The following is a 121,783-nucleotide window of genomic DNA, read 5'->3' on the forward strand; positions in this document are numbered from 1 at the left end:
AAATTTTTCATTTATTTATTTTTGGTTGTACTGGATCTTCGCTGCTGCACACTGGCTTTCTCTAGTTATGGAGACTGGGGGCTCCTCTCTAGCTGCAGGGCACAATCTTACTGTGCTGGCTTCTCGTGTTGTGGAGCGCAGGCTCTAGAGAGTAGTTGTGGCACACAGGCTCAGCTGCCCCACAGTATGTGAAATCTTCCCAGAGCAGGACTGAATCCTGTGTCCCCTGCACTGGCAGATGGATTCTTAACCACTGGATCACCAGGGAAGTCCATGAAGAAGTTTTAATACAGAGGAGAACATTCCCCCCCAACCCCAGAAACTTGAAGAAAATATATTCTTCTTCAAGAACATTTACGGTTTCTGAATGTTTGACTTTCAAACACCAAGCACAGATTTTAGTCTTTCAAACACCAAGAACAGTTTTCAGTTTTTTCCCTTGAGGATGATGTTACCTGGGAGTTCGTTATACATAGCCTTTATCATGTAGAGACAGTTCCCCTCTATCCCTAGTTTAATGAGGGTTTTTATCATGAAGAAATGCTGGATTTGTCAAATGCTTTTTCAACATCAATTGAGATGGACATATGGTTCTCCTCCTTTATTCTATAATGTGGTGAATTATACTGATTGACTTTTATATGTTGAACTACACTTGCATTTCTGGGATAAATCCCCCTTGGTCATGGTGTGTGATCTTTTTAACATGCTGATGAATTCTATTTGCTAGCATTTTATTGAAGAATTTTATATCTACATTCACAAGGAATATTGGCCCACAGTTTTCTTGTAGTGTCTTTTTGACTACCTTTAGTATCAGGATAATTATAGCTTCATAAAATGAGTTAAGAAGTATTCTTTCCTCTTCTAAATATTGGAAGAGTTTGAGAAGTAATCATGTTAATTCTTTAAATGTTTGTAGAATTCACCAATGCAGTTATGTGGTCCTAGGCTTTTCTGTGTTATGAGACTTCCAACTGCTGATCCAATCTCCTTATTTGTTATAGGTCAATTTAGATTTTCTACTTCTTCTTTAGTTAGTTTCGGTAGTTTGTGTGTTTGTTACAGGGGCTTCCCTGGTGTCTCAGATGATAAAGAATATACCTGCAATGTGGGAGACTCAGGTTCAGTCCCCGGGTTGGGAAGATCCCCTGGAGAAGGGATTGGCTACCCACTCCCATGTTTGTTATAATACTTTTTATTCCTGTAAAGTCAGTGATAATATCCCCTATTTAATTTCTGATTTTAGAATTTGAGTATTTTCTCTTTTTTCTTTATCTTTAGATTGGTCCAATTTGTTGTTTTTTTTTTTTCTTTCAAACAATCAATTTTTGGCTTCATTGAGCCTCTCTATTGCTTTTCTAGTCTCCATTTCATTTATTTATACTCCAGTTCTTGTTATTTCCTTCCTCTTTGTGGCTTCAAATTCAATTGAATATAACATACTCAGGAATTAATTTTTTCTAAAATGCAAGAATAAATAATAATCTCTGAGTCATCAGGCAAAGAGCAACCTATTTGCTAGATTTGCTTTTTAAATCCATGTAAACAGCTCTCATATAATTTGCAAAAGAATATTACTATGTCATTATGAAGATACTATATTTAGAAAAGGGCAAAGGTCATGAGGGAAAACTACCATACTTTGAATGTTAAGGCTATCTTGTAGTTTATGAGACTTGTGCCAGGCTGAAAGAAAGTAGTACAATGGGCCTCTGGGATGTTTACAGGAAAAACTAAAATCAAGCCTCTCATTTTTAGACCATCATGTTATCATGAGACACATCCGAACTTGGTCTGTTTCTGAAGAAAACAAGCATGACAAGCACTCTCTCATATCCCATGAACATTGACTTCTCCCTGGAAAGAAGAACATGGGTTGATGCCACTACTATAATATGGGTTTCACAACTCTCCCCCAAACATATGGCTCCTATGTCCCTAAGACTGGCTCTACTCAAAATAGTCGCCTTCTGCCACGTATGACAAACCCACAGCTAATATCATTTTAAACAGTGAAAAGCTGAAAGCATTTCATCTAAGATCAAGAACAAGACAAGGATTTCCATTCTCACCACTTTTATTCAACATAGTTTTGGAAGTCCTAGTCAAAGAAATCAGAAAATAAAAAGAAATAAAAGGGATGTAAATTTGAAAAGAAGTAAAATTGTTTGCTTAAGACATGATACTTAACATAGTAAATCCTAAATGCTACCAGAAAACTATTAGAGATAGTCAATAAATTCAGTAAAGTTGCAGGATACAAAATTAATACACAGAAATCTCTTGTATTTCTTATACACTACAATGAAAGATCAGGAAAGGAGATTAAGGAAACAATCTCATTTACCATTTAATCAAAAAGCATAAAATACCTAGGAATAAACCTATCTAAAAAGACAAAAGACCTGTACTCTGAAAACTATAAGATACTGATGAAAGAATCAAAGATGACACAAACAGATGGAAAGATATACCATGTTCTTGAACTGGTAGAATCAATAGTGTCAAAATGACTATACTACCCAAGGCAATGTACAGATTTAATGCCATCCCTGTCAAATTACCAATGGAATTTGTACAGAACTAGAACAAAAACTCAAAAATTTGTACAGAAACATGAAAGACTTTGAATAGCCAAAGCAACCCCAAGAAAGAAAAACAATGTTGGAGCAATCAGGCTCCCTGGTTTCAGACTATATTACAAAGCTATAGTAATTAAAAGAGTATGGTACTGTCACCAGAAAAAAGAAAACCACCAGAAATATATATCAATGGGACAGGTTAGAGAGTCCAGAAATAAACCCATACACCTATGGTTAATTAATCTATGACCAAAAAGGCAAGAATATACAATGGTGAAAAGATAGTCTCTTCAATAAGTGATGCTGGGAAAATTGGACAGCTACATGTAAAAGAATGAAATTAGAAAATTCTCTAACACCATACACAAAACTAAACTCAAAATGGATTAAAGACTTAAATGTAAGGCTGAACACTATAAAACTCTTAGAAGAAAACATAGGCAGAAAACTCTCTGACATAAACCACAACAGGATCTTTTTTGATCCATTACTCCTAGAGTAATGAAAATAAAAACAAAAGCAAATGGAGACTAACTAAACTTTTTACTTGCATAGCAAAGAAAATCATAAATGAAACAAAAAGACAACCATCAGAATGGGAGAAAATATTTGCAAATGAAGCAACTGACAAGGGGCTTAATCTCCAAAATATACAAACAGTTCATGCAGTTCAATATCAAAAAATAACCCCATCAAAAAATTGGCAGAAGACCTAAACAGACATTTCTCCAAAGAAGACATACAGATGGCCAAAAAGCACATGAAAAGATGCTCAGCATCACTTATTATTGTTATTGTTTATTCACTAAGTCGTGTCTGACTCTCTCCAACCCCATGGAGTGTAGCCTGCCAGGCTCCTCCAACCATGGGATTTCCCACGCAAGAATACTTGAGTGGATTACCACTTCCTTCTCCAGTGGGTTGTCATCTTCTTCTCTCTACTTATTAGAGAAATACAAACCCAAACTAGAATGAAGTATTACCTCATATCAGTCAGAACTACTATTATCAAAAACATCTACAAACAGTAAATGCTGGAGAAGATGTGGAAGAAAGGAAACCTACACTGTTGTTGGAAATGTAAATTCATTCAACTATGGAGGACTGTATGGAGGTTCCTTAAAAAGCTAAAAATAGAGCTACCATAGGTCCAGCGATCCCACTCCTGAGCATATATCTGAAGAATACCATAATTCAAAAAGACATATGCACCTTAATGTTCATTGTAACACTATTTACAATAGCTCAGATATGGAGGTAAACTAAATGTCCATCGACAGAGGACTGAATAAACAAGATGTGGTACACATATACAATGGAATATTACTAAGTCATAGAAAAGAATGAAATAATGCCATTTGCAGCAACATGGATGGACCTAGAGATTATCATACTATAAGTGAAGTAAGTCAGACATAGAAAGACAAATATCATATGATGTTGCTTATACATGAAATCTAAAATAAATGATACAAATGAACTTATTTGCAAAGCAGAAACAGACTCAAAAACTGACTTCAAAAACAGACTTATGGTTACCAAAGCAGGAAACGTAGGGGCAAGGGATAAATTAGGAGTTTGGGATTAATATACACACACAAATATGTATAAAAAAGAAAATCAACAAGGACCTACTGTACAACACAGGGAATTCTACTCAATATTATGTAATAATCTATATGGGAAAGGAATCTGAAAAGAATAAATATATGTATAACTGATTCACTTTGCTGTACACCTGAAACTAACACAACATTGTAAACCAACTATATGCCAACATAGAATAAAAATTAAATTAAAAAATAAGTAAAGATTTGAATACTGCCCCCTCCCACCCAGAAAAAAGAATAGTTGCCTTCTCTCTGTTTTCATTTGCATCTCCCACTTAGCTTACATTTCACTTTACCTGACCAGGATCACCTCCATCACCAGGTGTCTCATCCTACCCACTCACTTCCTAATTTTCCCAGTGTTTCCTATGCTTTATTAACTACGACCATTCAGAGACCCAAAGTCATATCTAATGGGTTGTAATCAGAAAATCACCATCTATGATTTTCTGTTATTCTCAGTAGATGACTTAAGGGAAATCAAGAAAAGCATGAAAGGACATCCTAAGTGGTTAAGTGTGGTTAATAGATATCAATACTTACCCCAATTAGGAGGCTTTCTACAGAAAATAAGGAGAAGGAAATGGCAACCCACTCCAGTATTCTTGCCAGGAGAATCCCATGGATGGAGGAGCCTGATGGGCTACAGTCCACAGGGTTACAAAAAGTCGGATACGACTGAGCGACTTTACTTTCATTTTCACTTTCTACAGAAAATAATGAAACATTGGTTTAAACAGTAAAGGCATTTATCACCTTAGATGACAAGAAGCACATAGTAAGTATACTCCAGGTTTAATCCATCGGCTCATTAGCATCATCTAAGACAGGTTCTTTTCATTTTCTTCTGTGTGATCTCATTGCGTTAGCTTTGTTTTCAAGCTGGCTCCTTTCTGGTAGCAAGATGACGTAGCAGGTCTAGTTCTCTTCAGACATGGTAGTGTCCAGGGCATTTGCCTCTTCCTTGAGTGTATCTCTTTCATTTTAAGAATGAAGGTTTTTAAGATTATATTTAAAATTATTTACATCTTTGTGCTGCTGACCTTTTTCATCTTTCCAACCTTCAATGGCATCCATTAACAACAAAATGTCTATGTAAAATACTTTAATAACATTCATGGAACTGTTGCTGAGTGAGGTGGAGGTTTTTAGGGGTGGGGTGGGCAGTGAGGTGCACAGGCTACTGGAAGGTGAGACACTACTGGGGCTTAAGTCCAATAAGAACAGAATTTAGAACCAGGAACAAAAGTTTTGATTCAAAATGTCTTGACGTCTCATTTTTTTTAACCTCCTTACTTCTAAAAGATTTGTATTCTATAAATTACCTTGGTTAAGCTTTCTTAATCTTATATTCTAAATTGTCTCCATTAATCAATAACCACCACTGTACCACCTCCAAAATATCCATTAAGCATTTCATTCACTAAATACCATTTTCTTTCCTTCCAGAGTATTTTACTGTGCCAACTGCAATATTCCTCTGATTCAATAGAACCTCCAATCCATTGACCATTGACTAATCATCACTCCATCATTTGATTCTTTCTTAGGCCCAAAAAAACTTGCCCAGAAACTTCCGAGTAGACTGACCTTCATATCTTAGTGGCTGGAACTGAATCATACATTCTTCTTAAACTAAAATTGTTAAGAAAAATAGAGTTACCAGGATTAGTTTAAACCAGTCAGGATGTTTTTCCTGAGGTGGGACTAGTTTAATCTTCCTGAGAGGCAACTACCTGCACATTAATTCCAAGAAAATATGGGGACTAAATGTTGCATAGTTAGCCAATAGTAACTGCTCTAGCAGTGGGGGTGGTTTAGTTGCTAAGTCGTGTTTGACTCTTGTGACCCATGGACTGTCGCCCACCAGGCTCCTCTGTCCATGGGCTTTTCCAGACAAGAATATGAGAATGGGTTGCCATTTTCTTCTGCAGGTGCTCTTTCTGACCCAGGGATCGAATCTGTGTCTCCTGCATTGCAGGTGGATTCTTCCCTGCTGAGCCACCAGGGAAGCCCAACAGATATAGTATTATACTATGTGTAAAATTTATTTTTTAGCCTCAGCTACAAGTGACACTCTTCACAGTCACTGTTCATTTGTCAGGAATATGATAGGCATTAAGTATAGCTCTGTTTCCATCAATCACATTCTAGAACTGGTTCTACCAAATGCTTGTTGGATGACTTTAGGTAAGGCATCTAACCTCTTGATTTCTACACCCAAACATGATAAAAATATTGTTCTTCATATGCCAGGGGATAGCTGGGGAAATAATTACACTGAACAAATGCAAAGCTATCTTATTTTAGCTTCCCATACTGCCTGTTCTATTTTATTTATTCATTCATACACCCTTAAAACAAATATTTGTTGACAGTATGCTTTATATAATACATGAAATAAATACTGGGGAATCAAAAAAGGTTTCACCATACCCCTGCATCTAAGGTATTAAGCAGTGAATGATTTAGCAACAACTACTTACTCTTGGAGTACAGAATCAGGGAAGTATAAGATGCCTTACCATGCAGTGTAAGATGTAAGACAAGAAAAGTAAAGTGGGATAATAAGAGGTGTTGTTTGTGGAACCATAATAGTTGCTTCACTGGCATGTGATCCACCCTATTTTACTAAAGTGGCTGCAACCAAGTGTGTGAGTCCAGAGATGCCTACATGGCTTTTCTAGCTTAAGTATTAACTGGGTTTCAATATTTACTGATACATAATATAAGCAAAACAACAAGATGAGTTTGTTACAAAACAATGAACAAGAACTAACAGAAGACTGGTTACTGCCTGAGCTAGTGAGAAAAAAGTGAAATTGCCATTAATGGACTAAGTAAAAAAAAACTGCCTTCCTGATGAACTAATAAACTTTTGTTCTGGAAGTTCCCCACTGTTTGGAATGATAAAAAAAACAAAAACAAAAACAAAAAACACTCATGGTTTCAAAGTCAGCTAACGAATTGTCTAAAAGATCCCATGGGTAAAAAATATTTTTCAATTTTGGAAAACTAACATTTCAGAAAAAAATGTTAAAATACAATTGCTATTGTATGTTCTTGTTCTTAAAAAATATAAGGGAGAAGAATGTCAGACTCTTTTTGACCCCATGGACTGCAGCCCGCCAGGCTCCTCTGTCCATGGGATTCTCCAGGCAAGAATACTGGAGTGGGTGGCCATGCCGTCCTCCAGGAGATCTTCCTGACCTAATGTCTTTTATGTCTCCTGTACTATCAAGTGGGTTCTTTACCACTGGTGCCACCTGGGAAGCAATATATCAATATTCTGGATGGAGGAGACTTCTGGAGGGAATTACGCTTCTGGCATGTTGAAAGCTGTTACAAAACAGGACTACAAAGTGAAAAGCTACAGGTTCCTGCTATTAATGGGAGTAGGAAAGCATAGAAAGAATATTGGTAATTTAAACTTATGATAGTTTTGTATCTGATTTCTCAAACAGTTCCGTGGATTCAGAACCAGTATTTGATGGGAGGGGGAGATTTCCAACATCAAAATCCTAGGATTTTGACAGTAGAACACCAGAAGAGAAGCTTTGCCACTGCCAAATAACTCCCTTAGCAGGGTATAATACAGAAAGTAAAATAGCAAGTCACCTCCATTATTGCTGTGTGGTTCAGTGAAGTTCTAATTCATCAGTTGAAACAACTTAAACAATTTACATTAGCTTTGCTATGCTGGAGAACAATATGGTGATGAGCTCCTTTGGAGCAAAGCTATCCTTGCAGCCTCTACATTCAAGCAAAGTTGAAGGCACTGTGGTTGAAGCATGGACACCTCTTCTGTTGGCCTCTTCTTTCACAGTAAAAAGCAAGTAAGCACCAAATCAATTAATTGCAAAAGAAAGATGAAACAGCAGGGCACTGAGATACTAGACAAAACTTTCTTGGCAAAGGCACAAGGTAAGTTGCTTGACGTAGCTGTGAGATAATAGATATCTATGAAAAACTGGCTACTTGTCAATTTACTTGATTAAAGGAGAAGCAATAATAAACATTTTAATTTTGTTTGCTAAAAGTAACTGATACTTATTTGGGGCCAGGAACTAATAAAGCATTTATGAAAACTGTTTCATTTAATCTTCTGGACAATCCCATGAGATAATTACTTTCCTCACTTTACAGAAAACAATTGAGGCAAAAGTTTAATTTATCATAGATATTAAGTAATGGAGCTGGAATTTTAAAAGCCAGGAATTCTAACTTTAGAAATCATGTTCTTAATATTTACTGTCCTTTCAGAGACTATCCTTTTCCACATAGAATTTAGCTTTTTCTTTACCTTTACTTCACCAGAAAGCCATCTTTCATAACTTTTTTTGGGGGGGGGGGCTACACCTAGAGCATGTGGGATTTTAGTTCCTCAACTAGGGATTGAGCCCTCATCCCCTGCTTTGGAAGCACAGAATCTTAAACACTGGACCACCAGGAAAATATTTTAATAACGTCTTTAAAAGTATAGTAGGTACCTGTAATGTAAAATACTAAATATATGTATGTCATCATGTAATCTTAAGAGTGGAATTACTTTACTGTTTTAAAAGTCCTATGAATAATCTGACAAATAACCTATTCTTTAATGTAGTAGATTGATTAGAAAAGAAGTTCTACTTAAGACAAATTAGAATAATGTAGAACAATAGAATTCAGTGTGTTTGTTTTTTTTTTCCACTCTGACACAACAGATAATGTTCACTTCTGGGTAAAATTGTATAGCCACGTGCAATTCAAGTCTTTCATTTGGGTTGTCTCAGAGCTAACAACCCAAACTTCTGCTTGTTTCCCCTTTTCTCTTCACTACAAACCTAAGCCATTTCCACATTCCATGGGACTTAATTCCCATTCCCCCATCTCTTCAGACAATCTTGCCTCCTATGTCACTGAAGAAGGTGAGACCACCAGGCTTGAAATCCATGAATTCTCTGCTGCTAGACTAACAAATGTATCCAACTGTGTATCCATCCTTCCAATCTTCCCTCAGAAGATAAAGTCTCCTCTCCTTTTGGTCCACATTGAATTCTCTGTGCTCTTGGTTCCACCCTCTTCCATCTCCTCAAGGAAGCAGAACCATGAATTTTCCATTTCATCTCTTGTGTTGTGGTAGATTTGTCAAATACATTGCTGCCATGCCCACAGCCTCTTATGTGGGAAGGGAGATCATCCAGTCTTTAGGTGAGATGAGTGGATTTTTTTTTAAGAAAAGTTATGAAATGATTTTTGATATGTGTCTTGTCTGTGGAGGTCATTCACTTTAAGATGAAAGTTTATACTGTACAGTTGCTAGAGAACTAAGCATCTCAGCACAGGAACAATAACAACATTGAACATTATTTATGGTAAAAATATAATTCATAGCAGTCTGTAGGCTTTAATCATCTCCTATTCTCAAAGAATTCCTGCAGTATAGGTTCTAATATTCCTATTTTCAGATAAGGAAACCAAGCCTCAGAGAACATACGTAATTTTCCAAGGTTAATGAGTCACTGAGCTAGAGTCTGGATACAAAGCTTATGAAATTTCTGTTCTCGTCATGCTAGATTTTCCTAGCCAAAAACATGATGGCAAAAACATTAACATGAAGTTAATTCTATTTTATCATTTGCCATTCTGGCTTGACATCAAAAATAATTGGAATTGGTTTATGTAAGTATATAATCAGCATAAATGAACAGATGAATAATTAGAGGAAGAAAAATAAAATCAAGCTAGGGGCAAATCTAGTGTTTTGGAAGTTAAATTCTCTAAAGATTGTTGCATTAGGAAGGAGTGATGCTGTTAGGATTTCATAGCTCCTAAGGACTCAAAAGATTGGTCATGAGATCATTATTTATTTATTTATCATTGCACTGGGTATTCATTGCTGCACTTGGGCTTTCTCTAGTTGTGGAGGGCATGGGCTTCTCATTTTGGTGGCTTCTCCTTGCAGAGCAAGGACTCCAGGTGCACAGGCTTAGCTGCTCTGCAGCATGTGAAGTCTTCCCTGAACAGGGATCGAACCCCTGTTCCCTGCATTGGCAGGCAGATTCTTAACCACTGGACCACCAGGGAAGCCTGAGGTGATTATTAAATACATGTATGTATTAAGTAAATACACAATAAAATGTATTTATTTTATTAAGTAAAATACACTATGTATTAAGTAAAACATAGTGAGATGCATCTGGCACAGATGTTTGCTTAATGAACCGTAACTAACAAGGACCCACTGTACACCATGGTAAACTGTATTCAATACTCTGTAATGGCCTATATGGAAAAAGGATCTAAAAGAGTAGATATATGTATAACTGATTCATTTTGCTATACGCCTGAAACTAACACAACATTGTAAATCAACTGTACACCAATAAAATTTTTTTTTAAAAAAGGAAGTCTATAAAGAAAGAGTAGATATTCATTAACATTAATTTGAGCACAGCTCTGTGAAATATCACTGACATAAGTATTCAGGCACTAACATTCCAAAACATGGTATAACAAAAAAGAACATATTCTAAAAATGGTTACCTGTCATGGTTCTTAAAATTTTGAAGAATTCAAGTTGGAATCTATTCTTGACTTTACACCATTTTCCTTACTGCTTAACATTTACAGGTACTTGTTTCTGGACCAGAGGGGCACTTTTATGGATAAAAAGAATAAAGCTAGAGATGGACTTACCATGAGCAATTACCAAAAGACACTTACCAAAAGTGTCTTTGAAGGAAAAGCGTAAGTGTACTTTCTAAGTGTACTTAGAAAAACATAACCCAAACTTCCTCCTGTTTGGATCATTCTATGACTTCTTTGGGCTTCCCTGGTGGCTCAGTCAGTAAAGAATCCGCCTGCAATGCCGAAGACACGGGTTCAATCCCTGGGTCAGGAAGACACCCTGGAGCAGCACATGGCAACCCACTCCAGTATTCTTGCCTAGAGAATCCCATTGACTGAGGAACCTGGCAGGCTGCAGTCCACAGAGGTGCGAACAGTCAGACACGACTGAAGCAACTGAGCATACATAATTTCTTTAATACTCTTTCCTAGCTGGCATATAAACTAGGATTCAAGTGGAAAAGGACAGGGTCTGGTGGCTCAGATGGTAAAGAATCTGCCTGCAATGCAAGTGACCCGGGTTTGATCCCTGGTAAGATCCTCTGGAGAAGGAAATGGCAACCCACTCCAATATTCTTGCCTGGAGAATTCCATGAACAGAGGAGCCTGGCAGGCTACAGACCATGGGATTGCAGAGAGTCAGACACGACTGAGAGAGTAACAAGTGGAGAAACCAAGGTACTGTTCAGATTTATGACTTCTGGAGTGCGATTCTGAGCAATAACCTACAAAAATGTAATTATGTGGGAGGAAGAGTCTGGACTCAAAGTGATGGTAAATACAGACCTCGTTTGCTTCACAAAGATTAGCTCATACTTAATAATGGAGAAAATCTATTGGACCATGACTCAACGCTCCCGAGTTGTTAGGATTGCTGTCTCTACTTGCTAAACCTTCGGTATCAAGCCAGTACTTCTGGGATGCTGTCTCGCTGATGTCAGCTTTGCCGCTCTGTGTCAAGAAAATACCAAAATTCAGGAATTACATTTCCTGGAGAACTGAGCCTCTTTCTAGGTTCTTCTCTGCCTGCTGTAAAAGGGCAACTCAAACGCGGGAAAACCTTGGGCTTAGGAGGTATTTGGGGGCAGGATCCACGAATCTACATTTTCATCAAAGGCTTCAGGCAGATTTGATGCAGCTGGTTCAAACCACATTTTGAAAAACAGAGTACAATTAAGAATGATGACACAAGAGTCAGCTGTTAAAACGTGTCCTGTTTTGGCAGCTTTGGAGACTAAGCCTGAATCCGGGTTCATTCACAACCAAGAGAATGAAAACAGTGGGGGAGTCTTTGAGTCAGTCCCTGAGGCGCCAGCTATGAGGAAATTCGCCCACGTTCCAGGGCCAAGAGATGCAGGCTCCACCTTAGCCACAGGTCTCCAAAACTCCTCGGAGATTTCTGCCGGCTTCACCTGAGCCACGAGTCCACTGGGCTCCTCGTAGCATCCCGCCTGTCCTCTAGGTGCTCCGCCAGCCACGGCTACCTCTTCAGAGCCGGAGTGCTGAGAACTCTCTGTGAATCCCGGGGGCACCGGCCGGAAGCGCCCTTCAGGCCCGCCCCCTGCCCACCGGAGCCGGAAGTTGGCGACCCAGCCGGTACGTTACCCTCCGCGGGTCGCAGCGCACCATGCCCCGCGGCCCGTGCAGCCTCGTCAGGGTCTCCGCAACGCCCGTCGCGGTCCTGGCTGTGGCGCTGGTCTCGTCGCTCTCTCGCTGCTCCCTCCTGGAGCCGGAGAACAGTGTGGTTTCCGCGCTCAGCCCCTACTTTGGCACCAAGACTCGCTACGAGGATGCCAACCCCGGGCTGCTGCCGGACCCCGAAGTGCCGCGGCGGGACCCGGAGTTGTTAGAGGAGACCTGCACCCCGGTGCAACTGGTCGCCCTCATCCGCCATGGCACCCGCTACCCGACGACCAAACAGATCCGGAAGCTGCGGCAGCTGCACGGGCTGCTGCAGGCCCGCGGGGCCGAGGATGACCGGACTCGCGCTGCCGGCCGCGGCGACCTGGGCGCCGCACTGGCCGACTGGCCGCTGTGGTACGCTGACTGGATGGACGGGCAGCTGGTGGAGAAGGGGCGGCAGGACATGCGACAGCTGGCCCTGCGCCTGGCCTCCCTTTTCCCTGCCCTCTTCAGCCGAGAGAACTACGGCCGCCTGCAGCTAGTCACCAGCTCCAAGCACCGCTGCGTGGACAGCGGCGCCGCCTTCCTCCAAGGGCTCTGGCAGCACTACCACCCGGGGTTACCGCCACCCGACGTCTCAGGTGACCACCCTGGGTCGCCCCCAGATCCTGGACTTCCCCGACTCCAGCCTCTCCTCACTTCCCTCTGACCCCAGCCTCCTTGTCCTTCTCCGCCCACCCCGCGCCCATCCTTTGGGTTGTTCAGCTCTTGACTTCTCATACATACATCCATGATGTTCATTTATTCTTTTATCAGGGATGAATTTGGTTACCTTCTACGTACAGGAAGCTGTAGTAGACGTTGGGGGGATCCAGTAGTAAAAGAGAGAGGCCAGGGCAGTTTTTGATCATCCATTCCCAAAATGAATTTCTCTCTCTGAGCACCAACCCTTGTCCCTTTCCTCTCTCTGACAGCGAGTTCCACAGTTGGGCACACCTTTTTTTTTTTTTTTTTTTTTTTTTTAAATTTAATACAATCTATGAGTTTTTTTCCTCAGGCTTTACCTCTGATACTATTTGGATGTTGTTTTGTTTTTTTCATTAACAACTTTTTCAGATACCAGTTCTAGACCTACAACCTATTTTAGGAAGCTGCCCTCGGATTTTCTTTACTGCTCTGTTTTTTTCTCTTTTGTTCTTGCATGTACTGTAGAGTTACTCTCTTTGTAGCTGTGGTCCATGGTCATGGCACAGTACTTTACTAATTTATTCCATTACTTATGCTTTTGCAAAGTTTGGGAGATCATCTAGCATTGTTCTTATTTCACAGGTCATGATGCTGAGCCCAAGAATATCCCTTACTGATTGTCCTTTCTTAGTTTAAGGACTAAGAGTCAGGCCCAGAATCTAGGCCTTCTGTTTTCTCCGGAATGATGCTTTTTTCCTTAGAAAGTGTTTTAATAGTCATAGACAACAACAATAATAATAGCAAACACTTAATGCTTGCTGTGTGCCAGGCATGCCTCACACTTATTTCACATAATCTTTACAACAGCTCTCTGAAGTTGATGGCATTTTTGCCCATCTTAACAGATGAGGAGGTTGAGACATAGAAGCAATTATTTGCCTAATTTCAGATGACTGGGTATGGACCCAGGGAAAATGATTTAGAACTTGATCTCTTAACCGTTGCACTATATGTACACCTTCTATTTGTCCTATAACTTAAGGATAAGAATGAAAACATGACATTTTTGTGCCAGAGAGATGAACAAGTGTTAATACTTCTTGATCAGCTTTAAGGTCAAAGTTGAGGTGAGGCATCGTTTAGCTTTAAAAAGCCCAAGTGAAAAATAAATTAGAAGTAGATTGGTTTGTCATTTCTCAAATAGCATCCTCTCTTCAGCTGTTCAGCCATCTCCAAGGGTTTCTTCCATTGACACTGTCATGTTAATGCCCTGTGGGTAACTTATTTTGCTGACTTGTGTTTAGTCACTTGTTGAATTGTGCTTTTTAATTAAATAGCTACACTTTTTCCATTAATATGAGTAAAAATTTCCCACAATTTTTTAAAGTTAGCTGAATGTTGGTATACACTAGTATATACCAGAAAGGAACTACTGGACCTTCTGGGATGAATGATTTTTTGCCCTTAAATGGCATTGTGAGAATTAGCTTTTGCTCGCCCTGGGTCAAAATAGTTCAGGATAAGCTGCCCCTCACCATTTTCAGTCTCAGAGATTAAACCTTTTGCTTAGCTGCATTATTATTATCTACAGACAATTGTTTTGCCTGTTTTGTACATCTGGGGTTTGGAGGGAAGCCACTGAATTGGATTTTGTATCCTTACAGAAACAGAACAATGCCTTTGTTTCTGTTTAAAGAACAGCGGTAATTAGATAATAGCAGGGGTGAATTATCCAGATCCACTTAGGAAATTTTGAGGCCACAGAAAAAGATGATAAAGATGACTTATTTTCTCAGTCAAGATGTTTCTTAAAAACTGGAATCCAGTTGCCAATTCAGTGGGCTTAATTATTCATTTCAGGATTTGAAATGAATACGTTCACATAGATATCTTTCAACAGACACATCCAAAACAAAATGGTATAACAAGACATAATTTTCTCATTTTAATTACAGAAACAGTATTATGTACTATTAGTACTTAGTGTTCTTGTCATAGTAAATTTTTGGAGAAATGATGACTGAAAATCTGTGTATTTTAAATATGACTGAGAAAACGTAAAAGACACCCCAGTAGTTGGAGCATGATTATGAATGCTTTTCTAGTATGTATTTGTTCGTTAATTGGGGAAATAATGTAACATATAAAATTCTTAATGGAAAGTTATGTAGGAGCTCCAGTTAGAAAATAAACCAAATCAGAAACATCTAGCACAATGAAATACATAATACCTGAAACTTTAATATATCTTATGTTGTTGTCAATAGTTTTTGTCCAAAGCAGTCTTTTTGTAAAGTAACACAGATTTGAGAAAGTTAATTGAGAAAATAAAATACTCTTTATTTAGACTTTGGATTAAAGTAATAAAACAGAGTTTATCTTGAATTCTCTCTCACCTAGTTATTAGAAGCTTTGCTAATTTTTAGTTTGATTTTTCAAATTTTCTATGCCTGATAGAAACAGTACCTATGTAATACATTTTTGTACTTCTTATGACATTCATGTCAAATCATTTTTTATTTTCTTTAAGAAAACATTCATTTCAGTTTATTTCATAGTGTAGTATTGCTCTAACATTTTATTTTACCTTTGATGTTCTCTGTTTCTTTAGTCTTTTTCAGCGTCTTTTTTTCAACCTCTCATGAACTATCTTTACAAGTGGGAGATAGTTCTGCCCCATGTCCTTCATAAGCAGTGTGTTTACTTATTTCAGATATGTTGAGGTGTGAATAGGTTTTTAGTGTTCCTCTTTATACTTGAAACAAAATTTTCAATAATTTGAAATTGTCATTCCTATCAATGGATGTATATATACATATATATATATGTATATATGTATATATATACACACACACATATGTATACACACAATATTTTTTTCTCCTTTCAGATATGGAGTGTGGACCTCCAAGAATTAATGATAAATTAATGAGGTTCTTTGATCATTGTGAGAAGTTTTTAACTCAAGTGGAAAGGAATGCTACTGCTCTTTATCATGTAGAAGCCTTCAAAACTGGACCAGAAATGCAGAACATTTTAAAAAAAGTTGCAGATATTTTGCAAGTGCCAGTCAACAACTTAAATGCAGGTAATGTACCTGTTATGTTGCATTTGAACTCTGAAATAATTTAAGTGATTTTTAAACTGTAAATATGGAAAAATATGGAAGCATAAAGTTATTCCTTTTAAAGGACTGCAGTTGATTTTACACTGAGAAAATAATGTGTTCTAGGTGAAGAAGATTTATATCTCATGCTTACTATTTTTAGGTTCAGATTTTTCTTTGAGTTTTATGTAAGTTAATACACAAAATTCTTGATGTATACTGGATTTTTTTTTTTTTTTAGGGCAAAGTTATGTGAACCTTCAACCCCAAAACAGAAATTATCTTTTCTGAATTATTTCCTCCTAAAGTAATACAAATGGAAAATCATATAAAAATTCTTTGGCTTTTAAAGCAGTTCAGAAGTACATGTTAATGTTTGAAAGGGATAAAGTTTTAGAAAAGAAGTGTAATTTTTTTTTTTCCTTTGAGGCTTTTATCCTAGAGATTTTGAGAAAGTGAACCGACATATCTGTCATAAGCTGTTGCAGTGGATGGGTTGGCTGCAATTTATCATGCAACCTGGGTAAAAGGAAACACTATTAATAATTGTGCCAGGAGAGCAGGTGGAAAACCAGGATACATGCTCACCTAGCAATGAGAAATTAAGAAAAATAATAAAAAAATTTCCCGTTTTCTAAGAATGTGTAATCCATATAGCAGATACTGATCAATCTATATATAGAGTGTGATTTCTTTATAGTGTGAATAAATTTCCAAGGACTAGAAGTAGGAGATGTTGGGAACAAATAAAGTAGACTAGCATCTGTTGAGCTGGTGTCTAAATGCTTTATGTGAGTGCATGCTCGGTCATGTCCAACTCTTTGTGACACCATGGACTGTAGCCTGCCAAGCTCCTCTGTCCATGGAATTCTCTGGGCAGGATTACTGGAGTGGGTTGCCATACCCTCCTCCAGAGGATTTTCCCAACCCAGAAATCAAACCCCAGTCTCCTGCAGTTCCTGCATTGGCAGGCAGATTCTTTACCACTGCACCACCTGGAATGCCAAAGGATCAGAAACGTGAAGATGCCTAGTAGCATTTAAAATTGAGTTTTTTCTCTTTCTTCAACTGGCTATGCATTGGAGTCATTTGCAGAGCTTTAAAAATTACTTATTTGGGAAATAATTCAAGTACATAGTACATAAAGGATAATATAATGAGTATCTATATACCCATAACTTAATTTGATCAGATTTTAAAATTATGCTTCAGTTAGTTGCTGTAAATAAATTGAGGGCCCTTAGGCCCTCTCTCGGAGAAGTCAATGGCACCCCCACTCCAGTACTCTTGCCTAGAAAATCCCATGGACGGAGGAGCCTGGTAGGCTGTAGTCCATGGGGTCTCTAAGAGTCGGACACGACTGAGTGACTTCACTTTCACTTTTCACTTTCATGCATTGGAGAAGGAAATGGCAACCCACTCCAGTGTTCTTGCCTGGAGAATCCCAGGGACGGGGGAGCCTGGTGGGCTACTGTCTATGGGGTCGCACAGAGTCGGACACGACTTAAGTGACTTAGCAAGCAAGCAAGCAAGGCCCTCTCCAGGATCTCATTCCTTTCCTTTTCTCCCCACAGGTAACTGTTGTTATGAATTGAGCATTTAAGTCATCCCGTGTCAGTTTTTAATGTTTATATTTATGTACCTAAATGGGATATAATTTTCAGATTTTTAAACTTCTAGGAATGATGTCAAACTATGATATTAGTCTGAAATTTGATTTTAATTCAACTTTGCATTTTTTTATTTAATGCATATAATTCTAGTTCTACATTTATACTTATGTATAGAATTACATTATATAACTACCAGTATCTAGTCATTATTCTGTTAGTGGACATTTAAGATTGTTTAAGATTTTTTTTAAAAAAACTGTTTCTAGTCTCTGAATTGACAAGGATTTTTGTGTTTTGGACTTCTCTGGTGGGTCAGTGGTAAAGAGTCTGCCTGTCAATGCAGGAAACATGGGTTTGATCCCTGGGTCGGGAAGATCCCCTGGAGAAGGAAATGGAAACCCGCTCCAGTGTTCTTGCCTGGGGAATCCCATGGACAGAAGAGCCTGGTGGGCTATGGTCTGTGGGGTTGCAGAAGAGTAAGACACGGCTTAGCAACTGAAAACAACAACAAATTTGTATTTTACTGATTGGGTGAGAGCAACTTTTTGGAGGCAATATTAGCATAATGGTTAAAATCATGGGTTCTGGAATTGGACTGTTTGCATTTGATTCTTGACTTTGATATACTTTTGAATAACTCTCTGATCTTTATACATCACTAGTTCCTTAATAACTATGTCATGGTTTCTTTCTGTGTAAAACAGATATAGGAATTGTGCCTGCCTCATAGGATTATTGGAAGGATTGTATTAGATTTATTCATGCAAAACATTAACACAGTACCTGGCGCAGAGAGCTGCTTGAAAATACTTTAGCTATTTAAATACCTTTGTTTTTACATAGAAAGGTGAAGTTGAATGTATTTTTTGTAATTTATTCTTATTTAGAAATGTAGCTGAGTAATTTTTTTAAATTGTGTTATTTCAAAAATATATATGATACATTTTTAGGTCAATACTAGTTATAAGTTATTTACCCTATCATTAAATTTTACTGGTCAGAAAGGCTGAAGCTAATACAGTCCAGATTCTTTGTATAGGAAATTACTTTTCTACTGAAGTGTTTCTTAGTTTTTAACTCTTTCAAATAATGCAACAAGCACTTGAGAGTTTATAAGATAAACAAATATAGGTAGATTTATTGGATTAAGGAGCATGAATGTTTTACATCTTGACATATACTACCAAATTGTTCTCTGAAAGTGTAGAAAAATTTATATCAGCAATATATGAGAATGCTCATTCCCCCTAATTCATCCAATAGTGGATATTATTAGTCATTTTGACTTTTACCAATTCGATTAATGAAAAATGATATCTAGCTTTATTTTGTGTTTCTTTGTTTACTTGTAAGGTTGAACATCCTTTCATATGTTTATTAGTTATTTCATTCCTACTGTGAATTGCCTCTTTATAAACCATGGCCATGTTCTGTTGGATTATTCTGTTTTTTCTCATTGAATATAGGTACCCTTTATGTGTTATAGATATATTAATTATATATTCTTTACTATTGCTTAACAAAGGATAAATGCTTTGCCTATTTTGTGTAGAGATCCAGGGAGCCTAGAATGAGTTACCCAAGATACTTAGTGGCAGAGTCAGGTCTCATAGTATGATTTTTCCCTCTTTCTCTCCTTCTTGACCCTTTGTTTCACCTTCCTCCTGACTCCTCGCTTAACTCTGCCCTTTTTCTTCTCTCTTTTTTTATATCCTTCTCTGTACTTTATTCTTAATAGTTATAAAGTAAATTGTTGTGTACTTAAAAGAACTGTTCAATAAATGTCCCTTGTTAATGCTAATTTTCAAGTTGGGGATTAAAACCTTTTATAACTTTATCTCCCCTCTTCCAACCCTCTAAAATTAACAGAATCAAACTATGATTTATGTAGTAAATCATTGGCATTCTGTAGATATTCAGCCTTTGGAATACTGCATAAAATAGTAACCCACAAATTTTACTCTTTCTTTTTTCCTCAGATTTAATTCAGGTAGCTTTTTTCACCTGTTCCTTTGACCTGGCAATTAAAGGTGTTAAATCTCCTTGGTGTGATGTTTTTGACATAGACGATGCAAAGGTATGTATTACTTTTGGAGTTTCTTTGCCTTCTTTGCATGGTTTTCATTGTTGTTATTTGAAGCAGCTTTTCAAAAAAGAGTAGGGAACATTAAGTGTCTTGGACTATCTCATAATTTTCTTAACAAAGATTAATTGTTCAGATAGGACCTATCTGTTTGTAAATAGGTTGTGTTCATAAAACTCTGGGAAACATTCTTCATTGTGATTTGATTTCTAGATCCACCTGTTTAAAAACCTACTTAACCCATCATCAAATTTTACTGCCGTAAAGGATTGTAGAGCTCAGTTCAGCTCAGTCACTCAGTCGTGTCCGACTCTTTGCGACCCCATGAATCGCAGCACGCCAGGCCTCCCTGTCCATCACCAACTCCCGGAGTTCACTCAGACTCACGTCCATAGAGTCAGTGATGCCATCCAGCCATCTCATCCTCTGTCGTCCCCTTCTCCTCCTGCCCCCAATCCCTCCCAGCATCAGAGTCTTTTCCAGTGAGTCAACTCTTCTCATGAGGTGGCCAAAGTACTGGAGTTTCAGCTTTAGCATCATTCCTTCCAAAGAAATACCAGGGCTGATCTCCTTCAGAATGGACTGGTTGGATCTCCTTGCAGTCCAAGGGACTCTCAAGAGTCTTCTCCAACACCACAGTTCAAAAGCATCAATTCTTCAGTGCTCAGCCTTCTTCACAGTCCAATTCTCACATCCATACGTGACCACTGGAAAAACCATAGCCTTGACTAGATGGACCTTTGTTGGCAAAGTAATGTCTCTGCTTTTGAATATGCTATCTAGGTTGGTCATAACTTTTCTTCCAAGGAGTAAGGGTCTTTTAAATTCATGGCTGCAGTCACCATCTGCAGTGATTTTGGAGCCCCCCAAAATAAAGTCTGAAACTTTTTCCACTGTTTCCCCATCTATTTCCCATGAAGTGATGGGACCAGATGCCACGATCTTCATTTTCTGAATGTTGAGCTTGAAGCCAACTTTTTCACTCTCCACTTTCACTTTCATCAAGAGGCTTTTTCTTCTTCACTTTCTGCCGTAAGGGTGGTGTCATCTGCATATCTGAGATTATTGATATTTCTCCCAGCAATCTTGATTCCAGCTTGTGCTTCTTCCAGCCCAGCATTTCTCATGATGTACTCTGCATATAAGTTAAATAAGCAGGGTGACAATATACAGCCTTGACATACTCCTTTTCCTATTTGGAACCAGTCTGTTGTTCCATGTCCAGTTCTAACTGTTGCTTCTAACTTTTTCAAGAGGCAGGTCAGGTGGTCTAGTATTCCCATCTCTTGAAGAATTTTCCACAGTTTATTGTGATCCACACAGTCAAAGGCTTTGGCATAGTCAATAAAGCAGAAATAGATGTTTTTCTGGAACTCTCTTGCTTTTTCCATGATCCAGCAGATGTTGGCAATTTGATTTCTGGTTCCTCTGCCTTTTCTAAAACCAGCTTGAACATCTGGAAGTTCATGGTTCACGTACTGCTGAAGCCTGTCTTGGAGAATTTTGAGCATTACTTTAGTAGCATATGAGATGAGTGCAATTGTGCAGTAGTTTGAGCATTCTTTGGCATTGCCTTTCTTTGGGATTGGAATGAAAACTGACCTTTTCCAGTCCTGTGGCCGCTGCTGAGGTTTCCAAATTTGCTGGCATATTGAGTGCAGCACTTTCACAGCATCATCTTTGAGGATTTAAAATAGCTCAATTGGAATTTCATCACCTCCACTAGCTTTGTTCATAGTGATGCTTTCTAAGGCCCACTGGACTTCACATTCCAGGATGTCTGGCTCTAGGTGAGTGATCACACCATCATGATTATCTGGGTCGTGAAGCTCTTTTTTTGTACAGTTGTTCTATGTATTCTTGCCACCTCTTCTTAATATCTTCTGCTTCTATTAGGTCCTTACCATTTCTGTCCTTTATCGAGCCCATCTTTGCATGAAATGTTCCCTTGGTATCTCTAGTTTTCTTGACGAGATCTCTAGTCTTTCCCATTCTGTTGTTTTCCTCTATTTCTTTGCATTGATTGCTGAGGAAGGCTTTCTTATCTCTTGTTGCTATTCTTTGGAACTCTGCATTCAGATGCTTATATCTTTCCATTTCTCTTTTGCTTTTCGCTTCTCTTCTTTTCACAGCTATTTGTAAGGCCTCCCCAGACAGCCATTTTGCTTTTTTGCATTTCTTTTCCATGAGGATGGTCTTGATCCCTGTCTCCTGTACAATGTCACGAACCTCATTCCATAGTTCATCAGGCACTCTATCTATCAGATCTAGGCCCTTAAATCTATTTCTTACTTCCACTGTATAATCATAAGGGATTTGATTTAGGTCATACCTGAATGGTCTAGTGGTTTTCCCTACTTTCTTCAATTTAAGTCTGAATTTGGTAATAAGGAGTTAATGATCTGAGCCACAGTCAGCTCCTGGTCTTGTTTTTGTTGACTGTATAGAGATTCTCCATCTTCGACTGCAAAGAATATAATCAATCTGATTTCGGTGTTGACCATCTGGTGATGTCCATGTGTAGAGTTTTCTCTTGTGTTGTTGGAAGAGGGTGTTTGCTATGACCAGTGCATTTTCTTGGCAAAATTCTATTAGTCTTTGCCCTGCTTCATTTCCTACTCCAAGGCCAAATTTGCCTGTTACTCCAGGTGTTTCTTGACTTCCTACTTTTGCATTCCAGTCCCCTATAATGAAAAGGACATCTTTTTGGGGTGTTAGTTCTAAAAGGTCTTGTAGGTCTTCATAGAACTGTTCAACTTCAGCTTCTTCAGCATTACTGGTTGGGGCATAGACTTGGATTACTGTGATATTGAATGGTTTGCCATGGAAACGAACAGAGATCATTCTGTCGTTTTTGAGATTGCATCCAAGTACTGCATTTCGGACTCTTTTGTTGACCATGATGGCTACTCCATTTCTTCTGAGGGATTCCTGCCCACAGTAGTAGATATAATGGTCATCTGAGTTAAATTCACCCATTCCAGTCCATTTTAGTTTGCTGATTCCTAGAATGTCGACGTTCACTCTTGCCATCTCTTGTTTGACCACTTCCAATTTGCCTTGATTCATGGACCTGACATTCCAGGTTCCTATGCAATATTGCTCTTTACAGCATTGGACCTTGCTTCTATCACCAGTCACATCCACAGGTGGGTATTGTTTTTGCTTTGGCTCCATCCCTTCATTCTTTCTGGAGTTATTTCTCCACTGATCTCCAGTAGCATATTGGGCACGTACTGACCTGGGGAGTTAGTTCCTGTCAGTATCCTATCATTTTGCCTTTTCATACTGTTCATGGGGTTCTCAAGGCAAGAATATTGAAGTGGTTTGCCATTCCCTTCTCCAGTGGACCACATTTTGTCAGACCTCTCCACCATGACCTGCCTGTCTTGGGTGGCCCCACGGGCATGGCTTAGTTTCATTGAGTTAAAGAAGGCTGTGGTCCTACTGTGATTAGATTGACTGGTTTTCTGTGAGTATGGTTTCAGTGTGTCTGCCCTCTGATGCCCTCTTGCAACACCTACCATCTTACTTGGGTTTCTCTTATCTTGGACGTAGGTATCTCTTTACAGCTGCTCCTTACCTTGGACGAGGGGTATCTCCTCAGCACCAGCCCTCCTGACCTTGAACGTGGAACAGCTCCTCTAGGCCCTCCTGCGCCAGCTAATATAATCCAAATTCTTCTTTTTATAGGGTGAATGTATTTCCAAAGTTCAGAGAGGATGAATGGATTTGCAATACCTATTCTTTTATAAAATGTTCATAATATGTTAAGTTCTGTGCTCTACCTGGTGATGGCAGTAATTCATCTACAGTTTTGGCCTCCCTCATTGGTATTCCCTTTCCTCTTCATTCATATGGGTTCTTTGTAGAAGCCAAACTATTTTTGGAGCTGTTCCAGTGTATATTTCTATCTTTAGGCTTCTTCCCGTATCTTTTTTTTTCTCATTTTGTACTTTCTTTTTTAAATGATTATTTTATTTTCTTAAGTCTTTAGAATTCATGATACTATATTTAATTATAGTTTTCATCTGCTCTGTAGAATTTCTAGGGTGAGTGGGCTTTTTTCTGGCTGTTTTATCTGTGTAGCTGTCTTGTTTTTAATTTGTATGTTTGTATAGACACTAGCACCTTTTTAATTACTCATCTTTGCAATGAGTTCAGCTTTTACTTCTCAAGTGGCCAATGGGGATGAGCCTATTGGTTCAGAGATAAATAGTGTTCCTTACAATTTAGAGTTTTTCTCCGAGATTCTTTGCAGTACACTTCATGTAGAGATGGATGGTCAGTATGTTTCCTGTAATGGTGTTACACACTGTCCAGGGAGGCTCCTGTTAGACTTCATTGTTTTGAGCAAGGATTGCTGGATTTAATTCCGCAAGTGTACTGTGTGCTTTGAGGATCTGTCTTCTGCTGGTTTTATCTGAGATGTTGTGTTTGATTTTTACTGCATTTGGCACTCCGTCCTCATTTATGGTGGTGGCTCAGGATTTCTAATCTCTTTGAAAGCAGCATTTGCCTTTCTCTTTCTGATTCTTGTTGTTTAGAGTGATTTCTGAGAGAAGAGAGCAGACATATCTTTATATTTTCTAGGTAAGAGCATGTTCAGTTTTTCATTATCAAATATGTTTGGCATAGTCACCAGTAGTTATCCTTACCAAGAAAATTTCTGTTTCTTGTCGACTAAAACTTTCTATTTGTTTATTGTTTTTAAAATGAAGAATGTGCTGGATTTCTGGCATCTAGGAAGATGATTATTTTTTCTTCTTTAATCTTCTAGCATAGTTAATTACATTAGTACATTTTCTAGTATTGAATTGTGCTTTTTTCTTAAGATAGATTCTTGTATTGACTGATTTTTCTCCTACTTAATGTTATGTTTCTTGTTTATTCCTGTATTTCTAGTAATTATTTATTAGATAATGGACACTGTGAACGTTACGGTGTTGAATACCTGGATTTTGTCTTTTAAGTGTTGAATTTTGTTTTATTCTGCAGTTAAGTTACTTGTGGATCAGTTTGATCCTTTTGAAGCTTCATTCTTCCTGAGTTTCATACTCTAGACCTGACCTTACAAAACTGAGACACAAGACTTTACTTATACACATCTTTACTGTTAAAGTATGCCTTTGGTGTCCAGATTGAAATCCTGGATCTCTTGGTGTCTGTGGAAGCTCTCTACTTAAGCTGCTTGCAACGTGAGCATCTCCTAGCCTTGTGCCAGCTCTGCAGTGACCAGCTTACAAATGCCATAACGTTAGCGACATAATCAAGGGGATTCCCCCCGCCGCCCCCGTGACTTCTGGAGTTCTTTTTCTGTGTACCTTCTTCCTCTCTTCTCTAACCTTCTAATCCCAGTCACTTCAGACTTACTAAACTCTGAGTACTGACTTCTTGACTCAGCAAGACTGCTGCATTCTGCCTGACATTCTTTTCCCTGTGTCAGTTTCAGAGTGCCTCTTCTTTTTCATTTCTGATACTATTTTTGTTTCATTTCTTGAAAAGATTTGGCAAAACTTTGTCTAATTCTTTTTATTTTCATTAAAAATTTTTTTACTTTGTCCTTTTGTTAACTTCTTTATTTAATTACCTCTTTAGCAACCCACTCCAGTATTCTTGCCTGGAGAATCCCATGGACAGAGGAGCCTTGTAGGCTAGAGTCCACAGGGTTGCAAAGAGTTGGACACGACTGAGCGACTTCACTTTCACTTTTAGTATTTGTTGAGTTTTGTTTTTAGTACATGGCACTGGCCTGTCCTTGCTCTTGGTTTTAAACTTACAGCTAGCACTTAATTTCTCTAGGGACTTTTCTGGGAAGAATGGCTCATATCGGCTACATAGTCTTCTCTTGTACCTCTTTTGGATTGCAACTTTTTATCCTCCACTTTTGGTGTTAGATCAAATGATACATGAATTACAAGTTTTAACATTCAGATAAAGGCTACCTTAATCACCATCTCCAAGTTAAGAGGTCTCCACAGAAAATCTACCCTTCTTGTCAGTTTAATGTGTACTTTTCAATCTTTTAATGTATGTGTGTATTTTGGTAGTAAATGGTATTGTACTGTATTTATTCTACTTTTTTTCTTTAACAAATGTCTTACAAAAATACAGAAATTCACAAAACAATTGGCATTTATTGAACACTGTCTGTGTGGTAAGGGTATTTTTGAGGACTTTGCACAATTCTGAGGAGGTGCTGGAACTCTCAGCAGATAATGAAGTAAATCTCAACTAAATTATGGAATGTGTCCAAGATTTCAAAACTCAAAAGAGATCCAGCATTTTTAATAAATCTGTGAAAGGCATAAGGCTCCAAACATTGAAAATAACTGCATAAATTATAGCTTTCAATTACCTCTCAGGAAAATGAAAAAAGAAGATTAATATATTCCACTACTAGTCCACACTTAAGATGTCAGCAGGCCTAGTCTCCTCTGAGAGCTGTAAGAGAAAGATCTGTTCCAGACCTTTTTCGCTGGCTCACATATGACCATCTTCTATACATATCTGTGTCCCATCCTTCCCTCCATCTTGCTCTTCTCTCCTTACCAACAATAGTTAAACAACATACACTGGGCTACATAAAAATAAACCCAGTAGAGTAAGAATACCCTGGCCATGACAGGTTCAGAAATGCCTGATATTGCCCCATCACACTACAATGGGCTTCCCAGGTGGCTCAGGGGTAGAGAATCCCCCTGCCAGTGCAGGAGCTACAGGAGACACAGGTTTGATTCCTAGGTCGAAAAGATCCCCTGAAAGACAAAATGGCATCTCCAGTATTCTTGCTGAGATAATCCCACGGACAGAGGAGCTTGGTGGGCTATAGTCCATAGGGTCACAAAGAGTCGGACATGACTGAGCAACTGATCATGCTTGCACACTTTAACAGTAGTTGGTGCTCTGATCTATTGCCTGCGGTGAGGCCAGCAAGTATTTATTATTCTTAACCATCTGTTCTCATTCAGCATTATGTCTTGGAGATCTTTCCACATCAGTTCATGTAGATCTATAAATAATCTCATAGTATCCATAGTATGTGTATATTATAGTTTAATTATCTACCTCTTAATGAAGTTTAGGTATTTCCAGGATTTTTTTTTTTTTTGGTTCCTATAAGCATTGCTATTCTAAGATATTCTTGTACATTGTCTCTCATGTTCCTCTGTGATTATTATAATAAATGGAATTAATACGTCTTAGAGATGTGTGTCTTTTGTCAGTTTGTCCTTTAGAATGTTTTAATATATTAATACATTCCTTCTAGTACCAATTTTCCATAATCTTGGTCTACTTTTATTGCTATTTTTATTACTGTTTTTGGTTGTTTGAATTAAAGTAACTCATTTTCTATCTGGTTTCTACCTTCCTAAAATTCTTTAAAATTCCTGACTCACTGTGAGCAACTTTCTGTGCTCTAATGAATATTTTTCTATTTGTTTTCTTTTTTCTGTTTCTATCTTTGCTATGATCTTAATATAATTTTAGAAGAGAAGGGAGGCATGCGCCTGTCTTTATCCCACTCTTCTGAACTGTTAAGGATGCTGGGATTGTTGGCTGTGAATACTGCTGACTTGCTCTTTCATGTCAGTCTCTACATTCCCATTCAGGTTTGTGAATCAGCGTAAATCTCTGGGTCTCACCCTTAAATACTTGAAGTGGTAAATAAAAACTTTGTAACTGCTAAGATTCTCCTGTACTTTGTGTAGAATAGTGATTAAACAATGTAACCTTTTCTGAGAGATCATTATTAAATCAGAAAATCTATTAATAAAAATGTAATGATTTTTAAAATTTTTATTTTTAGGTTTTAGAATATTTAAATGATCTGAAACAATATTGGAAAAGAGGATATGGGTATTCTATTAACAGTCGATCCAGCTGCACCCTGTTTCAGGATATCTTTCAGCACTTGGACAAAGCAGTTAAACAGAAACAACGGTAAAAACTTTTAAAAACTTTTTAAAACAGGATTAAAGCCCAATTAAGCTTCTGGAAAATGTTTTATAATGGGTGATTTTTAAAAATAGATTTTGCTTTTATGTTATTAAAAAATAATTATACTTACAAAAGAATTAGATGACCTATGTAAGTTATAAAGCATGTACACCCTCCATTCAACCCAAGAACTGGCGCATTAGTCTTTTTATGTATTTGTCTATTTATGTATTTCTCCATGATTTCATTTTCCACACTCCCCTGGCCCTATTTACTTCCTATCCCCTTTGCAGACTATACCCCATTTGGTTCATATTATTCCTTAGTCTCTGTAAAATTTTTTTTATTGTGAATGTATCTGTGCCCAAATGACATACTTAGTTTTGCTTAGAGACATATGCTTACTGTGTTTTGGGATTGTTTCTTTCCCCCTCCAACATTACATTTATAATATTTATCATGTTGTTACATATTCTATCAGATCAGATCAGATCAGTCGCTCAATCGTGTCTGACTCTTTGTGACCCCATGAATCGCAGCACGCCAGGCCTCCCTGTCCATCACCAACTCCCGGAGTTCACTCAGACTCACGTCCATAGAGTCAGTGATGCCATCCAGCCATCTCATCCTCTGTCGTCCCCTTCTCCTCTGGCCCCCAATCCCTCCCAGCATCAGAGTCTTTTCCAGTGAGTCAACTCTTCTCATGAGGTGGCCAAAGTACTGGAGTTGCAGCTTTAGCATCATTCCTTCCAAAGAAATCCCAGGGCTGATCTCCTTCAGAATGGACTGGTTGGATCTCCTTGCAGTCCAAGGGACTCTCAAGAGTCTTCTCCAACACCACAGTTCAAAAGCATCAATTCTTCGGCGCTCAGCCTGCTTCACAGTCCAACTCTCACATCCATACATGACCACTGGAAAAACCATAGCCTTGACTAGACGGACCTTTGTTGGCAAAGTAATGTCTCTGCTTTTGAATATGCTATCTAGGTTGGTCATAACTTTCCTTCCAAGGAGTAAGCGTCTTTTAATTTCATGGCAGCAGTCACCATCTGTAGTGATTTTGGAGCCCCCAAAAATAAAGTCTGATACTGTTTCCACTGTTTCCCCATCTATTTCCCATGAAGTGATGGGCCAGATGCCATGATCTTCGTTTTCTGAATGTTGAGCTTGAAGCCAACTTTTTCACTCTCCTTTTTCACTTTCATCAAGAGGCTCTTTAGTTCCTCTTCGCTTTCTGCCATAAGGGTGGTATCATCTGCATATCTGAGGTTATTGATATTTCTCCAAGCAATCTTGATTCCAGCTTGTGTTTCTTCCAGTCCAGCGTTTCTCATGATGTGCTCTGCATATAAGTTAAATAAACAGGTTGACAATATACAGCCTTGATGTACTCCTTTTCCTATTTGGAAGCAGTCTGTTGTTCCATGTCCAGTTCTAACTGTTGCTTCCTGACCTGCATACAGGTTTCTCAAGAGGCAGATCAGGTGGTCTGGCATTCCCATCTCTTTCAGAATTTTCCGCAGTTTATTGTGATCCACACAGTCAAAGGCTTTGGCATAGTCAATAAAGCAGAAATAGATGTTTTTCTGGAACCCTCTTGCTTTTTCCATGATCCAGCAGATGTTGGCAATTTGATGTCTGGTTCCTCTGCCTTTTCTAAAACCAGCTTGAACATCAGGAAGTTCACGGTTCACGTATTGCTGAAGCCCAGCTTGGAGAATTTTGAGGATTACTTTGCTAGCGTTTGAGATGGGTGCAATTGTGCGGTAATTTGAGCATTCTTTGGCATTGCCTTTCTTTGGGATTGGAATGAAGACTGACCTTTTCCAGTCCTGTGGCCACTGCTGAATTTTCCAAATTTGCTGGCATATTGAGTGCAACACTTTCACAGCATCATCTTTCAGTTTCAATGAATAAACTACATATTCTATAGTTTATTCATTTTTACTAGAGTACAGTATTCAGTAATATTCAATATTCAGTAAGTAAATACCATAGGTTATATCATCTTGTCACTGAGCGTTTGGGTAGTTTCTAATTTTTGCTATATTTTAAATAGTGAAATTGTACATGATTTCTGATATGAATTTTTCTAAGTTTTTATTTTAAATGAGAGTTTCTCATCAAAAAGTCTCTTTAACATTCGTACTTCTCAGAGTTTAAAAATACTTTTCACAATTTGAACCTTTGGTAGAATCTAAACTGTTTGACAAATATGATTCCATGAAAGCTTGTATATTCACAGTTGGAAATGAAAATCTTGTAGTAAAAGATTGTGACAGAAAGACTGAAGATGGTACATTTGATTGAGTTTGTGGTATTGTTTTATATACATATAGATATATAGAGAAATTGTGTGTGTGTGTGTGTATGACTTTAGTTGGTGAAATTTCTTTGGGTTAGATGGGAGTTAGGGAAGAAAACCAGATTTAGTACACGTGGTTCCTAATTCATGATTTATGATGATGGTTTGACTTAAAAGTTTTTGACTTTATGATGGTGCAAACATGATACACATTCAGTAGAAGCTGTGCTTTTCCCAGGCCAGCTATCTGCAGTGTGATACTCTCATACTGCTGGGCATCGGCAGTCAGCTGCAGCTCTCAGTCAGTAACTCGTCACAAGCAAAACACTGCCAGTATTCTTAAAACCATTCTAGACCCACACAGCTGTGCTGTATTTCATTTTCAGTACAGTGTTTAATGTGAGATATTCAGCACTTTATTATAAAGTAGGCTCTGTCTTAGGTGATTCTGCTCAACTGTAGGCTAATGGTAGCATTTTGAACGCATTTAAAGTAGGGTAGATTTGAGCAGACTCCAGGAAATAGCAGGACAGGGAAGCCTGGTGTGCTGCAGTTCATGGGGTCACAAAGAGTCAGACACGACTGAGCAATTGAACAACAACAAAAGGTAAGCTATGATGTTTGGTAGGTTTCTGACTGGATGTTTTCAGTTTAATGAAGTGTTTGTTGAGATGTAACCCCATCATAAGTGGAGAAAGAGCTGTACTTAGTTTCTGCTACCAAACACTTTTTTGATAGAAACAAAATAGTCAAGGCAAGTTCCCTCTTTGAGATAGGTATTAATTTCTTTCCTACTTGGTTTTATGAATGTTTTAAAACCCTTAAACTTTATGAGATTAACAGACCTTTGCTGTTTTTTCATTGTTTAGTGTTTATCTCATTGATGAATGTGAGGTATGGAAAACTTAAAATTGTGTCTGAAAGATTCTTAAATAACTTCTGCAAAATTTGCTGTTACAACTTGTTACCAGATTCAAAGCTTAAGTAAGATATTTATTGTTGGTATTTTTAAAATGAGCATTTCTGTACACTGAAAACTGCAAAGCATTACAGAGAGAAATTAAAGATAACCCCAAATAATCCAGAGATATACTATCTTTATAGATTGGAAGATTCAGATTGATCATCTGTAGACTGACTGCAATCCCTGTCATAATTGCAGTGGATCTCTTTGTAGAAATTGAGAAGCTTATTCTAAAATCTATACAGAAATGCAGAGGCTCTAGAAGAGCTAAAACAATTTTGAAAAAGCAAAAGGACTTAATAAATACCTGACTTTAAAACTTATTATAAAATTGTAGCCATAAACAAATAGACCAATATAATCAAGTCAAGAAGTAAATTCTGATATATATGGTCAGTTTTTTGCACAGATGCCAAGGTAATGTATTGGCGTCCTTTCAACAAATGGTGCGGGAACAGTTGGAAACCCATATGTTAAAAAAATGACACTCAGACCCTTCCCCATATGACACAGAAAAAGGGATTATAGACTTGTGTAAAATCTAGAATTAGAAAACTTCTAGAAAAAAATGTAGGATCAAGCAGCAAGGATATATTGTGCAGCACAGGAAAACATAGCCATTATTTTGTAATAATTTAGAGTATAATCTTTAAAAATATTGAATCCGGTTATACACTTGAAACTAGTATAGTTGTACTACAGTTTTTAAAGAGAAACAAACAAAATGTAGGATCAAGGACCTGGATTTAAAAGCTAAAACTATGAAACTCTTTGAAGAAAACATAGTAGTAGGTCTTCACCATCTTGGATTAGGCAATGACTTCTTAGATACAGAAACAAACGCATAATCCATTTAAAAAAATTGAAATGAACTTCATCAAAATTAAAAATCTTTGTGCTTCAAAAAGAAAAGCGCTGTTTGGAAACTGAGAAGACAAGCAACAGACTTGGAGAAAATAGTTGCAAACTATATATATGTGATTAAGGATTTGAATCCAAAATATATTTAAAAAGTTACATCTCACTGATAAGGTGACACATAATCCAATTTTGAAAAGGGCCAAAAATTTGAACAGATACTTTACTAAAGAAAGATACGTGGATAGCAAATAAGCATGTGAAAAGATACTAATAAACTATCTGATAATATTGTTAGATATTAAAATCATAGTGCTGCTGCTGCTAAGTCGTTTCAGTCGTGTCTGACTCTGTGCGACCCCGTATATGGCAGCCCATCAGGCTCCCCCGTCCCTGGGATTCTCCAGGCAAGAACACTGGAGTGGGTTGCCATTTCCTTCTCCGATGCGTTAAAGTGAAAAGTGAAAGTGAAGTCACTCAGTCGTGTCCGACTCTTAGCGACCCCATGGACTGCAGTCTGCCAGGCTCCTCCGTCCATGGGATTTTCCAGGCAAGAGTACTGAAGTAGGTTGCCATTGCTTTCTCCAAAATCACAATGAAATACTGCTTATACCCCTAAGTTGGCTGTAAAATAAGAGAAAAAATATATATGTTGGTCTCTGCCCCGGGTTCTTGACATTGGGCTCCTGAAACCATTGTACCGTGTTAGGTGGTAAGAATGTCTTTTGTTCTGAGATGACTGGATGGCTCCAGGATGATGGCTGTTCACTGGAAATAACAAGCTGTGATTAGAAGCTTGGAATTCTCAGCCTCATCCTCCCACTGCCCCCAGTCACCACCACCATTCCCCACAGTTCTCTTGAGAGGGGAGAAGGGCTGGAAATGGAGTTAATGATCAGTCATGCCTGCAAGGTTCACAGGACTTCTGGGGTGGTGAACAAGTAGAAGAGTTGAGAAAGAGGCATGTCTGGAGAGGACATGGAAGCTCTGTGCCCCTTCCCACTTACCTTTCCCTGTACTCCTTTTCCATCTGGATGTTCATCTATGTCTTTTATGATACCCTTTTATAGTAAACTGGTAAGTGCAAATTAGTATTTTCCTGACTTCTGTGAGCCAGTCTAGCAAATTAAACCTAAGGGGATCATGAGAGCCTTCTATCTGTGGCCATATTGGATAGAAGTTGTGGGAGACCTAGGTGAAGACCTGCTACTTACAGTTGGCACCTGAAGTAGGGGCAGTCTCGTGGGACTGAGCCCTTAGCCTGTGGGAGATAATGCCTAGAACAGCCACCTGGTGTCACAGAGTGTTGCCTAGTGTGGGAAAAACCCTGCAGATATGGTAACCAGAGGGGTCAGAAACATTAGGAATGTGAGAGGAAACGAGAAACAGAGGAGGAAAGGACTAAAAGTATTTTTCCTATTCACTGGCTAAAATAAGAAAAAAATTTTTTAATTTTTCTTAAGTGTTGATAAGGTGTGGAGCAATTGGAAACCTTATGCATTTTTGGTGGGAAAGTAAAATTGTTTAAAAAGAATCTTTTTAAACATATACCTTATATGTGATTTATATTAAAATGAAATTCCAGGTTTAGTTTATTTTGTTATGCTTTGCTTATCTTACCCACAAGTGAAGTACAGTGGGGAAAAAAATTGCAATGGACTGACTATTCCATTATGTTAGGTAATAGCTAGTTGTGTTTTTTTATCTACTCAGAAGCTAATGAGACTAATTTTCATGTCATGGATGTCTTGTTGAATAAGATGTGGTAATATAGAAGCCATGGGATGTAGTAGGCAGATGCTTAGATTTGGTTTTGAGTCCTGGTTCTACTCTATTGATGCTGCAGATTCCTCACTTCTGAAAAGGGGAATTATTGTCCTGACTCACAGGGTTTTTAATCAAGTGAGATAATTTCTATTAAAACACTTAGTATAATGTAGGATACAGATATGGTATTGTTACTGTATGTGAGAGCTCTCTGGTCAAACATGTCCTTAATGTCTTTGTCAGACATTCACATACCTTTCCTCTCCCTGCTGCCATGATTCAAATATTAGAAACAGATACTTTCTAGTAGTTAACCTCTTCAAATTTTCATGTTCTTGAGCTCATTCCTTAAATTAAGTCCCTTTCCATCAGCAGGATAGAGAACATTTTTACTCCTTTTGGAGGATTACTCTTGTATTAGTGAATTGAAAAGAAGATTCATTCAACAGTATTTTAAACATCTCCTGTGATATATGTCAGGCAGTATCATATGAGCTGGACAAAGTCATTGTACTTGTGACTCGTAACAATATAGAGAAAATAGAAATGTATAAAAAAGCCATGGGTTGTGATACAACTATTTATGTAAGATTGTAAAACAGTATGGTTATTCCCTTGTGGTTCAGTTGGGAAAGAATCTGCCTGCAGTGTAGGAGACTGGGTAAAACAGTATAAAAGTTAAAGGAAGGAGAATTTGACCTTGTAAGACAAAATTTTTTTGGCCACTGCCTCCTTTTCTAGCTAAGGAGAGAAAGTCAGCACTTATTGTGAAGAAACTGGCAGATACTTTTCAGGTCCTGGTTTTCTCTATACTAAAAGACTGATTACGGATTTTTAAATTTGTTTAACTGCATCAAGATGAAATCTTAAACAGGTAAAGGGAAAAATTGAATTTAGAGACTTCTGTCAGATTGCTTTCCAGAAAACAGAGTGATACTAACCAATTTTATTAGCAGTGCCAAAATTTAGGATACTTCTCAAGAAAACCAATATATGCTCAGTACAGAGAGAATAATAGGTTTAAAACCCCCAAAACTAATAGACTTTATTTTTTAGAGCACTTTTAGGTTTACAACAAAAATGGGTGGAAATACAAAGTTCCCATGTTCTATCCCTTCCCTCACAGACATGGCCTCCTCCACTACTAACATCACACACCAGTGTGGTGTAATAATGTTTTAACAGAATATTTTATATTTGTATATTTTATGAACTGTTCTATCAAAATATTATTTTACTTAATGTTTTTTTGTATTTGCATTTAGAGTTTATACTAAGTGAGTGTGCTTATATATGTATTTGTATACATATATACAGAAACAGTATTTATCCTTGATATTATCTGAAGAAATGTCTTCACTCATTTCTAGAGTTCTGAGGCTATTTTTGCTTTCTCCATCCCTCCTCCACCCCGTATTGAAATGGTACTGTGTACACAGGTTGTGATCTTTTTTTGTTGTTATCTTTTTATAGTAATGTTAAATCAAAGGTATTCTTCAATGTTTCTGAATACTTTTCAACATAATTCTAATAGTGTGATTTTACTTCACAGCAAAATTGGAGATTGTAAATAATGTTAATTGATAAGTATCAACATTTTGGTTAAATATAACCAGTCCTCCAGATCCATGGTCCTTGACACTTACTGGGATCTTGACCTTATTTTCCTTCTTAAACCATCACTGCAGTCGTGGGATTAAAGTTAAAACCAGTAACTTTAGTATTTAAGCACATTTAAACAGCTATTGCTGTTTAAACAGCTGTGGTTAGAAAAGCAGGTTAAACTTACTAAGTAAGATTTATCTGCATTTTATTCTACTTTCCCATTCCCCATTGTCTGTTAGTATATTTTTATTTTTAATTGAGATTCAGCAAGTCACTTCCTAGTTTTTCAAAGAAAGGTTTATATTCCGAACTGTATAATTGCTTAACTCATGAGATCTTCCATTTTGTCAGAGATACTCTCAGATATGCGAATTAATTATTGTAAATATATGTTACAGTCATTAAATAGCTCTCATTAATCTTTTTTCAATCTTTGCATTCACTATTGAATAAGGGTATGACTTTTGAAGATTGTGTAGTTCCACGTGTTAACCTAAGATGGCAGTATTGAAATAAAAGTATAGTGGCACCCAGCGATTACTTAGCCCATTGTAACCAGGGAGCTTTGTCTTTTGAAGTTCTTAGAAGTGTATGCAGATTCTAAATTCTCAGAACTTGTTACTGTTCCGAAGTTGTTGTTCCATGAGTTTAACTAGGTAGCACAGACTCTTCTAGTGCTAGTTGTTGAAAGATACTGGCTAAAACAAGGTAAAAGTTAATATAACTAGCCTGGCTATGCTTTGAATTCAAATTCAGCTGTCCATTTGTCTTTTGGAAAGACATGTTTTGACTTTCAGTGGACTGTAGGTCTGTGATGGCTAGAACTTTATTTCCCTGGTCTGTCCTCAGTGTCTGGAACATGCCTGCGATGCAGTTGGTGCTTAGTGTATAATGAAGGAATATCCAGTTTATAGTCATTTATCCTCCTAGGCATCTAAGCCACAAATCTATGTATTATTCTTGACTCTGTCTCCCTCACCTTCTACATCTACTCACCATAATGTGGTATTTTGTTGTTGTTATTTTTTCTTCACATCACGTTCTTTTACTTTTCTTCCCCCCCACTTCTTCCACCTCAACTCAAACTAATATCGTCTCTCTTTTTTATTCTAGCAGTTACCTCCTAAGTGCTTCCCTGATTTTAGTTTTACTTCTACTCAAATTCAATACAGCTAATTATGTAGGCAATGGAAGGTATATACAAAGATGAAGACATTTAAATTATTGTCTCAAGGCACTTGTCCTGTTTTGGAGCGTATCTATCTAAAAGCACTAAAACGGGTAAAAAACAATACTGAAGAAGAATTGATTTGAACCATTGGGGGTTGGTAAAGCCTTTATGGGAGCAGGAGTCTTTGAGGTTGGTCATATCAACCCTTAACACTTAACTTTATGAAGTAAAATTGATGTGAAATAAACAGCACATATTTAAAGTACACAACTTGATAAGTTTTTACCTATTTATACAGCCATGAAACTATCACCATAATCAAGATAATGAACTATCCATTGCATGCAAAAATTTCTTTGTGACTCTTTCTAATATAGTTCCCACCCCTCATTCCCAGGCTGATCCACTGATCTGCTTTCTGTCACTAAGATTATTTTGTGTTTTCTAGAATTTTATATGAGGGAACCTTATAGGATGTATGTGTACTTTTTTGGGGGGGTTGGCTTCTTTCATGTAGCATAATGGTTATAAGATTCTGAGTATCAGTCATATGACTCAGACATTTGACATCAGTCAAATGAACGAGACAATAATTTAATAATTCCATTTCATTTAGTATTTTACTTGTTCAGTCGCTCAGTCATGTCTGACTCTTTGCAACTCTATGACCTGCAGCACGCCAGGCTTCCCTGTCCTTCACTGTCTCCTGGAGTTTGCTCACACTCATTTCCATTGAGTTGATGTTGCCATCCAGCCATCTCATCCTCTGTCGCCTCCTTCTCTTCCTGCCCTCAATCTTTCCCAGCATCAATCTTTTCCACTGAGTCAGTTCTTCGCATCAGGTGGCCAGCTTCAACATCAGTCCTTCCAATGAGTATTCAGGACTGATTTCCTTTAGGATTGACTGGTTTGATCTCCATGCTGTCCAAGGGACTCTCAGCAGCTTTCTCCAGCACCACAGTTTGAAAGCATCAATTCTTGGGTGCTCAGCCTTCTTTGTCATCCAGCTCTCACATCCACACATGACTACTGAGAAAACCATAGTTTTGACTATACAGAGTTTTGTCAGCAAAGTAATGTCTCTGCTAGGTTTATCATAGCTTTTCTTCCAAGGAGCATGCATCTTTTAATTTTAAGTATTTTACTTAGTGTTCTATTATATGGATATAATGGATTTGTTTATCCAATTTGTTTATCCACTCTCTTTATGGTAGGCATTTGGGTCATTTACAGTTTGAGGCTACTATAAATAAGGCTGCTGTGAACATTTGTGGTCTTTGTATGAACACATGCTTTCAGTTCTTTTGGGTAATTAATGCACTGGAAGGACTGATGCTGAAGCTGGAGCTTTAGTACTTGGGCCACCTGATGCAAAGAGCTGACTCTTTGGAAAAGACTCTGATGCTGGGAAAGATTGAGGGCAGGAGGAGAAGGGGATGACAGAAGACGAGATGGTTGGATGACATCACCAACTCAATGGACATGAGTTTGAGCAAACAACAGGAGATAGTGAAGGACTGGGAAGCCTGGTGAGTTGGACAGGTCTGAATGACTGAAAACAACAACAATACCCAGAGATGGAATAGCTGCGTCATATGTAGGTGCATGTTTAACTTCTTTAGAAACTGCCAAACTCTCCCCACCAGTGTGTGAGTTACAGTTATTCTATTTCCTGGCCAACACTTGGTATGGTAGGTATTTAATACTTTTAATTTTAGCCATTCTCATGGGTGTGTTGGAGCACTTCATTGTAGTTTTAGTTTCATTTCCCTAAAAATTAGTGTTGGAGGACGGATGGAATGAAAAATGCCAACCAAACTGAGAAGTCATCTTGAAAGTGAAACAAAAGGAGTGCAGCTTCATGTAATCAGTGAATCAATTTATTATAGAATAACTTACAAGGTGGGATCAGGATCAGGCAGACAATGAAAGCATTGTCAGCTATACTTGGCACTGCTAATTGGGCATTGGGACAGTTTTACAGTTAACCTAGGATATGAGGGTACAGGCTTGGATATAGGATGCATATTTCTAAGTCAAGACTAACAGATAGGGTAACTAGTCTCCTGGACACTGGAAATACATCAGTGAAAGTTTTTATTGTTTGGGGACTAACAGAGCATTGAGGCCACCTGGTCCTCATGATTATTAAACAATATCTTAAACGACAAAACCCTCAATGGCAGAGAAGTGATTCAATCAGTCAATCAATTCAGTCACTCAGTCGTGTCTGACTCTTTGTGACCCCACGAACCGCAGCACACCAGGCTACCCTGTCCATCACCAACTCCTGGAGTCCACCCAAACCCATGTCCATTTAGTCTGTGATGACATCCAACCATCTCATCCTCTGTTGTCCCCTTCTCCTCCTGCCCTCAATCTTTCCCAGCATCAGGTCTCTTCCAATGAGTCAGCTCTTTGCATCAGGTGGCCAAAGTATTGGAGTTTCAGCTTCAACATCAGTCCTTCCAATGAACACCCAGGACTGATCTCCTTTAGGATGGACTGGTTGGATCTCCTTGCAGTCCAAGGGACTCTCAAGAGTCTTCTCCAACACTACAGTTCAAAAGCATCAATTCTTCTGTGCTCAGCTTTCTTTATAGTCCAACTCTCACATCCATACATGATCACTGGAAAAACCATAGCCTTGACTAGACGGACCTTTGTTGACAAAGGTCAACAAAATAATGTCTCTGCTATTGAAAATGCTATCTAGGTTCGTCATAACTTTCCTTCCAAGGAGTAAGCATCTTTTAATTTCATGGCTGCAGTCACCATCTGCAGTGATTTTGGAGCCCAGAAAAATAAAGTCAGCCACTGTTTCCCCATCTATTTGCCATGAAGTGATGGGACCGGATGCCATGATCTTAGTTTTCTGAATGTTGAGCTTTAAGCCAGCTTTTTCACTCTCCTTTTTCACTTTCATCAAGAGGCTCTTTAGTTCTTCACTTTCTGCCATAAGGGTGGTGTCATCTGCATATCTGAGGTTATTGATACTTCTCCCAGCAATCTTGATTCCAGCTTATGCTTCGTCCAGCCCAGCGTTTCTCATGATGTACTCTGCATTTAAGTTAAATAAGCAGGGTGACAATATACAGCCTTGACGTACTCCTTTTCCTATTTGGAAGCAGTCTGTTGTTCCATGTCCAGTTCTAACTGTTGCTTCCTGACCTGCATACAGGTTTCTCAAGAGGCAGGTCAGGTGATCTGGTATTCCCATCTCTTTCAGAATTTTCCACAGTTTATTGTGATCCACACAGTCAAAGGCTTTGGCATAGTCAATAAAGCAGAAGTGGATGTTTTTCTGGAACTCTCTTGCTTTTTCGATGATCCAGCGGATGTTGGCAACTTGGTCTCTGGTTCCCCTGCCCTTTCTAAAACCAGCTTGAATATCTGGAAGTTCACGGTTCACATGTTGCTGAAGCCTGGCTTGGAGAATTTTGAACATTACTTTACTAGCATATGAGATGAGTGCAATTGTGCGGTAGTTTGAGCATTCTTTGGCGTTGCTGTTCTTTGGGATTGGAATGAAAACTGACCTTTTCCAGTCCTGTGGCCACTGCTGAGTTTTCCAAATTTGCTGGCATATTGAGTGCAGCACTTTCACAGCATCATCTTTGAGGATTTGAAACAGCTCAACTGGAATTCCATCACCTCTACTAGCTTTGTTCATAGTGATGCTTCCTAAGGCCCACTTGACTTCACATTCCAGGATGTCTGGCTCTAAGTGAGTGATCACACCATCGTGATTATCTGAGAAGTGATTCAGTACTACACATTACAGCCCTGGCAGAGACAGGAAAAGCTGTTAAGAGCTCAAGATAATACCAGTCATGCTAACAGCCATACAGCTAGTGATACTGAGCTTATTTACCATCCATGTGTTTACTTTGGTTAAGTGTCTGTTCAAATCTTTTGCCATTTTTTAATTGGGTTATTTATCATTTTTATTATTGTTGCTTTAAGAGTTCTTTTTTTTTTTTTTTTTTTTTTTTTTTTTTTTTTTTAATTTTATTTTATTTTTAAACTTTACATATCTTTAATGTATACTCTAGATACAGAGTCTTTCTCAGATTTATACTTTACAAGTATATTCTCCTAAACTGTGGTTTGCCTTTTTTGTTTTTATAATAATGTCTTTTATGGGCTAATTTTGCAACACTTTTGAGTCAGTTCCTCCTGAGCATCTGTCTGGTACCCTGTATATTTTGAGATTTTCCTATAATGGCTTGTGTGAACACAAACTATTCCTGGCCTTGTTTGAGCTTTGGGGATTCTTTCCAATTCTTTGTGTTCAGTGCTTTTTGCCTGGATTTGGATAGTTTTCTCACAGACAGTGATTTGATCAGTACTAGCTGAAATCTTGAGAGGAGTTACTATACATCTCTCTTCTCTGGTATCCTAGCCTGCAAATTCTAGTCAGTTGGGCCTCCATGAATTTCCAGTTCTATCTCATCTTCTCAGGAAGACTGACATACTCTGTTTGGGTTCCCATGCCCTGTGCTGCAGCCTGGAAACTAGGCAGTTAACATGGGGGAGCTGTGGGGATTTGCCTCCCCTCGCTCTTATTCTCACTATTGTTGAATATCTGGAAACTGCCTTTTCATATCTTTTGTCTGGCTTTATAGTAGTTTAAGGCAGGAAGGTAAATCCAGTCCCTGTTACTACATCTTGGATGAAAGCAAAAGTTATTTCTATGTATTTTTCTTGAGAAAAAACTTTACGCTTGAATCATTTCATTCTATATTTGTGTTAAAATGTCAAATTTGATACTTTTCCAAATGACACATTGGAGCTGATGCTTCAATCAGATGTAAAATAGGATTAAATTCTTTTTCCTTGTAATTTTCTTCCCAAAGCATCTCATATCTCTGGCAGTTCATGTTGCTTATTTGTGCACTTACATAATTGTGGGAATTACACGAGTCTAAAGCTCTATTTGATATTCTCAGATTATGTTTAAAAATACACTTTGTGTAACATTAGTTGAGTGTGAAACATGAACTAAGAGCTTAGAAAAACCTAAGCTGAGTACATTTAGGAGAAAACATGCAATTATTAGTTGTTTTTCTGGTTGAACTTTTTCCTGGGTGTTTAATCTACTTTGAACACATGCATACATGCATAGTCATCAAACCTCATTCAACAACATAATTTTAGAGTTCAACTTAACTTTCCATTTTAATGGAAGATTTGATAAAATCTCCTTACCAACTTAAGTAAGTAAAAAGAGGGCTGAAATTTGGAGAACTGCATTCTTACTTGCTAGATAACATTAGGTAATTCACTTGTCCTTTCCCTATTTCTAAAATGAGAAGTCATGACCAGATTTCAACCCTAAAATATTAGAATTCCAACTGTGTGTTTCTACATATAATTCATTTAAGTTATTTGTTTTCCTGTATTTGTATTGATAGTTTACATTTTCTAGGGTTTTTAATTTTTTAAACCTAAAATGAATCTCTCTTAAAAGTGTTTTTTTTTCACTTTTTGGAAAATGTGATATCTCAAATTTAATGCATTTTTATCAGAGGGATAGGGCAGAATTAAAGGTACATTAGATGCCTTTTTTTTTGTTTGGTTTTTTTTTTTTTTTGAGACATTGTGCTGCAAGTTCTAAAGAATATCATTACAAGTCAGGGATATGTTAATATGAGAAATGTAACTAATAGAAGTCTTATGTTGGAGGATTGGAGGATGAAGTCAGAATGTAAAGAACAGAAACTACACGATTCAAGAAAAATAGAAATGTTCAAAGCAAATTATAAACGATCTGCATTTTCCTTAATTTGGTGTTGTGTGTAAATTTAAAATGTAAATTAATCTATTTAGACATTTTAAATGTAGAGCTCATTAGGACAAAATTATTCGACTTCTCTGAAATACACATGTTGCAGGAGATAAAAGCTAATATGGAACAGAATTTTAGACGCACTGTTCCTCAGGATGTCAGATTGTAATATACAGCAGAGGGATTCTTAGGATGTGTCGAGTCTGAACTCCCAAAACTGTATTCAAGTTTTTATGGGTTTGAGCATTTCTCTGGGATGAAATCTCATTCCTTTAGATTTTCAAATGGTTTCATGTCCCCAATAATTATAAAACTATAGATGCAGTGAGTATTGAATACATGTCATTACTGATTGCCTTGGCAGTTCCTCCTTTAAAAAAATTTTACATCCTCCTACCAAAAGACTGCAGTTTTTAGTTAAAGATAAAAAGCTAGTTCTTTCTGTCATGGCATCCTGAACCTCACAACTCTGCTTATTGAATGGCCATATGATGCAAAGAAAACTATATGGGACCACAGGTAGAATGGAATGTAGCAGTCTTTATGCTCTCTGCAATTTTCTGACAAAATTATGTGGCCTTACATTAGGAATTGAGTAAATTGAGAAGTGATTTTATTTTTTTTTTCACATTCTTTCCCCTGTTGTCTTCCCATGCATTATGTTCTCTTGTTCTTTCTGGTCTTTCTAACCCTCCAACCCCTAGACGGGCAGGCTCACACACACACACACACACACACACACACACACACACTTCTGTATTCCCCCATTCAGACATAATTACGCACGCTGTAACCCATTGGCTGGTGCCAGTGTTTTGGACTTAATTATAAACCAAATTTGCTTTAAATAAGCTTGGGAATAAAACCCAGAAAATTTCCCATGGCATCCTTGAAACTTGGATATATTTAAGAAGAAGCTGGGGTTTTAGTTCTTTCAAACAGCAGTTGGGCTTGTACTTAAATAAGTAAATCAGTTTCTAGCAGATAGCTTAGAGGGGGTTCACTGTGAAGATCTGGCAGAGTTCACATCCCCTATGACTGGTCCCTTGAAATTTTTAACTCTTAGACTTGTCTATACAAAGCCTCTAGCAATTTGTCAGATTACAGTTTTAAGTTTTCTGACCCTGGCATAGGTTCCTGTGGAGGTTTCTGCTCCTGTAAATTATGGTTCTCTATGTCTGCCTATCTCTCCAATTTAGGGGGCAGCAGTTTGACCTGTGACCTCACCTCTCTAATGGGTCTAAGATGAACCGTTGAGTTTTCATTTTGTTTGGCTCTTTGTTGTTAGGGTGGAACGACAGTTTCTAAGCTCCTTACAGACTGAAAACTGAAAGTTCTAGGTTTTTTTATACCCAGAGTTTGATATTTTCGCAATTGAGTTTCAAACAAGAAGAAATCAGTTTAAATATTGCTTGCATGCATGTGTGTGAGGCAGAAATACTGGAGTGTGTTGCCATTTCCTCCACAAGGGGATCTTTCCAACCCAGGGATCAAACTCATGTCTCTGGCTCCTGCAATGGCAGGCGGATTCTTTACCACAGAGACACTGGGAAGCCCAAAATATGAGAGCCACATATTGTTTAGTCATTGTTTATAAGTGGAGAAAAGCATTCTCACATTCTTAGCCGTAAGTAGGCCCTTGATTTGAAGTATGTAGTCTAAGAGGACTGAAAAATTATTAGGTAAGTTCTTTTGAATTATATACCTCATAATTATGAGTTAGATGTTTTACTTCTGCTATTTTAGGGAGCCTTGAAGATTACATGAAGGATTATATTTATTCTAGTTTTAGCACTTGAACCATTAAGGATTACCAAGTTGAATTCCAGCTAAGAAAAACAAATAGTGAAGAAAAAGTTTTGTTTGAATCTCGTGATTTATATGCTGAGCTTTTATCTATTGGGAATACTTTTTGAGGTAATGCAAAAATTACTTAACCTTTTTTTTTTTTATCTTGTAACTTATTTAGGAATGTGTTAAATTCTGCTTCTTACCCTTAAAATCCAACCTATAAATTTTGTGAGCTCTGAATTTATTTTGAAATAGAATCAAGAAGAAAGAGTTTTAGAATTATTTAAAATATGGAGGTTCAGTTCAGTCACTCAGTCATGTCTGACTCTTTGCAACCCCATGGACTACAGCACGCCAGGCTTCCCTGTCCATCACCAACTCCCAGAGTTTACTCAGACTCATGTCCATTGAGTCGGTGATGCCATCCAACCAACTCACCCTCTGCCGTCCCCTTCTCCTCCTGCCTTCAATCTTTCCCAGCATCAGGGTCTTTTCCAGTGAGTCAGTTCTTTGTATCAGGTGGCCAGAGTATTGGAGTTTCAGCTTCAGCATCAGTCCTTACAATGAATACCCAGGACTGATGTCCTTTAGGATGGACTGGTTGGATCTCCTTGCAGTCCAAGGGACTCTCAAGAGTCTTCTCCAACACCACAATTCAAAAGCATCAATTCAAAGCATCAAATGTTGGATCCCACCAAGGAAAGATACCCCATGTCCAAGAGCAAAGGAGAAGCCCCAGCAAGATGGTAGGAGAGGCAAAATCATGTCTAGGATCAAATCCCACACCTGCCAGAGATGCTTGGAGGGCTCAAACAAACCTTGTGCGCACCAGGACCCAGAGACCCCACAGAGCCTGAGCCAGAAGTGTATTTGAGTTCATACCTCCTATGGAGGTATGGGTCAGCGGTGGACTGCCACAGCGGCACAGGCTCTGGATGCAATAGACCTGGGTATGGCATAAGCCGTCTTGAAGAAGGTTGCCATTAACCCACCATAGAGCCGCCAGAACTTACACAGGACTGGGGAAACAGACTCTTGGAGGGCACAAACAAAAGCTTGTGTGCACCAGGACCCAAGAGAAAGGAGCAGTGACTCCACAAGAGGCTGACCCAGACTTGCCCATGAGTGTCCAGGAGTCTCTGGCAGAGGCATGGGTTGGCGGTGGCCTGCTGCAGGGTTGGGGGCACTGAGTGCAGCAATGTGTGCATGGGACCTTGTGAAGGAGGTCGCCATTATCTTCATTACCTCCACCATAGTTTGGCCTCAGGTCAGACAACAGGAAGGGAGCACAGCCCTGCCCATCAACAGAAAATTGGATTAAAGATTTACTGAGCATGGCCCCGCCCATCAGAAGAAGACCCAGTTTCCCCCTCAGTCAGTCTCTCCCATCAGGAAGCTTCCATAAGCCTCTTATCCTTCTCCATCAGAGAGCAGACAGAATGAAAACCATAATCACAGAAAACTAACCTATCTGATCACATGGACCACAGCCTTGTCTAACTCAATGAAACTGTGTAGGGCCACCCAAGGTGGATGGGTCATGGTGGAGAGTTCTGACAAATCGTTGTCCACTGGAGAAGGGAATGGCAAACCACTTCAGTATTCCTGCCTTGAGAACCCCATGAACAGTATGAAAATATGGAGGTGGTTAAAGAGAATTTTAGACCACTTTAGAGTTTTAGTTTATGTTCATGTGGATAGTAGTATATTTTACAAAGTTTCATAAGGCATTCTTTTCTATTTTTTATAAAATAAAAAAGCTCTTTCTCTGTGAGATAAAATTTCTCTAAGCCAGATTTTTAATACTCTTCCTTGCCACTTTTAAAAAAGATATAAACCAAACCAAGGCTTCCCTGGTACCTCAGATGGTGAAGAATCCACCTGCAAGCCAGGAGACCCGGGTTCTCCCTTGAAGGAGGGCGTGGCAACTCCATTATTCTTGCCTGGAGAATTCCATGGGCAGAGGAGCCTGGCAGGCTATAGTCAATGGGATCGCAAAGAGTCAGACACGACTGAATCGACTTAGCACACAGAACACACAGACTAAACCAATGAAGAACCTTCTTATTCTGTGTTCAATAAAGATTTGTGTACATACATTTAGGAATGATTTACACATAATTCTTAAAGTGGTTTGTTTCAAGTGATTATATGATACACACATACCCACAGACATAGGTACATATGTTTGTGTTGTTTGTAATACACCCAACAAGGGGTGATATTGCTATCAAAAAACAAGAAGTCAGGTACCATCCTGATACAGACTAGTGCTGTATTTTGTACTTAGGTATCTTAGAAATGGGCAAAGTGATTTTAATTATGTCTGGGAAATGAGAGATAAAGAGGGGGAGATTGGTTGGCAAGGCAAAGTGTTCATCTATAAAGAAAAAAGTGTTTAGGAAATTGTATCCATTGGATCTGCATACAACTTCAGTACAGTGTTCCAGATAGCTATTACTTATTCATTGGAGTTGAAACATTTGACCTAGATACAGCTTCTCTGAAGTTAAAAGTTGTCATTTTTTTTGACATATTCCCTTTCTTCTGTACTACAATAAAAATGTAGTTGCATACACTCTATTACTCAGCAAACTGAATTCAAGGCATAGAGTATAATGACTATGTTGCAGAAAATTGGGCACATCCATTTTTGTCCAGTGCTTTTTGTGTGTAAATACAAGGGGCATCAGCCAACTTCTTTTTCTGAAGGAGCAACAGCATCTGCTGTGTGTGCACGACCCTAAGGCACAAAGGGTAAGGTAGGCAGAAAATAATTATGAGTGAAATTGTGCTCATTTCTCCTTTATATTGGCATTATTATAAAAATATGTAATCTACAAAGAATTATAAGTTGCTTACTATTTTCTGCAAGCACATTTAATCTCTAAGTAAGCTGATGATTTTAGTTTTCACATTGTTTTGAGGAAGGCTACCTTAGTTTTGACCCTCTAATATGTAGTTACCCTTATCTTTCATTATCACTATTGTATTTATGGATTTAACCAGACTTTTAAAAATACTGTTTTTAATATATTTCATCCTTTTGTAATGGAGATTATTATTATTATTGGAGATTATTATTATTATTATTATTAATGGAGATTATTATCTGTAATAAGATAATATTTAGGGCACTTATTTTTTAAATTGTGTTTTTCCTTTCTGTTGAAAATTTCTTGAAATTGTAAAATATTTTCTTTAATTTAGATGCATCATATGGCACAAGACAGTCATTTATTTGTATTGATTTGGCTTCCTATGTGAATCTAATTATATATAAACTTGATATCCCATAAAACTCCCAATAAGGATTTTTAAAGCACAGTTTTTCTTAGCTTTCTTCTCAAAAATAGCTGATTTTAATATGTGACTGAAAGTAGGCAGTCAAAAGAGAAAATGGGATTTATTTCACTTTATATAAAGCTAAGGAATCTTAGGTTTAAAACTTAAATTTGGGTAACAATCTAGATTTAATTTCTTCTGTAGCTTGTATGTGTGAAGTTAATAGGACTTTGAACTCATCATTTGTACATAGCCCTGTTGGTCTGTCCCCTATCCCCAGCACACGTTTTTTTTTGTTTCATATGTGTTTTTGTTGTTTGTCTTTTATCTTCTTTTTTTCCCTATTTTCTCTTTGATTGACTTTGGAACCCAAGTATGTAGGTAAGCCCGTTTACTCCACTGCTTTTCCACACAGTAGCCACCAGCCACATGTGGTTATTCAGCACCTGAGTGGGTGGTATGAATTGAGATTGCTGTAAATATAAGTGCACATGGCCTTTCGAAGATTTGGTAGAAAAACAAAATAGTTGTGACTGTTTCCCTTGGGTTTTGGATCTGCTATCCATTTGCTGCATCCATTTTTATGTGAGGAATCAGGAGGATTCAGAAACTGCTGCAAATATTGCTGTCCTCCCAGAAAATCTGTAACCTGATGTTTGGTTAACTGTGTTTGAATAGAGTTTTTTTTTTTTAATTGAGTATAGTTGTTTTATAGTGTTGTGTTAGTCTCTGCTGTACATCAAAGTGAATCAGCCTCATATGTCTTCCTTGGATTTTCTGTTTGAATGGGCTTACAAATTATATTTGAGAACAAAAGCCATAGTCTTTTTATAAAAGTTGGAGAAAAGGCTAAATAGTAATTTGCTGCTGTTTTAAAAAAATTATTTATTTATTTATTTTTGGCTGAGCTAGGTCTTCTTTTCTGCCCAGGCTTTTCTCAAGCTGCATCAAGTAGGGACTATTCTTTAGTTGCAATATGAAGGCTTCTCATTGATGTGGCTTCTCTTGTTGCAGAGCACAGGCCCTTGGGCACATGGGCTTCAGTAGCTGTGGCATGTGGTCTCGGTGGTTGTGGCTTCTGGGCTCTAGGTCAGTTGTCATGCACTGACTTTGTTGCTCTGCCGCATGTGGAATCTTGCCCAGATCAGGGATCTAACCCGTGTCTCCTGCATTGGCAGGTCGATTCTTTACCACTGAGCCACCAGGGAAGCCCTCCTGCTACTTTTAAAAGAAGTCTTTATCAGAGAAAAATCATAGAAAACTTGAAAGAAAATAAAAAGGTGACCTAGCTCATGTGTTGAAAGCTATTGTTTCTGGCAGTGTATAAACTCCATTCCCAACCACAGACCTAGTTTATCAGCTAGAATAGGTTGTGTCTTTACCTTTTTCTGACTCTCTCACATTTGGTGACCAAGTCAGGTCTCATAAAACATTGAAGAATAATATGCATTACCATTCACTGTTCAGACTTGGTTTTAACCAAGAAATTTACTGAATAGTGTCCTAATTCCCTAGAGATGAAATAACATTTGAAATTCATTCAGACGAGCTCCAGAGAGTAATCAATATTTACTAAGGGCCAGGTGCTCAGATTCATTCACAGAAAGGCAATACAGTTTTGAAATCCATATCAACTTGAAGTTCCCTTATCTAGCAGTAAAGACTCAGCTCTCTTTAAGCTTAAAGAATAATGTATGTGTTTTAGATAGATTTACAATATGCAGTGATCCAAAATTTTAAAATGTAATTTTAGTGCATAAAGTTCAGTTCTCTGCCACACAGAATTTAGCCATACTGTTGTTTATATAAAGATTTTAAAAAGATGAGAAAGTTGTGTGTTAATTCTAAGTGTGGTTATTATGTTAAATTGCTATGTATGTAGAAAATGTTTTATATGTATCTTTTTCTTTATTTCTCTTTTAAGTTCTCAACCAGTTTCCTCTCCAGTCATCCTCCAGTTTGGCCATGCAGAGACCCTTCTTCCACTGCTTTCTCTCATGGGCTACTTCAAAGACAAGGAACCCCTAACAGCTTACAATTACAAGGAGCAAATGCATCGGAAGTTCCGAAGTGGTCACATTGTACCCTATGCTTCAAACCTGATATTTGTGCTTTACCATTGTAAAAATGCTAAGACTCCTAAAGAAGAATTCCGAGTGCAGATGTTACTGAATGAAAAAGTGTTACCATTGGCTCACTCACAAGAAACTGTTTCTTTGTATGAAGATCTGAAGAACCACTATAAGGACATCCTTCAGAGTTGTCATACCAGTGAAGAATGTGAACTACCAAAGGTGAACACATCTGATGAGCTATGAGTAACTGCCAAACATTTTTAATTCATCAGCAATCTCCAGGGAGTGATTCCATGCTTGGAATAGGTGGGCAGTCCCTGGGTACAGAAAGCTTTAACATTTCTTGGATATTTCTGTTTTTTCAAAGAAAAATGTTTCTTTTTGAGTCTGGACATGGATATGTAAGAAATGATCTTTCACTGAAGCAGCTCTCATGGGAAATCTGTTCGGAGATAACTGGTACTACATACATTTACAGAAATTAAATTCTTCCTACTTACGTAAGAAATCTCACACTGAGATAGAACATGATTTCAAAATGATACACAGAAGTTTTGGAGTGACAAAATATTTTGTCATTTGGACAATCCATAACGCGACTGGACTAAGTCTAGGAACTTTACCAGCTGTGCTGCCATTCTTTCTTTTTTCCTCAGGTAGCACAGTTCTAGTATTTTCTTCTTAATCAGAGCTATTATGATTCACTGGGAGTATCACTTTGGAAGAAATTAACATCTCTAGTTGAGAATTTGAAACAATATTAAGAAACAGTATGATTTAAAAGAATACCTTCACTGAAGGAAGACAAAAGTATAATAAAATGTCTTTGTTAAGACTATTTATAAAGTATTTGAACACAATTTCAGTAATTCCCTTTAACCTCTTATTAAGTCTTGAAAGGCCGTTATTTAATTATTATCATACCCGTTTCACATATATAACTGGAAGAACAAAGAGGACCATTAGCAACAAGACAGAAGAATAGAATCAAACTTAAATCCATTGCTTTATGTGTTTTAAAAAATTGTCACTTTTCTTGTATTTGTATATTTTACTGTTATGTGAGATACAGCTTTTGAGGGTTTAATTTCTTTTTTGTTCTTTATTTTTGTAAAGACTGACTTCATACTGGTGGGCTTTCAGTTTCACATATGCTGCTGCTTAGTCACTCAGTCGTGTCTGACTCTTTGTGACCTCATGGACTGTAGCCCACCAGGCTCCTCTGTCCATGGGATTCTCCAGGCAAGAATACTGGAGTGCATTGCCATTCCCTTCTCCAGGGATTTTCCCGACCCAGGGATTGAACCTGGCTCCTCCTGCATTACAGGCAGATTCTTTACCATCTGAGCCACAAGGGAAGACCTTTCACAGATATGAACCCATTTCAAAGCAATAGTTGTGAGTTCTATCAAATATTATAAAAGTAGTTTCTATAATAATAAACATAATTCTTATAACTTTACTACCAGGTTTTTTTCTGCTTTCCATATTGATACACAATCAGTTCAGTTCAGTTCATTCGCTCAGTTGTGTCCAACTTTTTGTGACCCCATGAACCGCAGCATGCCAGGCCTCCCTGTCCATCACCAACTCCCGGAGTCCACCCAAACCCATGTCCATTGAGTCGGTGATGTCATACAACCATCTCATCCTCTGTCGTCCCCTTCTCCTCTTGCCCTCAATCTTTCCCAGCATCAGGGTCTTTTCAAATGACTCAGCTCTTTGCATGAGGTGGCCAAAGTATTGGAGTTTCAGCTTTAGCATCATTCCTTCCGATAAACACCCAGGACTGATCTCCTTTAGGATGGACTGGTTGGATCTCCTTGCAGTCCAAGGGATTCTCAAGAGTCTTCTCCAACACCACAGTTCAAAAGCATCAGTTCTTCTGCACTCAGCTTTCTTTATGGTCCAACTCTCACATCCATATATGACCACTGGAAAAACCATAGCCTTGACTAGACAGACCTTTGTTGGCAAAGTAATGTCTCTGCTTTTTAATATGCTTTCTAGGTTGGTCATAACTTTCCTTCTAAGGAGTAAGTGTCTTTTAATTACACAATCAGTAATTGATGGTAAAAGGATAGCATTTCAGGTAGCTTTGACGAATCAGGCAATATAAGGACATTTTCTTCCAATAAAAATTTCTGGCGAGGAAGGCTCAAGAAGAAAGTAAATATATTTATATGAAATTATGGCTGAATTGCATTGTTGTATGGCAGAAACCAACACAACATTGTAAAGCAATTTTCCTCCAATTAAAGAATAAAAAATTTCTTAGGTTTTCACTTATTAAGAATGGAAATCCATTTTGTTCAAAATCTAAAGTGTTACAACTGTATATTAAAATTATAAAAGAAGATGCATAGATCATTGATCTGTAGATCAGATCAGATCAGTCGCTCAGTCATGTCCGACTCTTTGCGACCCCATGAATTGCAGCACACCAGGCGTCCCTGTCCATCACCAACTCCCGGAGTTCAGTGAGACTCACGTCCATAGAGTCAGTGATGCCATCCAGCCATCTCATCCTCTGTCGTCCCCTTCTCCTCCTGCCCCCAATCCCTGCCAGCATCAGAGTCTTTTCCAATGAGTCAACTCTTCGCATGAGGTGGCCAAAGTACTGGAGTTTCAGCTTTAGCATCATTCCTTCCAAAGAAATCCCAGGGCTGATCTCCTTCAGAATGGACTGGTTGGATCTCCTTGCAGTCCAAGGGACTCTCAAGAGTCCTCCAACACTACAGTTCAAAAGCATCAATTCTTCGGCGCCATTGATCTTCAACTGAGTGATGTTCACAGAATAGATAATTAGCTGCTAAATACTACTGATGCATCAATACACTGCTGATTATTCCTACAAATGTCTGATTTTAATCATTTTCTTTTTTAAGGATGTGTCTAAGGCAGACAAGAGAACAGTATGATGAGCATTCATGCCCATCATACTGTTTTAGCAAAATTAACATTGTATCATTTGGTTTAGATCAAATAAGAAGAATTGAAGACTTTTATATGTCTTCCTGATGCTTTTCCCTCACTGCCTGCCTATAGGTAACCACCAACATATGAAGTTCAGTATTCACCATTCTACTGCATGCTTGACTCTGAAATTTTATAGTATTGTGGGAATTTAAACTTTTCTATAAAAAGGACTTCACCGTGCGTATCATTCTTGAATAATTTATTTAATTGCTGTATTTGTTTTTCAAGACTTTTTGATCATTTATCACAAATCAACAATATCAGTTCATGAGTCATGTACTTTTTATGTACAAACACTAAACTCAGACTTCTGTTAAAGTTGAATAAGCCTAGTTTTTCTTTCAAGGGGGTTATCTTAAAAGACCTTACAACAAATTTACTTGATGTCTGGAACATTAAATAATTTGATTTATGAAGTTTTCGTAGACTATTGAAGTTTTATAGAAATTGTTTTATTTATTATTTATTGTTAAGTAGAACCATATAGTTATCATTGTAGTCTTTGGTATGTAAACTATTTCAGGATAGAGGGTGAGTGTGGTCCATTTTCGTTAATGTTACAGAGGCTGTGACATTATTCTGGTGCTATTATTCTCACTTAGGAAGTACCCGAAACTGAAGAATCTTATGAGAAGAGCAAAAGGTCTTATCTAGGATAGGATATATAAAAAGTTGAATGTTGAAAAATAACCTTTGGCCAACAAGAATTCATTCATGATAGGTGACCACTTTACTCAGTTAAGCCAAAATGTAATCACTATCGGTTCTGAGATTTTGGTCAATTAATAAATAGCCTATGAACATTAGTCATTTTTCTGTCCATAGTCTACAACTTGATGTGTGCAGTGCATTTGTCTTTACTCTTTAATAGTCATTTTATCATTTTGAAGTTTCTGCTCTCCAGCACATAATCCTGCACTTGAAACTGTCTTTGTATATAATCTTGATCTTAATTTTAACACTGAAAGCAGAGTTCAGCTTGGAAAAGGAGCTTCATTTTTTTCAGGAAAAAGTCAAATTTTATATCTTTGAGTGCTTTCCTTTTGTAAACTGCAGAATTGATACATGACCTTAAATATCTGGGAGTTACATACAACCAAACCAGAATTTGTAAGTATAAATTTTTGGAATGTATTTCTTTAAGGTGGTATTTCATACAGTTCACTAATGATCCTTGGAATCTGGACTGTTCTGCCAAATGTAAACTGAAAATAAATATTTGCATTACAATGTAATTTGCCTTTTATCTAGCTCTTCTCCTGAACTTACCCAGTCTCTTAATTCTCATAGAATCACAGATCACTGAGTTCTCTATTCTTCTGTCACTTATTTAAGCATTTCCTTCCACTCACCTATCAGCTTAACCTGCCCTTAAGCACCTTCACATCAGTCTATTAAGCTATTTTTTAATTGGTGTATGTGTATGTGTGTGAGGAGAGAGAAGAAAAAGAAGGAATGAGTATTTTTGATAAAATTCCACAGCAGGAAAAAAGATGTCATATTATTCTAGTTAAAAGAATTGCAGTTTGGGCTTCATACCTGGCAGATTAGGAGGCAGTTAATGTTCAGACTTCATTTTATCATTACTGGAGTAATACATTTTAAGATAGAAGGATTCTTAAATGTATTATTTCTAAAACTGGCCTGTTTAACACCATCCCTGTACTATTCCCAGATGCTGAGCCATTCTTTAGACCCAAGCAGTTTATGCTCACACTTGTTTGTTGTTGCGCTGGCAGAACAAATAATTATTCATTAGAATGATAGCCTTCAATGTTTAATAGTACTCCTAGTATATAATGAGAACATTTTGCTAACATATTTTACATTATTTATGAAGTAGCTAATGTGAAAATTGGGGTTCCCAGTGGTAAAGAATCTGCCTGCCAATGTAGGGAGACATGGGCTCAATCCCTGGTTCGGGAAGATCCCCTGGAGAAGGAAATGACAACCCACTCTAGCGTTCTTCCCTGGGAAATCCTATGAATAGAAGAGCCTGGCAGGCTAGTCTGTGGGGTTGCAAAAGAGTCAAACATGATTTAGCAACTAAAGAACAACAAACAATATGGAGAATTAAGTTGGGATTTATTGATTGTTTTTTTCATTAGAGTTCATTCTACCAATATTGGTTCTGAATGTTAATAATTTGGGTGCTTTTAGAAACTTTTTCAGTGAACAATCTTATCCTGGAAAAAAAATCCCAGCTTTGATGTAAATTATAAAAATGTATACTTGTGAACCGTATCTTGGGATACACACAGATGAGAGAGTTCTGCTGATAACAAACATGCCTAATTGGAGATAGGAAGAACATCAATCATGCTCTAGCTGTAGTTTCTCTTCCTTTGAGCAGCCCTTAATTTCTTTTTCTTATAAGTGTTTTTCTTTTCCTTGCTTTCCTGAGAAGCTAAGACTAGTCTTTGGAAGACAAAAAACTGCTTTTTTTCCCTTCCGTCTGCAGCATTACTCCTTGAAATTATCTGTCACTCTTTGCATCATGGAGACTTGCTGAGGGCCTGGTTTCCTAATTTGACCATTTTAGGTAGAGTTGTGTAGCCTCCTAAGTTCTATCCATGGTAGGAAACTACAGTTGCGTTTCACAGCTTTGATTGCTACTGTACTAGATGACTGAGAAGAGTCTGAGGAAAAATACTGAACTCCTTGGGCAGAAGTCTGAAATGAGAAACAATCTGCATTTTCCTTGCCGAGAAAAACAATGGGTGAAGCTCCCAGATGTAGATAGGAAATCAGAAGTAGCTGGGATTCTAAATCCACTTGGATCTGGTTGCAATGCTTCAGGTCTTTCTAGGAAGGGAAGTGGAGGAGAGCATTATGGGACTTCTTCAAACCATGTTACTAGTTTTTGCCTCAGTCACTGCTGGAGGTAGGCAATTAAATAGAACTTCCTTTTCAAGTCTAGGCCTAGCTCTTAAAAAAAAAAACAATTATGACTAGAAGACAGTTCTCTACCCTATGGGCCTGCATGAGCTTCAAAAGACTTTTTTTTTTTTTAAAGACAGGTCTAAAAGCTCTTTGGTTACTAAATATTTAAAAAGGACTACTATTGATAGGCTCCTCTGGTGGCTCAGATGGTAAAGAATCTGCTTGCAGTACGGGAGACCCAGCTTCAATCCCTGGGTTGGTAAGAGCCCATAGAGAAGGAAATGGTAACCCACTCCAGTATTCTTGTCTGGAGAATTCCATGGACAGAGGAGCCTGATGGGCTACAGCCCATGGGGTCACTAAGTGTCAGACACAACTGAGTGACTAACACAGTTTTACAATATAGGTATATGCATTTGTTTGTATTTGCCTAAACAGAATGTGTAAAGCTAGTCTTAAGAGAAAACTCATTGTAATTCTCAATGCTCAGCCATGTACCAGATGTTAGCTGGTTATCTATAAAATAAATTATTTGTGTGAAATAGTACTTGCTCTTGAGTACAGGAAATATCTACACCTGCCAAGTAGTGTATAGAAGTACTTTACCTGTTACTCCATTTAATCTTCATTGGGTCGCGAAGAGTCGGACACGACTGAGCGACTGATCTGATCTGATCTGATAGACTATGAAGTTCATAGTATGAAGTCTGTTTTGCAGATGAGGGAATTGAAATGGAGGATGAAAGTACTGTTTTGTTTTACACTTTATGCTCTTCAAATGCTGTATCAGTGGTAACGGTGGAATTTTGACTTCATTCATTTGGGGCACTTTGGCATGCAGATTGTTTTAAGTAATGCAACTGATTGTAAACCACTTCAGTCTCTTGACACTGCCCACCACTGGGGGAAAAAGTGCTATTGAAGATGCTGCCACCTTCTGTCCTTCTCTGGGGCCATTAGCTATAATTGCTTAGGTCAAAAAAGTTGTATGCTTAGCAGGAAATGGAAAGAAGACAAAAGTCTAAGCAGAGCTTTGTATGTAACCATTTCCAGGACAAATCAATTTATATCTCCAGGCTCAGCTCACTGTACCATGCACCTGGTATACAGGGCTTTCTGAGTTAATCAGGAGGGTGGGGCAGGTTAGTAGCTGTATTGCAATCCATCCCTTAGAATTGCATTTGTAGCATTTCCAAGTATAACACATTCAGACCTTATTGGAGATTCTAAATTGTATGAATTACAGGATAATGCTAACTACAATTATATTGTCTACTTATTTTCCTTTCCACTGCTTTAAAGCAGTTCCTAAGCCTCATGCCCTTGACCCATCCCTGGAGTCCATAAAGCCAGGCTCATTGAGCACACGTTGAACAGTGGCAGCTGGCAGATGCTTTGGCCGGTATCCATGATGAGGAATGCTAGGGAATGAAAAAGGCAAGGCTTTGCTGCAAGTTGCATGTGTGTCGTGCCATGTTTATGGTCTCTGCCCCACTTCATCATGTAATAACCATCATTGCAATAACAATGTGTTTCACAGCAAACACCACATGACCAGTTGTATGTCAGTAGAATCTTGTAAAGGAGAAAAGGCGAGATATAAGCATCTGAATGCAGAGTTAAGGAATAGCAAGAAGAGATAAGAAAGCCTTCTTCAGCGATCAATGCAAAGAAATAGAGGAAAACAACAGAATGGGAAAGACTAGAGATCTCTTTAAGAAAATGAGAGCTACCAAGGGAACATTTCATGCAAAGATGGGCTCGATAAAGGACAGAAATGGTATGGACCTAACAGAAGCAGAAGAGGTGGCAAGAATACACAGAACAACTGTACAAAAAAGAGCTTCACGACCCAGATAATCACGATGGTGTGATCACTCACCTAGAGCCAGACATTCTGGAATGTGAAATCAAGTGGACCTTAGAAAGCATCACTACGAACAAAGCTAGTGGAGGTGATGAAATTCCAGTTGAGCTCTTTCAAATCCTGAAAGATGATGCTGTGAAAGTGCTGCACTCAATATGCCAGCAAATTTAGAAAACTCAGCACTGGCCACAGGACAGGAAAAGGTCAGTTTTCATTCCAATCACAAAGAAAGGCAATGCCAAAGAATGCTCAAACTACCACACAATTACACTCATCTCACACGCTAGTAAAGTAATGCTCAAAATTCTCCAAGCCAGGCTTCAGCAATACATGAACCGTAAACTTCCTGATGTTCAAGCTGGTTTTAGAAAAGGCAGAGGAACCAGAGATCAAATTGCCAACATCCACTGGATCATCGAAAAAACAAGAGAGTTCCAGAAAAACATCTTATTTCTGCTTTATTGATATGCCACAGCCTTTGACTGTGTGGATCACAATAAACTGTGGAAAATTCTGAAAGAGATGGGAATACCAGACCACCTGACCTGCCTCTTGAGAAACCTATATGCAGATCAGTGCCGGGAGCCGGAGAGAGACGCTCCACTCGTGGCAAAGGTCATGAGGAAGGAGGCTCGGCATACGCAAAGGCGGGATAGAGCCTCAGGAGTCCCCCTGGATATTCTCGAGCATCTACCCCAAAAAAACCAGAGTCTGCCTACTTTATTGCTTTGTGCTCTCACCTCTGACTTTACTGGGGGCTGTCCCCCACCACCATCTCGCTCTCTCTGATAAAGAGTTAACTTACAGCTCCAGTTAATAAGTTCCTGGGCATTAGGAGTGTTTAAATCTAAACCCCTCAGATAGCTCTCTAACTTGCCTGACAAGTTTACCTGGACTCCTACAGCTATGCATATGATTGTTTACAGTCTCTCAGTCTCGTATTCAAATAGCTTAGAGCCTCTCAGTTAGAAACTGTCAGGATAAAACTAGTAAAGGATTTCATTGATGAGCCAATGCTTGCTGCCAAGTTTCCACATCCCCTGTATTGTATCCTTGAATGTGTATTAATTAATATAGTTGGTATGTAGAAAAAATAAGTAGTGGCCTTGGTGTTAGCAACTTTAGACCCTTAAGGTAATAAATTCCTTTGTTGTAAACCCACTGCACCTCTGCCCTATAGGAATGCAACTTTATCTAACACCTCCGGAGGATGGCGCCAAACCTTAAAATAATTACTCTTAGAAAAAATAAGTCTTACGGTTGACAAACCTTTGTCAAGAGTCATAAAATGTTAATAGGCCTTCTGGCCAGAAGATGATGTAAATCACCTAAACCATTTGTATACGATAAATTTGCAGGAAAGAAACCCTGGTTTCGATGAGGATCAAAGACTGCTGACTTTGTATGATTTCACATCCCCTATTATCCTCTATGTGCAACTTAGGGTATTAAAGCCCCTGTTGAAAATAAAGCTGTGGGCCTTGCTCACCAAAGCTTGGTCTCCCCATGTCATTCTTTCTTTTCATATTCCAGCTGAAGTTTCCATCTGGAACGTGGAGGTCCTCTGCGACCATTTATTTGCCTGGGCTTCTAAGACCCACTGGAGAAGGTGTCTAAGGTGGGGCACCTTCCGCTGTTCGAGAGGGCGCCTGCGGCCTCCGTGGTCAGAGCTAACCTGGTGTCACAGGTTATATTGATTTTCCGCATAAACCAAGCTACTCAGCCTCTTTTATCCACTGAATTTTCCTACTGAGCTATCCTCATGCTATTACTCTTTGTATCTCTAATTAATATTTAAATAAATCGCCGATGCTGTCTCTCCTTCGAATACCCTGGATCAGCTGGGGCTGGACCCCGGCAGATCAGGAGGCAACAGTTAGAACTGGACATGGACCAACAGACTGGTTCCAAATAGGAAAAGGAGTATGTCAAGGCTGTATATTGTCACCCTGCTTATTTAACTTACATGCAGAGTACATCATGAGAAACGCTGGACTGGAAGAAGCACAAGCTGGAATCAAGATTGCCGGGAGAAACATCAATAACCTCAGATATGCAAATGACACCACTCTTATGGCAGAAAGTGAAGAGGAGCTAAAGAGCCTCTTGATGAAAGTGAAAGAGGAGAGTGAAAAAATTGGCTTCAAGTTCAACATTCAGAAAACGAAGATCATGGCATCTGGTCCCAGCACTTCATAGGAAATAGATGGGGAAACAGTGGAAACAGTGTCAGACTTTATTTTGGGGGGCTCTAAAATCACTGCAGATGGTGATTGCAACCATGAAATTAAAAGATGCTTCTTGGAAGGAAAGTTATGACCAACCTAGACAGCATATAAAAAGCAAGGACATTACTTTGCCAACAAAGGTGCATCTAGTCAAGGCTATGGTTTTTCCAGTAGTCATGTATGGATGTGAGAGTTGGACTGTGAAGAAAGCTGAGTGCTGAAGAATTGATGCTTTTGAACTGTGGTGTTGGAGAAGACTCTTGAGAGTCCCATGGACTGCAAGGAGATCCAACCAGTCCATTCTAAAGGAGATCAGTCCTGGGATTTCTTTGGAGGGAATGATGCTAAAGCTGCAACTCCAGTACTTTGGCCACCTCATGCGAAGGGTTGACTCATTGGAAAAGACTCTGATGCCGGGAGGGATTGGGGGCAGGAGGAAAAGGGGATGACAGAGGATGAGATGGCTGGATGGCATCACCGACTCGATGGACGTGGGTTTGGGAGTTGGTGATGCACAGGGAGGCCTGACATGCTGCAGTTCATGGGGTCAAAAAGAGTCAGACATGACTGAGCGACTGAACTGAACTGAACTGAGAATCTTGTTACATACAAATATTGCCCGAAAATATTTCCCAATCTGAGGATCTGAAGATAAAACTTAATCCCTCTATGGTGGTTAGCATAACTGATGCCATCTTGGGCCCTTTCTGTTTCTCCCTCCACTGACCCTACCCAGTACTATACTGTAAAGTGAACCACTTCTCTGTCATTAAGGGCTTTGTATCAGATAGTTAATAGGTATTGTTTAATAATGATCAGGACCAGGTGGCCTCTATTCTCTGTTAGTCCCCAAGCAATGATGAAAACCTTCGCTGATAAATTCCTGGTGCCCAGGAGATTAGTTTCCCATTCATGAATCTTGACTTAGGAATGCTTGTCCTGTTTCCAAGTACCTACCTCATATCCTAGGTTAACTATACAATTATCCCAATGGTCTCCCGATGATGCAGAGTACAGCTGTGAATGTTTCTGGATTATCCACCTGATCCCTTTCCACCCTGTAAGTTACCCTACAGGTAAAGTAAAATGACCCATTAATTACATAGAGCTGCCTGCCTGGCATTTTGTTCTCAAGATGCCTTCTGTTTGGTGGACACTGCGTTCCTTCCATCCTCCAATAATTGGCAAGCCAGGCAGTAAACTGGAAACAACGCAGGAATGAATAAAGGGGCCGTGCTAGGGGAAAGCCCATTATTCACAGGGAAAATCCCAGGCTGGCAAGCTACTTCCACAGAGGGTGACCTGGCTAGGTTTATGGAACGCCAGGCATTGCATGAGTACAGGGACACGCGGACAAGGCTCCAAAGGGCAAATAGCTAGATATATTAACGGAAATGGTGGGAAATCAAAAGTGGGGAAAAAAAAATGAGCAAACACTTGGTTGTTACATGGCTTTGTTATGGGTTCTAAGTACTAGCACAGAAAAGGAATTACAGCTCAGCAGCAAACTGGATAAGACTAAAGGCACTGCCTTTAGGGAGGGATGTCTGGACAGCATGTTCTGCCCCCCGGGCCATTACATCAAAATAACCACAGGAAGAACGTATTGAAATGGTTGCATTTTACATGGTTGAAGTGCAGAGCTGTAGGCTCCCCCATTCAAAGGTGAGGACTTTTATTTTGCAGAAGAATTGAGACCCCAGAGGTGGGGTCTTAACTAAATGGCCTGTGTTTTAGGACATAACTAAAACATAGGCCACTAGGAATCGGAAATAATTGAGGTGAGATCCTTAAGAGCTGAAAGCAACTAAGTGGGAATATTCCTCTGCTGAATTAGTAGCATTAGCCATCAGGTTTAAAACCAAATTGTAGGGGAAATTTTCCAGCTTTAGTGTTGCATTTATAGGATGCTTGAGGAGGTGGTATTAAATGGATCAGAAATGTCTCCAGTGGTCTGGGTTACAGTGCATCCTGCCCTCTGGCAACATTTGCATGCATTTGGGGTGGGCAAAAACTGACAGCACATTGCCAACCTGATTGAATGGATATGTGCAGGTAGTATATACCTGGCTTGGCCAAATGAGGGAGAGATGCTATTCCTCCCTTTCTGGGCATTTATGGAAGAGCTACAAGAAATAATGAGTTCCTCTTCTGAAACTCCTGTTAGATGTATGTTGGACCCTTTCAATCTATTCACCTGTAAATTGATCCTCCAGGTCTCTTCACAGCCTTTTTATATATTTTTCAACCCTTTGCCCCTTGCTGCTGCTTTCTAATTTCTGTACTAGTGTCTAGCCTAGAGTTTACCCAATATGGTGAGGTCCTTTTGTTCTGTTTTTTAATTTGATTACTACTTTTTAAAAACTTCAAGACTACTTAAAAATAATTTCCAGTACTTCTAAGTGGTTATTTTTCATATTCACCTGCTTTATTTCTTCTTGTTTCATCTTTTGTTGTTCTTTTAAAATGAAAGTTAACCTTCAGTTTGTCTCTTTGGGCATTCTAAATATCTATTATAAAGTTTTTGTCATCCTATAACATAAAATTATTTATCCAGGATGAATTCATGTTCTTGTTATTGATTTTATTGTTTGTTTTTCTTTTCTAAATTAGATTTCTTTTCATTTGAAATGCCTTTGGCTTTAGCGTAGAAGTTGTGTTTATTTATGTCTTTTTCTTCCTTTCCTCTTTTTCCTTTTTTCAATCTTTCTATCCTTACCTCGGTTTAGTGGTTTTGCAGTTGCTGTAGTCTAGATGCCCAGCCCAAATCCATGTCTCATAATGATATTCAGGGATCTCCTATATCATCAAGCCATTCATAGGCACAGGCACTGTCCTCCTGACTCCTCAATCCACTGTCCCCTGGTCCCTGACCTGCTGCAGCCTGCTGCTTCCTCCTAGGCCATGTCTCCTAGAAATGGCTGTACCACAGTTTTGTTTTTTCCATCTTTTGAAATCCTTTGTTTTAACCAGTAAATAATTTCCCATCTCATTTAGAATATTTTTGGTCTATGTACAATAGAAAGGTTGTCTTGTGTTTGAGAACAAAACAAAAGCCCTAGACAGAAGTCCAGTCCTGCAGTCTAGTGTGACCTCTGCAACTGACAAGCTATATGACTTGAAGAGGGTCACTTAGGTTCTTCACATTACACCTTTTTATTCTCACCTGGGAAATGAAGAGAGTTCCAGAGAGAGTATGTTCATGATAGAACAAACAAGAAAACACTTACATCATAAAGTCTAGAGGATTTTTACCCTCTTTGAATTCTGTTCTTTGTTTTCAAATACAAAGTGTCCTGGTTAGTGGAATTTCAATTTCCCCAAGTTAAAATATAAGCATGTTAATATAAGTCAATTTATTTTTTATAGATCATGGGGATAAATGAATAGGAATCTTAAGGAGCAGCTCAAAAAAAACCAAGCTCTATGATGATTTAGTGGAGTTTGTCCTGAGCTTTCCATGGATTCTGCAGCTCCATTTGGGGACCAACATAGTATAGCTGATGACTGGGACTAGTCTGGAAAGGAAGTGTCTGGTGGAGCATCTTTTTGTTGTTTCTAGAACCTGGTCTCACTTAGGCTCATGACACTTGAGTGGATTATTATTGGTCTCAGCTACTCTTGTATGAAAACCTTCCTGCTTGGGATGTCAAGCAAATCATTTCCTAAAGCAAACAAGTACAGACTATCTACCTGAATCTCTTCTGGTCTGGTGCAAGCCCAATCAAGATCAAAACTTAATTTTCTATTTGGGGCCAAAGGACAGTCCAGTGACAGAAATGTGAGGTTTGTAATAACTTGGAACTGAGAGGGAAGGCCTGAGTCTTTGTGTCTTGAGTTAAAATCTAAAGAGGCTTTGGGAGAACAGAACCCACTGGGGTCAGCAGGACCACTGCTTTTGACCTTGATACTGACAAAAGTGAAACTAGGAAAAGCAATCAAAAACATATCTCCTCTCTTGATATCCTCTGTTATTTGCCAGCTCTGGAACCTCAAACCTGTCTTCTGGTCCCTCTCTTCCCCTCTTTCACACCCTGTCCTCAGGAAGCTGCAAGATAGAGGGCAAAATCATTAACATGAAGGGAAGGAGTCAAGTTCTGAGGAAAAGGGCAAGTTTGAGGTGCACAGGGTCTAGGGCTTGAATGCTCTTTTTGGTTATCATTGACTTCTAAACTGGGATGCATGGGTTTCAGCATCTGGAATAAGTGCCCAGCACATAATAGGAGCTTACAAATGAAGAGAATAGAACAAGTTAAAGTTCTGAGCCAGCTGTGGTGATTGTTCTTGACTCTGTCTTCTGAGGGTTTCCCTGGTGGTTCAGATAGTAAGGAATCTGCCTGCAATGCAGGAGACCCAGGTTCAGTCCCTCGGTCTGGAAGATCCCCTGGAGAAGGAAATGGCAACCCACTCCAGTATCCTTGCCTGGGAAATCCAAAAGATAGAGGAGCCTGGCGGGCTGTAGTCCATAGGATCACAAAAAGTCAGACACGACTGAGCGAATAACATTCTCTTCTGACTTTTTCTCTCTCTTCAATGAGTATTTATCTAGGCCAGGAATCCTGGGGCTCACACTCACCTGCTGAGAAAGCCTGGACCGGGTGAGCACCAGGTGAGGGATGCGTGGTCTCTTGAATGTGTTGCTTCTCTGCTGACTTACTCGTTCTTCCCACATCCACCTTTCCATGCTGTTAGAGTAGTCAGATCCAGAGAATCCTGGGTATGGGCTTAGGGAGGAAAGGGTTGCAAGGAGCTCCTTTGCTTTTAGGACCTAGGCCTGCCTCTAGCCACGTGAAACAGATCTTCCCCAAAGGCCAGCTCAGCTTACTCTCGTCTGTATAGGGATTTAGGCCAAAGTCTTTTAACATGTATTTTCCTGACCTGTTTTTTGTGCGTCTGTTTTTGTTTCCTTCAAGAAACTAAGGTGGAAAGGAGGCCAAGGGGAAAGAACAGAAAGAATAGAGGCATTTAAAATCCTGAGTCCCTGCCATCTCTTCCTTTTTGTAATCTCTGCTCCTTTCAAATATGATTTACATTATTCATGGAAATCAATCCAGAGGAAGTTGTGGTCAGAAGCTGAAACGTTGTCTACCTGCGTGCCAGTGGACTGTTCCACTGATTTCCATCATTCTGACAGGCAGGAAAGCACGGATTGTGTGCTTACCTTGCTGGGCCTTGAGCTGAATCATCCACCTGTCTCACTGATCCTCACTGTAATCTATGAGGTAGATAACTGTTATCATTTTCTCTTTTATAGTTGGAAGAAACGAGGCTCAGAGCAAACTTGTCCAAGGTCAGGAAGCCTTAGATCTGGGAGACAAATTCCAGCAGTCTGACTCCACAGTCAGTGTTCTTACCTGTTACCTGCATCTCTCTCCTTCCCCCACGTGTACGGAGGAAGAGCCAGCAGTGTGCTTACCTCCGTCGACCTAGGAGGAGTTCGCTTCGGCTCCCAAGATGCTGCTTAGACTGCGTGGTTGATGTTTGGGATTCCACCATTAGACAGAATTCCTTGTGACATAAAGCTGTGTCCAGTACATGAAGTCACACCCTAGGTTGCATCAGTCACTTCCTCAGCATAAAAGAATAAATTCAAGGTTTTCCCAATGGGCTTCTGCCAAAGAAGAGTTGTCATTTGGATCTGGTCATTATTTGTCTTAACAGAAATTATCTAAATTTGAATTTGTCTATCATTCCTAAAACACTTATTGACTAGTATAAGTAGATGCCTTTTATAGTATTTACATATCATTTTGGAAAGGGCATCAACCCATCATTATTCTTGTCTGGAATATTTCAGAAAAAAAGCTACAGAACCTGGGCATATTAGGCCAACTCAAAGCCAGAGGGAATGGATGTATTTCTGTTCTCAATGAAGTAGCTCTTTGTTGGCACTAAATATGTGTTTCAGTTTGAGATGATGAGCAGGTCAGCCAAGGGACAAGAGTACTGTATTTCTTTTCAATAATGTAATTGGGAGCCTTTGGAAATCACTGAGTCTGTCCACAAAGGAGGAATGACATCAAGAAGCCCCATATTCACCACAATTATAATTCATTTTTAAAAGACCTTTTTAAAAAGTATCTGGAATATATTCAAGGGAATATATTAAGAAATAACATCCTTATATGCCAAGCACATGTATCTTTAGCATGTAAAATGACTTCATTTTTCACATAAAATTGGCTTTTTTAAATGACGAATTTGAACCTTGTCAAGCTAGGAATGAGACTAATCTTTGCTTTACTCCTCCCTCCTGCTTTTTCAGATATTTATGAATGTTAACTAAAGCTGATTCATTCTTAGATGTTCCATTCAAGATAACTGTGCAACAAAACAGCTTAAAACTATGTCAAAGGTGACAGCAAAATAGGATCATTAAAAAAAAGCGTAATTGATAAGGTTCTTCTCGAGTTAAATAGTAAAGTAACAGATACAGTTTTCTTGTCTATATCTAGATAGGTTGGAGAAGGAAATGGCAACCCACTCCAGTATTCTTGCCTGGGAATCCTATCAACAGGGGAGCCTGGTGGGCTGCTGTCCTTGGGGTCACACAGAGTTGGACACGACTGAAGCAACTTACCATGCATGCATGCATTGGAGAAAATGGCAACCCACTCCAGTATTCTTGCCTGGAGAATCCCAGGGACAGAGGAGCCTGGTGGGCTGCTGTCTATGGGGTCACACAGAGTCGGACAAGACTGAAGTGACTTAGTAGCAGCAGCAGCAGCAGATAGGTTAGTTTCTTTTATAATTATTATTACTATACTAATGCTATATTTATTTTTGTTGTTGAAAAAAATACCCTTAGAAAACTAAGATATTAAAGTCTTGAAAAATGGTTTATGGACATGTCTAATTACTATCAATACATTTCATAAGATATTTAAAATGTAGAAATTTAGTAGACTGTATTATGAACATATATTTAGCTGTTGGACTATAACAATTCAAATAGAATCATTTACAACTTATGGAGTGAATAAATGTGCCTCTATAAAGATTCACATTATTCAGTTAAGTTACTTTTTTTTTTAATTATTAAATTGTTTATTCTCCTGCAAGGCTGTTGCTTCACTGTATAAAAATAGCACCAGCAAACACAGTGTATTGCAAAATTACGATAGTAATATTCTTCACTGGACACTATACAACTAACAAACTTTTCTCCACTGGCAGTTATTTCTAGTGGAAAGATAATTTTGACCCAAATCCAAGGATAGCTGTAAGCAAGTTACAAGTCATATAAGGTTTAAGATAACCATGTTATCCTTGAATTACATAATTTTTGTAATTAGTTTTACCAGAGATAATTTCAGGAATTCTGAATATTATAACTGGAGCCTAGCCTAAAAATCACAGGATGCTGTGGAAAAAGATGCAGTGTTTATCTGAAGTCATTAGAAAGTTAAGGGGTATTTTCTTCAGGAAACATTGTTACAAGTGGTTTCTTTTGCTAAAAGTTGCTTTCTAAATATCTGTCCACCACTAATTTAAGACAACTATGCTAGATTAAGTTGTTTCAAAGTAGTTTATTTAGGGGTTCCAGTTTCACTCCTCAATAGATTTTACGTATTTCTCATATGCTTCTTCACTCATTAGTTCATCTAGTTCTGAAGGGTTACTGAATGTCATCTTGATCAGCCAACCATCTTCGTAACAAGACTTGTTGACAAGTCCTGGATTTTCTGCTAGAGCTTTATTAATTTCAGTTACTTCTCCTGATAGAGGAGAATAGAGTTCACTAGCAGCTTTCACACTTTCCAAAGCACCAAACTCCTCTTGTTTGTTCAACTTTGTCCCAACTTCAGGCAGACTACAGTAAACAACATCTCCCAAAGCTTCCTGTGCAAAATTGCTGATTCCCACTGTTCCGACACCATTTTCTGTTGTTACCCATTCGTGTTTTTCTGTGAATTTCCGCACCGACAGCAGATCAGGGCCGGTGCGCAGCTCCCCGACGGCATCCGCTCGCAGTCCCCAGGGCCGCGGCGAGCAGGGCGCGCTGGGTGCCGAGATGGCGCGCAGGCTGCCCACCGCGGCCCGCACGCTCCGCACCGCGCGCAGCGCCATGTTCGCACCTTAAGTTAGTTTCTAATCTCCATTTTCTGATGTCATTTTTCAAAAACAGGAGATCCATTGTCTAACAAGTCAGTAATCTCATATGTGTTTTAGGCAGAATTTATATAAATTGGATGCCCAGGATTTGGGCTTCAGCCTTTGGGCATTTACTGAAGCTCTGCTTCCATGCTGGGCACTGGAAAAACGACATGGTGCCCACCTCAGGAAACTCATGGCCTTCTGAGGGAGACAGAGCCTTAAGAAGATCATTGCAGTGTACTGCACAAGTGCCGAGAATATCCATAGAATGATCAGCTCTGATGACCCAAGAAGCTTCCTCAGTGAGGCAACCTCTGAGCTGAGTCATGAAGCCTGAGTAGCACTCACATGGTGAGAAGGGGCCGATGGTGCCAAGTCTCAGCACAGTGAAGAGCTGTGTTTTGGGAATTGCAAAAGCATGCCCCTTAACCTCACATTATAAAACTCGAGTTTGATTCAGCCCTGGACAAAACGGTTGTGACAATTACTGATTTTCTTGAGAAGTATGAAAACAGGGCCTTCATGTTTGAACACACTTAGCTTCACATCCTGATTCTACCACATGCCAGTATGATCTTCAGGGTGTTAATATTACTGTCTCTCTCTAAATATCAGGTACCTTATTTATCAAATTAGCATTCTTAATTTTTTAAGGGGTTATGAGAAACAGCATAGGTAAAGACCTATAACAAGTAGGATTGCCTGATCTGGTGAATAAAAATACAGGGCACCAAATTAAATTAGAATTTCATACAAAAACAGATAATTTTTTAAATATAACTCTGTTCCAAATGGGCTTCCCTGGTGGCTCAGTTGATAAAGAATCTGCCTGGAATGCGGGAAACCAGGGTTTGATCCCTGGGTCAGGAAGATTTCCCTGGAGAAGGAAATGGCAAGCCATTCCAGTTTTCTTGCCTGGAGAATTCCATGGACAGAGGAGCCTGGCAGGCTACAGTCCATGGGGTTACAAAGAATCAGACACAACTAAGCGTGATTAATACACATATTCCAAATACTGCATGGATACACTTACTAAATAATTATATGTGGTTTATTTGAAATTCACACCCAAAGGGGCATCCTGTATTATTTAATATTAAACTCATAATTGAAGAATAGATACTTTTGAATTGTGGTGCTGAAGAAGACTCTTGAGAATTCCTTGGACTACAAGATCAAACCAGGCAATCCTAAAGGAAATCAACCCTGAATATTCATCTGAAGGACTGTTGCTGAGGCTGAAGCTCCAATACTTTGGCCACCTGATGTGAAGAGCCCTGATGCTGGGAAAGATTGAAGGCAGGAGGAGAAGAGGGTGATAGAGCATAGGATGGTTAGATAGCATTACCAACTCAATGGACATGAATTTGAGCAAACTGTGGAAGACAGTGAAGGACAGAGGAGCCTGGTGTGCTGCAGTCTGTGGGATGGCGAAGAGTCGGACATGACTTAGTGTTCAACAGTAGTAACAACAAACTCATAATAAATGAACTGTAACTCAATAAGTTATTGGCATAAAGGACAGATGAGCCTGGCAGCCTACAGGCCATGGGATCGTAAAGAGTTGGACACAACTGAGCAACTAAGTCAGGAATGGACCTTAGAGGAAGAAGATCTGGCTGAGCAGAAAATCATTTGCATCATCATCATAGCAGCTGGCATTTACTATGAACCAGGCACTGAGCAAAGGACTTTATGTGAATTCTGTTCAGATGTTTCCGGTAGCCCTTAAAAGTTTAGGTACACGGCCCCAAAGCCCATTTTGCTTCTGCATATCAGCTTGAGTGTTCCCTCGTCAGGTAGATCATCCCTGACCATACTGTCCAGAAGCATTCCTTCCGGTTACTCTGTCTCAACCCCCTGTCCTTTCAGAGCACTGGTGACACTTCATGTGAATCTGTTCAATATCTTTGGTTTATATTTTTCCAGTCTCTGAGGACAGAGGCTGTGTCTGATTTTATCACAGTTGTGTTCCTTGTATCTGCCAGCCAGTTCATTCCCTGGCAGTTGGAAGACACCCAAAAAATAATTATTGAACAAGTACATTCTTCTGCACAGAATCATCTTCTCAGTTCAAAGAAACAAACAAACAAAAAAGACCTCCAGAAAACTAAAAACAAAAAAAAACATAACCTACCAGGACTCCAGAGTCTCCGGGTCCAAATGTCCATTAGTGGGTCAAAGCATCTATTTCTTTTCTTTTTCAAAAAAAATTCTGTTTGTGCATCTGATACATAGCTAAAGAAGAGCACTCTGGTGAGGGCAGGATACTGTAAGGAAATTCACTATATGAATTCATGTTAAAATCTGATGGATACAGTTTCCTCCATGCAATATTTCAAGTAAAGCTTCATAGATCTTTCCCTAAGAAACATATTGGCCATTACCTTTGGCTCAATATAAACTGGTTTCATACCTAATCATACCCATCCTGTTCTCTCCAACTTTAAAAAGTGAGAAAATGCTACAAGCAACAAATACATTGAAATTAAAATGTATTTTCCATGACCCTTAAATATGATAAGATGGTCAAGCTTATTCAAAATAAGAGATGTGAAAACTATAACTATGTTGGTATCACTTCTCATCTATCAGATGACAAACGTGCAAAAGTTTGACAACATTTTATTGGCAGGACCACAGAGAAACAACCACTTTGATACATTGCTGTGTATGTTAGTCGCTCAGTCGTGTCTGACTGTGAAACCCAATGGACTGTAGCCCACCAGGCTCCTTTGTCCGTGTAACTTTCCAGGCAAGCATACTGGAGTGGATTGCCATTCCCTTCTCCAGGGGATCTTCCCAACCCAAGGATTGAACCTGGGGCTCCCGTATTGCAGACAGATTCTTTACCATATGAGCCACCAGAGAAGTACAAAAGAAAATCCAGAAAAGTGATGATCAAGATTATAGACTCTTGGTCCACAGCAATAAAGCAAACACAATGTCCATGGCAGCCTTTCCATGCTGAATGTATTCAAAGGAGAAGTAAAAAAATATTTTTGGGATGATGGGGAGGAGAAGAGAAAGATGGTAGCGAGAATTTTGTGAAATAGTGACTCCTGTGTAAAAGTGGATGAAGAACCAAACTCTAGGAGCCATGCTTTGAAAGGAACTGGGGTATCAACTTCAGATTCCACTTAATCAACAGGTTCTGGGTCAAGTCTGGGGTAGAGGATTTCACATGTTTTATCTGATTTAATCTTAGTTCTATATTTTAGCCATGTGTTGCCCCCTCCTTCATCAAACTCTTATAAATGAGTGTTAACATTTACCTTTTTTATATCACCAATCTTCTCTGGAAGTGCTGATGCATAGTTAAGGTGTGTGTGCTCAGTCACTGAGTCGTGTCCAACTCTTTGCCACCCCATGGGCTGTGGCCTGTCCTCTGTCAATGGGATTTTTCAGGCAAGAATACTGGAATGGGTTGCCATTTCCTCTTCCAGGGGATCTTCCTGACCCAGGGATCAAACCCAAGTCTCCCACATCTCCTGCATTGGCAGGCAGTTTCTTTACCACTGAGCCATCTGGGAAGCCACATAGTTAAGGTAGCCAGAAGCAAAACCAGAGAAGCCTGTTGTAGTAGAAAGAATAGTGGAACTCCAAAGATGGCTATGTTCTAATTCCTAAAACCCATTAGGTCATATGGCAAAGGGGAATTAAGGTAGCAGATAGAGCTGAGGTTATTAACAAATTGACCTTAAGAAAGAGTATACCCTGGATTATTCAGGTGGGCCCAATATAATCACAAGAGTTCTTAAATGTAGAAGAAGAAGGCAGAAGGGAAGGTCAGAGCGATGCAATGTGATGAGAACTCAGCCAACTGCTGTTAGTTAGTTTTGAAGACGAAAGGGGGCCATGTTCCAAGGGATGCGGGCAGCCTTGAGAAGCTGGAAAGAACAGGGAAACAGATTCTCCTATAGAGCCCTCGAAAGAGACCGCAGCCCTCCTGACACCTTGATTTATCCCAGTGAAACCCGTCTCAGACTTCCAGCATCCACAAAACTGTAAAATAATAAAGTTGAGTTGTTTTAAGCCACTAATTTTAAGTGTGTACTAATTTGTTATAGCAGCAATAGCAAACTAGTGTGCTTGTTTACGGCCACAGACTGAAAACAAAACTCACTACAGATGATCCAACAGATCAGGTGCCTCAAAGGGGTGATGACGGATGAGTTCAGGATGGTCAACCTGATGTGGCCTGGTCCTTACTGAACCTGATTGTGAAGATACAATGTGTACTAGCTGACCACAGCATTGGTGAAAGGTCATTCATTCTTGGCAGAGCAGAGGGGAAGGATGAGCAGCTCAAAGGAGCCTGAGAAATGACCAGAGATAGCAAGTGTAACTCCAGTCCTGGATCCAGGACTTGCTGTGACAAGCAATTACTGTAATAGTTCAAACTTTGACTCCCTTATTCTTTCTACAGCCCTCCTTCCTGTCTATGATTTCATCTCTACATGAGAGGTAAAGAATACATCTCATTTTATGCTTACAGTTTTTCTTGTACATCATGTCTTTCTCCTATATGTAGCACACTTCAAAATTTTTTGAAACTAAAAATTTTAATAGGACATGTCTAGGTGCTCACTTTTTTCTTGCCTTTCATGTTTGGGTATATGATGGGCTCTTGAATTCCATGCACTGTGACACATCTTCGTATCAGCAAAGTTTTCTATTAATTAATTAATTTTTAATAATCTGTTTCTGTTAATTTATTGCTTATGGTTTTTTCTGCCATAAGCAAAAGGAATAATTTTTATCTGGAATTATTATCTAGTCTCTGCCCTACCTATTTATCACATTTTCACTCTCAGCATTTCCATTTTCCTTTTTTTTTAATCTTGAGTAACCTTGAGAACACTCCCTCCCAGTGTTCTGAGAACCACAGAGTTAAGATAATAGATATCCAGGGGGGTGGCACTGCTGATTGGCCATTCTGAAGATAACCGTTCAACATTCTCTTCTGTGCATGGTGAGGAAAACAGATGCCATAAAGTGACGTTTGATGGATAGTTATAAAATCAAGGGGGTGAGAGCACAGTGAGAATAAATTCTGAATTTCCAGTCAGTGGATCTTTTAGGTAGAAAGCAGATGAAAACAATGAACAAATAAACAGATGAAAATCAGACTACTCAGAAAAAAAATAGGTTACTTCCTTGTATTTTTTCTATGGCTTCCTTCTTCTCAAGCTAATTCTCCAAATCACTGCTTCAGTTTTCTTCTCTGTTGGAGTGTGACTAATTATGTGATTATATTCTAACTTTTTTTTTTTTTAACAATAGTCCCATCTGATACAGTTTTTGATTTCTGATTCCATTTCAATTAGCTCCTTTTAAAAAAGTAAGTTTGTTATATCTATTTCATAGTTCATCTTTTATTTCAAACATCCATGTTTTCCTTAATCTTATTCAGAATGCAAAGCTGATGGTTTTTAAAATCAATTAGGTCTCCTGTAGAAATATTTTCCAAACACATGTTATTCTGAAAACCTCAAGGGCCAAATTCTCTATCATTTATGTTATATAATGTTTCATAGGCTTCCCCTACCACATTTTAAATATTGATTATCCTTGAAAAGGGAGAACTATATTCAGCTCTGGTGAATGCCTGTAATCATAGGGCAACGGTGAGTGTTAGAATCCTCTGTTTGCATCTCAGATTGGAGGACTGGATGGGCAAGCCACCTAGCCCATCTTTGTTAGCCTGCGGATTTCTTTTTATTCTGAATCCATTCACTCTAAAGGACAGATCCCCTGGTCCTTACAAGAGAGGACTTCTGACCTTCAGGATTGATTCCTCTGCCCTCATGGGGGCAGTCATCTCTAGCAGTCAGTAGTTCTGCCCGTATTCACCTTCTCACTTTTCCTTACTTAGAACTCCTCTAAGGTGCATCCCCCTAGCTTCTCATTCTAGGCTTTGCTACGAAAACATCCTTCCTGACATCTGGCAGATAGCTGGGGAGCATTCCTAGTTGGTAACGCCAGTGTGACTTTCATCTTCTTTGTGCTCATGAGTACTTTAATAGGAAACAGGAGAAGGATAACCAGGACTGCTTGGTTTCTTCTCTCTGGGAGCTCTGGTTGAGAATCAATGGAGTCTTTCCTGCTGGGCTTTCAGACACTTGCCCCACTTGCTATTTTGCCTCGTCTCCCATATAGGAATCCTGTGCTTCAGCCTTCCTAATTTCTTCGCTTCCTCTCTGAAGCACTACCCTCATTCATAGCCAGCCTCTTCCTAACAGTTTCACAAGATGGCCTCCGCAAAGCCAGCTCCACGCTGGAGATTAGGGTGCAAAGGTTCCTAGAGGGAGCTTGAGGTCAACGCCTGTGGAAAGACGCAGGGAAGCAAGATTAAACAGAAGCTGAACTCCCATTGAAGGCCTTGGGAGCCTTGGGGCTGGAATGGTCCTTTAGATATCCCACACTGGGAAAAGAGGGGCAGGATTTTATATCTCAAGCAAGAATTCTTCAGATGTGGACTGCCCTTGGAGAAGACATGACTGTGAGGAAGTCAGTTTCAATAGGATTGACAGCTGAACACATCTTCCAGCAGCACACCCAACATCTGAGGGAATAAACTACTCGTTCCTCAGAGGGATCTGGGTAGCATGGCCCATGGTCTACCTCAGGCAGTCAGTGGATAAGACGGCCCAATACCTTAGCCTCTTGAGTCTTAAGAAACTGAATTGAAATACTAATAACACAGAGTGCTGCCGGGAGCTGGCATGTTGCATATTGAGTGCATATTGCATATTGCATATTGAGTGCAGCACTTTCCACAGCATCATCTTTCAGGATCTGGAATAGCTCAACTGGAATTCTATCACTGCCGGGAGCCAGCGTGAGGAACTCCGCCCATGGCAAAGGTCATGAGGAAGGAGGCTCAGCATACGCAAAGGCGGGATCAAGCCTCAGGAGTCCCCCTGGAAATTCTTGAGCATCTACCCCCAAAACCAGAGCCTGCCTACTTTCTGCTTTGTGCCTTCACCTACACCTCTGACTTTACGGGGGGCTGTCCCCCACTACCTCTCTCTGAAAAAAGAGTTAGCTTACAGCTCCAGTTAATAATTCCTGGGTGTGACAGTGTTTCAACCTACAAACTCCTTTGGAAATCCTCTAGCCTGCCTGAATAGGTTTTTCTGGCCACATGTGATTGTTCAGAGCCTCCCAACTGTGAGAGGCAGGAGATGTTCTAAACTGTCTAAACACAGATTCCTTTGAGTAGTTAAAAGATTGATTATAAATTGTATTGGTGAAGGGTTTTTCACTTATTGGGCCAATGTTTGCTGCTAAGTCTCCATACTCCTTACCTACTGTGTCCTTGGCAGTGTATTGATTGATATAATGGGTGTATAGAAATGTAAGTAGTAGCCTCAATGTTTGTAACCTTGGGACCCTTGAGTTAATTCTTTTCTTGACTGAGTCCACCTCACCTTTGCCCTATAGGAATGCAGCTTTGTCCAATGCTTTTTTGGAGGCTGGTGCCTGACTTTGGAATAATCACCTTTAGAGAAAAATAAGTTTCTTAAAATGTTAACAGGCCTCCGGGCCAGAAGATGATGCGAATCACCTAAACTTTTGCATATGATAAGTTTGCAGGAAGAAAGCCTGGCTTACTGCATGACTCTACCCCTTCCCCCATTATCCTCTATGCATAACTTAATGTATAAAAACTACTTTGGAAAATAAAGTGTGGGCCTTGTTCACCGAAACTTGGTCTCCCCATGTTGCTCTCTCTCTCAAATTCTGGCTGAGTCTCCATCTGGAGCGCGGAACCCGCCATGCTTACTAATTATGCCTGGGCTTCTAAGATCCTACTGGGGAGGCCTCAGTGTCTCCTCTCCTTCAGGAGAATGGAAGGATGCCTGCAGCCTACATAAGTGGTGCAAACTTCTTGTCTTGAAGTTTTATTGGTCTCCCACGTAAACCAAGCTACTCAGCCTCTTTTCTCTACTGAATTTTCCTACTGAGCTATCCTCATTCTATTACTCTTTATATCTTTGATAAATATTTAAATAGGTAGGTCGCCTACGCCATCTCTCCTTTGAATACCCTGGATCAGCCGGGGCTGGACCCCGGCAGAGTGCCATCTTTCATTGGGTTGATTAAGGTAAAGGGCAAGATTATAAACTTCCTGCCATCAATTAGAGTAAGATGACAACCAGATGGCCTTAGATTAGAACCAGAATTGTTTAGAGTACTTCAAGCTAAAAAGATTTTTTTTTTAATTTATGAGATATAATTGACATATAACATTATATTGATTTCAGTCGTACAACATATGATCCCACATTTGTATATATTGCAAAATGATCACCACAGTTCAGTTTAACATCCATCACCTTGCATAGTTACAAAACCTTTTTTTCTTTTGATGAGAACTTTAAAGATATACCTTCATAGCAACATTCAAATATGAAATACAGTATTGTTAACTATATTTATATTATTATAACTATATTTTATTTACTAAAGATGGTTTATGACAATTGATAATGAAACTACAGAATAGTATTAGATAAATATAATCCTCTGCCGCTGCTGCTGCTGCTGCTAAGTCGCTTCAGTCGTGTCCGACTCTGTGCGACCCCATAGACGGCAGCCCACCAGGCTCCCCGTCCCTGGGATTCTCCAGGCAAGAACACTGGAGTAGTAGTAAGCAATTAAAACTAGGAGTTGTCCGTTTTGAGAGAAGACCAAAAATGAACACAGACTCCCGGTTTTGTGAAGAGATTTTATGTTGTCTCTATAATTTTCCTTCCTATAATACAAGAGCCTGAAACTAAAATGATCACAAGCTTTAAATACCTATGGAAGAGATTTTTGTCTCATTCAGCTGTGAAGCAAAACCCTCATTTATGTCCTATCACCTTATAGGTCAGCAAGGCCATGAGTAACTATGACTTAGAAACTTGATATATGCTTCCTCAGAGACAATTGATGACTAGAGATGGGAAAAAAAATTGAATCAGTGGTTACAAACCACATGCGTGCAGAGGAATGGGAGTGGAAGGGAAGGGCCTTTCATTTTCCAAGAGAAGCTAAAAATTCAGATTTCTGTGTGAAGTTTCCAGATTTTTTAGTGTAGGAGACTAACTCACCTTAAAAAAAATTATCGTGTGAGTCAAACAATAAATGTTATAAAGTGAAGTCAGGCCTGCGGGCTGCCTGACTGTAACCTGTGAGTTCGTTTCATCAGAAGCCTTTTTGGTGAAGTCAGTGGAAGTTGCGATACACACAGAACACTGCTGTCATTTATCGCAGTAGCATTTCCTTCAAAAACTTTGTTATAACGTTACATTGGCCCCGGAATATTGCTGTTTAAGTAGACAACCAACATCAAGAATATCACTAATATACAGTAAGAGTATAACTATACATTCCTTTATATTTGGCAATAGTTCAGGTGAGTAAAAAATTTAAGGCTTTTGACCAAAGGCCATTATAAAACTTTGAGAGACTAAAAATCTAGTACCTTTTGCTCTTCAAAGTCAGTAGTGACATGGACACATAGTATTTCGTATTATCAGTTTCTCCTCTTTCTATTGGAAATAACATTTCCCTATTTGTGTCTCAGTGGTAAAGAATCTACCTGCCAATGCAGGAGACATGGGTTTGATCCATAGGTCAAGAAGACACTCTGGAAAAGGAAAACGCAACCCACTCCAGTATTCTTGCTTGGGAAATCCCATGGACAGAGGAGCCTGGTGGGCTACAGTCCATGGGGTTTCAAAGAGTTGGACAGGACTGAAGCAACTGAGCACGGTACAGGCATTCTTGAGAACCACGCGTCCTTTTTCAGTCGTGTGATTCCTTTGGGAGCTGCCATGTTTTTGTCTTGTGTTGATTTCCTGTTCACTATTAACTGATCTAGTCCTGAGTGTCTGACCCAAGGCAGATGAATCAGAGCTTCCTGAGAAAAGGAATCAGACCCTGTCTGATGGTAGGAACTTACAGGAGCCACGTGGAAGAAGTTTGTCTCTGATGAAAGAGACGAACACTCAGCTCACCTGCCAGGAAAAGCAGAGCAGGTGATAAGGAAAGAGAGAGGGGGGGTCTTGGCTGCATTTGTGACCCTGGCTCCAGTTGTTTCTGAGACCTGGCTGTATCTCTACACTACTTTCAGTCTGATTGTTCACAGAAACATGCTCAACAGTACATGTCATTAGGTAGTATAAATCAAAACCACAATGAAATACCTCTTAAACACTAAGTGGCTATAATAAAAAAGACAATAGCAAGTATAGGTGAGGATGTGCAGAAATTGAAACTCACATTATGGTAGGATTTTAAGACGGTACGGTAATTTTGGAGAACAGTTTGGAAGTTTCTCAAAAAGCATCTTGAAAATTGGAATGGTATGTCTGCACAAAACTTATACGTGAATGTTCATAGAAGCATTATTCATAATAGCCCCAAAGTGGAAACAATCTAACTATCTAACAGCTGATGAACAGACAAAGTGTGAGAAATTCATACACAAGGGGCTTCCCTGGTAGCTCAAATGGTAAAGAATCTGCCTGCAGTGCAGGAGACCTGGGTTCAATCCCTGGGTCAGAAAGATCCCCTAGAGATGGGAATGGCTACCCACTCCAGTATCTTGCCTGGAGAATTCCATGGACAGAGGAGCCTGGTGGGCTACTGTCCATGGGGTCGTAAAGAGTCGGACACCTCTGAGCAACTAACACTTTCCCTTTCAGGTTCTCTATAAACAGAGAAAGAGTGATCCAGTAAGGGGTATTTTTTATTTTGCACACAGTCAGGAGAAAATCCTGGCCTGTGAGTGCAGCAGGAAGAAAAGTAGGACTGGAAGTACTTTCCTATGTGAATAAAACTGATTAGAAACTCTACTTGGAACTCTGAGGAATGTTAGACCTGGGAAATCGGCTCTCTGAGGTTGATTTATTTTATGGCTATTTAATTGTCCCCAAGTTATCATCTCAGGTCAAACTGAGTATGAAAATACTGTATAAATGGCATAACTTGTGTTTCATTTTTGCTTAATTTTGGTGGAAGAAGTTGATTTTTTTCTTAAAAATCCTTTTCCAACAGAAGATCGTGTGTCCCAGACTCTGAGATGGAAAAATAGATGGCATCTCTCTGCAGGGCTAGGGAATGGCAAAGTTGAAATATTGAAAAGCCAGAGAAATGAGGAACCTAGCAATGGGTGATTTTTTTTTTCATTATTTATATCCTGTAAGTTTTCAGAAATAAATTTTAACACACTGTGGTAAAGTGTGAGTGTTTAATTCAGCATGAAAAAGAAGGCAAGTGAAGCAAAAATACGGGTGATGAATATGAAGACTGAATTAATTAAGATGCTTTGGGATGAATTCATGTGGTAAAAACACATCTAATCTAATTTTAGCCAAAAGGGTGACTGAATGACTCAAGTAAGTAAGAAGTCCAGGAGTGCATATAGAGTCAGGCAAGGTTTATTCCAGGAGTTCAGACAATGTCACTAAGGCAAAGTCTTTTTCTCTTGACTCTCCCTTTTTTTTTTTTCCATTTCTTCTTCTCTAGTCCTATCTTTTATTGTGTTGACTGCATTTGCTTTTTTCCACATTTCCCACTTCTACTGTTTTATATATGTGTATGCATGTGTGCATGTAAGTGGTTACTTTATTTAAACACATAATTTAATCAAAATCTCTATTCTCCAAACAAAAAAAGACACTTGACTTACTTTTATTTCTCTCTACACTATTCTTTGGGTGTTCCTTGGAAGGATTGATGCTAAAGCTGAAACTCCAATACTTTGGCCACTTCATGCGGAGAGTTGACTCATTGGAAAAGACTCTGATGCTGGGAGGGATTGGGGGCAGGAGGAGAAAGGGACGACAGAGGATGAGATGGCTGGATGGCATCACTGACTCGATGGATGTGAGTTTGGGTGAACTCTGGGAGTTGGTGATGGACAGGGAGGCCTGGCGTGCTGTGATTCATGGGGCTGCAAAGAGTCAGACACGACTGAGCGACTGAACCGAACTGAACACTATTCTTCCCAACTTCCATGTTACTACTCTCTGAAATTTTGGTCCCAGCTTGTTTTTAAACACATAATTTTTCAAACATTATTCATTTTGATTTACTACTATATTTTTGTTGATTTATTTGCTCACTGTGACTTTTTGCACCCTTCCTTTAGATTCACTTTTTTTTTTTCTTGCAAGAGTACACCCTAGTGTAGTTTTTTCAGTGAGAGTCTTTGGATAGTAAATTTTTCAAATATTTGTATGTATTAAAATATCTATTTTGTCTTTCCACTTGGCTAGATATAGAATTCTGAGTCCAAAATTATTTTCCTTTAGCATATTGACTGAAGATCTCCAGTGTTGTTGATAATTTCATTGTCATTCCTTTCTTGTATTATTATGTCTTTTCGCTCTGATAGCTTTTAGAATGTTCACTTTATCTCTGATGCTCTGGAATTCTACATGATATGCCTACAGGTGTGTTATTATTATTCTGCTATGGCACCCCACTCCAGTACTCTTGCCTGGAAAACCCCATGGATGGAGGAGCCTGGTAGGCTGTAGTCCATGGGGTCGCTAAGAGTCGGACACGACTGAGCGACTTCACTTTCACTTTTCCCTCTTCCTGCATTGGAGAAGGAAATGGCAACCCACTCCAGTGTTCTTGCCTGGAGAATCCCAGGGACTGGGGAGCCTGGTGGGCTGCCATCTATGGGATCGCACAGAGTCAGACACGACTGAAGTGACTTAGCAGTAGCATACACTTGATAGGAATTTTCTATTTGAGAGTTCATTTCTTCCCCTTTAGCTTTGGGTTGTTCTTCCTAGTATCTCTTCAATATTATCTTTTCACTATTTCTTCTATTCTCTGCTTCTGACACTGTACTAAATATATAGATGTGTTCTCTCTGAACTTTTCTTCAACTTTGCATTCTCTTTACCTTTTTGAACTTCATTCTGGGAGATAAACTTTGTTTGACCTTCCAGTTTACCCATTCATTCTTCAGCAGTAAGGAAGCTGATATGAAGCTCATCTATTCAATTTTTATTTCAACACTATATTTTCATTTTAACATTCCTAGTTGATCCTAGTTCTAGCATGTCCTAGTTTCAAACTTTCTATTGTTTCGTGGGTTTTATTCCCATCTAAATTTGTTTCCTTGAGGATTTTGAGGATATCCTCACTGGGGAGTTCCTCCTTCCAGTATTCATTGATACTAAACAATAAAAGTACATTTATGAATAGATTACATTGAAATAAATGTCTTAAGAACTAGAAGCTTCTAAGGGATGGAGAACCAAGAATATTCTCTTCTCTCTTTCTATTTTACATCTTCTCAAAAGATAGCATTTGGGAATGAAATGGATTCATAAAATGCATTTGACCCATTTAGAAATACTTGTAAGAAATTATATTCCTCCAGAGAAAAACTAGGAAGTTATTTTTTTTTCTCTTCCCTTTCCAATCTTGATAAAAAGTGCTAAGGACACATAAATCAAGATTAAAACTTTGCTTCATCAAAAGCTTGCGAATGAAATATAGCAAGGCAGTCTAAGACAACAAACACAGAGAATCAAAGTGTCCAGGACTCTTGGCATCCTTATGTTTGCTCTGAAGCTTAAAGGGTGACACAAAACCAGTTGCAAGAAGTGAGAGTGAACTCTGTCTTTAACATTTGGAATCTGAGATCAATAATCAGGTAAAATTGTAATTGGATTTGGAAGAGATTTAGCTTCTCCTCCCTTAATGATCCTATTTTGAAACCTGAACTTTGCTGGGAGGGCTAAGTAATTTGAGTTTCTTAAGGCTACACTGAGAAGCCTTGAGTTTTGCTTAATTGTTTCTAAATATGGAAGAAAACAAAACATGGAAAGACTGGTTTTGATTAGGTGGAGTGAACATTTAGACCTGCTAACCTGGAAACCGGAGAAGGCAGTGGCACCCCACTCCAGTACTCTTGCCTGGAGAATCCCATGGATGGAGGAGGCTGGTGGGCTGAAGTCCATGGTGTCGCACAGAGTCGGACACGACTGAGCGACCTCACTTTCACTTTTCACTTTCATGCATTGGAGAAGGAAATGGCAACCCACTCCAGTGTTTTTGCCTGAAGAATCCCAGGGACTGGGGAGCCTGGTGGGCTGCTGTCTATGGGGTCGCACAGAGTCGGACATGACTGAAGTGACTTAGCAGCAGCAGAAGCAGCAGTGATTTCAAAATTCCATTTTGTTAGAAAATACCTTGTATAGTAAAAATGATGGGCCTATGTTAAATATATTTCTACTTTTCATCTATTTAAATGAACTGCTGTCCTCTACAACTACTGGCTTTAGGCACCAGATTAAAACACAGCTTTTCAAAAATTTATTTCAAAGCCTGAGAAAATCAAACACACCCATTACTGAAATCTATCCTTCTAGTCCATGAAATGAATTGCTTCATTGAAACCTAGTTGTTTCTACCAAATCCCTTTGTTAAACATTGGCTCTACATGGATAGACAGTTTTAGAATTTTCCAAAAGTGATCACAGAGCTGACTCAAGCTTTCTGAATCTGTACCGCTCAGGGTGTTCTGTGGTTTGGCTCACAAACCTGAAGTTACTCCAGTCTTCACTAGAACCATAAGTCTTGCCCTTGGCAGATAAATATTCCATTCAATTTTTCAGACATGTGCTAAATAAAGAAGGGAGAACGATGGTAGGAATAATCACGGCCCAAGATCCACAGTTATCACTCACAACACCTTGTTAAAACAGAATCTCCTGATTTTGGCAAAGTGATGGACTGTGCTAATGCCCGATTTAAAAAAAAATTCTGTTACCAGATAAATTTTCTAATTAACATTTGATAGTATAGTCCTCATGACTATCTAAATATTTGCCTCTCTAGAATGTGCAGGTAGAGAGGGGCCACATTTTTTTTTTAAACAAATGAGCAAACAAATAAATAAATAAACCGATGGGATTACCACGAGAATCTCAATAAGCACTAATGTATGAGCATAGTGCTAGGTACTTATTAAGCACATAATAATTGGTTAAATACCAGTGCAGTGCCTTAGGCTTTATTTATAGGTAGTATCAATTAGCTATTACTGTATAAAAACTCGCTGAAAACTCAGTGGGTTAAAACAATGACCATTTATTGTTGCTCAGGGGGTTGTTAATCATCTGAATGGTTCTTCCGGTTGTGGATGGACTCACGCATGCATTTGTAGACGTGTAGGCAGCTTTTCTGATTTTTGGACTGGCTTATTCATAGGCTGAGTGTCAGTGGTGTTCTGGTCTAAGATGGGCCTGGCTGGAATCCATCAGTTCTGCTCCATGGGGCCTCACATCCTACAGGAGGTTAGCCTGGGCTTGTTCACGTGGCAGTCACAGGGCCACAGGAGGTCAATCAGAAGCAAGCACAGCCTTTCGAGGCCTAACCTTTGAACAGATGCTTCACTGCTTTGACCACATTCTGTTGTCCGAGCAAATCCCAAAGCCAATCCATTCCATAGTCAATAATGGGGAAACAGACTCCATCTTTTAGTGGGAGGAGTGACCAAGTCACATTGCAGAGTTACATGAATACATGGAAAGATAGATAATTGAAGCCAGTTTTGCAATTAGGCTGCTAAATAGATTTTCAGTTAATGTGAGAGAATATGTAAAAGGAAGGGATTTCACTTATACATATTTCACTGCTGGATAACGTTATCTACATTTAGGGTTTCCATTTCCTTTAAATTCTGGGTTTGAAGTTTGGGTTCTTTGATTCTTTGGTGATGTGCAGTAGAAATTGCAGGTAACAGGCAAAAAAAAAGAAAGTAAAGAGAGAAAAAAAAAATAGGGTAGCTCACAGACTCTAAGTTTAAGCTTCGGCAAGGACAGGGACCCTGGGTCACTCAAAATTTAGACAGCAAGAACTAATCTGTTCAGGGCACTGCCTTAGGATTCAGCTTTCCTGGAGAGAAAGTCCAATTGGCCTCTGGGTTATTTGCCCAGACCTTGGTCATAGGAGGGTCAGGTACCTTGATTCTAAAGTGGTAGCAAGAATGCAGGCTAAGAGTCTGGACAGTTCTCTAAGATAACACGGGATTCACTAGCAGATGAAGGGAATTCAGGGCAGGCAGACACAGCAGTGTTCTCTAGAAAGTTTAAACAGCTTGACCCTAGAAAAGAAGATCCAGTAGTGGTTAAATTCCCACCAGTGAGGGCATGGAGAAGTCAACTGTCGTGTCCTTTCTTATCACTCTTCCCAGCAAGTAAAATTTAAAAGTAGCTAGAGGCAAAAGACGCAGATTATCCAGATAGAGAAAGTAAATTAGAGCTGTCTTTCCTCTACCCATTCAACTTACTTCTCTAATTCTTCATCTGCCCTGGCTTGATCAAAGCATAGTCTACAGATTATTATTAAGCCTTTACTCTGCTTCAGAGAATGTGGGAAATGTGTGGACAAAAAGAGAAGATACATTTTTCAGAGTTATAGAAGTTCGGAATGCTTCTGGCCACTGTGACTTTACTCATGGGATGTTTATTGTTACTGAGCAGTAAGTCCTAAAGTAGTGGTTCCAGAGTGGGTCCAGAAACTCAACAAAGTCTTCCAAGGACCCGGTGCTCAGAGTAGCTGCAATGTCTCCTCAGAGCTACAAGGTGGCTGCTGCATCTCCCAGCACTATATTCTCACAGGATAGAATCTCTAGTAGAAGGGAGAGAGGAAAGAGCAAAAGAAACACTTTTGCTTTGCTCACTTCCCTTTACCCAATACCCTTTGGTGTTATCCTTTAACGCTCTTACATTTTATTGGCCAGGACGTGACCATCCTTAACCTAATCACTCTAGAAGGGAAATGAGATCACCACGATGGGCTTAGACCAATTTTAGTTCAAACTCTCAAGTTTGGCACATTGCCTCTGGCATCAATGGTGCCTCCACTCACATTTACTTGGCTTTGTCCCTAATTCCACCCCCAAATGGGGTCAGGGCTGGGTTCATGGGGCACGGGACCTATGTAGTTGCACAGGACATCTCATTTAGAAGGGCTTGGTTTAGTGCTCTTCTGTAGGTGTCTTGAAATTCTCAATAATTTTTAAACAAAGAAGCCAGCCTTTTCATTTTTCCCTGGAATCCCACAAATTATCTAGCCAGTCCTGGCTGGGGTGGGCGTTCCACACAGGCCTTGACTCAGTTCTTCCCAATAATCCTTGGTACAGGAAGGCACCCATTCAGTTCAATCAGTCGCTCAGTCATGTCCGACTCTTTGTGACCCCATGAACCGCAACACGCCAGGCCTCCCTGTCCATCACCAGCTCCCAGAGTCCACCTAAACCCATGTCCATTGATTCGGTGATACCATCCAACCGTCTCATCCTCTGTCGTCCCCTTCTCCTCCTGCCCTCAATCTTTCCCAGCGTCAAGGTATTTTCAAATGAGTCAGCTCTTTGCATCAGGTATCCAAAGTATTGGAGTTTCAGCTTCAACATCAGTCCTTCTAATGAACACCCAGGAAGGCACCCATGGGTGTACTCAATAGGCTGATGGAGGGACTCCCCTGGTGTCCAGTGGCTAAGACTCCAAGCTCCCAATGCAGGGGTCTGAATTGAATCCCTGGTTAGGAAAGTAGACCCCACATGCTGCAACTAAAAGTTCATACGTCTCAACTAAAGATCCTGTGTGCCACAACAAAGATTGAAGATGTCCTGTGCTATAACTAAGACCCTCTGCAGATGATAGATAAATCAGTATTTTTTAAAAAATAGGCTGGCAGACATGGATAACTTGGAAGGGTGGTGGACTAACACAAACCCTAACCACTGCAACACAGGACCGACAGAGAAGTGATGGTGCGTCTCATCCTTCAGGGGCATTCTGCATGCTTTGTGGAAGGTCCAGGTGGAATCCACCTCCATTGTCCACAGCAGTGACCTTGATAACACACTCTTCAATTGGCCTGTCTTCCTTTTCTGCCCAACTCTCCTCAGACCCTCATTCCTAGTCCCTGGAATCATCTTCCAAATAAACATGTGCAACGTGCATCCTAGTCTTGTCTCAGGCTCTGCCTTGAAGAGAATCCAAGCTCAAATACCATTCAAAAAAAAATTATGGTTTCCTGTCAAGAAGTGTACATGACTGTCTGTTGGTTAAGCAACATTAACAAAGTCACGATAGCGCTTGTGGGATAATAAGGAGGAACCGCCAGATCCTGTCCCCCTGACTTGCACAAAAGAAATCTAACACTTGTTGAGTACCTACTCTGTGTCAGATACGGTGCTGTTTTTGGGTGTATTATCTTATTTCAGTTGCACAACAGCCATACGCAGTAGTGGCCCTCACCTCCATTTTACAGATAAGAATACCAAGGATCAGAGAAGTCGAGTGGTTCTCCAAGGTCAATAGGTGGAAGACTAGAAATTCAAACACAAGTTACCTGAGCAGTCTTCCCACAATGTGGCCCTACTGAAAGAAAGACACGTGCTTTATAGGCCAACTAGCTGGCAACGTGGGAAGATGGGTGCAGCCATGCTCTGAGGTTTGTGATCACTCATAAACTACAAAGCACTTCCTGAAGAACAGCTAGTGGGCAGGAATGCTAGCAAAGGAGCAGACTTTCCTCTCAGTTTCTGGTCCTTCTATAAAAGTGTTCACAGCAGTGTTTCAGGAACAGACGGTGGTGGCCAGCACATTGCTCAGGCGTTTTCGTTAGACCAATAACAACCTGGCAACTGTATTTCCAAGCCTGGCTAGACAGAGCATTCTATTTTGCTTTGTCACTTCCAAGGCAGTTTTCTGCTCCTTCACAGACTCGGGGCTGTGTAGCAGACTACCTCTATACAGTGCTCTGGATAATGAGGTCAGGCGAACATTTGAAGAGACAGATCACAGACTACAGGCACACCACTGTCTTTTTCCAGGGCAAGCAGAGAAAAGAAGTCTGACGCTAGCCCAGACAGCGTCTGCGGTACCCACTGAATTGGTAAAGCTTGCCAATGCCTGGCTAGCAGTCAGGGACATGAGTGAAGAGAGAACTGTAATGTTATTATTCTCCAAGAATGTATTTTTGGTACACAGTATATAAGGTGTGACCCTCTTCCGTGGAGCAACACAGAATGGAAATTTGCTTAATACCAAATTACCACCATATGATGAAGAATTGAAATGACTTGAAATGATAATTTCAGAGAACTTTCCAATAGAGACTTTCAGATTAGTTTTTATTTTAATCATATATAAAAATTCCTTTGGTATTCTGAATATAAACTAAAATTTGATATGTCAGTACCTCTTGCTGATTTTCTTACATCCATTTCCCTGGGGTTGTTTTTTGTTTTTTTTTTTTTTTCCTGTCATCTGACAAGATGCCAAAGCAGTGATCTATAATTTTGTTGATTGTGCCCCACATCAATAAAAACTTTGTGCATTAATATCCAATATATGGGAGGGGGAATTAGGGGAGGGTGGGATAGAATTGGGAGAGTAGCACTGGCATACAGACACCACCATGTGTGAAATAGCTAGCTAGTGGGAAGCTGCTCTATAGCACAGGGAGCTCAGCTTGCTGCTCTCTGGTGACCTAGAGGGGTGGGATTGGGGGCTCAAGAGGGACGGGGGGTTATATGTATACACATAGCTGATTCACTTTGTTGTACAGCAGAAAAGAATACAACATCATAAAGCAATGGTACTCCAATAAAAAAAGTCCAATATGTGTATATTTACAATTTAGAAATTTTATCTTTATACTCCTGCACTACTATTTTATGTACTCTATGAAATAGGCCAGAATTACAATTTAAAGGGTAAGATAAAGATTAAACTATTTTAAAGGTATTTTTAAATTACATTTTACTTAGCACAGGCCTTCCCTTGTGGTACAGTGGATAGGAATCCACCTGCCAATGCAGGGAATGCAGTTTCAGTCCCTGGTCTGGAAAGATCCCACGTGCCATGGAGAAGCTCAGCCCCTGCACCACAAGTACTGAGCTCATATGCTGCAGCTGCTGAGGCCTATGGGCAAGAGCCGTGCTCCACAGCAAGAGAAGCCGCTGCAATGAGGAGTCCACGCACTGTCCGAAGAGTAAACCCCACTCGCCACAACTAGAGAAAGCCCTTGCAAAGCAACAACGACCTGGTGCAGTCAAAAAACAAGATAAAAATAAATAAATAATTTTAAAAACTTAGTAACGGTCAAAAAAACCAAACTGTTTTTGCTAGAAAGCAGTATGATTAAATATACTTCTTTCTTTAAAAAAAAAAAAAAGCAGTTTGTCACTCTGTGATACTGCAGTTCAGAGTTTTGGATTAGTCCAGTTTATTATTAGTAGAGTATTTGTATTTTTTAAATCTTAAAAAAATTGAGATATCATTCACATATCATAAAATTCACCCTTTTAATGTATACAATTCAGTGATTTATAGCACACTCAGCAAGTCATGGAATTATCACCACTATCTAATTTTAGAATATTTTCATCAACTCAAAAAGAAACCGCATTCCCTTCTGGCCTGATCCCTGGCAACCACTAATCTATTCTCTGTCTTCATGGATTTGGCTATTATGGACATTTCTCATATGTGGATTCTTACAATATGTGGCTTCTAGTGTCTGGTTTCTTTCACTTAGCACAGTGTTTTCAAGATTCATCCATGTTGTAGCATGTATCAGTACTTCATTCTGTTTGATGACTGGATATAATATTGCAGTGTATAAATAAACCACATTATCTTTATTTGCTGATGCACATTTGTGTTGTTTCTACTCCTGGCTATTATGAATAATGCTGCTATGAACATTCATGTACAAGCTTCTGTGTGGACTTCAAAAAAATTTTTTTTGTGTGGATATTTACTTAGGTGTAGAATTGCTGGGTCATGTACTAACTTAATGTTTAACCATTTGAGGAAATGCCAGGTGGTTTTCCAAAGTGGATGCACCATTTTACAATCCCACCAGCAATGTAATGAGGGTTCCAATTTCTCTATACCTTCACCAATACTTGTTATTGTTCATCTTTTTGTTATAGCTGTCTTAATGAATGTGAGTGGCTTTGATTTACATTTCCCTAATCACTAATGATGCTAAGCATCTTTTCATGTGCATATTGGTAGTTATCTTTGGAGAAATGTCAGTTCAAATTCTTTGTTCATTTTTAAGTCGAGTTATTTATCTTTTTATTGTTGAGTAATAAGCTCTTTATATATCCTGGACACTAGACCCTTCTTGAATATATGATTTACAGTTGTTTTTAAGCTTATGGGTTACCTTTCTCTTTTCTTAATAGTGACCTTTGAAGAACAAAAGGTTTTGTTTTGATGAAGTCAATTACCTTTTGTATTTCTTTGGTTGCATGTGCTTTTGGTGTCATATCTAAAAAGCCGGTGTTTCATCCAAGGACCCAAAGCTTTATACTTATGTTTTTCTCTAAGCTTTTATAGTTTTCGCCATTACATCTAGGTCTTCAAACCAGTGAGTTCATTTTTATAGATGGTGTGTGGTAGGGGTTCAACTTTATCTTCTGAATGTGGATAGCTAGTTGTCCCAGTAACTTTATTGAAAACACTGTTCTTTCCTTCACTGAATTGTTGTGGTAAGCGTGTCAAAAATCAGCTGACTGTAAATGTATTTTTTTTAACTCTCAATTCTATTCCATTGATTTATGTGTCTCGATACCTGGTTCTTCATGTATATATCTGATGAAATAATAACTCACAAAGATTCTTAGATCAGTTGGGGGGGGGGGAAATGCACCATTGGCTCCTTTTACTCATAATTTTTTAATTATATAATTAAAAAATATCCAAATGTTTAACTGACTACCTAGCGTGAATTTCCATCTTTCTGATGTCTATGAGTTATTCTTACAAACAAATAGGTACAAGCTGAATTTCCCCCCTTTTTAACACATATGTACAAAACTCTTCGTTTAGAAGATTTTAAAAGTAGGTTAGCAAATTCTTCTTTCATATTTTCAAAAGTAGCAACTATGAGAGCTTTTAATACCTTGCCCAGAGAACTCACTGAAAGTTCTTATGATTATGGTTGATTAGAAGTAAAGGATATAGATTAAAATCAGTCAAAGAGACACACTGGGCAGAGTTTGAGGGGTCCCCAGTGCAGAGCACCCATGGGCAGAGTTTGAGGGGTCCCCAGTGCAGAGCACCCATTGGCCTCTCCTTTGGAGCCAGGATACTTTACTCTCTTGGCATCGATGTGTGACAATGTACATGGAGTAATGTCAACCAGACAAGTTCATTTGAGTCTCCATGTGTAGAGATTTTTAAAAATTCTAATTTTTGAAAAAGCTTCAGATGTACAATGTATTGATTTAAGAAGTATTCAGGGACTTGCCTGGCGGTCCAGCAGTTAAGACTCTGCACTTCTACTGCAGGAGGCATGGGTTTGATCTCTGATGGGGGAACTAAGATCCTGCATGATGCACAGTGTGGCCAAAAAAAAAGTATTCAGAGTTTTTTGGGGAATCCATTATGTAGATGTGATTGACTGATAGATTGCCCCTATGGTTGAACCCAGTCTCCTGGTCGACTTATACCATGTGACTCAAAACCCCAACTCTCCAGTTTCTGTGAAACAATAGGAGTAAAGCTTAAGAGTTAATTCTTGGAATTTTCTCATTTCTGGAAACCTCTTTTCAACCAACTGAATCTGACCCAAGTTTCCCTGGCCCAGGTCCCACTCTCCCCAGTGGGTAAAAAAGTCTTGAATTCTTAACTACTCTCGGTTTGAGGGCAGACTTTCTTTTGTAGGCCTGATCAATTAGGAAACCAGGTCTTTGTAAAAACTGCCTTCTCCATGCAATTCTTTCAGCTTTCCAGCAAACCTAAAATAGCACTTTCTCCTGTGGCCCTTTTTTCTGACTCTCGATTTGAATAATTCCCTCTTCTCTGTATGCTTCATAAAAACTTTGGTGCTAGGTTAGAGTGCTTATCGAATTCTGTTTGCCTTTGTTGTTGTTTATTTGGTCTTCACTAGACTGTGCGTTCCTTGTTTATTTTAGATACAAAGGACAGGCAGGAATTTTAAAAAGGAATATAGTACAAAGTTTATCTGGATCAAGTCACTAGTATTTCTGTAGGAAGGTGGACTCCAAGATAACACAGAGAAATTATCTTTAAATATGTGTCACAATTTAAAGAAATATTTTTGCTGTTGTACACCTGCAACTAACATGATATTATAAATCTACTGTGCTTCAAATTTTAAAAAGGAGGGAAAGAAAAGGGCACCTCAAAAAAAATCAAGAAATAAAAATAAAAAGAACAGAGATTCCATAATGACCTCTTCCTGGGGTTAATGATTGCCTTATCTTCTGTTCTCCTTGGAAGTGTTTTTCCAGTTAATGTTTCATCATCTGTGTTGCTATAATACTTGATTCCTCAAAAGTATATAAACAATAAACATCTATATGAAAAAATAAGTTTTTAAAAATAAATAAATATTTTGGAAGAGGCAGCAAGCAGATTGTCCAAGTTCTTGAGGTCAACTCATAATTTCTTCGATCTATGTCTTTAAAAACATATATCTTTGCAGCAAGAAAAGACTGTGTAGACTCACTTGAATTTGCTTTCCATTCTGTAAAAGGAGAGAATAAGTTCTATTGTTTGTTAAAATATTTTCTTTACAATAATTTCTTGTATTTTAAGGGAAATTTTTAAAGTTTTTGTTTAGGAATTTAGGAGATATGGATCAAATAGTCAATGTCTGACTACATGCTCAGTTTGCACAAATGTATCATTATTACTAATAAATTTGATGTGTAAATTTTCACAAAGACAATGGCATAGTTTTTCACTTGTATACAGTACTCTCCAAAGGGAGATAAGTACACAGGCCACAGTATGGATGAAAAACACCCCCCAAGGAGAAAATTTGTAGTGTAAATGCCTGATACTAAAGTTTTTGAATATAATGTAAGTGCCTGACATTAAGCTTTTGGTTGCAGGGGCATCAATTTCAAAGACATAAACATATTGCCAGCTGTATGATGAAGTTATTATAGAAAAAACTAGATAAGGAACCAAGCTGAGTACCACCTCAACATCCATGAATTCCTGACTTTAGAAAACCCTGGGTGACCTAGGTAATTGACCACGTTGGTTTCAGAGGGAGAGCAGTGAGCAGTTCTGAAGAGAGATCTTAGTTCTTTGCCCAGGAATTAATGCTGTGTAACCTGGATGAAAACTAGGAATCTCAGCCACCAAACCAGCAGGAGCTAGAGGCTAGAGGCAAGTGGCTCTGGTTCTTGTCTTTGTTTGAAAGCAAGAAAGTTTCAAGGAGGTAAAAACTGTAAAAAGAAGTACAATGTTTATTGTTAGGGACATAGTACAATGAATGGGAAATCACACAGGAAAACAGGTTGTTTACTTAAGATAGAAGCAAGACAGAAATACACACCAGAGAGAAAGGGTATGGGAATCCTCTCTAAAGAGGAGGAGTGCAGTAAGTCAGAAGGTAGACAGAGACACACACCCAGAGAGGAGTGCGGCATCCTGAATGAGGAGTGCAGTAAAGAAGTGATGTAAATTACTTTTATAGGATCATCCTCCTGGATCTTTGATTACATTTGGCCAGTTACCTTGTTTCTTTCTTCACATGGAACTGGCCCATGGACCTTCCCAAAGATGTGTGAGCAACTTTTTGCTAAGATGGATCTCACCGCAGTGGCCTATGGGTGCATGTCCACACTTATTATGGTGTGGTGCCCCCTCCCTTTTGGACCCCCAAGAAGCCTTCCTGAGCATGTGCAGACAGGGAAATCTTCCTTGACCTCAGGAGTGGGCATCTTATCTCTTTGTTTTAGCAGAGCTCAGCTTTTGCCACTAGCTTTGTCCTTGGAGCGTCTGGATTAGAACAAAGCGTGAACTTTACTCCACTTGGCAAATACCAGGTGTCCAGCCCAGAGGCCCACTATCTCCTACCTCAACTTGAGTGACCTGCTTCTTTCTCCTTCCCACACTGTGTGTGTGTGTGTGTGTGTGTGTGTTAGTTGCTCAATCGTGTCTGACTCTTTGTGGCCCCACGGACTGTAGCCCTCCAGGCTCTGTTCAGTATTCCAGGTGAGAATATTGGAGTGGGTTGCCATTCCCACACCTTATTCTTACTCTTCTGCCTTAACTTTGCCAAAAAAGAGTGAACCCATGAAACCTTATGTACCCCACCTTTGCATGCTAATAAACAGAACCCCAGGCCCGTGCTCCCTCCCTCTCTCACTACCCAAGACCTTGTCTCACCCTCTAGCATGTCATGTACCCTCCAGGACCTCTGAGTAATAAATCTCATTCGTCAAAATTCCCTGATGGCTCTGCTGGGGTGTGGGCTGCAGTCATAATAAAAATCCAAAGAGAATTAGTCACAACATTGGCCCTGGTGGTGGGGGTGGGGAAAATGTCTGCCAATTTAGAGACTGAGTTTAACTATGTGGGTGATCAGTCAATCAATCAGTCATGTCTACATAATGGAGCCCCTGTGAAAACCCTGAACACTGAGGCTCAGATGAGCTTCTCTGGTTGGCATTACTCCATGCTCACTGTCACACATCAACACAGGACTGTAAATCCAACAAGCAGCAAAAGATACAAAATTAGGTGCTAGTCAGGGATGATCAGGGCCCTCTTCCAGACCTGGAGCCAGGCCACAAACCCCTGGGAGGCCCCCGTAAGTGCAAGTTTCAGAGCTCCTGGGGCGTCAGAGTGACACCACCGGCATGGCGCAGAGGCCAGAGAACACTGCAGAGAAGAAAGCAGATACATGGCCCGGTGAGTGGCCAGGTCCCAGACTGGAAAGGTGTCCAGTCCCTTTCCAAAGGGACTTGGACAATTTCAAGGAAGGCGCTTCAAAGGGTAGAAGCCTGAAGAGGCAGGGCTGGGGTGAAGGCCCCTCTTAAGGCAGTTACCACAACCGAGAAAATGTTTCTTTCAGAAATGCTTGCCTTTTGCACTAGTTAAGTTCTAATAGCACCAGTCCCCACCTCCCCCTTGGAATTTCTGTGACCATATGCTAATTAAATTGGAAAGCTGAGGACAGCAAAAATAGAGATTTTTTAAGACCATGCTATAAAATCCTCCTCTTCTCTAATTCTTTGAGTTGTTAACCTCTAGGCAGCTCTCAAACTTTCAGCTGTACTAGGGCCTTTCACAGCTGCAAATCCTCTTTCTCGAATCTTTAATGCCCTAAACAGATCAAATTTCCCTTGAAGATATTCCTCCTTGCCTGTGTTATTAATATTTCCATTTCCGGAAAGTGTTTTACATCTGCATTGCAAAAGAGCAGTCATGCCTCCGTCTCACTTACCATGGCAGGATAAATGTTCCTTTCCCGACAAGCAGTTTGGCTGCCTTCCAACCCCTAAGGCTCTGTGCATCAGTCCCTATGGAAATCCTTTCCCTTTCCAGACGAATTGTCGTCTCTAGTACAAAATGGGTCTTGTGCTTGCCCTAATGCATACTGCCTTCCCTCATACTCTCTAGCAGTCCAATTCTTCTAGCAAGGAGGTGGAATAAACCATTTCTGTCCTGCACACCCATCTTCCCCTACACCCCTGCTGGATGAATGTCTCCTCTGTTTCCCTACTTTCATGCCTTTGACCATGTTCTCTCCTGCTCCTGAATTCCATCTCCATCACTCTCCTTCCCTCATGTCACCTCAGAGAAAGAGGACCACCAGTTTCATCACAAGGCCAAGTTAAAGTACCGTCTTTCCAAAAGCACGAGTCTGGCCATTTGCCTTTCAGAAGAGTCTAAGAAAAACAGCACCAAGTTTCTCCCGCTGTCAGGATTTCCAGCTTTAACTAGTACACAGGCTCCAGGCCGGCAGATAGAAGTGGAAAGGGACACAGCGTTTTACCCAGCTACAAGCTGAACTCAGTGGCAGGCTATTGAAAAAAATTAAATAAAAAGGACCAAATTGCATGGAAGGATGTGGGAGAAGGCAGAAAAAATAAATAAAACACTGCCTGCAAAGAGAAACATGTTTTTAAAATTTCTACAGGTAGGACCATCAGGACAGCCTATCGACTTTCATGGGCCCTACACATTTTGGGCCTACAGGCCTCCACCTAAACAATGCCTTTTCATGGGCATGAAAACTGTAAGAAAAATAATTAAACATTTTCTTCAATCCCAAGTTCATTTTTTTCTTTTCATTATAAAAGATATTGAAACAATTTGGCGAGCCTATAAAGTATTGTGGGTGTCTAGAAATTATGCATAATGGATAGTCAGCCCTTAGACAATATCTTATAATGTAGCATAAAAGTCATGGTTCGTTATAGTGGTTAAGAGTGGTAATCCTAGAGCCAGGCTCTCTGGGTTGGTATCCTGTTTCTGCTCTTCTCTATCTGTGTGACCTCAGGGGAGTTATTTAGTATCTGTCTTTGTGACTCAGTTTCCTCATCTGTGGAATAGGGATAATACTATTGTATAGTTTATTGGGTTATGGTTAAGGTTAAATGGACTAACATGAACTAAGACCAAAGACTATATGTGTTAGCTGTTGTCATGATTAATTGTTGTCAATGTTAGTGTTTAATCAACATATGGCTTCCCTGGTAGCTCAGTGGTAAAGAATCTACCAGCAATCCAGGAGACTGCCTGCAATGCAGGAGATGCAGGTTCGATCCTGGGGTCAGGAAGATCCCCTGGAGAAGGAAATGGCAACCCACTCCAGTATTCTTGCCTGGAGAATCCCATGGACAGAGGAGCCTAATGGGCTACAGTCCACAGGGTCACAAGAGTAGGACACGAAATATAATCAACATATATTAAATAAAACAAATGAATACTCTTCTTATGCCAAGATATTATTTTGAGCAGCATCAAGCCACCTTAAAAGAAGGGTTTTAAATCTGGACATAGTTATTTCTATTTTTGAGAAAGAGGAAGAGAAAACAAAACCTTCTGGGAAATGAAACAAATCCTTGATAATATATGACTACATCTTGTTCTACACATTACTGAAATCCCAAACTGTTTTCAGCTGGAAGCGTTTAAGAGGCCATCTAGCCTAGCGCTTGGAACAGAGAAAAGAATCTTCTTCTATAACAGGCTCCTTGATCAGTTTCTGGAACATGGAGTTGAATCTTTCATCAAGCATCTCACTTCACTATGAATTAGATTGAGTCTGAGAATGTTCTTCCTCCCATGCTAACTAAAATATTGCCTCCTTGCAACTTTCATCCATTGTCCTTCCTCTTTGAAGCTACTTAGAACAGGTCATTCTTTTTCAGACAGCAAGCTCCCAAGTATCTTTAGATGGAATTCAAGTCTTCTTTTGTCTTTTTTTGCAGTTCAGGGTAGTATCCATTCTTTTCATCAATTCTCTAGGGCCCATGTTACCAAACTGATCTTTCTCCCCAAAGCATAATCTAATGCCGTTTTTAATTCTTGGCTCCCCATCATGAACATAGTACTATAGCTCTACTCTTCAGGAATCCTGAAGCTGTGACCTTCTTTGTTGTGAATGCTAGAAATATAGGCTACGATCACTTGAGATATTTTGGTAGTCTCATTGTACTGTTGGTTTATATTAAAGTAGTGAGCAACTAAACTCTCTAGGTTCCTTTTACGTAAAAAAAAATGATCAAACCAGGTTTTCTCCATTTTTTCCTTTCACAGATCATTTTATAAACCCTATTGGAGAGCTTTGCCTTATTATGACTACTTCACATCTTACTACTTTTAACTCAGTTTCTTAGCCTATTGAATCTTGATTTTCTTGTAGCAATCACATTAGTTTTCCCACCCATCCTTTCACCATATAAAAACTTGGTAAGCATATTTTCTGGAATCTCATCTAAATCACTCACATATATCTATTTTTTTTTTTTTTTTTTTTTGGCTGTACCATAAGGCAGGCATGTGGGATCTTGGTTCGAACCCGTGCATCCTGCATTACAAGCACGAGTCTTAACCACTGGACCTCCAGGGAAGTCCTTTTTCATATGCATTTTGTTTAGTGCAGAGTCAGACCACTAATCTAAGAGATTGCCTCTGGGTTGACATATTTTGGGGATATAGTTTCCCAAACAGTTTAACCCTGGACAATTCCACAGACAGAGGAGCCTGGTGGGCTACCTAGTCCATGGGGTCGAAAAGAGTGGGACATGATTGAGCAACTAACACTTTCACTTTTCACTTTCAAACAGTTTAAAATGGCCTGATTATCATCATTTAGCTCCAATGTTTTGATCTCAGCTACAATATAAACAGGGATGATTCAATGAGCATTTAGCTCATCTAGGCCAGCAGTTTGCCTCAACATCAGAATCATCTTTCAGAATCTCCTTCTTTAAAATATAGATTCCCAGGCCCCACCACTCTGAGTCTGTAGGTCCTAAGTGAGTCCTGAGAGTTAGTACTTGAAAAAAAAAAACAAAACAAAAACCAATCATTTCTGTTGTTGGCTAGACCTGGGAACCAAACGCTCTTCGTAATCCTAGTGTGGCTTGCAGATCAGCAGCAGTACCTAGAAGCTGGTTGGAAAAACCTTAGACCTATTGAATCAAAATCTACAAGATCCCCAGGTGATTCTTAGGCACATTAAAGTTTGAGGAGTGCTACGTAGGTCATTCCCATAAGTTAGCTCTCTAATTACTTGAGAAGAAGGAGAAGGAGAGGAGGAAGGGGAAGGGAAAGAAGTGCTGCCTCCTCCATTTATTTTATGTTTGGACTTGGACAAATTATTTTACCTCCCTCTACTTTTGTCTGTCAAATGGGCATGGCAGTCATTCCTGTCTCACAGGGATGCTGTAAAGATTAAATGAGTTAATGTGAAACACTGAGAACAGTCCCTGCACACGGTAAGTTCTCAGTGTATCTATTTGGGGTTAAACTGGGTCCTCCTCCCTACCCCTGCAAAAAATACATATATGTATATATTGAAGTCCTGACCCTTGGAAATAGAGTCTTTGCAGATGCAATCAACCTAAGATGAAGTCGTTAGGGTGAGTCTTTCTGGTGGCTCAGATGGTAAAGAATCTGCCTGCAATTCAGGAGACCCGGGTTTGATCCCTGGGTTAGAAAGATCTGGAGAAGGAGATGTCAACCCACTCCAGTATTCTTGCCTAGAGGATTCCATGGACAGAGGAGCCTGGCAGGAGCCAGCTTCTATGGGGTCACAAAGACTCAGACATGACTGAGAAACTAACATTAACTAATTCAATATAATATGTATCTATTTGAAAAGACCCTGATGCTGGAAAAGATTGAAGGCAGGAGGAGAAGGGGACAACAGAGGATGAGATGGTTGGGATGGCATCACCAACTTGATGGACATGAGTTTGAGCAAGCTCTGAGAGTTGGTGATGAACAGGGAAGCCTGGCATGCTGCAGTCCATGGGGTCGCAAAGAATTAGACATGACTGAGCAACTGAAGTGATAACAGGAAAATGCCATGTAAAGACATAGGGAGAATGATGTGACCACAGAGGCCAAAATTGGAGTGATGCAGCCTCAAGCCAAGTAACACCAAGGTTTGACAGCTGCCACCAGAAGATGGAAAGAGAGAAGGGTTCCCTCTAGGCTCAGAGGGAAACTGGTCTTGTCACCACTTTGATTTCAGAATTCCATTGTGCAGAACTGAGACAACACTGTGAGACCCAGTTTGTGGGACTTTGTTACAACAGCTTTAGGAAACAAATACAGTATCTTAAGTGTAGTAATTATGGTTGTTACTATTATTTTTTGTTATATATTTTTAAACTTTTCATTTTGTATTGGGATATAGCTGATTACGGAGAAGGCAATGGCACCCCACTCCAGTACTCTTGCCTGGAAAATCCCATGGACGGAGGAGCCTGGTAGGCTGCAGTCCATGGGGTCGCAAAGAGTCGGACACGACTGAACGACTTCACTTTCACTTTTTACTTTCCTGCATTGGAGAAGGAAATGGCAACCCACTCCACTGTTCTTGCCTGGAGAACCCCAGGGATGGTGGAGCCTGATGGGCTGCCATCTATGGGGTCGCACAGAGTCGGACACGACTGAAGCGACTTAGCAGCAGCAGCAGCATAGCTGATTAACAAACAATGTCGTGACAGTTTAAAGTGAAGTGCTGGCACTGGGCTGAGCACTGGGGAGACTGTGGTGAACAGTCTCTGCAGAGACTGTTACCTCTGAGATAATCTAGAGAGAAATAATCTACTTCTGCCATCAGGCAGATTATAGCCCGGAGCTATTCCAGGAGTATAGTGATAAGCAGCATGATACCCTTCTTGGGCTTTGGAGGATGACCACAGTGGGAGAACAGGGGAAAGGCACTGAGCAGTCTTGAGGGTTCAGAAGGACTTGCAGGGAAGGTGTGATCTCCTCTGGGGGAAAGCTAAGGTCAGGTAGGCAAGAAGCCTACATATACTATTCCAGGTGGAGGGACCATGTTTGAAGACATCTCTGAAATCACATCGCCATTTCTTTTAGCCTTTGGTCTTATACATCGCTTGGAGATGAGAAAATGAGTTCTTTTTACATGGCCAAGTATCCTTACTTTTTCTTCTCCACGTGGAGCATAAGTTCCCCTCTATAGTGGAAGTGACTTTCACACTTCATTTGAACACTTTGTTGGAAAGGGGACTGTAAAATGGTGCTTGAGTGATTGTGTTATCCCCCTTTGGCCCTCCTTCTTTCTCTCTCCTGTTCCAGCATCACGCTGACATGGTCCTTCTGTCCACTTAATATTATATGTTCATGCAACCTGCATTATAGTCTCCCCAATACTTTTCTGATTAGCGATATTGGCTTGGGGGAATTTGTCCTTAATTAAATATTACATCTTGCCCCTTCTAAGTTTCTGTTGTGCATATTCTTTTAGAAACGTTCCCTTATCCAAAAGCTACCTATGTGGCCACGCTTCTTTCTTTAGAACTATTGAGAAAATTGCTTTTATTCTCGTTGAATTCATTTGCACCTTTATTTTTAGTATTTTCATTTTTTTAGAACCTTGCATGCCTGTCGAACAGATTCTCTCTGGGGGCTTCTAGCCCATAGATTCGTATCTGTCTTCTCTATGAACTTTAAAAGTTTTTTTTTTTCCTGAAGTTGGAGACATGTCTGTTCATGCATTCAGTTAACATTATTGAGCATCCAAACTGTGTGACAGGTACACAGAGCCCTGAACAGAACGATCCACAGCCTTGTAGAGTTTACAGTCCAGTGAAGATTTGTATCCGATTGAGTCACACGTTCCCCGGGTGAGGCGGGGGGCAGGGTGCGAGTTGTTTGCTTTTCAACATTATGAACCCTACGGTGACAGAGAGTCTCTGTCAGGATCCTAACAGCCGAGAAATACAGTAATAAAGAGGTGTCCTTGAGGATGGGCTGTGAAGGGACTGTTTACACGGCTGTGAACAGGGTTTAGAAAGGATAAGGACTAGCGACGACAGGGTGCCAGTTCCCACTCCCGTGTCAAGGTTAGGGAGAGAGCTGCAGCTGAAGGTCAGCGCCAGCCAGCTGGAACAGTACATCCAGTACTAACCTGCAGCTTGGCAGGGAGGCGCAAAGGCAGTAACTTCGTGTGAAAACTTGGCCAGGCCATGGTGCTCAGTTTTTGGTAAAACAGCAGTCTTTTTTTTTCTTGACTTTTTATTTTATATTGGAGTATAGGCAGATCATGAACTCCTTATTGCCAAATTCAGATTTAAATTGAAAAGTAGGGAAAACCACTAGACCATTCAGGTATGACCTAAATCAAATCCCTTGTGATTATACAGTGGAAGTGAGAAATAGATTTAAGGGCCTAGATCTGATAGATAGAGTGCCTGATGAACTATGGAATGAGCTTTGTGACATTGTACAGAAGACAGGGATCAAGACCATCCCCATGGAAAAGAAATGCAAAAAAGCAAAATGGCTGTCTGGGGAGGCCTTACAAACAGCTGTGAAAAGAAAAGAAGTGAAAAGCAAAGGAGAAAAGGAAATTATAAGCATCTGAATGCAGAGTTCCAAAGAATAGCAAGAAGAGATTAAAAAAAGCCTTCTTCAGCGATCAATGCAAAGAAATAGAGGAAAACAACAGAATGGGAAAGACTAGAGATCTCTTCAAGAAAATAAGAGATACCAAGGGAACACTTCATGCAAAGATGGGCTCGATAAAGGGCAGAAATGGTATGGACCTAACAGAAGCAGAAGATATTAAGAAGAGATGGCAAGAATACACAGAAGAACTGTACAAAAAAGATCTTCACGACCCAGATAATCACGATGGTGTGATCACTCACCTAGAGCCAGACATCCTGGAATATGAAGTCAAGTGGGCCTTAGAAAGCATCACTACGAACAAAATTAGTGGAGGTGATGGAACTCCAGTTGAACTATTCCAAATCCTGAAGATGATGCTGTGAGAGTGCTGCACTCAATATGCCAGCAAATTTGGAAAACTCAGCAGTGGCCACAGGACTGGAAAAGGTCAGTTTTCATTCCAACCCCAAAGAAAGGCAATGCCAAAGAATGCTCAAACTGCCATACAATTGCACTCATCTCACACGCTAGTAAAGTAATGCTCAAAATTCTCCAAGCCAGGCTTCAGCAATATGTGAACCGTGAACTTCCTGATGTTCAAGCTGGTTTTAGAAAAGGCAGAGGAACCAGAGATCAAATTGCCAACATCCGCTGGATCATCGAAAAAGCAAGAGAGTTCCAGAAAAACATCTATTTCTGCTTTATTGACTATGCCAAAGCCTTTGACTGTGTGGATCACAATAAACTGTGGAAAATTCTGAAAGACATGGGAATACCAGACCACCTGATCTGCCTCTTGAGAAATTTGTATGCAGGTCAGGCAGCAACAGTTAGAACTGGACATGGAACAACAGACTGGTTCCAAATAGGAAAAGGAGTACGTCAAGGCTGTATATCGTCACCCTGTTTATTTAACTTCTATGCAGAGTACATCATGAGAAACGCTGGACTGGAAGAAGCACAAGCTGGAATCAAGATTGCTGGGAGAAATATCAATAACCTCAGCTATGCAGATGACACCACCCTTATGGTAGAAAGTGAAGAGGAACTCAAAAGCCTCTTGATGAAGGTGAAAGTGGAGAGTGAAAAAGTTGGCTTAAAGCTCAACATTCAGAAAATGAAGATCATGGCATCCGGTCCCATCATTTCATGGCAAATAGAATGGGAAACAGTGGAAACAGTGTCAGACTTTATTTTTCAGGGCTCCAAAATCACTGCAGATGGTGACTGCAGCCATGATATTAAAAGACGCTTACTCCTTGGAAGGAAAGTTATGACCAACCTAGATAGCATATTCAAAAGCAGAGACATTACTTTGCCAACAAAGGTTAGTCTAGTCAAGGCTATGGTTTTTCCTGTGGTCATGTATGGATGTGAGAGTCAGACTGTGAAGAAGGCTGAGCGCCGAAGAATTGACGCTTTTGAACTGTGGTGTTGGAGAAGACTCTTGAGAGTCCCTTGGACTGCAAGGAGATCCAACCAGTCCATTCTGAAGGAGATCAGCCCTGGGATTTCTTTGGAAGGAATGATGCTAAAGCTGAAACTCCAGTACTTTGGCCACCTCATGGGAAGAGTTGACTCATTGGAAAGGACTCTGATGCTGTGAGGGATTGGGGGCAGGAGGAGAAGGGGACGACAGAGGATGAGATGGCTGGATGGCATCACTGACACGATGGACGTTGAGTCTGGGTGAACTCTGGGAGTTGGTGATGGACAGGGAGGCCTGGCATGCTGGGATGGGGTCGCAAAGAGTCGGACACGACTGAGTGACTGAACTGAACTGAACTGATAGGCTGCTAACAGTGTTGTGGTGGTTTCAGGTGGACAGCAAAGGGACTCAGCCATGTAAACACATGTATCCATTTTCCCACCAAACGCCCCTCCCATAGAGGCTGCCACATAACGTTGAGCAGAGTTTCCTGTGCTGTACAGTAGATCCTTGTTGGTTATCCATTTTAAGCAGTGTGTACATGTCCATCATAAACTCCCTGACTATCTCCTCCCCCCTTTCTTCCTCCAGTCAACCGTTAAGTTCATTCTCTGAGTCTATGAGTCTGTTTCTGGCTAAAACAGCACTCTTGATGCTGCTATGAAGGTATTGCTTTGTTTAGATGTAATTAAAATTTAAATCTGTAGACTCAGAGTAAAGCAGATAACTCTCCATAATGTAGGTGGACCTCATCTGAGCCGCTGAAGGCTTTGAGAGGGAAAAAGACTGAGATGCCTGAAGGAAGGATTCTGCCTCCAGACTGCCCTCAGACTCAAGATTGTAACAGCTGTTCTCTAGGTCTCCTGCCTGCTGGCCTGCCCTGTAGACTTTGTACTTGTTGGCCCCCACAATTATGTGAGGCTCTCTCTCCCCATATATATATATATATATATATGCATATATTTACACACATACACATAAACAGGACTTCCCAGGTGGCTCTGTGGGAAAGAATCTGCCTGGCAATGCAGGAGACACGGCTTCAATTTCTGGGTCAGGAAGATCCCCTGGAGAAGGAAATGGCAACCCACTCCAGTATTCTTGCCTGGGAAATCCCATGGAGGTCACAAAAGAGTCAGACACGACTTAGTGATGAAATAACATACATATATACATATTTAAACATACATATATGCATACATGTATACATATATGGAACTACACACACATATTAATATATATAATTACGTATTTGCATACATGGTTCTCTCTGGAGAACCTAAATAACACAGTACCTAACTGCTCTCGCTCCCTTTGGTTTCCCACCAGTGCTTGTCAAACACAGCAAGTGAGCCTGTGGATGCTGTCCGCCAAGGTTAACCTCCTGGGGCACAGAGTAGGGAGGAGAGGGTGGTTCTGGAGGAGCAAATCAAGGTTGTCAGGACAGCTACTTCCCCACAGAAAGGTTTTCAAAGTATAGATCTGGCCGTGCAGATGATGGCTTACATACCTTTCATTGAATGGAGCAAGGCTGAGGCTCCTGGCCCACATGACTGGCTGCATCTCTTACGACCTCAGCCTTTCCTTTCTCACCAGCCTTGCCTCTTGCCCCTTCACCACCTTCTGCTTTATGTTTCCATGGCAATTCCCTGAAGCACTAATAATTCCCTTGCCTGAGCAGGTTTTTCATGCTGCTCTGCCTCTCTGTACACACCACTCTTATCTGCCCAGGCTGCCCTTTGCCCCCATCCACTAGCAACGTCTTGCTTATCCTACCAAATCTAGCTCACTTGTCACATGCCTTGTGAAATCTGTGAAGTCTGTCCTGTTTGCTTGGTCCCCGAATTCCCTGGGCTGTCCTCTCTGTCAGCTCTGTGGGGTACACAGGGTTCCCTGATCACCCAGAGCTTAGTTATCTACAGAGTGCTCTGCCTTTACCTGCACTGTTTGGTGCCATAAAGACGGTGACGGCGGTGAGCCCTCTCCACGTCCAGCCTCCAGCCCACAGCATAGAAACAACAGAGGCGGTGAGCACGAGTGCCCTGAGAAGAGGTTCTTGGGCTTCTCATTGAGATGTGGATGTGCCCCTCTTTCTGGAACAGTTTCAAATGATAACTCTGGCCTTTAAAAACCCACCCATTCTGAATATACCTGCATTTCTGCACATCTTCCATTTTGAGGCAGCCTAGGAAATGTCCTGCAGATTTCTTCGCTGGCAAGTATCTGATGTCAACCTCACTCATACCAGCTACCCACAGTGTGTAATGAAACACACTGAGCTGCATTCTTTGGCTGCTTTTGGCAGCATGAAGTGCATAAAAAGCAATTCAACAGTTGGACAAGGCTCTCTTGGTTCATCTCGACCTGAGGTCTCAGCGCCGAGTCAAACTGTTCTAAAGCCCTTTTCAAAATGGTTTCGTCAGTTGGATGCTAGAGATTCATTTCATGGAGTTCTGTGAAGGGAAGGATTGCACTTGACACAGAGATATTTCTGTGTGTTGGGAGAGTGTGAAGGGAAAACATAACATATTTATTTAGTTCAAGTTTTTTAAATACAAGCCTTATTCATGTTTCCTTGAAATAAAGAATAATGTCCAATTTCAAATCAGTTTCCAGAATCACTCTAAGTATAACATGGAATTTCCCACTGCCAGTAAATGCTGAAAGGCTGTATTTCAAGCTGAAGTTCATTACAACCACTACCCCACACACCAAGAATGAACTCTCTTTGATTACTTAGGAAGACTGGATTAAGAACAGAAGGGCTAAGATAATGACATAATGAAGAAGACTAACTTAATACAATCCTGCTAGATTAGTAAACTTCGTACCATTTCACATGTTTAATATTAATACCATTCCACAAACATTTAATTATGTGCACATACTGGGCACAAAGCCGGTCGATGTGTTTCAGGGCAGAGGGGCACACGGCGCCTCACAGGCAACTGTAACTTAAACAGAAGGAAGGAGAGATTTGTGGGGAGAAGCTTGGAAAGCTTTGCAGAGGGAGTGACATTTGGGCATTGAAAAATGGCAGTGTTTCAACAAGTAGAGATAGGGGAGAATGTCATTCTGGAAAATAGGAACAACGTGAACCAAGGCATATGGTGAGTCACGCGTGGGGACCCCTCAGGGGAAGGTGGCCATGTCTACAGCATCAGGTGCACTGGGTCAGGTTACTAGGGAAAACTAAGGCTTGAAATACAGCTTTGTAATCACATCTTAAGGGATTTGAATGCCTCTATAAAGAGACAGGAGAAGGCAATGGCAACCCACTCCAGTGTTCCTGCCTGGAGAATCCCAGGGACAGAGGAGCCTGTTGGGCTGCCGTCTATGGGGTCGCACAGGGTCGGACACGACTGAAGCAACTTAACAAAAGCAGCAGCAGCAGCAGCGTAAAGACACAATAGGGAGCCATGAAAAAGTTTGGGCAAGGACATGGCATGGTTTGATTTGTGCTTGAGGTCAGTGACTCTGGGGATAGGCAGTGTAATGGATGCATTTAAAGAAGGTTAAGTTGTGGGGTTCTCTCATAGCCTAGTGGCTAGGATTCTGGGCTTTCACTGCCAGGACCCAGGTTCAATCCTTGATTGGGGAACTGAGATGCTGCAAGCCTCACAGTGTGGCCAAAAAAAATAGGATAAGTTGAAGAGCTCTCTTCATGTTTATAACGTTTCTCTTTAATACCTTACTGCTTAGACGTTATAGCATGTTATACATTAACAGGTACAAGTGGTGTATCCACGTCCCTCTTTCTCTCTCCAAAGGCAGGAATTCTGGCGCTCGGCTTTCTTTGTGGTCCAACTCTCACATCCATACATGACTACTGGAAAAGCCAAAGCTTTGAGTAGATGGACCTTTGTTGGCAAAGTTAATGTCTCTGTTTTTAATACCCTGTCTAGGTTTGCCATAGCTTTTCCTCCAAGGAGCAAGCGTCTTTTATTTTCATGGCTGCAGTCACCACCTGCAGTGATTTTGGAGCCCAAGAAAATGAAGTCTGTCACTGTTTCCATTGTTTCCCCATCTATTTGCCATGAAGTAATGAGACCAGATGCCAAGCTGAGATGGTGGGTAAGCTCCATAAAAGAGTTGTGTACAGGGCACCCCAAAAGAATCCTAGGCTTAGAGTCAGATTGAAGACCTATTCCTATGCTTTTGTTGGTCTAGCAGTTCTCTTCTGTACCTTAAGAGTAGGCATGGGACCCAGGGTAGGCTTAGCCCCAAAGCAGCCCTGGAACCAATTCAATCCTTTTCCTGCATTTTTCTGTTGGAGATATGGAAGGAAGTCTTTTCCTTCTCGGTTCAGAAGGAAAAGCACCGTATATAAACCCAGACTTGCTAGTGGCCACATTGCTCCCAAGCAGTGATGTCTTAGAGAATGACAAAAAAAATAAGGAAAGCTCCTAGCATCTTTGACTTTAAAAAACACACAACATGCAAGTTGCAAGTTAAGTCTTATTTGGGACAGAATGAGGACCGCAGCCTAGGAGACAACATTTCAGATAGCTCTGAGAAACTGCTCCGAAGAGGCACGGGGGAAAGGTCAGTATAGATGTGATTTTGGTGAAGGGGTATTACATGAACCAAGCACACGTTTTTTGTAGACTGTTTCTGCTGGTCTTGTGAATGTTTCTGCTGGTCGATCACTCAGTTGTATCTGACTCTTTGTGAGCCTGCCAGGCTCCTCTGTCCATGGGATTTTCCAGGCAAGAATGCTGGAGTATTTTGTCATTTCCTCCTCCAGGGGTTGTTCTCAATCCAAGAATCGAATCCATGTCTCTTGTGTCTCCTGCATTGGCAGGCAGATTCTTTACCACTGAGCCACCTGGGAATCCCCAGCTATTCTTAATAGAGTTTATCTAAAGCTCTTATTTAATTTACATTTTCTTTCCTTAAAAGTTTCTTCACATTGAGTTACTTCCCTTGATGACAATTTTGCAACAGATATAATAAGATCTTATTTATTAATAGCTTATATTAAACCTAGGCACAATGAAAGTATTACACTGATTATTATGTTGATGACTCTTAAGACACATCTATATTAAGTAGATCAACAAGCTTAAATATTAATACTAAGTACTAATTTAATATTGGATATTTCCCTGAGAAATTCATTTAGCTTAATATCTCTTGTATTTAGAATGGTTTGATTTTAATTTGTTCCTTTCTTTAGGCCATTTAAAGTAAAGCTCACTAACAAATCAACCTCAGCAATTCTACCCAAAGACAAAGAAAGACACATACTGAGATATACATGTATTCAAACACAATGAGAGATCTAGCTTAAAGTTTCTGCTGGTCTCATGAAGCTTCTGCTAGTCACAAGGAACAGTAGTCATCATGAAATATTTTAGTGTTTTTCTAGATATGAGGAAATACAAGAACTGAGCTCATAAAATCAGCTCCTGAGAATATCTAACTATCCAAAGACCTGTGTGGCCAATTTTTCCCTGAGCACAGAGTGCCTCATTTCTGCTGTCTACCCTGAACTCCTTCAGGAGGTGTTAAAGGTCAGCAGCTGCAGCAGCATATTATTTAATCCTTGTAGAGATAGGTGGCAAGCACCCATGTGTGTGCATGCAAAGTTGGTTCAGTTGTGTCCAACTTTTTGCAATCCCATGGACTGTAGCCTGCCAGGCTCCTCTGTCCATGGGATTTTCCAGACAAGAATACTGGAGTGGGTAGCCATGCCCTATACTGCAGGCAGATTCTTTACCATCTGAGCCACCAGGGAAGCCCAACAACAGTGAGTTGATTTGAGAGGTATTTCTTAACATCTGCTGGGCCACTGGGGAACCCCGGCAAGCATCCCTGGCAAGTGCCAATTTGTAGTTGACAGGGTCAAGTTTTTAGACTCTTCCTCAGAACTACCATGCTTCTGAAGGCTCTTTTTGTGATCCTGTGAGTTACCCCAGGGTTCAAGACTAATGGAAATTTTTATTGTAACCCTCTAGGCTTATTTCTCCAGTGTTTTTGCCTGGAGAATCCCAGGGGCAGGGGAGCCTGGTGGGCTGCCATCTATGGGGTCACACAGAGTCGGACACTTCTAAAGTGACTTAGCAGCAGGCTTATTTCACATTTTAAATGTATAGATTAAAAATGATCTGAATCTTACCTCTAAAATTTGAAAATGCTCCAACATATGGAAAACTAATGAAATTTTCAGGTAATTATGCATCTAGCCTCAGATTTGCTAATTATCATAGTGTAGATTATTTATCGCAGTTTACATTAAATAGCTTATTGTAGAACATATTAAGTCTTTGCTTCCTTTGGAATGTGGTTTTAATGATATTCTGTGTGAAATATTTCTGTTTCCTATAACTTTGTTTCAATTCTGCTCATTTCATTTTATTACAAATAATATGTTTCTTCTGCTCATGCTCCATCTGACATCACAATAACTTATACCCTTTTATTTAATTAGGTTGTCAGTGAAATTGCTACTGATGATTTCTATAGAGTTGTTCTTTTCTGCAAAAATAATGAGACTGTAGGAGAGTTTTAAGAAGTAACATATATCCTTTATCTTCCAGGAGTACTGAACACAGAGCTCTTGCTTCTGTGTAATACCCAAATTTTGTTCTTTCAGTACAGAGTCTACCTTAATGGCTAATGAAATTCTAACATCTAGTCATCCTGACCAGAAAAAAAAATCTGGCAAACCAGGAAATCATATCCATTTAATCTGTAGCCATGATCTCTAATGTTAACATAGGACTGATCTTGGATAAACTCAATTCTGAGAAATATATGTTCAATATCCCTTTTCACAGCTACCTTGAGGCTCAGATGTTAAAGAATCCTCCTGTAGTGCCGGAGACCCAGATTCGATCCCTGGGTCAGGAAGATTCCCTGGAAAAGGAAATGGGAATGGCAACCCAATCCAGTATTCCTGCCTGGAGAATTCCATGGACAGAGGAGCCTGGCAGGCTATAGTCCAGGGGGTTGCAAAGAGTCAGAGATTACTGAGCAACTAACACACACACACACACACACACACACACTGAGCGACTCACACACATACATATCCCTTTTCAGCACTGAGCTCTGACTTCGTGGTCTAGAACAGTCAGGGTGGTGACGTGAGGGAAAGTCAAGGACTAGTTCTCCCACCTTGCCACCAAAATGAGATCAGTGGTGGAATATGGGGCTGAAGTATAACTTCAACAAAGGAATCCTGTTTCCACAGACAAAGGCATGGAGGATGCTTTAGGATTTTCAGAAATAACCCTCAGGTTTGTTTTCCACTCTGGAGAAGGCAATGACAACGCACTCCAGTACTCTTGCCTGGAAAATCCCATGGACGGAGGAGCCTGGTGGGCTGCAGTCCATGGGGTCACTAAGGGTCAGACACAACTGAGCGACTTCACTTTCACTTTTCACTTTCATGCATTGGAGAAGGAAATGGCAACCCACTCCAGTGTTCTTGCCTGGAGAATCCCAGGGATGGGGGAGCCTGGTGGGCTGCCGTCTATGGGGTCACATAGAGTCGGACACTACTCAAGTGAGTTAGCAGCAGCAGCAAAAACTAATCTCAGATAGTTTTTAGTTTGCTAATGATTCTATGCCACGTTTTATTTATTATCCAGTTGTTTGGAACTTTGAATGGTTTTGAATAGATACAATGTCACATATTATGTCAAGGTCCCCAGGTTAGGCTTCCTCTCACCACTGCCCGGAAAGAAAATTTTAACCAATAGAAACCTGAAATTTGATACATATGGAATTTTCAAACTGAAGAAAATATTTTTATGCAAAGCATAAATTAAAAAAAAAAAAAACACCTGAACTCAAAAATAACTTTTTTTCTTAATTTGAAAGCTGAGGTTTGAGAAAAAGAGGATTAACTAGAGAACACAAAGCAGCTGGTGAGCTGCAACAAGTCTTAAGGGCTTTTTGTGCATTTTGAAAGATTTCAAATTTGGTGGCTCGTTATTCTAATTCCATGGCTTTCCTTTTTTTTTTTTAACTCAAAAGTATATCACCAAACTACAGTAAGACACCACTTTGTATTGAGATGTCTACAACAAAACCAACAATAACAAGTGTCAGCAAGGAGACGGACAACTGGAACCCTCCCTCATGGTTGCTGCGACTGTAAAAGGGTGCAGCCACTTTGGGAAACAGTCTGGCATTTCCTCAGCTGGTTACTGGAGGAGATAGAAGATGGTACGGAAAAATCTAATGAGCTTTTTAGGTAACCCAATATATGTTTACTGAATCACTTTGCTGTACAGCAGTAATTCACACAACATTGTAAATCAACTATACTCCAGTAAAAAAAAGAAAAAAGTAATAATAAAAAGTGTATCACTAGCAGTATTCCTTGCTATCACTCTCTTGACTGAGAGTCATATATTATTTTGTTATTTGAAGACTAAAATGAAAATTAGAGGTAAAAAGAGACAAAAAAGAGGAATGATTAATCAAAGCATATGTGCATGTGTCCTGTTGTAATGACAAAGCGATGTTATGAACGGGAATCAATTGTCCTAAGAGCAGTGTCGGAGAAGGCAATGGCACCCCACCCCAGTACTCTTGCCTGGAAACTCCCATGGACGGAGGAGCCTGGTGGGCTGCAGTCCATGGGGTCGCGAAGAGTCGGACACGACTGAGCAACTTCACTTTCACTTTTCACTTTCATGCATTGGAGAAGGAAACGGCGACCCACTCCAGTGTTCTTGCCTGGAGAATCCCAGGGACAGGGGAGCCTGGCGGGCTGCCGTCTATGGGGTCACAGAGAGTCGGACACGATTGAAGTGACTTAGTAGCAGCAAGAGCAGTGTAGGGGCATAAGGATGGCCCTGAGCTCTGCCCACGCTCACCCTCACAACAGAACGAAGGACCATGTGGAAGCTTAGGTCCAAAGTGTCTGCACACCTAGAACCAGGCAACTGCTCCTGATTTGGGAAAGACAAAAATTTAAGTGTGAGAAAGAAAATAATTCAGTATTGGCAGCAGAAGTGAAAAGACAAGCCAAGGAAAACTATCAAGCAGTTGCCACTAAGCAATGGAATTCACGAGGAAGTAGAGGTTTAAGGTAAAGAAGCACAGACACTATAGAAGCACAGACGAGGGAAAACTTTCGCAAGAGTATCAGATTCTCTGGAGCAGGAAATGAAGGACCTCTGATGCCAGTGCACATCTCAAAGAAATTCCAGGAGACATTTGCATCACCCAGCAGACATCAGATCAGAAGCTCTGAATGTCAGCAAAGTGTCCGATCACCTCAGCCCCCCAAGACACCAATCAAGTCCATCCAAACAAGGGCTCCACCCGGCTTGGGAAGCTGTCTGCCCAGTGTGTCATTGCTATTTCTGTGACACTGCACCAGGAAACTTGGCCTGGTTCAGGCTTCCCTCAGGCTGGGGCTGCTTGTGAAATATAAGCCTTCGCCTGTGGAACTCATCACATTGCACTTGAAGGCGGGTGAGGGAACTTGTTTAACAAGTTCTCTCTGAGTCTCCTGGAACCTCTCTGCTCACCAAAACTTTGGAACTTTCTTCACTAGTGCTCAGGAATTTTCATCAACTATCATTGCCTCTAACCTGCTTCTGTGCCCTGTGCAAAGTTGGGGATGAATGGAGGTAACCTCAGATATGCAGATGTCACCGCCTTATGGAAGAAAGCAAAGAAGAACTAAAGAGCCTCTTGATGTAAATGAAAGAGGAGAGTGAAAAAGCTGGCTTAAAACTCAACATTCAAAAAGTGAAGATCATGGCGTCCAATCCCATCACTTCATGGCAAATAGATGTGGAAACTATGGAAACAGTGAGAGACTTTATTTTCTTGGGCTCCAAAATCACTGCAGAGGGTGACTGCAGCCATGAAATCAAAAGACACTTGCTCCTTGGAAGAAAAGCTATGACGAACCTAAACAGCATATTACAAAGCAAAGATATTAGTTTGCCAACAATGGTCTGTCTAGTCAAAGCTATGGTTTTTCCAGTAGTCATGTATGGATGTGAGAACTGGAGTATAAAGAAGGCTCTATGCTGAAGAATTGATGCTTTTGAACTGTGGTGTTGGATAAGACTCCTGAGAGTTCCTTGGATTGCAAGGAAACCAAACCAGTCAATCCTTAAGGAAATTAGTCCTGAATATTCATTTGAAGGGCTGATTCTGAAGCTGAAACTCCAATACTTTGGCCACCTGATGCAAAGAACTGACTCATTAGAAAAGACCCTGATGCTGGGAAAGACTGAAGGCAGAAGGAGAAGGGGACGACAGAGGATGAGCTGATTGGATGGCATCACCGATTCGATGGACGTGAGTTTGAGCAAGCTCCGCGAGTTGGTGATGGACAGCCTGGTGTGCAGTCCATGGGGTTGCAAAGAGTTGGACACAACTGAGCAACTGAACCTAAGGGCTGTGCCTTCTATCAGGAGGTTGCAACTTACAAGTAATATCAAATGTTCATACACTCTATTATGGATTCCATAGAGCCAATGGATTCTCACAGAATGCCTTTGTGATTTTTGCCAAATTATTTAATGCCTTAATTTGTATTTTACCTGTGGGTTTAATCTAAGCATGGCTGAGAAATGGGATTGCATTCTAATCTGCTAACTCTTCTCTCAATAGATGTACTATCATTACATCGGTATGTGCTCTACTGTTAAACTATTTCTCACCCTCACACAAATTCTATTCATCAAAGTGAAGCCTCTTCCAGCTTCAGCACTATGTGTGCTGCATTGTGTCACTTGTTCATCAATGATGTTTTATTCCCTGTTGAATAAAAGCTTTTGAATAGTGGAAGAATATTCACTCAGTGTTTTTTCCTTTTTTCTTTTCTTTTTTTGCTGCTATGTACAATGTCTATAAACATGACTCATTTCAAGTTTAATATTCATTATTAAAATTTACACTGTTATTATCTTAAATCCAGACTACAAATTGGCAAAATATAGCCTGTATCTTTTTGTATGGGCCAAACTAGGAATGGCTTTTACAGTCTCAAATTGTTGAAAATGATCAAGAGAATAATAACGTTTTGTAATGTGAAAAATTATATGAGAGTCAAATTTGGGTATATGTAAGTACTTTTAAGAAATAGAGGAAAACAACAGAATGGGAAAGACTAGAGATCTCTTCAAGAAAATCAGAGATACCAAAGGAACATTTCATGCAAAGATGGGCTCGATAAAGGACAGAAATGGTATGGACCTAACAGAAGCAGAGGATATTAAGAAGAAATGGCAAGAATACACAGAAGAACTGTACAAAAAAGATCTTCATGACCCAGATAATCACGATGGTGTGATCACTGACCTAGAGCCAGACATCCTGGAATGTGAAGTCAAGTGGGCCTTAGAAAGCATCACTATGAACAAAGCTAGTGGAGGTGATGGAATTCCAGTTGAGCTATTCCAAATCCTGAAAGATGATGCTGTGAAAGTGCTGCACTCAATATGCCAGCAAATTTGGAAAACTCAGCAGTGGCCACAGGACTGGAAAAGGTCAGTTTTCATTCCAATCCCAAGGAAAGGCAATGCCAAAGAATGCTCAAACTACTGCACAATTGCACTCATCTCACATGCTAGTAAAGTAATGCTCAAAATTCTCCAAGCCAGGCTTCAGCAATATGTGAACTGTGAACTTCCTGATGTTCAAGCTGGTTTTAGAAAAGGCAGAGGAACCAGAGATCAAATTGCCAACATCCGCTGGATCATGGAAAAAGCAAGAGAGTTCCAGAAAAACATCTATTTCTGCTTTATTGACTGCCAAAGGCTTTGACTGTGTGGATCACAATAAACTGTGGAAAATTCTGAAAGACATGGGAATACCAGACCAGCTGACCTGCCTCTTGAGAAATTTGTATGCAGGTCAGGAAGCAACAGTTAGAACTGGACATGGAACAACAGACTGGTTCCAAATCGGGAAAGGAGTACATCAAGGCTGTATATTGTCACCCTGCTTATTTAACTTCTATGCAGAGTACATCATGAGAAACGCTGGACTGGAAGAAACACAAGCTGGAATCAAGATTGCCAGGAGAAATATCAATAACCTCAGATATGCAGATGATACCACCCTTATGGTAGAAAGTGAAGAGGAACTAAAAAGCCTCTTGATGAAAGTGAAAGTGGAGAGTGAAAAAGTGGGCTTAAAACTCAACATTCAGAAAACGAAGATCACGGCATCCGGTCCCACCACTTCATGGGAAATAGAATGGGAAACAGTGGAAACAGTGTCAGACTTTATTTTTCAGGGCTCCAAAATCACTGCAGATGGTGACTGCAGCCATGAAATTAAAAGACGCTTACTCCTTGGAAGGAAAGTTATGACCAACCTAGATAGCATATTCAAAAGCAGAGACATTACTTTGCCAACAAAAGTCCGTCTAGTCAAGGCTATGGTTTTTCCTGTGGTCATGTATGGATGTGAGAGTTGGACTGTGAAGAAGGCTGAGCGCTGAAGAATTGATGCTTTTGAACTGTGGTGTTGGAGAAGACTCTTGAGAGTCCCTTGGACTGCAAGGAGATCCAACCAGTCCATACTGAAGGAGATCAGCCCTGGGATTTCTTTGGAAGGAATGATGCTAAAGCTGAAACTCCAGTACTTTGGCCACCTCATGAGAAGAGTTGACTCATTGGAAAAGACTCTGATGCTGGGAGGGATTGGGGGCAAGAGGAGAAGGGGACGACAGAGGATGAGATGGCTGGATGGCATCACTGACTCTATGGACGTGAGTCTGAGTGAACTCTGGGAGTTGGTGATGGACAGGGAGGCCTGGCGTGCTGCAATTCATGGGGTCACAAAGAGTCGGACACGACTAAGTGACTGATCTGATCTGAAGTACTTTTACTGAAACCCACTCATGGTCATTTATATATTGTCTAGGTCTGCTCTTGACTATAATGGCAGAATGGCATGATTGCAACAGAGATTGTATGGTCTGCAAATCTAAAATATTTATCCTCTGGTACTTTATTGGAAAAGGTTCCTGACCTCAGCTCTGGAATAAAGCAAGCCTTGACTATAGCATTCATGCATTTCTATAATCAAGTAGACCCACCCTCTTCAGCAGGGATTCCAGCCCAGATTTGTGCTCCCTCTTCACTCAATCACCATGGTCTGAGTGGCTTGAAAATAATAACGTACTTCAGCTCTAATGGCTAGCAATGCATCAGATCACTATCTCAGATCTATGAAATTTCAAAATAACTTATTCCTTTTTGCCTGTTGGGCAAATTGTTAACCCTACATCTGCATCCCTTGTAATTTTATTTGCACTGTCCTTTGAGAAGGACACCCAGTTTTTTCAAGGGTGGGAATTAGAACACTGAATTTTTTTCTTTCTGGAAGAAATATATCATTCTTAGATATTCTGAGTTCTGAACCAAAGATATTTCCATATTTCTAAGAAGTTGAAAAGAATGGTGTTATTTCAGAATTGCAATGTAAACATTGACTCAGTCCATCTTCATAGAGAATAAACAGATGAATGAAAACACCCAAAGGAATTGTGAGACCAATTATATGCATTCCATCCTGAAATGTGACTGCATTATAAAGTGCAAAGTGGGCCGTAAACAAAATGAGAATCTGGCCCTCCTACCCCAGCTTTCCACCTGGATTCACAACTCACTTCTCTAATCACACTGGCATGCGAAATTTTTGTCTCCATTAAGATGAGCCAGCCATGTTGGGAATATTTTTTGAGAAGAAGCAAAAATAAAATACTAATAAGTTGAACATAGATGTACTTGCATCATAAAAAACATCTGTGTCTAATAGGAGTTGTGAAACTATATTTAAAATCTTTAAAAGCTGTTCTAATAGGAAGCAACTGTTTTACCTCATTTGTCACATGACAAGCTCAGAGATGCTAATTTAGGTAGATTCACACTAGATATAAACATTCCCCCAAAGGGTGGAGATATGAAGGTCTCAAACTTATTTGTAGGATTTTTTCCAAGTAAGTAAGGAAAAAAAAAATCATCTGTGGAATTCTGTGAACTTTTCCCTGCTCCCACCCACAAAATACTCTCAACCTTAGTTCTACTTATCCATTCCATTCCTTAACCTATTTGGCCATGGACACCTTTCTTTATATTAGAATTCTGATGAGAAAGCATTAGCTAAACATATCCATGGTCTAATTATTGGCTTCTTTTACAAATTGCCAAGGAGTGCAAGAAAAAAAAAGGGAGGTTGAGCTATTAAGATTAATTTGTTGTTTTAGGCCCAACGCCCAGTTGACTAAGTCATGACAATGAAGCTAATGTATGTAGCCCTTGACACGATCCTAAGCTCTTTACATATATATTAACTTGCTTAACCTTCAGGACAACCTATAAATCTGGTAATATTGCTCTGTTCTTTTTTGTTTAGATGAGGAAATGAGGCTCAAAGAAGTTAAGTACGTAAGCAAATGGCAGAGTCAGGATTCAAACCCAGAGAATCCGACTCCACCACCCACGCTTGTATCGACTACACGTGCAGCCCCTCCCGTGCCTATGCATGAAATACTCTTTTTTTAAAAAATATTAAATAACTGTGTTCATTAACTTGGAGTTATTAGGAGAAAAGTCATTCTGCATAAGTGAAAAGAGGAACCTCAATGGCTTTGAGACTATCCATTTTTTTTTATTTAAAAGTTTTAAAAGGTACTGTTTTTTGGTGTGTTTTTAAAAATATTTTCAATTACCTACAACAAGAATGAACTCCTAGTTCCTGTACTATGTTTTCAGACAGACACCAGCTAGGGAAGAGGCATTCATACTTTGTTTACTTGTGTCCCTCTGGAGAACTTTAAAAATAATTTGTTCTCTTAAGTTGGTTTCATGAGTCCTTGAAAGTGTGTTTGTAATGTCAGTTTGCTTAGCAAACCCTTTACTGAGGATGGTGTTTTTACAGTTATATCTTGAGCCTTGCCCAGGATGAGTAGTCAGAAATCTCACATCAGTTGAGCCCAAAGGAAGAAGCTTGACTTCGGTAAAAAAGCAGGCAGCATAGCCTTGATTGACCAAACTTATTTCTTGCTAACTTTCAAGGTATAGAGAATAAATTAAGCATTATTTTAAAATCATAAATAAACTCTCCTTTCTATTTGTTGTTCAGTTGCTCAGTCACATCCGACTCTTTGCATCCCCATGGACTGCAGCATGCTAGGCTTCCCTGTCCTTCACCATCTCCCAGAGTTTGCTCAAACACATGTCCATTGAGTCGATGATGCCATCCAACCATCTCATCCTCTGTCGCACTCTTCTTCCCTGCCCTCAGTCTTTCCCAGCATCAGGATCTCATTCTTATTGGATGGGACAGAGTTCTTTAAAGATATTCCTATAGATTCAGCCAAAACCCTGGAAAATAAGAAAAACTCAGCAAACAAGTTATATTCAGGCTTGTCATTGCCTGTAGTAGAAGGGTAGGTGATTCATCATTTAGTTTTACTCCATGGTGAAAGAAACTCAAAATCCTTGGAACTTCCCCAGCTGACAAGGAGGGAGGAGCTGATGAGGTGTCAACTTTTTGAGCTTGAGTTTGACATAATCTTGTTGAGTCAGGAGGTTTAGCTGTACAGTGAAACAGAAGCAAGGTTTAGGACAATCTCTTCTTTCTTTCTTTTTAAAATGAATTTTGGAAATATAATTTATATACCATAAAATTCACCCATTCAAAGTGTACATTTCCATGGATTTTAATATATTTATAGAGTTGTGCAGTACATGCACCACCAAAATCAAATGTAGAATATTTCATTGCTCCTTAAAGAAACTCTGCACTCATTGACCATCACCCCATAATTCTCCCATCCTCCAGCATGTAACCAGTAATCTACTTTTTATCTCTACAGATTTGCTTATTCTGGATATTTCATACAAACAGAGTCATACAGTATGTGGCCTTTTTAGTCTGGCTTCTTTCACTTAACATAACATTTCAAGGCTCATCCATGTTGCAGCATGTATCAGTACTTCATTTCTTCTTATGGCTAAATAATATTTCATTATATGAAAAGATCACTTTTTCTTTATTATTTTTTAATTAACTTATTTTTAAAATTCTTATTTACTTATTTGGCTGCTCTAGGTCTTAGTTGTGGCATGTAAACTCTTAGTTGCGATATGTGAAATCTAGATCCCTGACCAGGGATTGAGCCCAGGCTCCCTGCATTGGGCACAGAGTCTTTGCCACTGGAACACCAGAGAAGTCCCTCTTTATCCAGTGCTGATGGACATTTGAGTAGTTTCTACCCTTTGGGCTTTACAAATGACACTATTATGGACATTTATATGTGAATTTTTGTGTAAGCATCAGTTTCCATTTCTCTTGGGTACATACCTAGAAGTGAAATTGCTAGGTTGCATGCTAACTGTTTGCTTAATGATTTAAGGAACTGCCAGACTGTTTTCTGAAGTGGTTGCATTGTTTTACATTCCCACAAAGTATGAGGGGTCCTATTTCTCCATATCTTTCCCAGTACTTGTTATTGTCCATCTTTTTTATTAGAGCCATGTTCGTGGATGTGAAGGAATATCTCATTGTAGTTTTGCCTTGCATTTCCCTGATGGCAAATGATATTAAACATTATTTCATGTCTAATTGGCCATTTGTATAACTTTGAAGAACTTCCTATATATCACAGTTTTTTTTCTGCTTTGGTTTCCCCTCTCACAGGAAAAATTTTGCAATACATTGTCACTAGCTTTGTTCACCTTGTTACAGAACAAGGCCTCTAGCCAACCATGGGAACAGATTTATTCAGCATATGAATCAGTCAGTGATTATATACATTATCAAAGTACTGATTTTTATAGAGTTCAACACTTCAATAAAAACTTGAATAGAGAGCTCAAAGTTCATTGTAAATGGCTTGTCTTAGGTCTCATAGATTCTAATGGCCTATTTTAAATTTCAAGGCATTATTCTTCAATCTATCACTCAGAACAAGGTCCAGTCACAGAATATCAGAGTAAACATTCCAAATAGAAAGATCAATGAAATGGGACGGTCACATCATGTGACTCAGAGCCTTTCAAAACCCAAATCAGGTAAGTAACCATCACAATTTGCCTGAGACAATCCTAATTTTAAATCCTAGGACACCCTTTAGTCCTCAGTAGACCCAGTTGGCTAGTTACCACAGAGCCACCCTCAATCTCCTAGTTACGTAGGTAATGGAATTATAAAAGAGGACACAGTACATATCAGAGGCTACATCTTTTGGCCTTGCTGGCAGCATGGGTTTGAATTCTGGACAGATATTGGCCTGTGAATTTTGGCATGCTACTTCATCTCCATAAGCCTCAGAGAAATTTCAGTGAAATATGGTGGGTCATGCTGCTGCTGCTAAGTCGCTTCAGCCGTGTCCGACTCTGTGCAACCCCATAGACGGCAGCCCACCAGGTTCCGCCATCCCTGGGATTCTCCAGGCAAGAAAACTGGAGTGGGTTGCCATTTCCTTCTCCAATGCAGGAAAGTGAAAAGTGAAAGTGAACTCGCTCAGGCGTGTCCGACTCTTAGTGACCTCATGGACTGCAGCCTACCAGGCTCCTCCATCCATGGGATTTTCCAGGCAAGAGTACTGGAGTGGGGTGCCATTGCCTTCTCTGATGGTGGGTCATACCTAATGTGTTTTAAGTTCAACCATGTTAAGTGGGCAGTTCATATCTTGTCAAAGGTAACTTTGAAAATCCTTCAAATACAAAACCAACTATAATTCCATAAAAATACATGGTTTAGTGTGGTCAATGTTGAAGATAATTTTAATAGATTGCCTAACTCTTCACTGGTTACTCTCAATGAATTCCTCCCTTTCTTCTATCTCCACTCTTATACCCAACACCAGGAAAAACGGTTTGACTTTTTGGATCAAACCTTTGCAATCACTCACACAGCCTTCCTTAAGTTTTCAGACGAGCAGCATTGCCAGTTTTAGGCACAGCTGTATCCACTTCTGGGCAGATGTTCATTGGGTAGAATAGGAGGGCTGTTCCCTGCATTAGTTGAATTCTTTTCTCTTTTTGCTCAGGACACATGATAGAATTCTTGCAAGGTAAACGTGTGTATGATGTGACTCCATTGTGAAGTTTCTAACCCACTCACAGAAAGCTGAGTAAGCTTCAGTGGAAAGACCTCAGGCATGTCCAAGAGGTCAAAGCCCCCACCCCCTCCAAATGATTGAGGTGGCAGCTCATAAGTTCGCCTCCCAAGGAAAGAGTCGTGTGTGAGAGCGCAGAGCCCAGTTTACCACTCTGGAAGTGGTCCCACTTTGATGACTCTCCCACCGTCACTGTTCTGGAAGCTTGCCCAGGTCTGCCCCACCTAGCCTGTCATTTCACACACCGGTCCCTGATTGGCACATGTTACGTGCTGGTCTCAGCCTATCCATAATCAATGGTGTGGCTGGGCCAGCCCTTGTGGTTCTCATTGTGATGGCAAGATGTCTTTGCACAATAACGACCTGGAAACTCTGAAAAAGTAAAGGTTTATTATTTACAGTACCTGGAAATTACACAGCACACCTGGGGCTACACCAGAAGGTCCCAGGCAGGAAAAGAGAGAGGGTGTGTGTGAGGGCCTGCGATTCTGGTTTACCGGGGTCAAGCGTGAGGGCCTAACGTTTGGAGGGCTCATCCTTTATTGGTGAATTTAGAACATGAGAATGGAATTTAAATCACATGAAGAGAAAAAACAAATGCCCCAAATACCTTCCAAAATAACTTAGATCTTTAAAACAAAGGAGCCTCAATAAGGGAGGTGGCCTGGCTCTTTATCAACTCATGACTGGCAATGTGTTTATTCCAGATAGCCATCTTTGAAGTGGCTGCCTCTCTGTGGCAACTGAAGCTTAAGTCAGGTACTTGCTTACAAAAAGAACCAAAAAACAACAAAACACAGCAATCAGTGTTCACACTCCAAAGTGACATGGTCATGCAGTTCAGAAGAGCAGTTGAGTTCAATCTGGTTGGATCTAGAGTGTCAGGCTCCACTCTGGGGAGTAGCGGGTTTCCAGAACTGGAGGTCGATCATGACCTCAGGAAGAACATAATATTCCTCCCCTTATCATCCAACAGGAGTAGGTAGAAATAGAGTATGAGGACAGAGGTACCATTTGCCAGGAAAACTAGGGGATTCAGAACTTTACCTAGAACTACAAAGTGGTACTTTGCAGTGCCATGCATGAAGTGTTAAGTCGCTTCTGTCGTGTCTGACTCTTTGTGACCCTATGGACTGTAGCCTACCAGTCTCTTCTGTCCATGGGATTCTCCAGGTACAAATATTGGAGTGAGTTGCCATGCCCTCCTCCATGGGATCTTCCTAATGCAGGGATCAAACCTGCATCTCTTACATCTCCAGCATTGGCAGGAAGATTCTTTACCAATAGGGCCACCTGGAAAGCCCTGCTGATGCCATGGCTTTAGAGTTTTTGTTATTCTTATTTTTATTTATTCTTTGGGATGTTCCCCAGTGATGCGTCTTAATAAAAGGAAAACACTTTGTGTCAGCTGAAGCAGAAAGCCCTTATTGATGAGGTAGCAAAAGACCATAACAACTTAGAAGCCCATCAGCAGAGGAGTAGTTGAGAGGATTACAGTATAGTCTTATATTAAGATACTATGCAGTCACTAAAAAGAACAAGGTGGGGCTTCCTTGGTGGTTCAGTGGTTAAGAATCCTCCTGCCAACGCAGGAGACACGGGTCTGATCCCCGGTCTGGGAAGATCCCACATGCCGAGGAGCAACTAAGCCCGTGTACCACTACTACTCAGCTGCTGCAAGGGTAGCCCACGCACTGCAACAGGAGAAAGTCCGTGCAGCAACGAAGACATAGCACAGCCAAAAATAAATAAATAAAATTATATATTACAAAAACCCAGCTCATTTCTTTAAAAAAAAATAAAAAAGAACAATCTGAAGCCATCTTCTAATATGGAACTCTCTCTG

General features: G+C 39.8%; 2 protein-coding genes and 1 long non-coding RNA gene across 5 annotated transcripts in view; 1 reads left to right on the top strand and 2 right to left on the bottom strand.

The window, feature by feature from the left end:
- The first annotated feature begins 12,378 nt into the window (after window positions 1-12,378).
- On the top strand, window positions 12,379-65,790 carry MINPP1 (multiple inositol-polyphosphate phosphatase 1). 3 transcript variants are annotated; one of them, XM_055559863.1, is made up of 5 exons: window positions 12,380-13,071; window positions 16,008-16,205; window positions 19,816-19,913; window positions 27,730-27,863; window positions 64,684-65,790. In XM_055559863.1, the coding sequence occupies exons 1-5, from the start codon at window positions 12,435-12,437 to the stop codon at window positions 64,760-64,762; spliced, it is 1,146 nt and encodes a 381-aa protein (XP_055415838.1). In that variant the 5' UTR covers window positions 12,380-12,434; the 3' UTR covers window positions 64,763-65,790. The 3 variants fall into 3 exon arrangements, with proteins under 3 accessions (XP_055415839.1, XP_055415838.1, XP_055415837.1); XM_055559862.1 differs by lacking the exon at window positions 64,684-65,790 and adding an exon at window positions 49,322-53,684 and having other exon boundaries at window positions 12,383-13,071; XM_055559864.1 differs by lacking the exons at window positions 19,816-19,913; window positions 27,730-27,863; window positions 64,684-65,790 and adding an exon at window positions 49,322-49,425 and having other exon boundaries at window positions 12,379-13,071.
- Window positions 65,791-66,942: 1,152 nt separating this feature from the next.
- Window positions 66,943-67,502, bottom strand: LOC129636466 (glycine cleavage system H protein, mitochondrial-like). The gene has a single exon (XM_055559865.1). The coding sequence runs from the start codon at window positions 67,497-67,499 to the stop codon at window positions 66,978-66,980; it is 522 nt and encodes a 173-aa protein (XP_055415840.1). The 5' UTR covers window positions 67,500-67,502; the 3' UTR covers window positions 66,943-66,977.
- Window positions 67,503-121,225: 53,723 nt separating this feature from the next.
- LOC129636534 (uncharacterized) overlaps window positions 121,226-121,783 on the bottom strand; it is a 3,832-nt gene continuing 3,274 nt past the window's right edge. Inside the window, exon 3 of the long non-coding RNA XR_008706984.1 lies at window positions 121,226-121,783. This exon is cut by the window's right edge and continues 1,408 nt beyond it. This is a non-coding gene — a long non-coding RNA (uncharacterized LOC129636534).

This window comes from Bubalus kerabau, chromosome 22, assembly GCF_029407905.1.
Source record: "Bubalus kerabau isolate K-KA32 ecotype Philippines breed swamp buffalo chromosome 22, PCC_UOA_SB_1v2, whole genome shotgun sequence".
NCBI classification, from domain to species: domain Eukaryota; kingdom Metazoa; phylum Chordata; class Mammalia; order Artiodactyla; family Bovidae; genus Bubalus; species Bubalus kerabau.

What these genes read in the sequence shown, in the direction of transcription:
- MINPP1 (XM_055559862.1), top strand. Translation starts at nt 12,435, where the DNA reads ATGCCCCGCGGCCCGTGCAGCCTCGTCAGGGTCTCCGCAACGCCCGTC. An exon ending in AGTCAACAACTTAAATGCAG is followed by an intron (nt 16,206 to 19,815) that starts GTAATGTACCTG and finishes TTTTTTCCTCAG; the next exon opens with ATTTAATTCAGGTAGCTTTT. An exon ending in GCAGTTAAACAGAAACAACG is followed by an intron (nt 27,864 to 49,321) that starts GTAAAAACTTTT and finishes TTCTCTTTTAAG; the next exon opens with TTCTCAACCAGTTTCCTCTC.
- LOC129636466 (XM_055559865.1), bottom strand. Translation starts at nt 67,499, where the DNA reads ATGGCGCTGCGCGCGGTGCGGAGCGTGCGGGCCGCGGTGGGCAGCCTG.